The sequence below is a fragment of the Falco biarmicus genome, chromosome 6 (genome assembly GCF_023638135.1).
Source record: "Falco biarmicus isolate bFalBia1 chromosome 6, bFalBia1.pri, whole genome shotgun sequence".
Taxonomy (NCBI): domain Eukaryota; kingdom Metazoa; phylum Chordata; class Aves; order Falconiformes; family Falconidae; genus Falco; species Falco biarmicus.
The window spans coordinates 28,892,097-29,036,275 of NC_079293.1; the positions used below are offsets into that span (position 1 = coordinate 28,892,097).

A 144,179-nucleotide genomic window follows, 5' to 3' on the forward strand; every position below is an offset into this window, starting at 1 on the left:
TGGTAAGAGAAAAATTACTCCCTTCTGAACATGCTCAGGGTTGATCTTCACTCCTTGCAAATGCACCACAGTCTAAACCACTAAGCAAACAAAGAACAGAAGATGAGATCCTGAAAGAGTCAGCAACAGATACATTTCTGAATTTACACTGTTACAGATGATACACAGTCATTGCAGTTTTCATTCACTTGCACAGAAATCAGCTTACTTCACCTCAACTGATGTGTGATCGTGTAAACTAGTCTGTACCACAGGATGCTCACAAGCATTTCATACAGAAAAGCCACTTACAGTACAAACACAGGGTAACGTGTGATGTATTATCAATAAAAATTTGCCACTAAGCCCCATGTGGGTGAAGGATCTGGGCAAAATTGGAAAACAAGAGGAAGGAACGCAGTTAACGCAAGCAGAGTCATCAGAGAGAGGAATGGGGCAGAGAATGCCTAAATTATAGGTGGGGGAACGGGTGTAGAAATCAGCGATACCCAGTTTTACAGACAGTATGACACAAACCCCAGTGCTAGGTTTATGGTTATCCATCTACAGAGTCTTTAAAATGTGGGAATTCTTTTTCGTCCGGCTGTGTAAACTACAAGCTCTGCTAAATCTGATTGTTTTCTGCAGGCTATACTATAAATTGTTCGTTTTGCTGATAGAATAGGACTACTTCTTCATGTTCATCACAAAGAGTCAGTTGTTGAGTATTATGGGCTTTGAAACACAGTGATAACAATCAAGAGCTAAAGTTTATTAATAGATTTATGTGCTTTCATTCAGCTTAAAAACTCCATACTTCCCAAGATCAGACAAAATATATTAGCTATGGAAACAAGCCAAAAAAGTATTTAATCTTTATGAAAGAGATAAAAAGATAAAGCTCGTGAGTGATTCACTTGAAGGATGGGATAAAGGGGGAAAATTACTCCAGTCAATTAACGCTGCATGCCTCTTCCTTACGCCCTACAAGATTCATAGAGTAATCGGGCTGGAGAGGTTTTCTAAAGTTCATTAATCCATTCCTCCTCCTCAAAGCCGGCTCCACTATACCTGGGGGGCTCCTGCGGATGGTTAATCTGACATTGCAAGCCTTTCAGGGGATGTTGCACAACCTCCCCAGGTATTACTAGTTTTCCCATCCGGAAACATGGAGAACGCAGAGATAAAAGGCTGCTGCAAAGCAAGATGGAGTAATTTGGAAACCGTTGCACCCTCCCTCACAACTCTTCCTGAAGCTGGTTATTTCAAATCATGCCCACTTTTTAAGCTCCATACATAAATGGACCCCATGACCATAAAAATGTGTATAAACATCTCACACACGCCTGCTATTTATGGAGGGGAATATTTTAAATCATACTTCACCCTTTTGTTCAGATATTAAAAACCAGCACTGTGGTACGGTAAATTCGTTCATTGTTTTGTATAATCTGATGGATGCTCTCCATTTCAGACAATTATACAAGCCACAGGAACACAGCATGCTTCTTGGCTTGGTAATAGCATTTTGGAAAGAACATTACATAAATAGTTTTGGTTCAATGTTTGTTCAGTGACTAATAGCCTATCCAAAGTAAGCCATATAGTGGTGGAGCAAGAAAGTACTGAAGCATAGGTGATACATCAGGTCCAGGTCTTTTCTTTATCTTGCTAGTACTTCACTCCCATTTAACCACTATCTGTATATTTATTTATAGGCAGTTTATAAACTGATTCTCACCACTAAATTCACATACATATGAAACAATCAGGGTTTCCACAAGGCTACAGCATCTCACCACTCACCTTAGAGTATGAACTTTAAATGTCGAAAAGGATCCCATCAGCTGCTCAGCTTTTAGGAATGGTAATACTGGATCGATACTGATGCCTGCAGTATGGAAAATGAAGTACTGTTGACTGAAAAAAGGTTGATATAATCAGGCTGATACCCAAGAAATGCCTGCTTTGGTTGCATTATGAAGTTAATTGGTTGCAAGGACGTTGCATGCATGTCAGCTTCTACCAAAACTTCAAATCTTCCCTCAGACAGCTGTTCAAGGACATTAACCTGCTTTATCAGTCTCAAGAATCTAAACATGTTTCACACCCGGTCCCTCCATGGGACTTTAAGGCTCTGCTACCTCTCCCCCACCTTGCCAAGGTTTGGCTGGCTGTGCTGAAAGCCAGCTCTGGTAACAGTACAGCCAGACAGCCGGGGACCAGGCTGCTACGAGAAGAGCTGTGTGCCAAAGAGCTCTGAACAGCCTTGCCAGAGACCTGCCCCTGCTTTGCTAGGGAGCTGCATCAGCCCTGGTCCCTGCCTAAGCTACGCTGCAGGTGTGCCCACGCCCGCCAAAGCACCTCACGGACCCTGACCTGCTCACTTGACCTTGGGCCTGCCTTGTAGTTATGAACTTGCCTGTATTGTGTGCTGGCTGAATCTCACTGCTGTCACCCTACTGCTCTTCTCGTTTGCTAACTGCAGGACTGCACCTCCTGTCAGAGAGGTCACTGCCCCCACCTGCCTTGTCGCTAAGCTCCCAGCCCGCTGAGCTGCCCACTCCTGCTGCTCCCCGATCCCTCAAAAGCCAGGCTTGCAAGGAGCCTTCATCCCTATTTCACCAAAAAGCTCTTGGGTTCACATGCACGCCAGGCAGACTGGCACAGGCCACCCACTATAGCTCACCTGTGTTCAGAGTTCCAGCGCTGGACACCCTGAAGAGCCATGCTTCGCTGTTAGCAAAATGCAAACATCAAACACTTCTCCTGACCGAAGCAAGCAACATGCGAAGAACACCACCTTCTTTCAAGCACTTAATGGTCAGATCAAGGCCAGGAAATACACTTTGCTGGCTACTGCTGGTTCATGGGAAAAAGTAGTATGAAATTAAAAATTAGTTCCACTTCTTGATTTTAAAATTATATACTATCTTTCTGGTTTAGAGACATGCTGAGCATCCATCTCCCTGTATTAGAATGACATGTGCTTCCTTCAGGAATATAGCCAACAGGAGGAAAACACCTTTGGCACCACAGGCCTGTTCCTAGTTAATTCTCTCTGGTCTTTCAAAATCTGCATCAGCCACTGGTTATCTAGTAAAGCACGAATTCAGTTATAGTAAGATGGAGACTGCATAGAGCTTTGCCTCTTCTTCACCTTACACAAATCACGACCTCATGCAAGCCCTCAGCAATCCAGAGCATAAATGAAGAAACTGTAGAATGAAGAACTGGCCCCAGGCAGGTGTTCCCTATCAAAGACAAGCAAATGAATTTACAATCCAGCACAGCCTCCCTCTCCTCAAAGGGGCACATCACAACCAGTCAAGTTACATATGCTGTTCATGAATATTCAGATTCTTGAGCCAACTCTTTAATGTTCTCCTTCACAAATGCTATCTGTGACCTCCAGTTTTCTAGGATTCTTCTCTGCAATGGCTGGTATCTATTACTTGCACTTCTATCTCTAATTTGCCTTACTCTAGGCAGCGGGTGCTGGGGGGTGGGGGTGCTTATATACATCGCACATAAAAATACAGTGCACTGACAGGCAAAGCCTGCAGTGCTTTGGAAACCTCAAGCAGTAGGAACTATCTTCTAAAGACCATAAACTACTAGGTGTACATCAAACCTGTCTTCCAGTTTCCACATTTGCTTCCTATAATATTCAGATTACAGTCACAGTCCTATCTTTCCAGGCATTTCACTGGTTACGCCTAGTATGTTTAAACACTAAAGTGTATCCCAGCTATCTTTTATGCAAAATAAATTGTGTGCTAAGGACAGTTTGCATGTGCCTTCTCTCTAACAGTACAAACTATATTCCTTTAATCATATTACAGGCTCCAACCTAAATACGTGATCAGTATTATCATAATGAGGTACTCTTAAGTGCATAAAAAGCAAAAAAACTGACCTAAACCAGTGTCAGTCAAGAATCTCAAAACAGAATACACTTTTTTTAAGCTGAAAGTTAACATTTCAAACTCAGTTCACTACTACCCTGCAGATCAACCACATTAGTTTTTTTACTGCTCTTGACAGCCAAACAAAATCACTGCTAAAATAAGGATGCCTCAAAACCATAAATGCACCTCTAGCTCTTGATCAAACATAATGGGGTTTAGACCTGCCATGAGAAGGAACAAACTCATCCAAATTCCTGTTCTTACAGTGCCAATTCTGTCCACTTAATCCCCAATTCTCCCTGTATCAGCCAGAACGTGTTAAGTTTCCACCATCAACTTTTCCATGTTCAGTATAGCCCTGTGTATGAAGCAAACACACCTGAACTGCATGCAGAAAATTTCTAAGAGATAACACAATGCTCCAGGGGAAAGATGCTGCACTAGTACAAACTTTAACTTGTCACTGCACTTGGATTTCAAAGGTTTGAATGCTACCAGAAGACAAGACTCCAAAGAAGGACATACCCTGGGGCAACCACAACTGCATTACATTTGGCTAAATGCATTACATGTGGCTGAAGTAGTAATAATGGTACTTCTTGATATACAGCATGGGCAAGACTGACACTGGAATACGGGATAGCTCTGTGTTAAACAGAAAGCATGAGAAACTTATGGACAATGCAGAAATTTGACAGCTAGAGGTAAAAAATAAAAAGGTATTGAGAGACTCATCTTTTAGCTGACTGCAAATGACAGCAACATGATGATTACAATGTATGTTTTGAAGATGAAGATACCAGGTGCAAAAGGCATTTTTAAAGGAAACAAAATAATTGAAAACAGAAGCAAAGAATTAAAGCAGGTAAAATTAAATTGGGGAGAAGAAAATCAGCTTAATCATGTGACTGATTATTCTGCCATCTAAACAAAACAAAAATAAGCATCAGGCAATGAGAAACCAAGGTTTTTACTGAAATAACTACAAAAATTCTATGGTAAATACTGTCCAGGAGACATGATCAGATTATTAATATGTCTGGTTTATAAAGCAAAATGCTGTCCTGATTTTGGCTGGGATAGAATTTATTTTCTTCCTAGCAGCTGGTACAATGCTGTGTTTTGGATTTAGTGTGAGAATACTGTTGATAACACGCCGATGTTTTAGCTGTTGCCAAGTTGTTGCTTGCTCTAAGTCAAGGACTTCTCAGTTCCCCGTGCTCTGCCAGTGAGCGGGTGCGCAAGAAGCCGGGAGGGAGCAGAGCCAGGACAGCTGACCCGAACCGGCCAAAGGGATATTCCATACCATAGAGCATCACGCTCCGTATATAACTGGGGGGAGTTGGTCGGGAGGGGCCGATGGCTGCTCGGGGACTGGCTGGGCATCGGTCAGCAAGCATTGTGCATCACTTGATTTTTCTCCTTTCTTTCCCTCTCTTCTTCATTAACATTATCATTGTTGTTATTACCACCATCATTGTCATCTTTTACTTTATTTCAATTATTAAACTGTTCTTACATCAACCCATGAGTTTTACCTTTTTCCAACCATGCTCCCTGCCCCTCTGTGGGTGGGAAAGTGGGGGAGTGAGTGAGCGGCTGCACAGTACTTAGCTGCCAACTGGGGTTAAACCATGACAAACATCTAAGAACCTCCAAGTCTCTTAAGATTTACAGTGATGAAGGAATTCACTCATTCTTCTTGGATCCAAAATTCAAAGTTTCTTGGAGTTAGCAAAAAGACAATTTATGAAGACATTTAAAAGCAATAAACAAAGTTTCTATAGGATCAAAAGTAAAAATTAATTTAAGTAGTGAACTACTTATGTAAATGATGGGTTTGCAAGATTAAAATAATTTTAAAAAAATCAAGACAACATGCTGTATCCTGGTTAGCAACAAGCATTCTTTTGAGAATCAAACAAAATGACACAGAAAAGAATCCATAATTTCCTTAACGTAGGTTCTAGTTTCTTATATTAAAACTAAACCAACTTTTTGAAGAATAGCAGGCTACTGGCATGGCCTTAAAGTGCTTCTTACATGAACATATACCCTTGGTCTATGTCGAGCCTGGCTTACCAAAACATATTAAATGTGGTCCTAAGGATTCTAAGTAAAGGCAATATTCACAAAATTTAACTTAGTAAGACTAACCTTCTGAGATTCCCCCTTGTACATCGGTGTGGCAAGAGAGGTTTCCTTCCAGAGTGATTTAGAGGAACTTAAATCAGGCATTTTCAATTGCCCTCATGACAACTATTTATACCTCCTCCTGGGTACTAAGGCAACCCAAGAATATAAATCCAAAGTCAGTTTTTGAAAAAACACAATTGTGTGTCATCCTTCAAGAACCATAAAAGAAAAATTTGTTGTGCCCTTGTAAAGATAAGTTTTTGGACAAAATAACTTACCCTTGATCTTTTATCTAAGCAGTCACAAAGAAAGATTTCAGAAAGCAAAAACCCACAGCTCTTAAGTTAAATAAAAGACAGGCAGCCTTGCTGTATACATAAATTCTTAAATTCTTCTGTAGAAAACACCCAGAGTTACACAATAACCAGTTGCTGGTGATTCTTGCACAAATACAGTTCACACTGGAGTTCAGAAACACAGCACACTTGTAGTGTCCTTTGGTCAATACTTACACTTTCATAAACTTTTCAATAATTAACACAGGGTTTAGCAAATTCTGGGTTTTGTGTTCATCAATGAATCAAAATACAAATATACCGGTACCATGTCCCAATTTGAAAAAGTTTTTTTCCATTTGAAAAAGGAAAAGAGATAAACAAGTTTCTTTAAAAAAAACCATAAAATAAATCAACGAAACAGTCGTCCTCTTCCACGTTTGCTCTTGAGATGATTAGCAGAACGCCTAAGAGTTTTCCTCTCTTGACGATGTTGTTTCTCAGCTTCCTGCTGTTTCTTTTGCTGCTCTGACTGGAATAATAAAACAAAAATAGTCAGGTTCTTGTAAACTTACGCATCACCTCATTGTTCAAGTACCTATATATCAAGTCAGAATTCCATTAGGAAATTTTACTGTAAATGGTCCCAGGCTATCTTGTCTTATACCATATGTCTTATAACGTACTTGTTAATTCTGGGTATCCCTAGGCACTATCATTCCAAGCAATTCAGAGCAAACATTTAAGACAAAGCTATCGAAAACCAGTTCATAAAATCATGTATTTCAGATCAAAACCGATGTCTAACAATAGACTGTAAAATTACACTCTAGAATTTACGATTTAATGCCCTTAAGAAGGCAGAGCACAATTTGAAGCTATTTAGTTTCCACTTTGGTAAACGAGTACTACCACATTTAATATTTGCACACAAATGGATTTAATGAAGACAAAACAGTTAAGTTTGCTGAAACATACAGGTTTTTTAAAAAGTGTTCTTAAAAGTTCCTGAACATGTTTGATATGCTGTATGCAGTTCTAGAAAAACTTTCCACATGAAAATAATTTAAAATCTCTGCTCACGTGGCACATGTTCTATTAATGTTTTTTCTCTTCATCAAAAAGACGCTGAAAGGGTTTAACTTACATACCACAAGATGAAATGGCTCTTACAGCCATAAACTACTATTTTCTTTGGAAGACTAAGGCTTGTCTTAGAACTAAGCATAAACGGGAACTAGCAGACTTGAACTAGCCAAGCTCAGGCAACTGTCTATGCTATAAAATACTCCAGCAATTAAAGTAATTTCAACAGCAGCACAGATAACTGCATTAACAGTGTGACAGAATTACTTGATATGCAGCTGCATCCCCACTGCATCTAATTCTGTAATCAGTAGCATTCATATATTAGCCTGTCTCTCCCTGAACCTCCCATTAAAGTACAATTTAAACTTGAGCTAGAGATTTGTATGCATAGACAGCATTTTGGCTGAGGTGAGATATGAACCAATTTACCAAATGTAACAATAAGCTCATACTAGTATTGTAGTAATAAAAGCTAGTGGTCTTTAGACTTCGCTGAAACGTACTGACTCCCGATTCCACTGCAAGTAGGGTAAAAAGAAACCCACTATTTGAAAACTGAGTAGTTTCTCTGTCTCCAGACCTCATCTGAAATGGTCTTAAGAAATCTTAATTTAATTTTGACTGCTACTGCTAGTATGCTGTAACTAAATGATCTTGATTTGCATTTGAAGCTTCGTTGGGTTTTTATTTGGGTTTTTTTTGTTGTTGTTTTTTTAAATGTCCTTCCATACCTCCCTAGTAATGTAAAGCATTTCAGTATTCTAGAAACCCTGCTATTTTGTTACATCTATTTGCTATGATAAAGCATGCTGAAACTGAGAAACAGGACACACTGCGGGAACCATACTAAAATCTCCTGAAAACGGAACTGTGAAATATCAATGCCAAACAATTTCATCACTGGACCTGTCAGTGGCTGCTGGGCATCTGGGAGGCTGCTAACATACCCCAAATGCAGCAGCCAAGCACAGTCTCAATTCCACCGAGTTACAAGGTCAAGTGATAACAATCCTATGGAAGCACAATTCTCTCCCCGCCACTGAGTCTTTCTACCTACTCCTAAATACACCTGTGCTTTAAGGAAAGCGCGTCACAAAGCGGAAGTTGACGATCACAGTAACACTAAAACAAAATCCCTTTTTTGGCTTGCCAACCTCATCTCTTCATCCTCTGAAAAGGAGCGTCAAGACACAGCATACTGCATAGAATGACTTCTCCCTAGCTCTCCCTGCTCCTTTCCCTGGGACTTCAGAATATATGTGCAGGATCTGTTTATTTGAGAGAAGACTTCCAAGTCTCATTTTGCTATTTTGTTGATAGGACAAAAGATCTCCAACTGCAGACGCCTTATTTTTCTTTTAATTACACCTTAAAAAGTATTGTTCATGCAAATGAGCACAACATATGTATTTCAATAAAGCAACATCAGTTAACAGAAAAAAAAATCCATATATGTTAGCAGCAATGTAATTAAAAAAAACGCAAAGCTATAGCATATCTACTGGAATCAAGTAAAAATGGCTTTCTGAACAATTGCTATGTCTTCTTCTGCCTTACTCCCAAATCTTCACAATACTTTTAGTAAAAGGCGATACTTCATTGTTCACCACCGACTAGAAAAAACTTTGTGGCTTTGCATTTTCTAAGTTAAAGCTACTATAAAAAAGACTGTGCTTTTGAAGCCCTACAAAACCCACTTAATTATAGATGCAAGACACTAACATACCAGCTATAGCAGCTGGTAAAATCTCCAGAATGTTTATCCTAAACAGCACTGCAAAGGAATCTGTGACTTACTCCTCAGTCAACACATTTTAAATTCAATCAGTGGAATCAAAAACAGATGAAAAAGGACATCTGCAAACAGACAGTAGTTAGGTAAAACAAGTAAGGTAAAAACAGTCCCATAAATCTGGTTATTCAAAGAATTTTTTCAGGCATACCCGCATACCCAATGTGATCAAATAACTACTTAGCCATTCTTAGCAGTTTTACCAGTGAGAATAGTATTTGACTGCTGATAAGGAGAAATGTATTATACGAAAGAGGCTTACCTGAAGAAAACCAGTTTCAACTGAAGTACATTTTGACAGCTCAAGTATCAATATGGGTCTTCAGCATTTATAAAGTGTCCTTTCCTCAGTTGTAAAGCAATTTTCTAGCAAAAAATCCCTAAGTGTTCTATAATAGTAGCAGATGCACATATGCATTTAACTCTGCCCACAATATAATCACCTGTATGCGATCTACAAATTCCTTAGGATAGGAAATCAAAACCCTTTGGGAAAGGCAGCAGTCAACTACACACTTCCAATGGAATTTGGCAAGTAGAAAAGGTCCAGAGCTCATTCTTGTGATGTGTTACACGAGTTCAACGACAAAAGGCGGCTAGGAGCTCTGTTTTTATCATGCTGAGGTCTAGCAACATTATCAACCAAGAGAAAGCCTGTCACCTATGGCATCCTGACTACATTTGGACCTGCAGACCAAGCAAGATCTGATCAGTCCTGGCACAGAAGTCAGGTAAGGTCACGAGCTTCTGATGGTATGTCTGCAAATAAACTATTAAAAAATGGAAGCCAGTATTTTCCACTGGAACATAAGATTTTATGAGTGCTGCCTAAGTTATAAGGGTATAAACACACAGAGTACTACCGGAGGCTTTTATTCTCTTGGCAAGAAGCAGAAGAGTTGGCAGCTTATAAAGAAACGAAGAAGGACATTAGATCGACGGTTTTAAAGTTCCTGTTCTTTCATGCAAAAACTAAAGTTACTTGTATATTATCTTAAAAAATTATATATATAGCTCACCTTCTTTAATTTGAAAGTTGCCTGTTTGCTGCCTACTGTGGTATCAGACACATTGAGTGTGCCAAGTTTTTCTTCAAGCTTTAAACGATCTCCAAGAGTTTTCCTGCAGAGAATAATTAACATTAGTCCCTATTCTTGACATCTTTTTACTGTAATAAAGGCTGATAATGCAGTCAAGGCTAATCTCAGTTTCTCTGAAACTCTGACATGCCATAACTCTAAAAAATAAACATTCAGTAAACAGAAAAGTTCAAATCATTCACTCCAGATACTGCTTTCAGTAGAAACACTTTTAAAATTTATGTAAAGTTCATCATTCTTCCGCTAAAAAAGCAACAGGACTCTAGCTGAAAAAGAAACCACACCCTTCTATTGATGTAGTTTTCTATGAAATGTCAGAGAAAGTCATGAGTATTCAGCTGCAGCAACATACATGGACAAATAAAAAATACACAGTTTTCTTGAAATCTTATCACTTCTGAGTTGGAAACGCTTTTAAGGGAAGGAAATAATCTTGCCTATACATCAGAATGAATTCATCCTCAAATGAATCACTTCACTGATGGAGACAAACTACTTAGTCCAAATACAAATGACTCTTCAGACACTGTTCCCACAACAGCCTAATGCAAATAGTGTTCCAAATAAAAGACCAATGCAAACAAACGAATGTGGTAACTAAGTCAGACCCTGACCCCAGAGAGGAGCTCCACCTGAGCATATGCCTTCAAGCACACTGCGCTCATCAGTTTCTGTAAGCAAGCTGGTATAGAGCCTCTCCCTCAGGCACTGTAAGTCTAACAGTTCTATGGAGCAGGTAGCCGTTGTGGCCAAAACTGATGCTGCTTTCAGCTCTCCTCCACTGGAAGTTAATGCCCCTATACAAAGGCAACTCATGTGGACGTGCCCTAGTTGCTCCAGGTCGTGATCTGATATTTAACATCACCATTTCTGAATTCATTTAAGTTGGGTTGTAAACTGGAACAGTTGGGGACTGGAAATATACCTTGTTCCCGCATAGCCGCCAGCACAGGAGTGAGGCCGGCAGGTAGGGATGGCACCAGCTTCAGCCAGCCTCCCTAAAGGCACCTGTGAGTCCTAACATGGCTTGTCCTTTTTCTGTAACGTGGGTTCTACAAGTAGGTAGTGCCACCTGAGAATATGACATGGCTTGTACAATCAAACAAGCTCACTCTGCGATGCACTTAGGAAACATTCCCCTAACTGTAAACTAAATTAGTTTCTGCAATTTGAGATGCTACTGTTAGTGCCTCACTAGATCTCTCTGAAGAGGGAGGGCTAAGAGACATTTTCTGTACAAGTTTTAAAGTGGAAAATAAGTCATCATAAAAATACAGACTATTAGCAGCCACCAGTCAATGCCATTTACTATGGATGAAGGGCTCATGGATCGTGACCTACGCATGAAGTCTCTGAAGTCCGCTGAATTTTGGTTAATAAGCCATTTTATGTAACAAAGACTCTTCAGATTAACAATAAAAAAATTACTGTCAAGAATTACTTTATTTCTCATGACTAGGTACTTTGTACTTTTTTCTGTAGTATATTTTTCATTGAGTACATGTAAAAACTTGTTCCATCTGTGCAAATCGGGAAGACATGCTAAGCCTTAGAGCTAACTATGGCAGAAGATCAGTCACCGACATTGTGGTGGGATTTCTACATTCAAGTGAAGTCCCATTTTTCTCCCCTTTGAAAGTGAACTGGAGAAATATGGCTACTACCCAGCAATTATTTAGCATGACTGCCTAGATACTGCTTCAGTCAGGAGAAAAACGAAAATGAGGCGATATTAGCAAAATGCTGTGGGGTTGCAATTTTACTGAATAAACGCAGGTATGGCTATATCTACCTGAAAATGTGCAGACCTCAAATGATAGTGAACTGCACATGCTGACACACACAACAGCTGGGTTGTTTGGGTTAGTTGTTTTTTTTTTTTAAATCATCCTCAACAAATTGAATCAAGAGTTACATTAACAGTGTTATTAAAGGCAACTTCCCCTGCCCTACCATAAAAAAGAAACAAAAAAATCACACCCAGGCACCTCTTTTTTTCCTCATTATAAAGAGAACAGTTTTTCAGGACTTTTCCTGCTGTTTTACTTCAGCAATACCTAGTAACATCAACCGTGCTTTTCTTGGCTTAGTCATCTCTGAAGATACACATATTGACTGCTGTACTACCAACTACTGTAGTTTTTAATTTTGACATGCTCTAACTCCAATACGAAACTTTTTAAAGGGACATCAAGAAAATCAAAAGAGCTCTTAGCACATTTCCTTTTATGCATTCCTTTTAAGTAACTATGTCAGGAACTTATGCAGTAGCTAAACAAAGCACAAGTTTTGCATGTTTTCATGTGTAAGCATAGGAGTGCAAAAGGGGGAAATGAAATGTAGACAAATTTGAGACAAAATGTTTACAACCATGAATAAATTCTGCAGCTTTCCTGTGCAAAGAATGCATAGACTGTTGGTCTATGAAGAAATTTATAGTACACATCACTGCTTTAGAAGTTGGGCTTGGAGCCGTGCTGAGTCAGGAACATGTCAAAAGAAACACCCAGTTTTATATAAGTCATAAACTGTTTCCTCAGGTAGAACATTATATGATTAGAGAAAAAAAGAACACCTAGCCATTAAACGCATAGTGAAGGTATTAAGGTACTTAATTATATTGGTCACAGACCATCATTCCATAACTTGGATAAATCAAATCAAAGACAAACATGCCAGCCTCACCAGATTGTACATGCCACTACAGTCTTTCCAATTTTCAGTACATTACTTGAATTAATTATTTTTATGCTGACTACTTATCACTGAATAAGGCCAGCAGAAAACATATTTAAATATTTTCTTCATAAAATTCAAATATGTAAAAATGATCATTAACCAAACAAGTTAGCTCACAACACAGACTAATTCATTATGATTACAGAATCATATTAGCTGTATGTTAGAAGAAACAGATACCAGTTGTTAATTTTTAAATTTCTTCTAAGAATTTGAGGCATATCAGACTCTATACTAAGAACAATGCTTGGATGAACACAAATGGGATCAGTAAGTAGAGCGCTAACTTCTTAAACAAAAATAAAAAAAGACATGGAAAGACAGTTCAATGACAGCAACTCAGAAAAACTTAAAGGATGTAATGCTGTCACATGCATTTTTTTATCCTTCTATCCTATCCTCCATTTTCTCTCTCCTTTTCCTTTTTTTTTTTTAAAACATATTACATTCCATTCCACCAGCGCACCTACCACACAGAGGTTATCTAACCTAAGCCACCCTAATTACGCATCACACTTTGCAAAATATTCTGCAGAGAATTAGCAGCAAATCTTAAGACAGATTCTCTTCTCTAAAAGCAGTCAAGTCTTTCCATGGTTTATGTCATCACTGATTATTCCTCCATCCACTGGACAGGTCTGTGGTATTTGCTTTTGTTTTTCCTGAGTTCGAAGCAATGATTTTTCTCCCTCAATACACCAGATGAAAGAATTTACTTTGTCCTGTGTCACACTACTATTTTTTTCTAAATGTTTCTCTTCCTTACACCTGCCTTGGCTTATTTACTTAACTTTCAGTATCCTTGTTCACATTTAAGCCTTCCATGCTTTGAACATAATGAAATCTTAATACTTGAAATTGAGCGTCCTTGAGAATTTCCTTCAGAGGTCAGCAGCTGAATTTGTGTAGAACAATGTACGAGTCTGCTGCAGTCATTCTGCATTTTAGGGAAGTGTTTCAATGGCAATGGGAATACACTGCCATTCGACCGGTGTCTCCAGCTCCTTTTAAGTCACTTGTTAACATGACTATAAATCTAAGTACAATGTAAAAAAAATTCTTAACCTACAACACTCTGTTAGTGTCCAGAGTAGATTTTCTCCTGACAAAGAAGAAAAACTGACAAAAGTAAAAAGTTGCTTCATCTTCTGGAAGAAAGAAAGAAAATAAATCAGAAGAAAGCTGACAGAGATGACTAAGACCGTTAAAGAGTCCAGAATGAGTGGGTATATTGAAAATAAAGAACAAAGAAAAAACCCATGTGAAAACAATTGCTGATAAAAAACACCTCAGGAAAACATGGGAATCAGTTCTGCAGAAGTGCTATAAATCCCGATTTATAAAAACCACTACTGCTATTTAACGAGGTCTTATAGGTACAGCATGGAAATCCCAGACTACTAGACTACTGTAGAAACACTGTCTCAGTAATACTTAAAAACCATTTTACATGGTAATTCTAGTTATAAACTTGCAAATTTAATGGACAGGCTGCATTTTTATCAAATGTTTCTTTACGTATCTCCAGAAAATTTCCATCATGAAACAACTAGGTTGTAGAGTCAGTCATTAGTGACATAAAGAAACAGCTCCATTATATACATTATTCACTTCCTTTTCTTTGACTATATCATTTCATTTTAAGTAAAAATGTAACGGCTATTATGAGATCCCTCTGGCCCAGCAACTTGTTTCCAACATTAGTCAGAATTCTGTTCTGCATCCAGCGTGCTTCAAGAACTTTGAAGCTATTGTCTTTAATATTAGTGTCTGCACTTCAAATACTAAAAGGCTATTAAATCTCATTTTCTGAAGGGCTTAACTCACCTCTGAAAAAAAAAAAAAAATCAATGAGATTTGCAGGCATTAAGCACCTCAAAGCCAAGTCCTTCAGTTTGATGTGCTCTTTATACACTACTCAATTACTTCAGTTGATTATCAGTTTAAGGCAATTCAAATTAATAAAAAGAGAGGGGGTTTTGTATTGCAAAAAGAAAACCAGAAATAGTAAGACCTGACAATATCAGGACAGCATAAGTTTCTGGATGCCATAGAAGTACACAAACAAAACAATTTTTCTCGATCCTATCCCCAGAATAGGGACTAGCCATGCAGTGTTCTACATTCTTTTAGAGGGTCAGATGAAAAACATCTAGACTGTCAACGTCATATTGATACTGGGGGAGAAATTTAACCAGTCTCACAGACACCAGTGTTATTTGTGAGAGCAGCAATTCACCAACACCGAGTAATGGATCCTCATATGTTTTACTAATCTCATTTGTGTTGCGCTCTGCTATACTGTAAACATTACAGTTGTTAAACTAGAAAACAATGTTTTCAACAACTATGTCACTAAGTTATATCCCTGAATCGCCAGATGTGGCTTTACTTGTAAGTGCTTCCAAGCCAAAATGCCACTGGCCTACATTGTAGAGAAATGCTTGAGAATCATCCACCCCCAGCTATTAAAATAGGAACATTAGTCTTACTTCATTAATTTTTGTTTTTTGGCAGAGTCTTTGAAGCTTCTGAATTCCTCTCCTTCTTTAATCTCAAAAAACTGAGGTTTCAGTAATGTTTGCTGATCCTCCTTGAACCTTTCCTGCCGCTTTACTTTTTCCTCTTGGCGTAGGAGCTTGCGCTGTTTCCTGACCTCTTCAACCCAGCCTTTTTCATCATCTGAACTCTCAGAACTTTCTGCATCACTTGCTTTTCCTTCTGGTTCTTCCTCCTCTTCCTGCAGACAAAAATAGTACAAAATAAGAAATCATCAACTCATTTTGTTTTCAAACCATTCCTGCAATTAGAGTATGTGACAGCTTTTACATACATACAGTCAAAGAAAACTAAAATTTCAATAGAAGTAATAACAGCAAATGAAGCAGAAGACATTTTATAGAATTGTTTCCACCTACATATTTCATGTTTTTCAAACCTATATTCATGTAGACACAATATTGTTCACATCTAAAAAACCCTAGGATAACATAAATTACACTTAATTACTTTAGCTGATAAGACATTCCTGCATTGCCTCCATTCTTCCTTCTTTCTAATGTGAAAACTCTGAATGCTTGAAGCCAAGAAAACAAATAAACTATGGATTTTTCCTAACGCAAATGGAAAATATTTTACCTGTTCTTGTGCTTCCAGTTCCTCTAAGATCTTTAGTTTCCTCTTTCTTTTCTCACTTATTTTAGAAACAAGTGGGTTAAGTAGCCTAAATTCTTCACTCTGCTCATCCACCTGGAAATCGGGATTCTCAAACATGACCTTAAAACGATCATCTTTGAGAAGACTAGGCAGATTCTGGAAAAGAAGCAAAGCATGAGTGAGTTATAAGACTCTGAAACAGACATTGGTAAAGTAAATAACACCTTTTTAATTAAACACACCTCAAAACCAGCATGTGAAATGCCAGTTGCTTTATCCTTCCAGGTCATATAAAAATCAAGATTTATGCTTATTATATTTTATTACTTTCACAAAGATCAAATATCATTCTAAGCTACCTCTAAGCAAGACAGGTTTTCTTAGGCACACTATAGACACCTTAAATACACAATTACTAATATTTTTGAATTAATGTTTCTCATACATTCAGCCAGCTAGTCTGGAGACATGTTGATATCTATTGGCTAATCAGCAGTACCTCCGAGGCAAATACTCTGCCTGACAGGGATGATTCTGCAACATGTGCAACAAATTATCAGGGTAAACATGTCTTTATGCAATGCTACTACTGTTTTACTGTAAATACCTAAGAGCAAGTGTTTCTATACATCTTATGACACTTTTTCCTCACTGCCCTCACATACAGCATGAAAAAGGCAGTTTCATTCATGTCAAAGTAAAATGATCTCTGTGTAAATTATGCTACTGCTGAATTAGGTACAGGTCAAGCTACAGTTCCAGCTTGTGCGAATACTTGCTGTTGTCACTTAAAAAAAACACTGAATACATAGGATTTTTATTATAAAAAGCAGATCTTTCAACATTGCCAAATTTATAGGAGTATATTTGTCCCAACCCAGCACTACATTTCAATTGCTACCAAAGAAGGGGTGTGTGTGTGTGTGTGTGTGTGTGGTACAGAATACTGTAAATTTCAAACACAGGAACTGTTGCAAATGTATGACTTCCACTCACAGCCATCACACAGTCAACAATAAACCCCAAAGCCTAAAAAATACTGCTCTTCATAAGCCTCTAATGCCATTTCAGGAAAACAGCCAGGACATGCCTTTTTATGTATATACTTTTTAGTTCTCTTAACACAATCTATATGTACTCCTACACAAATCAGCCCCCAATTATTGAACTCAGATTTCCATCATAACACTGGCTAATACACTCTGCATTTAAGATTTTACCACCATCTACTTTTTCGGTAGTTCATGCTTCCTACTAACTGTAACACATAGGATTTCATCAGATGCCACATGAAACCAATGTCTACTTTTCAAGAATGCCATAGTCCTGTGAGAATGAGCACCTATGAAGTGCAACCCATAGAAAGTCCCCCCCAACTCGATATTAAACATTAATCATTTTTTCCTTTAGACTTTGCTTAGGATAAAAATGGATTATTTTCAACATCAGGAAGAATTGCTGTTGCATAAGAGCAAACCATTTCGGCTATTTTATAAAATGTAGTTAACTGTATATACAAAGAAAGGCAATTGTATCTTCAGTTTTACAGATAACATCTATATTGTCATGGTCACCACCAAAATACCAACAAATGCAAACAACAGGTCTTATTTGAACAACTTTGGTATTCACTCTGCATTTAGCCAGCTTCTGGAGCCCTGTGAAGCCCCTACCATCTTCACAGTAAGTATTTCATTTTAAGCTTTAAGTTACTACATGGCCATCTTGCTGCTGCAGCTACAGTGAAGTCCACTTTAAAGCCACCGACTAGAGTATGTTATTTATGAGAAACAGACAATGGAATTTTGGATCTGTTTGGACACATAAAAAACCCAAAACCAACCACACCCAACAACAACAAAATTAGTGTTGTAAGCATTACTATTTCTGTGCTCCCAGAGAAGTCTCCAAAACAAAAGCTCACCTTCTGTTTCCTTTTTCTAGTAACCTGTTGCTCCTCCTCTTCTTCAATCAGTTTGAGTGCAAGCTCTTTATTGACTTTTGGAAGTTTCTAAAGAGAGGAAAGCAATTCATCAGTAAATTACTCTTTTACACACGCAAAAACCTACATGTTTTACATATAGGTATGGTGAAGAGAGAATTCTTACTCCTTCCTATAACTCTTAATGAAAAGCTCCTTGATGAGTTCCAAACATTTCTTGGTACTAGTAAAGCAATAGTGCTTACAGAAAATTTAAGCAGAACTTATGTATCATTTTTTCCTTGTAATACACCAGCTTTAGTACTTTAAAAGCAATTATTTATCCTTGTATGTTGAGCAAATTCAATCTAGAAAGCTACTAGTTGTAAACATGATACTTTTTTTATATATCTCCTTCCACAGTATTCTGTTCTAATGGCTTAAATCATTTAGTTTAAAGAGAGAAGTAGAAACTATTAAGTTTTACCAGTAGGTTATCTGCTCAAGTGGCAGATGTGATGAGATCTGCTCTTTACAGCTTGGTATCAGTCTCTCTCATCTGTGGGAATCACATGCATGGGAATTTTACAGTTCCATTCAAAAAGTTCTATACTTTGTGTCTCTGAAGATAAACAGAATCAAATCCTAAGTCACTACATCTCCAGGATACACTTAAGAATATATTACTCTCTGTATGAAAAGTTTTCCCAGAGGTATACTCATTGTTTACGGGATTTACCTTTAGTTGAACTCTCTGGGCACGTGTTTCTTCTATCTTCTGCCTTATTTTCTCTCTTCTATATTCTTCATAGGCAAATGGGTTGGCCATCATTTTTGCCTTTGAACAAGCAGGAGGAAGTAAAAAGAAGATACCATTAATACAGGATACAGTCCATTATTTGGAGTAACAAAACACAAAGCACGTAAAAACACCCCTCAAACACACACACATTTTATTGTTAAAAGCAAAAATTGACAAGAATCAGACTTATTTACCTTATGATAAAGTCTTATGTCCATGAAAAAGCCATGCATATATGCTCTGAGCAATGACGATCCAATGAGATGAGCAAGGCCTGGGAAAAAAGTTACAGAGGATTTCAAAGATCTTTCATATATAAAGAACTCCTATTCCAAGTTGGCCACTTCACTTACCCGATTCAAGACAAGCAAGCACTGCCAACGCAACACATCAAACAGTCACATCTATTACATCAAGACTAAAGTAAAACCACAAAAAGAAAAAGTTTGGCCAGCAAGAAATTCGAGCTTCTTCAGAGCAACAAAATCCATTTTCATTGTCATAATACATGTTACTGTGCACTTTTTAAAAATGCCCCCATGCACTACATTCCATAAAAGTTTACAAGGAAAAATTCAAGACTATTTTTTTGAAAGTCCATAGACGTTTGACAGTCACTTTTTTAGTGTGGTATAGAGATGCTTTTAATTAAAGAGTTTTGCCTTGGGTCATATCTTTGAAGAATCAACATGTTGAAAAAAAATACAGTACCACATCACATCATAAAACTGTCACCCTAGGCCCTAACCTAAGTAAGAATGAAAATACTTAAGAGTTCTCTGATTTTCCTCCCATGTATCTTCACAAAATTCCAAGACTGAGAAAAGGAAAAGCTTTTTGATAGCAAAATATCCTCTACAGACCCCAAATCTTTAGAAATGAAGAATTAACAAACTTCTTCTAAAACTAAATAGAGAAGAAAAAAAAAACCCAAACCAAAAAACAGAACCACTGAACATCTCAGAAAGTAATGTCCCTAAAAATTGTTTTAACTGTTTCCAGGAAACAATCTTCCTGCACACTCCAAAACGAGAATACTCCAGCTAATGGCTAGTAATACAAAGAATTCATTGACATATGAAATACGAAATACCCTTAAGCTGGTTCTTCATTTGAAAGCTTGCTTGTATGGGGAAATGAATTTGACTAGGTCATAGTTAATTTAAAGCAGAGCTAAGTATTCCAAGTCAAGTCTCTGTGTAGATACTACTACATTGCCTTATTCCCTTACTAGTGGGATAGGGGTCTGGCAGGCTACATCGAGGCCATCATCTACTCTAGAACTCCTAATGCTGAAGATGCAGGTGCTTTGGATGACCTCCTCCTTGTATGGCCTCCTGCCAGGCCAAACCCAACTCCCATACTCTGAGGTAAATTAATTAAACTGGAGCAACACATTGCAATCAAAACATGTAACAGATGGAAAAGGACTAACTACCTTGTGAGAAGCATGCCTACCTTCTCTGCTGTAACTTTCAGCATTCCATTTCCTTGAAACTGTTTCTATTAGCCCTAGAATGATCTGTATTTTCTGGAAATTACTACATTCAAATAGGGTAGCCTTTGGCAGATTTTGCTATGAGTTCCAACGTACTATTTGAGGACCCCAAAAGTATTTTGAAAACTAAAACAACTTCTCTTCCTATGCCTTCCACTTAGTGTCTGAAAGTACACACACATTTCTAGACATATTACATCAGCAAATATCAATCACCTCCTTAGGATAAAAGTCTGAGAAACACAACTATCTACTGTTGCACTGGTTGGGAACCAAAGAACATAAAGCCATCAGTCTGGTATATTAATAACAAAGATGACTGGAATGAACTATTGTCAGTGAACTTCTAACTGTCCCCATATGTCACACTGGAATCACAAAACTTACATGTGTAGATGATCAAAAAATGAACAAGTAAGTCAGATGAAGAGGGTATTCAACTCTTTTACCTAAATTTTCAAGGTCTTTTCTGGTAACGAATTTGTAATCATCATAAACTGTGCTCTCTGGACTCTCTTCCAGCTCTTCAGTCAAGTTGTCTAAGAAGGAACACCATTTTGGGGCAGGTCCTAAAACCTGTGGGTATTATAAAAAGTTATTATATTTTATATCCTTACAGAAAAAAAAAAACCAACCCTACAGTTAGGCTCTCTGCTACTGTGCTGTAATGGAATAACAAATGAACCCTTCTGAAATCAAACAGACCTTAAGAGCAACAGCCGTTAGAGAACACAATTAAACCTACTGCTTGCATTAACAATAAGGGGTACTATAGATTATTTAAGCATTTTAATTTAGGTCATTTATTTGAGACCAACAAGCTAGAGGTTTGAAGTTTAACTGTTTCAAGTTGTCCCAGTTCAATTGATTAATTTATCAAAAGCTCAGAGCCAAACATTATAGATGAAATTAACAGCACTAAAAAGCAACTAATCTGTAAAGCGCTATTGAATCTTGGAACTCATTAGGTTCACTATGCAATCACGTTAAATCCTATTCTGCCCTATTTGTTACAACTAAAACACCACAGGCATATTTAATGTATTTTTATTCAAGAATAAACACAGAGTGTATGAACAGACAATGAGAAATACTAGAAAACTTGCATATTTCCACCATGAGGCAAAGGATTTATTTGAACAATATTATGTTGCACTATTAATGTACTTTTCCATATAAGCTTCCTCCAATTTCCCAAGTTAACAAATTAGCTCCCTTCACTCTTCCCTCCCGCTGTTCGGATTGAAATTCCTCTCTATCCTGATGCATGCACCCGTACTCAACTGTTCCAGTACTATTATTTTAGTAGGCGAGTTAGCTGAACGGAAAAATCCAACACTATAGTTTTCCCTCTAGAGCCAATCAGCTGATGTTTTAGAATGTGAAGTGGCCAGTTAACCCTAAGGCTTCTAACTTGTTTGCCAGAAACACACATTAAAAACTCTGCAGTCAACATGACCATAGGAATGGTTGTGATTCAACAACATTTTAAGATCTTCTTTGATTACAGAGGCAAGTAGAAGTGATTTCATATATATATAAAATACATAAAATTTGTTTTAACATAATAGCGTGGTAACAGTACAAGACAGTGCTGTTCATTTAAAAAGCAGTGTGTTACTACTCATTCAAAAGTCTTCTTTTGAAGACAACTACACATAAAAATTGTAAAATTGTATTCTTGACCATAGTTATTCCACTAATAATCTAGACTGTAACACTCCAGAAATAATATTGTATTCTAGACCACTACCGTCTCTATATCAAGTATGACTTATCTTCACAAGGTATCAGCCCCACCTGAGAACTGTAACATGCCAAATGAAAAACCACACTTTTTCCACATTGCTGCCTTTTTTATTCCAATCAGTAAGAGCTTTCAAGGAAAGACACAAGATGTCACTAACAGTACAGACTTTACCTGCTTAATGAATCAACCAAACCCCTGTGTCTGCTCCAGTAATACACAGTTTAAACCCTATGTAACATTCAGATTGATTTCTTGTCAACACTGCAGAAGCTTGTGTCTTCATCTTATCTCCACCCAGATTTTTTTCAGTTATTTCCCCTAAAACCATTTTTTCAAATCTAAATGCCAAACTTTAATATTAATAAGAAAGCGGTCTAGACATATTAAATGTACCACTGGGTTTCATGCCATTCAATAAATCAGTTATCTGTGCTCCCTTACCAGACCATCAAAGTATAACTGGGATGGAGGAATCTTCTCTAAAGTTTACCTATAGTTTTGTTTTGGATGAAGCAGTTTCTCCTTTTTATAAAAAAACAAGTTGCTTGACTCACATCCATTCCCATTAAATAAAAAGTTCCCCTTCATTCCATCTTGCTGACACATCATGTAAAGATCCCTATCACTTCAATAAACCTTTTTCATCACTTCCATGTCTACGACACTCTCTGCTCCAGCCTTGCAAAGTGCTCATTACTCATCAGAACTCAGGCCAGTCCAACCAATTAGGGTAATCCCCCTATGGGATCTTGACTGGTGTAAATATTTGAACGAGTAACTAAAGCACAAGTCTCACAAATAAGAGAAAACAGTTTATCTGATCTTCAACTGTACCTCCACTCACTGTTCCAAGTATCCCTGCACTCAAAACTTGATATTGGGAGTAAAACCCTTCATGGCACTTAATCAGTGCCATAAAATACAAAGCCAAAAGATCCGATTATTCACTATACTCTGTGGAGTGAGTTGGATGACCGGCTGATAGAAAAGAAGGGGGGGGGGGGGGGGGGGGGGGGGAATGAGATAATTGACAGAAAAAAGCAGAATACCAGGGAAAAATAGGAAGCCCAACCATTATTCAAATTCCACATGTAAACTGACAAAAAGGAAAATCCTACAGACATGTCTGTGTATGTTTTATTGCCTTATTTCCTGCTCTCCCACCCTACTGAAACCACTTGTCTACCTATTCTAAGGACACCTTAGAAGCTTTGTATACTAAAATGGAACATTTTTTAAACCTTAGCAAGAAATTTTAAAATAGAAAAGGCAAACAACACCAGCCACAACAACAAAAATATAAACAAGAAATGTCCTTCTCTTGCAATAGTAACTCTTCACAGAATTTAATTGCCACTGCATTTTAGCTGCAGAGCCTAATGCTCCTGTCATTCACTGCCAACAACAGACACCCCAGGGTGGTGCCAAGAGCACTGTGAAATGGCAGGCTCTGCCACTGCCGTGCTCGGGTACAAATGCAACAGTTCAGAGAGCTGGTCTGCACCAGATTACTAAGGCTGAGGCAAATGGGTGAAACCTGTCTGTCCCTCCCATTTCACGGGTTTCCATACAGCGGGTGCGCAGCAGCCAGGTAGGACCCCTCAGAGCTCCTGCCACCACCTCAGCCTGGAGTGCAGTCCCCACCAAAACCAGCAAAAATGCTGTGGAGTTGGGTGAGCTAATTAATACATTTATATATATATATATATAACAATATATTGCCAATTTAGATTGGGAACATACAATTCTACCATATCCAAGGGAGAAAAATGCACTGGAATTCACAGCAAGAATAAGAAAATATTGTCGAGGTAGGTAATTGCATGCAACTAAACTGACAGATCTCATTTTTGCAATATGTAGCTATCTCTGAAAGTTTTACAAAAGTTGCACACAGGTAATGGGGAAAACCATTATTAAATGAGTGCACATCTACACTCTGCTTTTACTCAAATATTTCTTAGGATAAGAAACCAGACACCATCACCAACAGTGACTGAACCAGTATTTTTTTCTTTCTTTCACTATTCTACTCTCTCCTCCCCACCCAGCGCTCTCCTCCTTAACTGACTGGACAAAGGACCAAAACACAGTTAACTTACATCGTGTCCCACCACCACACTGCAAGACAGAGCAGCGGCTGGGTCACACCAGGCAGGAGATGTACAGCCAGGGAGCATGGCTCTCTCCCCCCCACAGGTGGGGGGGCTTATCGCAGGGGGCTTCCTGCTGCAATACACAGGTAACAGAGACATCTCACCATTGCCTTTTGAGTCTTATACCAAACCACAAGAAGATTTGGACATTTTAATCATTAGTATCATGCCATCTTAATGCCATACTTCTGTTAGTACACATTAGAATTTCTTTTTTTAAAACTTTACACACAGAAAACACAAAATATGATGAGTAATCTAGCATGCAACTGAGCAGACAGAAGTGCAAGGCCAAACTGTTAAGGAAAAGGAAGAGAAAAACATTGGCAGAAAAATATTTTTTTAATATTGTAAAATAACTTCAAAAAACACAGTTCTTTGTATTCCATTTTATAAGACGTTTAACTGAATAGTCTCGTAGCATCAGAAATCTTGTATGGCACAGCTCTGCAATGCCCAATTCCTGAGCACTTCTGTAGAAAATATCATCCTGCCATTGGTCTGTAATTCCCCTGAAATTAATGAAGGCTAGGACAGAGTAGGTATTATTCTTAACCCAAAACAGATGTTCCTTATCTTCAATCTGGAACATCCGACCACACTTGCATTTTTAAAAGCCACTCAACAATTTGACAGCCAGCTCTGCAGAGTCCTTAGAGCCACAGACAAACTGTGTCTAATCCTAACTAGTATTAAACATGCTCAACAACTTAAAAAGAAGCCCAGGATGTGTAGAAGCTGTCTAGGGAGATGTCATGAGATTTAAATTAAACCTTTGAATGCGCATACAGACAAGTACTGTTAAGTATGTGTTTGAAGGTTTCAGGGACCATTTTTAGACGAGTGAACTGAACAGTTGCTCTTTTCTTCTCAGGGAGTCAAAACGGGTTGCAAAATGTATTTTTCAGGATGTTAAATAGTAAGTCCTTGGAAGATTTCATACAAAGCAGCGATAAACTCTTCAGCTGTAAATAAGATACACACCCAGCAGAAACTCCTCCCAACCTTCATTAATGTATTTTAGCAATGAAAAACATGCAAATGTTCACAGACAGTGTAAATCAGATTTTAAAATTATTAACTAGAATTTGCAAGGTTTACACTGCATGAATTCACTCTAGAAGACTAACAATGTATGTGGACATCATTCAACAAAACACTTCCAGAGGCTTTGGAAAGCATAAGTATTAACAGCCGTGGCTGTACAAAACTGCAACATGTGGTTTCACAGAAACTTTTCACAAAAATTAACACTGTAATGCCGTATCACGCATATCATAGTGTTGACCGAAATCAGGACACATAGTAATACAGTTAGTAACAAGTACAAAAATACATCATATCACTGCTCTTTCATAACATATTTTAGAAGTAAAGCCTTCTTTAAGAAACTCAAAAAGTACCTCTTTACAGATTTTGTTAGACAGTAAGACCTTTACCAGGTAACAAAAATGTATTAGTTAAATAATTCACTGCCATGCTATTGGAATAACGCTGACTACAACAAAAATAACATATTTTTAAAAGCCTTCAACAGAGCTCTGGGTACAGTGTATTGTGTAAAAATAAGGTAAGCATGTTAATAACTGTAAGGCAAGATCGGAACTGGCTAATGAAAACCTTATGCTGAAAGGAGTGTTACTGCACAAAAAGAAGTTTACAAGTGAAGCTCCAAGGCCTATCCTAGGAAATATTTTCAGTAACGACTGCCACATATGGTAGGAGAATGCCAGTAAAATTTGCTGATGACAAACTGTCAGATAAGAAGGGTCAAATTCTCTCAGGGAAAAAAAGCTACCTTGAAAACCAAAATGCTGGAAACGGGATGAAACGTATAGCTGACCACTATGAGCTGTAAAGAACAGAATAAGAAAAAAAGATAAAAACTGATCATAAGACAACAAAACAGTCATGTAAGGCCAGAATGACGACTCAGTGGAGTCATCTCGTACAACTCCAGGCAATAACGTTCAGGATACATGAATGCAAACTGTAGCAAGTACAGAGAAAGGCTGCTAGGGTGATTTCTGAAATGTTAATGCTTGCATAAGAATAAATACATGCAAAGTTTTCACAGTGACACTGTAAATTTGAAAAGTTAGCTAAGGTTCAGAGGAATGTGACTAAACTAACAGCCTTTTAATGGAGATGAGGAAGAAACAAACAACTAATTTTGATGAAATATGACACATTCATGGAAAAGATTATAGAATGTGATTGCCTGCAATAAGATGGGCCTGAACACCATGATCCCAGGAAGCTCCTCCATTCCTCTGTTCCCATTTAAAAAGAAAGAAAAACAAACCAAAGACTCCCACACTTAAAGCACTTCAAAGAGAGATTCTTTTGTAGATTGTAATGTCTTTAAATATATTTTATACATATGAGTCAATGACTTCACATACATATTATTACTATTATTTGTCTCCTACAGATAAATAAAATCTTAGGGTTTTTTTTTTTGGGGGGGGGGGTAATAAAATGGCACAATAAAAAGCATTTTAAACTTAACAGGACACATTTGCTGGAGAAAGCAAATGCACATCTACGCATGCATATTCTCAGCTTCAATCACATCATTTAACAGGAGGAGAATACAGAAGGTCTAATGAGGGAGGAGAAAAAAAAATGAGTGATCCCCAGGGTGTGGACAGTGATTGAAATGTGCAATTGTGTTTTAAACATAATTGGCTCCCTAATTGCATAGTCAAGTTTAATTAATGCAATTACATGAGTAATTAATTACTATTCATTTTAAGAGTACTGTTTTCAATGTTTTGTTCTCTAATTTTAAGAATTAGACAGATCTCAATATGTAATAACTTTGAATAGTTTCCATCTATACGCATTGAAAAGGCACCTTGTTAACAGTCAAGGTTACATCAATTGTAACTGGTAACTCTCAAAAAACAGATGGATTATTTCTAGCTTGTAGACATGAAAAGCTGTGGCTCTCCGTTCTTATTTCTATGCTTTTGGGCTTCAGTCATACCCAGCCCAAGAGATCAGCTGGTGTTAGAAGGGAGCTTTGGGATCGCATTACCTTGTTATGTTTCTATCTACAACATTTCCATATACAGTGTTTCCCTTAGCAACCAACGTGCTCCAAACAATTTGTGATTTTGAGTTTCATTCTGCCATTTCCTTTCTCATCTACTTTCTTGCTATGAAAACTCTACAATCAACTTCAGTTGTGCCCTGTTAATCAGTAATTCCATTTAATTTACTGAATTCTTTACAATTTTTAGATTATCTAAATTAATGGGTGTTTGGAACAAACTTCAAACGAGACTGCCATGTATTTTCATTTTTCATAGTTTCACACTTTTGTTCACCCTGTGTTATATCGTGTAGATTTTATGCTTTTACAACCATCAAGTAGCTTACTGGAGTACAGCTATGAACAGGAGAGACTGAATAGCTTATTTTTCCTTCTCAGCATACTACTGACAGCAGTATTGCATTTGGTTTTAAGCCCACACACTCATAAATTTCACTGAACTATACAACGAATTGGCTCTTTCTTTCATCCTAACTCCAGCACATCCAGACAGTTTTGGCAGATTCATTAATCAGAGAGGTTGGTTTTCCTACCTTTCACTATGCTATGGAAGCTGCCAAATCAACAATTTGGAGGTTTTACTCCTTAGAGAGCATGTTAAAGGAAATGTTGCTTTTAAGATCTTCCCAGTGTTAAACAAAAAACTGCTGCAGGAACTTGCACACATCTTCTAGGAATGAGATACTAAATCTTTCAGCCCTAGTAGTTATCAGATAGTGAGTACTACTTTTTCTAATCCTAAGCAGTCTGGCTTTATAGTGTTGTTTTCTTAAAAATCTCATATTCTCTGATCTGACAGGTATTAGAGTCAGTTAACCAGTCACGGGTCTAAGCTCACTGTGTCTTCCTGGTGAAGCCACAATCTTTTGAAGGAGACAACAATCCCGTTGCTCAGAGTGTTGGGAAAAAAATGCCCTCTAATCGGAACAGCAAATAATTTTTCAGCAAAGAAAGTTACCTCTTAAAATTGTTAATAAAATTAGAATAGTTCTCTTCTTCAGGAAACATGAAGAAAAAGGGATACTTCTCACAAGACATCTGTAACTTAGCAGCTGTGGCATCAAAAGTAAGGAGTCCGATGCTTTCACCAATGTCCCTGTCATGTTCTGACATGCTGACATATATAAATGATAAACACTTGACACTATTGCTGTGGATCTTCTAATTTAGCAGACTCCCTACACATTTTGGTACATTAATGGTACTCCCTACACATTAATGGTCTTTAGACCATTGGAGCTGAGACAATTTGAGGTCAGAAAAATTGGTAGAAACTTAAGTACAAGAACTCACTACTTTCACACTAAATCAATTAATCAAATGAAGCTCAAGAGGCAAGAAGAGAGTGGCATCTCAAAGTATGTGTTATAAGCATGACAAGCTTCAAGCACTTTCCTGTAAATACAGCTGGAAGTGAATGAAAAGTTCCTGGAAGTCTCTTCTTACTCTATACAGCTTCTATAGCATATCTGCTGTAATAACAGAGGCACTTAGGCGTTACTTAAATACGGTGCAGTAAGTTCAGCTGAGACTGACTTCACAGGATTTATTTACCTGTGAACATCTGCTGATGGTCTGTTTCTTTATCCATGGAAACAAGGGAGCAGATCAGCAACCACATTTTACTTCAACCATCCACACCTCCCACTCCCTACCACATCTGACTGTGCCCTTACCAGTTCCTTCACATAGGCTCTGGTATTCGTTAAAACCTTCATAAGGCAAATTTACTGTCCAGTGACAATGCCACACAACCCACCCCTCACAAACCAAACACCTCCACACTTCGTATGAAGTCTAACAAGAAGAAAAAAAACCAACCCTATCCTATCATGATACTCTTCAAAGAATAAATCCCTCACGAAGCTTTCCCCCTGCATTTACAATTGTGACTGCAGGGGAGACCGACAAGGCAATGGCAAGTGGGTGCCTTCCCAGCCGCCTTGGCCTTTTTCTTACACAATGAGAGATCTCCTACACAGCTTGTACTTGTTCCAACATGGTCAGAAATCTGTGTCTCAAAACCTAATGGCATCTCTTGCAATACGAAGGCCATGGGCCATCAATGGACAAAACTTCCACTACTAATAGATATAAGAGTAATATGTGCATCGATTTTAGTACATACATAATAGCCTCTGACTGCAACCTAAATCACCAAGTAAGAAGAAGCAAGAATAAGACAGAAATGCAAAATCCCAGCTAGTCCCCTTCTCCATTTCTCTGATGGAACAGGAAAATTCCCAACTGTCACACCGTGTTGGGACTGACTTGTCTCTCATGCTGTTAAGTGGCCAGGAGCAACAGGGCTGTCACAGTACAAGCCAGGGGCCAAGGAACATTCAGAGCATAAATATCTTTACAGCCGTGAAAACTAAACTTACTGGAGTTCAGAGCATGACCTGCATTTTAGGGAAGTTTGAAGTATGCTACAGACATAAAGGTAACAGCAAATCCAGCTGTACGTCTGCCTTACATAACTGACAAGCTACCGGAAATCTAGGAACGTGTGAGCTTCTAGTAACTCCCTGCCATGGCAGCTTAATTGCTGTTTGCAAAGCTGGGAGGAAGGCTGCTCTGGGAGTTTATGCAACTACTGCCAGACAACACAAAGGGAAGGAAAGGCAACTACCTGTTGGGAACGTGCAACTCCTCCAGACAGATAACAAAGATAACCTCAGCATAAACCAATTTACTCTTTACAGAGCATGATGCTAAAGAGAAGAAATTTTATATAACTTATGACACAATTTTCTTTAAGTAGGAAACTTCTTTCAAATATATATTTGAAAGCTTTCACATATTTGATGGTTTTATTTATCTCTCAGGGTTGTGTGACAGAAATCTTAAATCCTCACAACTTTGTTACTGTTGCTGTATAAAACACTCTTAACTCACACTTCGTTCTCACAACGTTGAGTGCAGCACAGAAGATGACAACACAGATAAGCCACAAGAGTCACTTGCCTCTACTTTCAAATACAATGAAATAAAGACTTAGTTGAAATTATCACAGAGAAAATTCTCATGTGCTTTGTCTTTTCTGATCCAAAAGCTAAAAGACACACTAATTCTTATAACATGCTGATAGACCACAGTATAGTACAAAACTTCCTTTCAGCAATTACATCTTTCCGTTATCTGTGACTGCTTCTCTCTTCACTGACTGAAGTTGAGCAGCTGCACCTCTAAATTTTCAGAAACCAAGTGAAGAATAGATGGCCCAAAGGAAGGAACAAGTGCAACTTTAATAATAATAATAAAAAATATCTTTCAGATACTCAAGGCTTAATTTTTCCACCACTTAAAAAGGGGAGCATACTTCTCCCTCAAAACCTGTTTTGAGGGCCCCATACTACCAAGTGCTTAAGATACAGTCACAATGCTAAAAAAACATGTGAGTCTCAAATAGCAGAGCAATTACCTGGTATAATTCGGTAGAACTGCTTTTAAGAGTTTTCTCCTTTGGTCTATGAAAGGTATGATGCGAACTATAAGGAAGTATGGACTTAACAGTCAGCATACTGATATCTATTAAAAAACCAAAAAAATAAATGAAGAAGTGATGCCTATCATACTATCAGCCACAACAGCAGTAAGCAGGGATAATACATCTTCATAATCTATACATGATGTTGAACTCCTACATCATCTGCACCAAAAAACATCTAAACCAAGTTTTACAGGAAGATCAGAAATTGTTTCCTGATTATCGCACGTTGTGTTTTCCTTCTATGTATGTGTGATAAGCGGTACAGTGTCTCTTAGCCAGTGCATGGGAAATGAAGGATATCCTTTGTTGGGAATAAGCCCAGCATGTTATTTTTCAATTTGAAAGTGTTTAGGTTAAAAGTAGGAAGCTCACATTTCTGTTTGTGAAGATAAACAATTTTTTTTCCTATGCTTGTAAATACTGTGAGACAGGTAAAGTTATCATTCACAACATACTTTTTATATTGTTTGCGCAGTTTTCTGTGTAAAGGCTTGGACTGTTCTGGCTAGAAAACACAGCTCTAAAAGACTGATATACCAAAACTGAGAATTAGCTTAAAGGCCAAAGATGCCCTCAAGCATCTCTTTGTTAATGGGAAGTTTTTTTCTTACAACACTTGGCAGCCCCAAAGCACAACTATGCTAGTTAACAACCCTGCTTTCCACTCATTTCACAGTTCTCAAAAACTGAGCAAACGAAGGCTAAGACCAACGTTTCCCATTCTACATCATAACTACTGTATTTTTATTTTACAACATTTTTTTCCCAGGGAATGAAGCATTTTTCTACACCATATATTGCTTCAGGATAGAAAAGCTCTTAACACAATTCAGTTTCATGGCTGCTTTCCACTTGACCTAAAACTTCTTAGGTCAGGGCTGTACTGAATGAGATTAATAACTGTCTTCTAAAAAATACAGCCTCATCTTACTATCTTCCAGAAGACAGCTGAGGCAGCATTAATCCAGAATGACCAAATACTGCCAATAGGAAGACATGAAAACATCCCAAAAGAAATAAAAATCTCATGCTCTAGTCCTAATCTGTTCTATTATGCCAGCCATAAATACGAAAAGAATTGCATCATTTGCTTCATAGCTTTTGCCACGCAGAAGCCAAAAAACAGTTGAGAAGATCTTGCTTTAACTCCAACGGCACCTGTAAACAACATGAAGAGCACTGACTATACAGAACATTGGTCTTAAAGGTATGAACTATAAGGTGTGGATAGCTGTTTTTCTCCAATCATATCCCCACCACAAAAACTCGAGAGAAAAAAAGACAATTAGTAGAACCCAAAATAAAGAAAGGATGAGAAAGTCAGTCTTAAGAGTGATAAAACTGTTCTAAAAAGCTACAACCATAGAGCTAAGCGTGTCACACGTGAGAAACCACCCACATCTTTTCAAATTAAAAGTGACAGACTAATGACAGATATCTGGTCATCATAACTCCCTGTACAGAACTAGTGAGAGCAGTCACCAGGCTGAGAGAAAACACTAACCTATTTCAGATAAATGCTTATTCTGTCTGAGTGAACTGAACACAACCCTTTGGTCAATTCAGTCAGATGTAGGTTTAGAAGCAGCTAACCTGGAAGCCTACAATCAAACCAAAAGCATGTTCATCATTGATTTACAATCCAGAACTGTTCCAGACTAGTATCAAGAAATAAATACAGGGGGTGAACTAAGGTATTAAAAAACTGTCTTCACTTGTATTTCCTTCAGTACAAGTTCCCTCTACAGATTTGTTTCATCAAATACCCAGTGCATTAAATGAAAACATATAAGCTAGTAGAATTTGGTGCCTTAATCTCTGATTACATTATTTCAGGGTGAGCAACTAAAGAAAAAGTAGTTTGTTCTAAGTTTTTCTAAGAATTTTTTTCCAAATCTAAGGGAAGCATTTTTTTTATTTTTTTTTTTTTTAAAGAATGAGCATTTCTGAGGCATATTCAAAACAAAAAGTACCAGGAATGTCTGGTTTAGTTGAAAAGCCACTCAATTTGAAGAGGATAAAATTCATAAATATTTCTAGCAATAAAGAGATCCAAATATCTGAAGCGGGTATTGTATTAGAAACCAGACCCATTATAAAGATATTCTTGGAGAAACTGAATCATTGAGTAGGCAAGAAATACTTGCCCTTGAAACATTTCCAGTTTATAACTCCAACAACCATGAACTAGGAGAGCGCTAGGATATCAAATTATTTTCCAAAACCACCTGAAATGAAGCCAGAGACGCTCCAGGATTTATTTTTTCTTAAAGAGCTTAATATCTTCGCTACACCAAAAGTACATTGCTTCTAGCCTCAACAGGGACTTTTCTGCCAAGACTGCAGGAAAGTAAAAAAATACAGAACACAGAATATTACACTCAATTAATTACACGCTTAATTGCTCTCTTCTTCCAACAGCCTAATGAACAGAGCAAGTTTCAGTTTCAGTATGTATATGCAGCCCAGAGTTTCAAGCCCAATAAAGGAGATGTGACTGATTTGAAATGTCTGTGCTAGGATCAGACATGTTCATATAACCAGTAGTAAACACTCCGAATAAATAACACCTCTGCCCCTTGCCTTCCACTCAGAGCATCCAGGAGCTAATACGTAGGGGGTTTTCTGTACAACCTGAAAAGAGAACACTGTATGTCATGGAAGCTGACAGACAGCCTCAATTAAACTTAAGAGAATCTGGTTCATCTTAGGTCCCAGGCCAGCAGACCACCAGGTATCAGTGGAGCTTCTTCCTCTCCTTACTTCTTTGGCCAGGACCTAGCTGCGCTACTGACTCAACTTAGTTTAAGCCAGTAGTCTGAAAAGTATCCCAAGGCACACAACAACTTTCATTTCAACCTTCCCGAGGCACACATCAAAGTGATATACTAGGAAGCCAGCTGGCAAGAAGCAGGTTCCAAATGTTTGCATAAACTTCAAGTTAACTATTAAACTGTTGGCAAACAGCCCTATTCCAGTCAGAGGCACTTGCCCTCATTAAAGCCCAACAAAATAAAACAAAAACAAAGTCTCTAAGCTAAGACACTCAAGATGTTACCTATGTAAAACAAACATTTCATTTCAACAGTCAGATTCAATTTGGCTTTTACTCACTGTCTGCACTGTGTACCTGCATAAGGCATCTTCTTGCCATTTAAAAGCAAACCTACCTGTCCTCTCTAGTAAACAAAAAACACCTTCTTTTCCCTGGTGGTGATTTATTTTTTTTTTAAGAAATACATAGTTCTCTCAGACATTCCTAATCTCAAATGTCATACCTATCTTGCTGAAAATTCTGCAGGAAAAGCTGACGCATGCCAATTCATTTACAGACAATATTATGATACCCGTTGTCAACTCTTTTATAATCCTGAAGTTCAAGAGACAGTCATTTTTTGGTTTTGCAATGGAAATATAGCTTTGGCATTAACAATGGAGAGAATGGGCACATGTACACAGATAATTCAGTCAGACATGAGCTCAGTCAGACCCTACTCCAAGCTGGCCGGACATGAGCCAGCTCCAGTTCACAAGTCATGTAGCTGTGTTAGCACAGCACTGTGCCCACACTAATAAAACCTGCTGAGAGGCAGGGTATATTAGGCTGGGCACAGTCCTACACTGTCTGGCCAACTTCAATCAAGGACAGAGGATGCTGGGTCTGTCTGCACCCATCCGTGTACACAGGCACTCCTGCTCTGTTAGACTGACTTCTGTGCATCTCTTCTTCTGAAGAATTTTTTTCTTATGTTGTAAACTATAAGGCTAGAGCACAGCACGTTTGAGGTACATTTGAGATCTGAAGTACCTGCCTTGACCATAGCTATGGTAATTTCTTGTAGCTGTTCCAATGAAGACTTAAAAAAAAAAGAGAATAATTACTAGCACTACAGGGCAATGAGGGGCTAGGGCAATCAAATGGATTCTATTTACACAAAAATACTTCCAAGAGCTCTGAAACACAACTGTCCTTTATAGTAGCAGCACTTCCCCCAGGCATTTATTCTGTTGTGGAATTCAAGAATTATAACTCAATTCTTGTCGACATCTCAAAAACAGAGGGCACATTTTAAGTAGCATTCACATCTATCTCAAAGTAAACAAACAAATAGAAAATTAAGCTATTCATTGGAAAAAACAGTGAATCCAAGTTCTTAGAAAAAGCCAGAAAACAAGACTATGAAAAGGGATCATAATACAGCAAATCACTAGCTCTTTAAAGTTTTGCTCCAAAGATACATGCAACTAAACTCATCTTCGCCTGTGCAAGGAAATTACTCAGTGTTCCAAGGATGGAAAAACCCCATGCCTTAATAACCTACTGACACAGAAACCAAAGGACAGGTGTGCATCTCTGAGCTCAAATAACTAGCCCAAAAGATCAAGGAATAGAACTGTAACATGAACAGGTTAATAACATTGAGTTTTCCTTAATAACAAATACCCTAGAGCAGCTTAAGTCTAACACGACTTCTCCATTTTGTATTCTCTTCATTTAAAAAGAAGATTAAAAAAGCCTAGAACAGCCAACCAAAACAGATTTAGTGAGCTACATACTTGATTTTTAGGAAGTGCAGTAAAAAATACTGCAATTATACAACAGTATCTGTGCCAGCCCTTCAGTCTTGCCCATAAAAAGGCAGACAAGGTAAAAAGGCCAGTTACTACAGTGTGATACTCCTGTCTGTTTCAAAGAAACTTAACTTTTCTATTGTCTAAAATAGGCATTTCATGTTTTTAAATGAACTATAGATTTCTGACTAAAAAAAGTCATGCCAGTATATTTAAGATATCTTCAGCAGCCTTCAAACCCAAAGCCATTGATGCTAACTGGAGTTTAGCTTATTCAAAAACCGAATTTGATCTGGACAGTAGCCTTTGAATGAAATTTTAAGTCTTCTTACACACAACAGTATTTCAAAAATAGAACTCCTATTTGGATTTATGCTCTAACATTCATCATTTGCGTCCATTTTATGATCTAAACATGTTCAGGCAGACTCAGGTACTAACAGTCAAAGAACAGTGGCAAAGAAAGATGGCTTAAGGAAAGATTTAGTGCTAATTTTCATTGGAATAGCCTGCATGCTGCAAAAATACTAGATAATATCAGTCAATATTTGGGTTTGCAATAATGTCTGTTAAGTATGACCTGAGATCTAATATAGTGATTGTATTTCTTAGCTAAAAATTACATATCTGACTTCAGAAACATTAACTCAGTATTCAAAGATGATTCTAGAAGAGCAAGATTTTTGAAAGAGTAAAAAATATTTTTCATTTTGTTTTACAATATATGCAAGAATACTCAAAATAATACTGGCTAGAACAAGTTCTAACAAACATTAATTACTAGTGACAATCAAGACAAATAGTATTTTGGATAAGTAGCAATGCTGGATATGCACCTCTAATGTACTATAGCTGTGAAGTTCATACATCATAAACACCTGCATAAAAAAAAAATGTCAGTGCACAATTTTCAGAGAGAAGTTGAACTTTAGCCTTAGTGACAAAAATAATGCTTTTTCCACCTGAACTTAAGGAATTGAGTAACTAGCCCATTCAAGTTTTAAAAACTCAGACTAAAAATATGGGAGTTTGCCTTCCCCATTCCATTAAATAAAAAGACAACAGACAAAAAAAAATAAAATTGAGAGCTACTCTCTAAACCTTACAAAGAACAAGGTAAAGAGAAATAAAGCGTTCCACTTCTAACTACAGCTAATAGTTTTTCTTAAATACAAAAACATTTTTTGTCCCCCTCCCATTTGTTACCCAAGCATGGAATAGCTCCAGTTAATAAAATACAAGTTGGCTAGAGCTGAATTATAGAAATGGATATTTACATCCAAAGAACACAGACATAAATGACACACAAAACACGTGTATATAACTTTTCCTTTCCTTAAATGCAAAAATCTAGTAACAGAAGTAAATACAACCAGACTACAGAATTGTTGACAGGAATATACTTTTGTGGTTCGACATGTACATACAACCGGTATATAGTGTCTATTCCACAAAGAAAAATGTGAACTGATGAATCTCCATGTTAAACTTAATCAAGATCATGGGGGGGGGGGGGGGGAGGATGGGGGGGACATGATGACATGACACAACACACATGTACAGACACAACCCAGAAATAAGCTAAAGAAAATTAAATTTACATTAATTTCAAATTCATTATCTGCATGCAGACTTCTCGGCTGATTTAAAAGACAGTTAAAAATGTATTTTAAAATCAGCAGCTTAGAGTTTGTCCAGAACGTCAATAAAATTACTTCAGAGAAAGTGCACATATTTTTAGAGTCTGGTCAGCTAATCTGTATATATCATCCGCATATATATCCTACTATTATATATATTATTATTATATATATATTATATATTATATCCTACGAGGCAAAAAAAACCCTAGAAATTTCAGTGTAGAATCAAAAACAACAGTGAAAAGCAAGTGTAATTTTCTGCATCATTCCCTAACACCGGAAGGCTTGCTTTTGTCTCCCTAAAACCAACCTGCAAAGATACAACCTACAGTTAATTCTTTCAAGCGAAGAGCTTCTCAAGTGAAAAGCACAATTCAAGTAGGACATTGAACATAAGCCAGAGCCAAGAGCCATACCTGAAGCCACACAGTAACATCTTTGTCAGAACAGAGAATAATAATTACTGCCATTACTATGTCACTATATACACCACATATTAAAGACAGTAATGAAATATTTCACAACAAATCAAAATTATTATCTTGGAAGTAAGCTACATAGCTTCTATCTAGGAATTCTTTTCTGGTCAGATATCAAAAAATTACTATTTCCAGCGAAGCTCCACTTGAATTTCCTACTGCCACTAGCCAGTTTTGGAGTCGACAGCAAAAGGAAAATTACAAACTGTTTTTTAGTAATTCAATACATTACATTAATAAATTATGGTTAGCTTAAATTTACTTCATCATGAAAAGTCAGAGAAAGTATAGGTGAATTTGCAGAAGTAATTTTCCAACATGAATACCTGAACAGCACCAAACAACTGATATATATACAATATATCAACAATACAAAACAATTTGTATTACTTACTGGTATATAATAGATATTCATTTTAGGGGCTTCATTGGCAGTCATTAGCATTCCTAAAAAGAGATTTCCATATTTAAAAATACTGCTCACAAGAGGATAACATTACTTTAATAAAAAGTATATATATATACACACTTGAAGCATTTAATTCACATGCAGTAGATTTGTACTTACAATTTAAAATAATCTTTCCAAAAAATAAATGAAAAAAATGGAAAATTTGCTGGCACAAAATGGCAACCTGAGTATTTGTAGGGAAAGAATCCTTCATAGGTTAGGGGAGGAGGGGTGAAATCACATTACTTGTAGCTTATACAGTCCATATTCCTGGCCTGCAATAGAACAGCTATTTGGGATCTATAATAAATTGTTGTGTCAAATGCTAAGGAAAGAAAGGTCTGATAGCAGCACAATTAACAAAGCTTCATTTCCTACATATTCATCCTCTGTCCTCTAACTTAACTGCTTGGCACCACTTCAAGCAACACCGACTCCTGACAACCGTGGGCTGCCATATTTCATAACAAACTTAAAACAGTTCATCCCATATTGCACTTAAAAGCTACCTTGGGTATAAACTTGTATTATTAATACAAGGGGTTTTGGGGGTTTTGTTTTTGAACACACAACTATAGCCTAATTTATATTTTATACATATATATAACACATATATAATATATAACATATATATATAATTTACATATATAACAGTCATAAATCATACATGGCTTACACCTTTACTTGTATTTTATCTTGGGCAATCAAAACAACAGTAGCTTCTCAACACAAAATGAGTGACGGGATATTGTGGCTTCAAGTGCTGTAATATTAGTGATACTAGCCAACCTGGGCAAACTGGAAATTTGAAATATCTACGAATATACCTAAGAAATACCATGATTAAAGCTTGTAAATACTCTGAATATAAAAAAATACTGTAGAAGTATTAAAATCCATGGAAAAATCTCCTATTGCCACAAGACTTCATGTAAGTTCAAAATGAGAAATGCTCTCAATTTCCTTCTACATGAGAGTAATAAGGACATTTGGCATACACTTTTACATTTATCTCAATTTTGTCTTTCCAACATAGCTGTTCACCAGGAATACAAGAGATGGAATATGAAGAAGAAAAGAGCAATCAAGTTAGATAACATTCTGATCTAAAAGCACTGTAACATATGCCACTGAGACTATGAATAATTGGGTCAATTACTATACACCCAGAGGGCAGAAATATAATTTACACCCAACTAGAGGAACGCAATTAACATGGGTGGAGTAATCCTTTCTACCTAATCCTTTTATTAAAAAATACACAATGCAGCTGGACTTATAATGTCAGAAAAAAAAGGGGGCTTGCTTCCTTGGCAAAGCAAGATATTTGTGAAAGCTTAGTCAGCAAACTGAGGCTGAAAACCCTACCTGAAAAGGTTTGCAGGCAATTATAGTACATACATATACACACAATGTACTATAGTGTATAGATTACACACTCTTAACATATCAGTATGCTTACTACTAGTTCAGGAGACAAAGCATTTCTCCATTGACTAAACGTGAATCACTAGAGACAAGAGGACAGAAATAAATTCTGCAGGTGCTTCAAAGATGACAGTAAAAGGAAAACCTCTTTGAGTCTTCCACCAATAATTAAAGGAGGGAAAACAGACTTTGGAACAGTACATGGGCATATACTACAGGGGAAATGAAAGAATACAAAAAAGGAACAAGTCTGTGAAAGGAGAAGTCTACTCCACACATTTTCATAGTTTCAGCTTGTTAGTTTTAACCACTTTTTATGGGGAGACCACACCCTAACAAACTACACAGCAGCCTAGTTTGATCACTTTAAAAGGGAAATAAATTAGGACTCTTTTTCCAGAGAAAAGGTTTTAATAAGACTCATCTTTGGAAAATGGTCCGAAAAACAGGAGTATGAAGCAGTAGTAAATAGGAGAAGCAGTTTGAGAAAATGCAAATTTTTAACTTAAATTTGGGGTTTTTTACAGTAACTGAAACAAATTAGACAGCTTTCTACACAATGAAGATGCTGTTCAACTTCATTTATGTCCTACAACTTAACTGGAGTGAAGGCTACTTCAGTAACTGGCAAGCCTTTTTTCCCCTAGCCCCATTCTGTGCACATATGATCAGCGAAAAGAAACTCATAGCTAGTTTAAGAGATCCACTGAATTTTGTCACCATGTAGTTTGGTCAAAGATACACAAGGATTTGCTTCCTATGAAAGGCAGTAATACTGAAGCTGGTTGGTAAAATAATTTAATTTTTAAAAAAACCCAACTTCAAAAAAATTCAAAAAATACTCTTGAAAAAGAATAATTCACATTATACTGATACACAGTTTACCATAAATGACAGAATCCTAGAATATTTTGGGTTGGAAGAGGTCTTTAAAGATCATCTAGTCCAATCCCCCCCTTCAATGAGCAGGGATGTCTTCAACAAGACCAGGTTGCTCAGAGCCACATCCAGCCTGGCCTTGAATGTTTCCAGGGATGGGGCATCTACCACCACTCTGTGCAAACTGTGCCAGTTTCACCACCCACATTGTAAAACATTTCTTTCTTACATTTAGTCTAAATCTACCCTCTTTCAGTTTAAAACTATTACCCCTATTCCTAGCTCAACAAGCCCTGGTAAAAAGTCTGTCCCAGTCTTTCTTATAGGCCCCCTTTAAGTGCCGAAAGGCCGCTGTAAGGTCTCCCCGCAGCCTTCTCTTCTCCAGGCCGAACAGCCCCAACTCCCTCAGCCTGTGCTCACAGGAGAGCTGCTCCAGCCCCCTGACCATGTCTGTGGCCTCCTCCGGACCCGCTCCGACAGGTCCATGTCTCCCCTGTGCCGAGGGCCCCAGAGCTGGACCTGGCGCTGCAGGGGGGTCTCGCCGGAGCGGAGTGGAGGGGCGGAATGCCCTCCCTCGCCCTGCTGCCCACGCTGCTTCTTGTGCAGCCCACAACAACTGGCTTCCTGGGCTGTGAGTGCACATTGCCAGGTCATGTCCAGCTTCTCATCCACCAGTACCCCCAAGTCCTTCTCTGCAGGGCTGCTCTCAATCCCTTCATCCCCCAACCTATGTACATACTGGGGATTGTGCCAACCCTGGTGCAGCACCTGGTACTTGGCCTTGCTGAACTTCATCAGGTTCACATGGACCCCCTTCTCAAGCTTACCCGGGTCCCTCTGGATGGCATCCCATCCCTCAGGTGTGCCAGCCACACCACTCAGCTTGGTGCCCTCTGCAAACTCGCAAAGCGTGCATTCAATCTCACTATGTCATTGCTGAAGATATCAAACAGTATTGGTCCCAATATGAACCCCTGAGGAACACCACTTGTCACTGATCTCCACCTGTTGACCACTCCCCTCTGAATGCAATCATCTAACCAGTTCCTCCACTGAACAGTTCACGCATCAAATCCATCTCTCCAATTTAAAGAGAAGGATGTTGTGGAGGATTGTGTCAAAAGATCTTACAGACGTCCACATAGTTGAAATTCGTAGCTCTTCCCTTATCCACTGATGCAGTCACTATTTCAGAATATTTCATGTTACAGTGTAGTTTCTCTTTTCCAATTCTTTATTTGTATTTTGTAATTGTGACAATGAAGTGTTAAAACTATTTCATAAGGGTGAGATTAAGGTATGGGCTTTCTGAGCAGCCGTTTCTCATGAAATGTTAAAACACAAGCTAGGCAAAAATCTCTTGGGTTTCCTCAGCTGTGCTGGCTTCATGAACATCCAGGATGCCCTGAGCATGCTGAGGGGCACCAATGAGAGCACTGAGCCATAGCCATACTGGTACTTAAATGATATTTTATTTGCAGATTTCCACAACTGCAAGCTCATATTACTGAAAGTATTTCCTTATTTTCAGATGTTCAATTATTATTATTATTTAGATTCTCAATGAGCATGAGGTGGTGCTAGGTATCTTAAACTCTGGAGCAACAGTATTTATGACGAACATGCAAGGCATCACTCCTACCTTAAACCTCTTAACTTCCACTGCAGCATGTTCTAGGATTCCCCGTCTGCCTCCATATAATCATAAAATACAACCCGGTTTTCATCCCACAACAGTTCTTACCAAAAGACATTAACCTGCCCCCCACCAGACATAGTAAAGAAATAATAAGAAGAAAAGCAGAACTGACTCGAGAAGAGATGAGACACAGGACTGGAACGCACTATCTAGATCACAGACACCTGAAAAGGCAATATCCAATAAGCAACACTGGGGAGATACATGCATTCAAATCTCTGTGCTGCAAGATTCTTCCTTCAGTCTCACGAAAATAATTTCTGCAAAAGTACTTGAGGCACGTCTACACACCCGAGGCTATACAGCATCCACAGCTGAGTGATGTCCACCCCTGTAGGTATTCAAACTTGACTGCTTATGACCTGAGCAACCTGATCAGACTTCAAAGCTGGATTAACCTCAAGTCTGGCCCTGCTTTGAGCAGGAAATAGGTGACACCCAAAGCTCCCTTCCAACCTAAATTACGCTAAGATTCTACATTGTCAAATAGCTTGCTTCTGTTTCACTCCCTGTCATGAGCCCTTCATTATCAATGCTGCATGGATGTTAATTCACTCCTGGATTCTCTTTTGGATCAAATCAATAAGCTCAAAGACAAAACCTCAACGAAATACTAAAGATAATTCATTCCAATTATCTCTCTCTGTAACCACTATGGATAAGAGCAGATCAGGTTTGCCCACCTCCACGTTGCACAGTCCACAGTGTTACCACACAGTTATTCTCAAATACACCTAAATGAATTCATACACACAACCAGGGCACATGAGATGTACCCTCAGTGCCATGCCATAAAGTCCTTGTTTTGGCAAGCTTCAATACTCTGCTTGCATTATTTCTGGCACATGGATCTGGCAAAAACAAATATATGGAACATAGATTAAAACGCTATCAATGTCTTTCTGAGGGCTCAGAAAAACCTAGCCCAATTCCTAAGTATTGGAATTCTGTTTCAGAGGGGGCTAAACCTGAGAAGCAAGTTAATATTTTCATCAGCGAGGTCCTGCAGACCACTGCAGTTTTGCTGCTGCATAAGGTCAAAAATGCCTACCATCTCAGCAGGAATCAGTATTTAAGTGCTCATCTTACAGGGAAAAAAAAAAAGACAAAAAAAGACACATTCTTAACTGAAGCTGGCAGAAAAGACAAGATAAGTTTTAACTCGTTAAAAATCTCAAACTCGCTTATCTACAATCTTGAATTTGAGCTGCTAGTATGAAGCAAAGTCCAAGTCGCTCTGTCTTCACTGCTAACTTTCTCCAAAATTAAAATAGCAGCAGAGTTTGCAACACAGGCATTCTCTGGTTCAAGAATTTTACCCTGTGCCATTCTAGTGGCCCTAGTTTTATTACATCTTCTTCAGTACTGCTTTCTAAAAAGGAAAAAGGTGTCACATAGTAAAGAACTAAGCAACTCAGATCAAGCAGGGAAGATTAAGGCCAGTTGCAATCTAAGGTACAGCCAAAGCACATGTGCACACACAACCACCATTTTGTAAAGTATCTTACTTGTAAGGTAGGATCTGGAAACTGGTTAAAAGCGACCCTCGGTTTTGACCTCTGAACATAACATTATAGGAAATGACAAATTTGAAAACAGTCACAAAAAGCATGCAAATCTGTGCACTACAGAATCTACACTTAAAACCAAAGTCCTCAATCTAAGGGAGGGTACAGTAAATGCTGTATCTAAAACACAGACAGACCACATAGTTGTAAACACTTGTAAAAATACGTAAACTTGTTGTAAAGAGATTTTTCCTAGTTCTAGAAAGCAAGCTCCAATTCATCTGGGACTTAGCTGAGACAAAAGGCCAAAATTCCTATTCTTATGAAATGAAACACTTCAGCTATTTGAAAGAGCAAAAGAGGTCAGTCACTCAACTGACAGCACAGCAACTTCTAACTGCAGAGAGGCTCCGATTTAATACAGATGCAGAGGAAACAATGACACTAACTGACAAGTAACCATTTACTCCTAACTCTGTCATAAGGAGGAAAGTAGAGTTAACTTGTATCACCTAAACAGAAAAAACAAGACCACAGCTTGGGTTAAGTTCAATGAGGGAAAGCTTGTGTTAAGGCATTAATATATCTAACCTACCTGAGTTTGGATACAGGCAGACATCATTGATATCATGTTCTGGCTCCATTGAAGTAAATATCTTCCCCTGAAATTACAGGAAGAAAACATAAAGAACTCCAAACAATATAATTAAATTTAGGAAATCTAAACATTAAGAATAGCCATTATAGAATCTAAGAAATAGATGGAATAAAGATGGAACAGATTTTGCTGTTTATGTATATATTTTTATATAATGTTATATATATATGTAATAACATTAATAAAATGTTATTAAAGGATCTGAACACAACACAAAGAACTCAATGTTGTATTTTGCCTCTGATCTGATCTCTTAGAAGGAAGCGTAGCCTACTATTTATTGAAGACACAGCAATGTACAGTGGCACCTCTAACTTTTCAACTCACTTCTGTGTTGAAAATATATGTGCTAGATTTACTTTATTTTATGCAAAAGGTGGGGGGTAAGGTCCATAGGTTCTGGGCACATTGGCAGTGTAACCCTCAGTTTGTTCAACTCAAAATTATTTAAAACTACCAAATTCAATTTTAGTAAGTACCATTAGCTGAAATGATGGACTGGAAGTAGAACTTTATTCTGGAGCTCGGTTCCTCCACCTTGCTCACATCTACATGAAAGGAAATATAGCTCAGCACTTTGTTTATAATTTATAAACTCAGTATTAAAGAGGTCTAAATATAAAAGTAGTAAAAGCATCCAGTGGTATCTAGCTTAGATCAGAATTGAAGTTATAAAGGTTATTTAAGAAAGAGGTAAAAGCAGGAAACAACATTCTGAAAAAAATAAGAATTGGAACAGAGTCTGAAAAACCCAGACAAAATACAGGTGCTCTTACAAGCCAACACACAAGACAGCCAGTAAAGGAAGAGTCTCTAAGAACTGGGCCACAGAATCCAAAGCATGAGAGTACATGTCTACACTGTTCTAAATGAGGGACAGGAACAGAGCAAATTTTGATCCTATTCCTCTTCTTTCTTTCCCTGCAGCAATCCCACCTACCTTTCTGGGCCCTTCCTTTCCCTCCCAGTTACATGCTGTTACCCCACCCACCTCTGGTCTCTCCCCGATGATTAATAAGAGTCCTCCCCCACCCCGGTCTTAGCAGACAAAAGCCTCATGCTCCCCACCCCAAGGCACGTCTCAGCATGGGGCTATTCTGGTATCAAAGCCATATGCTCTCCACCCCACAGTCTGCCTCTGCAGTTGGTTCCCAGCCAGAGATAGTCAGGAACCAACATCTGGGAGAGGTGGAGCCAGCTGGAACATACTCTAGGAAAGAGTCCAAAGCTATCTTTGCCTTCCAGCAGTAAGAAACCCTCCCTTTTCCCACTGCAGAGGCCACCTGACAAACCTTACAGTGTTTCACTCTCAATGAGGGAAATATATATACACCTAGGAAAAATGGAGAGCAGCCACTGCAGATGTTTTAAATAATAACCAATAATGTATTTGTTCTTTTAAACAATAAAAAATAACTGCAGAGGAGCTTGCAAAAAACCGCTTGCGATCACAGAAAAAATAAAAGAGGCTGTTGAAAGTTTATGAAGAAGCAAAACAATAGAGAAATGACTGCCTGAAATAGTCAGAAAAAAGGGCCTCTGAACTACTACAACTGTTCTTGGTATGTTTCACTATAAAGCTAGAAAAGTACAGATGGTGCACGTTTTTCAGTCCTTCTAAAATACAATGACTAAAGTTAGCCCCTCAAACCAAACCAAGTTACAGCAGTATTACTATGAACCTATGGGGTAACATTTTGTGCAAGCTTCACTGACAGAAAGATAAGAAAAAGAACTGTATAATGTAATGAAAGGAAGTGTTACGAAAATTAGAGATTTCCATTTCACACAAAGGTGCAAAAGGCAGAGATAAGCCATTGCCTACTGCAACATAACCCATTACAGCATAATACACATTTTGATTTGGATCTAGGCATAGTATCTGCTTCAATCTCCAAATAGGTTTCTATGAAAATAGGAAGCACCTGATTTTAATAGGTCATAAACTAACTGACCTACCTTTCAAGTTAGCCCTGCTTTGAGCAGGGAATTGGAATGACCATTTTTTCTCTGATGAAAATTTGCAAATGGATGTATTCAAGCATACTGTGAGAAATACACAAACCAGGGCAATGGCTAAGGTAGTACCTTTCATGTTTAAACCCTTCTATTGAAAGGAGCATCTGAGGCAGACATGTACAAACAGCTAAAAAAAAATAACTGACATTGTATCTTTTACCTGACAGGCGGTTGAATAACTTCCCAGATGCTGGTTTATTTAGTCAGACTGGACAAAGTGTTATGTAAATTAGGACATATTAAAAATTCAACTTCCTACACTGAATTTCAGCTTTGTTATTCAAGCTGCATGAAAAAAACGTAACAAAAAGGAAGTAAAAATTAGAAAATTTGAATGCAGCAACAAAAAAACACTTACCGTATCTTTGTTCCACATTTTTATGATTCGAGAATCTGCAGAGATAATTAAATCCAACTGATGCTGAAACTGAATTGACTTAATAGGCAGGCCATAGTGGTGATCTTTGACTATTAATGGATTACTAGACCGGAGATCATATAATAAAACCTTGAAGAATAAAAGGGATTAAATTTACAATATTGTAATGCTAAGAGGAAGTCATGCACATCAGATCTTCACTGAAGACTTAACTAAACTTGAGATGTTTTACTGAAATACACGGACAGAATTTACATAAAAGAAATCATTTTAATTTCTGAAAACAGTTTATTAAGTGAGCCTAGTTTAATCTGGCAGTATATTTTAACCTCAGCATGCTTCAGCCTAGAAAAATTAAGAGCAAATTTAAGAGCTTCTAAAGTATTTTTTATTCCTATTGGGAAAATGAGCCATTTTAAAGGCTGTTAGCATTTTTTAATTACTAATATTTCACTTTCAGGTCCTTGTGCTGTTCTCACAAGATTTGAATTTTCAGACCCCCTTCCACATTCAGTAACACTTCCACTCAATGAAACCCCACAGAATGTAATTTTTTGTGTTAAAGAAGGTAGAAAATACAGGCCCTGTCTTCCAGAAACCTGCATTTTTATCTCCAGAGTTTCCTATGGAACTTAAGAGACCTTGCTTGAATCTTTCATACACAAAGTGTGAATACTAATAATTTTGGGGAAAAAAATATTACTGGTTTGTTTAATAAAAAAGTATAATCTCCAATAAAACTTGCCTGGTACGTATGCTAACATTATTGTAAATACAACTCTTACATACATACTTGCTCTTGACAGGCTAGTTTTCCAAACCCATGAAAAGACTGATGAAGGCAGAACCCCCCACCCCCCACCATCATTTTATAAATATGATGGCAACAATGAATAAATGAATATAAGTGCTGCTTTATAGAAAGATAAGACAGTAAAAACAATAGTTGAAAGACAATCACTTCTGCTTCTCTGGCCACCATCAAGATAACTGAGAGCATATGTTGCATTGAGATGGTACTGATAGTCTCAAAAAGCAGCAACATCCCCGCATACTTGACTGAAGTCATAAGGAAACTACAGAATTGGAAGTTATCTAGTTATGTAGGTTGTGATGACTTTAAGTGGTCCCTATAGTGTTCTAAAGAGCAAGACCATTTGACAAAATTAATTTGCAGTTTAAGAATGACTATTACTTCTCTATACATATAATTTACACTCTTAATAATAATTTGTGTTAATAGATATTAACATTACAATAAGTGCACTCAATGTATGATATACTTGGACTGGCAATTGCAAGAACTCCTAAGAACTGCTGTAGATGAAGTTAAGCCTACCTGCCCAGTAGTTGTTCCAACAGCCATATTCAAAGCTCCATCAAACTTCAGGGCTGAAACGGATGGTAAACCATCTATCCTGCAAAGCATGATGCTTATAGTTAGACATTCTTTCAATAAAGGCTGCAAATAATTTTGAAATGTTAAAAATAGCTAATTAATTAAAATTAATTTACAGATATCACTCAGAAATACTACTTCAAAAAGCTGCATTGTTTACATCCACAACTTGTGGTTGTATAGAGAAGTAGCCACTAGTACTCAGATCAGTAAGAGACTCCTTTATGACTAAGAAAACCCTTTATTCACACCAGCAACAAGACCAGACCTTGGGCAGGCCATTTTAATGCAAAGTGGGATCTGTTCCTAAATGCAAAACTTCTGAAAGAAACAGAAGAACACACTTTGAAAGGTAGCCTTTACTCACTCTGCATCTGCTGTCACACTGCTTAAAGCACAGTCCAACACACCAACTCGATTTCTAGTTCTAGGATCCCAGCATTCCACTTTACCCTAAACAGTTTAAAAAAAAAAAATATTTCAAGCTTATCCAACAGAAGTCTGGTATTCTGAAAGTGTTTAAAGAAAATTATGAATTAATCTATGAAAAATTAACCAAGTTCCCCAAGTTGACATGAATTGTTCTAATAGCATACAAGCTCCACAGATTTCACTGGTATTTTTAAAAAACGTGACCTCAATCAAAATCACTAACACTAAATTTCTGAAGATAACAGGGTACACATGCTAGCTAATTTCTACAGACAGCTGTACTGCATAGCAAGGTAACATTATTTTCTCTCCTACCTGCTAAATCTCAAGCATCTCAGCAACCAAGGTAGCTCAGAAATTGTATTTGCACTATTCTCTAAAAAGTCACCTTATTTAATGGATCTATACTTAGCAGATGAGATCAAATTGATTAATTAAGTTCCTGTCATGATTTCTTCTTATCCTCAGGCAAACTAATATAAAAAAAGAAACACACAATACTGCCCTTTTTATATAAGGAATGCAAACATTTACCTCAGCCGTCCCCATAGCGAACAAGAAGTGTACAGGATTTATGTCACAGACATTACTCTCTCTAAAACAGAAAAAAGAGTAAGTTTAATGACCTCAGAATAATTTAACACAACTAAAAAGATTCCTGTAATCATGTACCCTAATGCTCAGCCTGGAAAAGCAAAAGCTGGCCCTAGGGAGGGACTGGTTGCTTTAATAGCACCCTCCTATACTCTGAGAGGCTGACCAAAAATTTGGAGCCATCAGAGACAGCGCTGGTTACTTGAAACAGGTAAGGTTCCAACCAGATGCAAGGAAAGTATTTTAATGTTATGCAAATAATTAAGCACTGGAACAGGTTGCCCACAGAAGATGTGGAATTTCCATCCTTGGAGTTTTTAAGACCCCCCCTGGGAAAACTCATCAGAATTCAGTGTGATTACGTCTTCAGCAGGAAGCTGGGCTCTGAGGTTCTCTCCAACCTGAATGCTTCTGCATTTCTCTGCCCACACCTACCACCAAGCCTTGCCATATTGCTCTGTTCCATTATATTCTTAAACAACTCAATTATGGCAAAAGGTCTTCCCAAATACTTATGTTCTCAAGCTTACATCTACCACATACTCTGATGAATGGCCTGTCTTCCCCTCCCTCACTCAAGTACCATATTTCTCAACAGAGTCCTGTATTTCTCCAACAGTTCTTCCAAAGTATAAATATTTGCCCTTACACACCACTCGTCCCAGTACTCTCCAACTTCTTCCATGCAAAGCCCTCCACCTCTAATTCTGTAACTCATCCAACTCCCCACCTCACAACTTTTCCCAACTTCAAGTCTCACCTCTGTAATTCAGATTTTACACTACACCTTTAGCTCTTCCACTCCAGGATTTTCCCACCTTTTTTATTTTTTTCCTGCTGCTCAGTTTCTGTATTGTGCCTTCCCAAATACTGCTTTGTCCATTAAGCTATCCTACCCACTGAACACCAGCTGTTGCCCACCAACTAGACATTTTATCGAGGTGAGTCTGTTCTTCTCATCTGCTTCTCCCCACATTAAAGCAGCCCAGCTCCTGCTCTGGTAGGGTTTTCAAAAGAATCAGACACATGCTGGAGATATAAAAATTCTGTTTGGGCTACTCCAAGAGCAGAAGGACAAAGACATGTCTGGGAAAGTACATACCCTGTGGGTAGATCTCTATATGATGGCTAAATTGAGCAATAATGGCAAAGTTTTAATGAAATGCTCTTAAGATCAAGTTATATAATACCTATTACAAGTCCATATTAAGTAATTTTAAAATATCCACAAAAGAAAACTCAATTAAAACATAAAAACTAGAACAAAGAATTACAGAACATAAAATGAGGCTCAGGCTCGGCATATGCTCCTTTTTAACACAACAAGATGTTTGGGCAGCATTGAGATACAGTACTGATGGAGAGCATGCTAGTCGTTTGCTTCCACCTGGTGGAAAGACGACAGATAGACGTCATGCATTACAGATAACTTACGAAGCGTCAGTTTGCAGGGAGTTCAGAAACCTTCCTTGTTCCAGATTCAGCCTGTATACTTCAGAACTACAATGGAAAAATTCAAAATTACTCTTTTCTCTTACAAATACTGAAAAATACTGCTGCAAATTTAGAGAAGTTATAGTAAAATCAGGCTGTCAACAGGAGTTTTTAAATATAAAATTTTCAGGTTTCACAACCTAAAAACTAAGACAAATCTGTCCTTCAGTGTTAAAAATACAGAGAAAAATGTGCATGTTCACCAAAGATATTTATTACACTGCAATATCCTACCAATTATTCTTTTTCCAGGGAAAAGAAGCATTAATTCCTTTTTTAGGATCTTTCAGTTTCCTATGATTTATGTTATATCTTAAATTGCTACTTACTTTGTATGAAATCCTGAAGACCTCATTTTATTTTTACTATGATTTCTCACAAACTCAACTAATTATATGTGATTTGACTCACATTTTAACAGCAACAAAACACCAACCAGGATAGAAAAAGTTACTTAACTTCCCTCACTTAGATGCTAATCACTTTTTAAAACAGTACACTGAATTGAGATTTTTTTGTAACAAATTTGCTAACATATAATGTACCCAGTTTAAGAATCAAAGGGAAAAAAAGTATTAAAACAGTACAAGCAACTGAATTTATATTAGTCTTCCCATATTTTCTACTCTTCACAAACAGTCTCAGTTATTAAATTGGAAGGAACTGCCATTTCTTCCAATTTTTAACTTTTCTGGTATTTCATTGTTCATTTTATTCCTGGAAAACGTTGCTAAAAAAGTGAAACAAAGTAATGCACTTGATCAATACCTTGCTCCTACAAAATACAGGTCACATGATGGATAGTGATAAGAGAAATCTCTACCAAATTTTGGTATTCTTGTCTTGTAGTAATGGCCATGTTGTGAATGAAACTCCACAAATCTACCACACTGCAAGAAGACAATCTGAAAAGAAAATAGAAAGCACTGAAACATACAGAAGCTGACAAGCTCCGCAATTTGTCTTTGTCTTACAGTGATTTTTTTCAAGTTCACAGACAAGTTTATCACAACTCATTCAAACCATTTCTATTAAAAAGACAGAATCGACTAGTGCTTCATCATTCTCATTAGCCACAGCAAAAAGCTTTATTAATAAACATTAAATGAATATTCACAAGAGTATATGCGACATCCTGAAAGTGACTCTGCAACCAGAAGCAGTATAGCCATCTCAGTGTTCTGCTGCACCAGAATTAACACCTATACTTCTGACAGTTAACTTCTTCCAGGTACAATGCCACGCAGACATCAATATGTTCATAGGTACTAAGCACATGAATGTCCTGACGCATGGCAGCATTCCAATAATGACACCAACGACCTCTGTGCTTTTTTTGTTGTTGTTGTTTGCCAACTGAATAAGCACGTTGTTTCTTTCTGAAACTGAGACAAACATCTCAGTCCTGCAAAACCCCGCAGGGAGGAATTACTAGGCTAACTAGTAGTAAATAAAATAGGCCAGAACCTGCCCCTATAGTCCTGATGGCAAGTTAACATGGCACAACTCAAATCATATGAAGGAATTCTTCCCACTCCAGAGACAGCATCATCCACACCATCCGTTACACTCATGCTGTACCTCAAACCACACCCAAGCACTGTGTGATGAAGAAACAGGTGGCCTGATCCAAACTCATGCCACGATGCATACAAACTGAAACTGTATAGATAATCTCAGGCTAACTCTTGACTCTGAGCCCCATCTCTATTTAGCTTAGATTAGAAAAGAGTGCTAGTTTAGTTTCAAATCTGTATAGTCCATGCATCTTCTAGAAGTAGTAGACCATTGAAGACTCTACATTTCCTACTGCTGGACTATATTGTTACCAATGCAAATATGGATGAGAACCTCAAGAAATGCGAGGTACAAAAGTTATTTTAAATCTGTTGTCTTTATTTACATATCTGTATATTCCTCCCTTACAAGACAGACTGACCTTGGCTAGTACTTCATGCCTATATACCATTAAGTCCTCCCTTAATTCTGCTTTTTCTAATACCAGAAACCCTAGTGTTTCAACATTTATCCACGGACTCACTCACCTTAGTCCAAGACCAAGTAGAGTATCATCTTTCAGAATTACAGAATAGTTTTCTGTAAAGAAACCCCCTGCCATGGGCAGGGTCACCTTCCACTAGACCAGGCTGCTCAGAGCTCCATCCAGCCTGGCCTTGGACACTTCCAGGGATGGGGCATCCACAGCTTCTCTGGGCAACCTGTCCCCGTAACTATGATTTCATACGAGATTACCGATGCAGCTGCACAGTTGGCGTTGTACAATGATCTTTTTAATTTGCATCCCAATCAATCCTTTGCATGCTTAATGCCTTTACGCTTTTAACTGGAGATTTACAACAAGCAAAGCTCTTTACTTACTTGTTTGAAACAATGCCCAGATCAAATCTTTTCTCTGTCATCATTATAGAAGAAATGCCTGCATCTTCATGCAGTACAGAAGCTACATGAACTATGAGAACACAAAATTAAATCATATCACATTCTCTTAGTTCACTACCAGTAAGCCACCAAAAACTTAGTACCAGGAAAGAGAGAAGATGCAGTTTGCTTTCAAGGACAAAAGTGAATTTTCTTCTCACCTGCTCTAGCTCCAAAGATATTTTACAAAGTTTTTGATAGCTGCCAAAACCAACCAGATGTTCTGCTTGTGATCGCTTTACCTCTAGTAATTTTCAACTTTAAGATAAATTTCTACAATATTGAACTTGAAGAGATTTGTGTCCTCTGTCATTAGCAGTGCATACAACTTACTGTAAATCATGTTTGTCTTTCCTTCATACTAAATTGATTTTGGTCACTGCCAGAAAACTTCAACCTGAGGGTAGCAAAAGCATAGCCGCCAGTGTGTGGCAAAAATACCAATCAGAAATACAGGTCTTTTTGCAAAAGGCTGTGAAAGAAAAAAAAGATACCACTCTCTCCTAAGTCTGAAGCTCAGTCCAAGACTACAACTTATGAGAGAAGTGTAACTGGCTTTATGGATACCAGTATAACCAAAAGCTAACAGTGTGCTCTCACTGTGAAGATGCAAATAAGCCTCAAAAGGCAACATTACAGAGACAGTGGGAGCAAACTGGAGAGAAGCTGTTTTCCTTGTGCTACCAAAGCATGAGGCAGTGTGTCCAGTTTTGGGGCCCCCAATTCAAGAGAGATGTTGAGAGCATCAAAAGGGCTACCAAGACAAACAAATGTTTTGTTTGGGGCAGAACACAAAATGTACAAAAGAAGGAGAGGCTGGGAGAACCTTAGCTTGTTTAGTCAGGCAAAGAGCACCCTGCAGGATAACCTAATAGCAGCCAGCAAATGAGGTGCAGTTACAAGAATGACAAGTCAAACCCTTTGCCATAGCAACAGTGAAAATTTCAGATTTTCACGGGCAGGTTGGACAGGAAGGAAAAATTCTTTACAACGAGGTAGTACAGCATTACAACAAGTTATTCAGTGAATTTGTGGAACCACCATATGCCTGCAGTTTTTGACAGTCCTGTTCAAGCATTAAAGGACGCCTGAAGATCCCCTTCCAATCAATATTTTTATGATTCTAAGAATTTCAAATGTAATTCCTCAATGTTCCCTTTTTCTAACATGATCAAAACATTATGACAGCTTCCTGAAATTAAGTTTTCTTTCTAATGATTTGTAAGTTTTCGGAAAATCAAATTAAACATAAGGTTGTATTAAGGACTGAAAGCAGGGCTTCAGTCCGAAATAGAGTACCAATTTCAGCTGAACACACACACAAGCCTTACTGTTTGTAACCAGTCAGAAACAAATTTGTGAACACAATGTGTTCCTCAGTCTCCCAAATAACTGTTTGGCCTGTATTACCAGAAACAACCTCCCTCAGACAGCTAAGTGGGAGGCTATTATACTGTCCCAGTTACTGCCTTCTGCTACTTGAATTCAGACACATTCTTGGAAATCTCACTGGAAAATTTTTTGAAAAGACTAAAGACAGAAGGCTAGATGATAATGTCTCTCATCAAACAGTAAAATTTATTGAAACAAACCTGTACCAGAAATGATAAGGTCTCTTCTCAGAAAAAAGTATTAAAATAAATACTTAACAAAACAAACAAAAAAAACCCCACACACCAAAAAACAACAGCTTGTCCTAATGAAATCAGCAAAATTGTATGCTTAAATTTAATGTTTAATTTGAAACAATACTTTGATGAATCAGAAAAGCAAAATTTACAGAAAGAAGTAACACCTTTTATTACACCAACTGTTACAGCTGAAGAAACAAGCTAGGTGTTAAATAGCATTAGAAGCAGTAACTGAATTGGGCCTGAAAAAGAGCTGATGGTCCTAAGAACTCAACTGTTTCCTCCAGGTACAGCTATTCATTTAAAAAAAAAAAACAAACACGAACAAAACAACACACAAACAAAACCCCAAAATATTTACTCCCCTCCACAATCTTTGCCTCATTCATATACTTATGCTAATCACAGCTACAATAACACTGACAAATCAGGCTACTGACTTACCTATAGCTATCCCACCTCTCAAAAATGGTGTAACAGCTTATGACTTGTCACAAAGGATTACGACTTAACATTACCCTAGAAAAAACACCTAATTCCGTTTTTCACATTATTTTGTTTGTAGGCCAGATCATTATTTGAAGTTTTTCCCTACAGACAGAAGACTTTAAAAGTGGTAAAGCAAATTATAATACAAAGAGACACAGAAACAACATTTTGAATGTACAAAAAATGTTTATCCTGTTAACAATTCCTGAAACAAAAATTCTTCTACTCTGAAAGTTGTGTTGACTGCCTTTACTATATATGAAAATGCATTTTAATATACATATTAAACAATTTTTTCATTTATACACTGAAAACATTAAACATACCTTTGAGTAATCATCTGATAAAATCTCAAACGTAACCACTAGAGGAGAGAGCAAGAGAATTTTAAGTCAACTAGGTCAGCAAACTTATTTGCAAACATTGGCGTAAATCCCGAAAATATTTACATTGGTGCTAACCTTTAGTCATATAAGTATTCCCCACAGGTGTCAATGCATAATGCAGACATTGTGATAAAATCTTTAATTATATAACTTTATTTGCAAAATAGTGTAGTTTTCTAAAACTTTAGAAACATATGAAGCATCCTGTAATCTTTTTATCATTCTTGTGTACTTGACATGTTCCTCAACACAACGCTCGACCATGTATTTATTGGCTGGGGAAGACCTAATCAAATGGTTTTCAGTGAGTGTGTGGTCCATGGACCACATCATGTAATCCATCAAACATGATTAAAAAAAATGACACTAGTTTAGACACACTATGCACAAACCTGCATGTACAATCCTTCTAAGGGGTCAGCACTTTCTCACAAGTTTTAAGGCTCAAAAAATATCACAGATTTGGAAGCTACTATCCCTGCTAAACACTACAACATATTGAACTTTGCCTAGTTTTAAATGAGCTGGGTTGGGAACATTAGGGAGTAGCTGCTTCATCTAAATTGGTTCCATTTAAATGAAGTAGCTCATTTAAACGTTACCTGAAGTGACTCTTTGCTACATTTCAAATTAAACATACTTTCGCAATCTAGTAAGATGCCAGTTCCAAAAAATGTTCTTTAAGCTCTAATCACCAGCAAGCATTTACTATTACAATGATTCCTACTCTAGAATTCTAAAGTGGGTCTCACTCTTGCCATACCTTCCTCTCTGCAGCCTCTCTGAACCCTGCCCACACCACCTCCCCTCTTGCTATGTTGTAGCACTGTCCCTTCACCTTATGTTACTCCTTGTAGTCCTGACACACAGGGTAAAGAAACACCATCATGCTCTACTGCACTTTTCCTGACCTAATTTAGCCGTTCTTATTTTTCACATCACTTTCACATACACCACAGTTAAACCCGTTTCATTCTTCCATGATGATTTAGGACTTCTGCCACTCTGTGCTCATACCCTCATTGCTTTGGTCACCCCTGTATCCCAGTTTTCACCCATCAGACTTCTAACAAAAACCAAACCAAAACAACCAAACCACCACCACCACCACCCAAAAAAACCCCACTGCTCTCCAAATCTATGCACCTCAAAACTCAGAGCCACAGCAGCTCTGACCTCCTCCCCTCATCTAACTGCCAGCAGATTCTCCCTTTCTCATTGTCTAGATGGCTCCTTGGTTGCCTCACTACAGTTGTTCTCCCTCCAAATGAGTAGCAAACAAGTTGTAATTAGGGCCTTGGTGATGATGCCACCTACCCTTAAGTATCTTGTTTCCAAGAAAACAAACAAAAAACCAAACCAAACAAACAAAGCAACCCATTCTCAGGGAATTCTCTTTACCCTGTAATTCACCTACTGAGCTTGGGCTACAGAGAGAAAAGAGTGAGAACTCATTTCAGTAACGACAATGCAAGCACAGTACCTTCTCCCACCTTACTGCTTCACAGAAGGGGAAAGAAGGGAGATCTGGCCACTACCCAGCCATCATACCCACATCACATTCCCTGCACAGAGGACAGACTTCAGCCACGCTCACTCTGAGCCCCACACTTACTGGCTCAAGGTAAATCTTACATTCTTCACACCACTCCAACAGAGTAAAGAATGGTGAAGGAGGAGGAGAAGGGAAAAACAGAGATAAAAGACCAGGTGATGTTTTAATCTAGATTCTTGTGTTCTCCCAAAATACATTCTGTCTCCTCAGCGCAGCGAGGGAGATTTCTACTTGAGTCCGAACTGAATTATATATGAAAGATATCTTGTGCTAACAGCCATAGCTTATACTAACCTTCAGAATCTAAGCACCTTTCAAATTTCTGGGATAACTGATAGGTATCATAACAGCGGACCCTTGGCTTGTAAGTTCCTGAAAGAATAATTCGATCTTTAGTAAAAACAATAAACAAAAAGATAACATTAAAGCTCTTTTTTTTTTTTTTTAATATAATGTCTTACATATACAGGCTTTACTGCATTTCACTGTAATTATTCTGATCTTACCAAAGTCTCTGTGACTGGAAAAACATGACCCTCAGTAACATAACCTTACGGCCTGAGTTTTGTCTTTGGTGCCTGAAAGCACCCTGCTTGTACATAGGTTCTTCTGATTACCAGATACATCATACAGATTTTAATAATACCTTCCAGTCAGTCTGAAAGAGCAAGTCTCCTTATGCTATTAACACCTACTAAAGTATTCATGGTTAGATCCTCCTTTCACAGTTATAAAGCGTAGCATTATCCTCCATCCTTTAAAACAATACTCGAACAATGATGTTCAAAAGTTATTTAAAGCAAATTTCTGTACGTACAATAAAAATAATTAAGAAATTAGTTTTAAACTGTATTATAAACAATTTCGTTTTTAATTGAATTACAAACCCCTGGTGGTAGAGTGGTTGGACTAGGTGATTGTCAACAGTCCGTTCCAACCCAAACTGTTTCATGATTTAAGAACATCTGTATTCTAAAAGGAAGTATTTCACAATACTGCTACCAAGACAACCACTGTATCACATCTTAAGCTTCCAAAACTCTGTTCAATGCTCCACTTATAAATGAACCCATCAATTCTATTTGAAATACTGTCATTCTGCAATCAAGATTTTCTAGCATTTTTGACCTCTGCTAGAGACTCACTTCATTAACTCACCAGCTGCCATAATATACTGTCCATCTCTTGATACCTTAATCTTTGTGCTGACCGTGGGCATTTCAAAGTCTTGAATAAGTTCAATTCTTCTACGAATATCTATAAAGAAAAAAAAAAGTTTTGCAATGGTAGCACAACTGTATCAGTCCAAAAAAATTTAATAGTTTCTTACGGAAGCATGTTGAGTTAATTGAGTATAGAAAATCTCTCTTAATATCTTTTCAAGTATAAAGATTTTTTCAAGTATAATTGACATGTTTCAAGCAGATTAATACAGTCTGTTAATCCTGAAAAGCACACTACCTCCACGCGAAATAAGTGCCTATTCAGAGATAACTACGCAACCAGCTATTACATAACGTAGTAGCAAATATTCATCATACATTTCACACAACTAAGATGTTGTATGATGTACTACATCCTCCTACTAACTCTATGCACTTATTCTTTGGTTGAGTTCCTTGTACAACGCATCCTATGGTACATATATATTTTGTATAACAAGTTTAAGCTAAAATGACAATGCTCTTGCACTGTAGGATTAGCATATATATATGAGGAGTTTATAGTCAGACTTTACCATAAGCTATACATGGAATTCATCATCTACAACCCTGATATTTAATGTCTGAATTTAAAACAATACTGGTAATACTTTATTCACATAAAGCTATACAGAAAGCTGAAGTAACTATTTATATCTTTAATTTTGTAGCTTTTAAAATACGACCTATCAGTTACTAAAGCTGTCTCCCTGTGGGTTTGCATGTTGCATATGTGCAGCAGAATATTACTGAGGACTCTGAGACAGGAAAACTCACCCACATCTTTCTTCTGTAATGCTCTTTTCTTCCTGTCAGAGAGCCACTGTAAGAAAATATATAAATCAGTCTTGAGCAGATTATTCATGCAAGAACCAGAGAATCACTTACAAGTTTATCCAACTTGGAAGCATAAGTCCATTAGGCCGCTAATAATATTTTTCTTTATTATTTTAAAATTTCTGCTGATGAGTTTAACCACGCCACACCGAGAAAACTTACAGTCCTGGTTTTTAAGGGTCCGTAGAATAACACACCTACAAGTTAGACATACACGCATTCAAACCGCATGTTTAGCTTAAGAAATCCTTACGGATGGTTTTAGTTACACTCAACACAAGCCCGCAGGGAGAAGAGGCAGCTCAGCCAGCCGCCGGGCCCCGCACGCCCCCGGAGCCTCCTGCCGCCGGCGGGCAGCCCGGGACCCCGCCACTCGGCCGCAGGGGAGCCCGGCCCGGCAGCGCGTCCCCTCGCCCCGCTCGGCGGCCCTCTCCCGGCCGCCCGGCCGCTCACCTCCGGGAGGCTCCTGCCGGCGCTGAGGCTGTAGATCTTCACCTCGTTGAGGCTGGAGACCTGCATGGCCGCGACTCGGCCCGCCTCTTCCCGGGCGGAGGGGAAGCGGAAGGCGGCTGGCTTCCGGCTGGCGGCGGCGGGGCCGGGCGCGGCCCGGCTGCTGGTGGGTCAGGCCCGATCCGCCGCACAGGGAAGTGGCCGCCCCTGGCCAGCGCCGCCGCTCGCCGCGGAACAGCTTCGCTGCGGCCCGTCTCCCCGCCCGTCCGTTCCTAGCGCGGGAAGCGCCTGTGGCAGGCGCGGCGGGCGGCGGCGGCGTCCCCCCTCGGCGGGCCGGAGCCATCTTGTGCCGCCCGAGGGCAGGGGCCGCTGCCTGGCGGGGCTGTGGTGCCCTGCCGGCCGCCGCCGGGTCACCACGGAGCAGGAGGTGCTTTTGCAGGCCTGGTGGGGGAGGGTTAATGTTCTCGCCCTACAGCAAACCGTGTCCGTTACCTGTGGAAAACGGTGAATCCGGGGTTTAGTTGGTCAGCAGACGGAAAAAGACACGGGTTTATTGCTTTGTAGCATCACTGGTTTTAGAGCAGAAGGGACATGCAAAATTCCTGACCGTTCCATTTCTAACTTAGAACAGCAACAACAAGGACTGAAATGATACATATGCCATCTATGTACATCTTCAAGGACCAGTTAAAATCACAACGAAATTCTTACCACAACGGCATATAACCAGTACAGGATGCAAACTGAAGCTGTTACAAATAATCACGGAGCCATAGAATCATTTAGCCTGGAAAAGACCTTTAAGATCATCGAATCCAACCATAAGTAAGCCTTACGTATGGTATTCCCTGGATGATATATCGCAACAAAGATGATACCAATATCGTGACTAGCAGGGATTCTACCCTAGTTCGTGTTACAGGGCGTTACAGCTGAGGGAGATCGCCGTACCCGAGTACAGGTGCCTATGTGGGTCTTAGATGTCCGAGCCCCCATTTCAGAGACCTAAGGCTTCACTTGCTTAAATGTAGGTTGTCTAGTGGCGTTTGAGATGCCATATGGTATCCATGGCACATAGATGGAGCTGACACAAGACCTATGGAAAACCCATGGTCTCCTGAGAAAAGGAGGGTCAGGAAGGACCTTATCGCTCTCTACAGCTACCCGAGAGGCTGTGGGCAGGTGGGGGTCGGTCTCTTCTCCCAGGTAACAAGCGACAGGACAAGAAGAAACGGCCTCAAGTTGAGCCTGGGAGGTTTAGATTGGATATGAGGAAAAGTTTCTTCACTGCAAGGGTTGTCAAGCATTGGAACAGGCTGCTCAGGGAGGTGGTGGAATCACCATCCGTGGAAGTGTTGAGAAAACGCGTAGATGCGGTACTTTGGGACATGGCTTAGTGGTGGACTTGGCAGTGCTGGGTTAACAGCTGGAGTCGATCTTTTAGGTCTCTTCCAACCTAAACGATTTTATGATTCTCCAGCTCAGAGGCCAGGCAGGGTGTGCAAGGACACCTCAAGTGGCGCTAGAAGCTCAGGCCGCTGAATCTCACCCCTAGTAAATGCAGCTAACGAAGCCTGAGGAGCAATGTAGGGCAGCAGCCACCAGGTGACGCCTTCGGGGAGAGCCCAACCCTCCCTAGGTTCCACTGCCTGATCACTTAGGCCACCCCTAACTGTTAATAGATATTTAAAGTTGAATTCGCGTGTCCGCACATCGAGGTCTTGTGCTCTTCGGGGTGCCCTAAGGATTTCCAGACATCTGCAGGGGGTTGGTTGGTGTGATGCAAGCCGTGCAGAAGGCCAGTGCCATCCTGGAACAGCAGCTGAAGGACCACTAGGATGCTCCAGGGCACCTCGAAAGGCATTACGAAGGGTCAGGAGGACTGAACCTACAATGAATTCCTAGATGTGTAAAACACTGGAGATTCTTACAGACTGGAGAATTCTATAACTTTCTTTAGGTGAGACTGCACAAGGATTCCTGACCTTCTTGTCCATTCTGTAGATGCATTTAACTGATCACAGTGCAAACAAAGAAGGGCAGAACTCAGAGGTTCTGGCTGCACAGCGGTAAACAGTGCTTTATTTCAAGTTGCTTGAAATTAACTTTTTGTTCTTTTCAGTCAAATTTAGTTTTCAGGAAGAGCTGATATATCTGAGCCTGGGCAGTCATACATTTAAGACTTCTTAGAAAATCAAAGGAGAAAAGATCAACTAGAATGTGAACTACTAACATTTCAATCCAGATAACTTAAGAGCAGCCAAATCTGCCTGATACACTTGCTACAGAGTTAAATAAGTCGGATCTAAATAATGCAGGAGAAGCTTTGACAAAGCATTTTGCTTCCATATATAATGAATCTTTGTTGTGTGTAGTAATGATATGCTTTCAGATTTTCCATCCAGATGAACATAGATGAGGAGGTAAGTATACTGACTGAAAACAGGTGTGATACAGGATGCTTTCAACCAAGAGCAAATCATTTTGCTTGCTTTTTCTTTCATTCTTTTGTCAGAATTTGCTATGTGCATTACCTGGTGACAGACATGGTGGTGCAGTGTTGTGCAACAATGTGGTGATAAGCAACCTGCATGTTACCTTTACTGATTCTGATGACGACTGCACAGTGCCCCTTCAGCACATACATACATTATGTTAAGTACAAGTTGCCACGTACATTCACATTGAAACAGCATTTCATGTTCAGTGTACAAAAGCAATTCATCAGGGAGGTTCTGCTGCACTTAATGTACAGAGACAGTGATTAACCAGTAGTCCAAATAACATATTTAAGAAATAGATACACCGCTACAGAATTATAATAAAGAAGTCGTTTGCACACTGATCTTAAAAGTACACAGAAAAATATTTCCATTCAAATAATAATTTATTACCCATTATCAACTTAGTTAATAGTTCCTTCACTGAAATACATTAGACTGTAATTTTAAATACATTGCTACAATAATAATAAAACACACAGAACTAGGAAATAGGATTTAAAAGATTCTTTCTAAGCAGAGGAAAAAACCCATACACATTACTAGAGGACTAAATAGGTAATGCACATGATAGATGTATAAATTGTTTTATAGAGAACTACAGCTCTGTGGTTGCTGATTTGCAAGCTTAAAACATAAACTTAACATTCCCATTAGTGTCAATGTCATAATTGTCTAGGTAAATAATTTTGGTTATCCATTAGAGAAATTTGCCTTGGGAGATACTTCAAGTAGGATATTTCAGGACTCTTAATGACTGTTTGGAGACAGAGTTTTGCTCCTTAGTGTGGCATCTGAGGAAGTGCTCATAAACAGAGAGAGAGGCAAAGCTAGAGAAAGGTTCAGTGTCTTGATGGATCAAAGGGAGCAGAAAGACACATGATGATCATGGGGGAATTAGACAGCTTTGAGATCACATGGCATCACAAGGATCAGTCAGGGAAATGGCAGGGGAGATATGAGCTGTCACAGCTGTGTTACCGCCAAAGTGTGCGGCGCACTCTCCATATCCCATGGCATGTGGTGCTGCATGCTCCTTCCCTCCTCCACCTTCACTGCTGCTTCATACAGCCTAAAAAAATGTATAATGGGGGGAAAAAAACGTTTAAAAGTCACAGTGAAACCAGAAAATGTGATAATAGAAAACATTCAGTCAGACATTGCTTAGGTATTAATATAATGTTTCTTTGATAATTTTCTATTAAACCAATAAATTAAGTAGCATAATATTTTCCACTGTAATAACAGTAACCAAAAGCAAATGATTCCATATGAAAAAATAAGAAAAGTGACATTGCTGCAATAAAAACACTTAGGAAGGAAATAGCATATATTGTAGTATCTAGAAATCTGACAACCCCTTCAGCTTGGATTTTACCTTATTCACTATAATATCTGTGTGTACAGAAGCATCCCCAACAGCTAGCGCTACTGCAGCAAGTAACATTTCCCGTCTGTTAACTCTAGTGTCAACTGACAGAATTCTAAATTTAAGAAGCTTATGAGAATGTAACATTTCTAAAATTAATCACGCAAAGCATCTCCATGGCTTGAGACTGCAGCAAGGATCCAGTGAAAACTGTACTTGGTTTGAGATAGGAAAGAACTGCCTTATCTAGGTGATGATGTTTACTATACCTTTCAGACCCTTCTTATGGGTAGAAATACATGATGTACATACTGAAACATCAGCTAATTCTGTTTTCATTATTAAAACATATAGTCTAAAGAAACAAAAAAAATAGAAGATTAGACAATCACTATTTCTATGAATGCCATCACACACATCAATATGTTAGGGTTTTTGCACAACTTCTGCAAAGTCCTTTGTTGTGCCCTAGGGAACACCATGGTTGAAAAGAACCAGAATAATCACGGTTATAAGCACTGGATATTTAATTAGCCTAAAAAGGAGAAAGAATAAATGGAAAAAAAACAGGGGGGGAAGACAAAACCAAAAACCAGAGAGAATAGTTATTTCAGCCACAAATCGTTTTGGTGTCTTTTTCTGGAGAGCTTTCAGTAGAGACTTTCCTCCTCCACACATGACATAAAAAATTGCTTTTTTTATATATCACTAAAAACGTTAAAGAGAAGCAAGGGAAGATGAATCCTGGGCCAGTCTAAAGAGTCTATCAATTTAGAGTCTGAGCCTTTGGCCTGCATGTTAGCTACCTAAAGTACGATTTAGATGGAACAGTCCAGGTCCAAGGCTATGATTCAGGATGTCTTACATCAGCTGCTTTTGCCTAGTGCTGGAGGTACAGAAGCCTGTTAGGGGCCTTCATTTAACGTTCTTGGAAGTGTCAAGAGCTCTGCTTCTGTGCATGACCAGACCTGCCTGGCCCCAGCATCTCAAATCCTCTCAGTTCAGGACAGATCACATGGAAAGCCAAGAGCATCTTTCTGTTTACTTCCTTGTGGGGCTTCATTTACATTTGATATGCAGAGACATGAGAAAAAAAATTCAGTCTTTTGAAGAAAACCCCAGTAACGGGAGAGATTGCCCGAGCGCTGTAAGACAGCATGGTGATTATATCACCCAACTGGAAAATGAGAACGGGATGCACCGTGTACTGTCTGAGGGGGTTAAATTCCTGCTTGCAAAGATGCCGCTCAAAGGTACCTGAAGCTTTCAGACGTTTGTTTCCTTCGGGGCTCTCGTGTGGAAGGCTCAGCAGAACAGGACTCCACAAGACCTAGGACACAGTCCCAGTATCTTAAGGAGGTTTAAGGCAACGTAAGGCAAACTCAAGACTTCGTAAGGACTAAAAGCCACAGGGAAGAAGCATCACCAGGGGAGGAAGCACCGCTACCTTGCAGACTCTGCACCGCGTATTTGTGAAATACCGGGAACTCCCGGCAACGAAGGTATCCTAAGAGTTTCTTGAATTATTCCAGAACCTTCAGACTTGCTAAGGGCAGTCAGCGTCTGATAACAACAAACGGCCGCTGCGCTATTTTGCGCGAGTTTAAAGGGCAGCAAAAGAAGCAAAAAAGACAGCTGCCAGAGCCGCTGCCGGCTGCGAAGGCGCTGCCGCGCCCCTACAGCCCTGCCCGCCGGGCGGGAGCCTCCCCCGCACCCCCGCCCCTCGGCGGCGGCCATCCAGCGCCCGCCCGGCCCCCGCCGCCCCGCTCCGCCCCGGCCGCCTCACCGGGCACGTCCGCCCCGGCAGCCGGGCTGGCAGCGGGGGGCAGCGCGGGCGGAGCGCGCAGGTAGGGGCGGCGGGCGGGATCCCACCGCGGCAGCCCCCCAGCCTCCCCGCCGGCCGGCAGCCCCCAGCCGCCCTCCGTACCGGCAGCCGGTGCGTACCGGGCAGCGGCCGCGCCTCCGGGCCCCGCGGCGGAGAGAGGGTCCGGCCCCGGGCAGCAGCCGCGCACAGTCCCGCGGGGGGGGACGGCGGCCGCGCCGTCTCCCCACGCACCCGGGGGCAGAGGCGGGCGAGCGGGCGGGGGGCTCCGCGGGGAAGGGGGCGCGGCGCGGGGGTCTGCCGCTCGCTGGCTGCCCTGATGCCTGCGGCTAACGCCGGTGGGGTTGGCCCCCGTGGCTTCTCGCCGCCGTTGTAGCTCTGTGGGTCTGCCGGTGCCTGGGCGCCGCCGCTCGCCTTCCTCCAGCGCCTACCTATCCAGCCTGGGGAGGAAAACACGGGGAAAGAAGCAGTATCGCTTCCCGCCGGCGGCATCTTCGCAGCCTGTGTGCTCGACAGGGGTCTTTTTCCGTCTTGCTTTCACTTTTGCTTACAAGTATCCAAAAATTTGAAAGGGACCATTTATCAAGCAGAAAGCCTTATTTATGTTCAGATAATTTAGTGAGGTCCCCGAACTCCACAGTGGAGACTGGACTTAAGGGTGCAAGGGGAATGGGAGAGGCTGGGAGGGAAAAGGGGAGGAGGAAGCTTCATTTCTTCATTCAGAAACTGGATGGAACAACCCTGGGAAAGGAGGAACAGACGCACTCTTTCCGTGACATTCTGGAGAAGGTCACGTTCCATTTCAGTCTCAGATGTAGGACTGACTTGCTCTCCTGGTGTTTCTGGAAAAAAAAAGAAGAGAAAAAAAAAACCCTCCGTGATCCATTCTGACTCCTTCTGTTCTTAGGGAAGAGAACGTTTTGTCTGGTGCTTTTTTAGCCACTTACCTGCTTTCTCTTTCCACAGTAACCGGGAGCAAAAGGAAAATACTAGATCATGTCGGAGTTCTGGCTAATTTCTGCCCCGGGAGATAAAACAAATCTGCAAGCATGGGAGAGAATGAACACAGTGACATTGAAATCCAACCTGTCCAGCAACAGCAAATTCCATATTCCAGACTTAAAGGTAAATGAGGAAGAGGTTTGTGTATGGGTAATACAGCAGCATTAGCCAGGGCTAAAGACTTTTGGGGTAAATGTGGGTTTTACCTTTTGGTGTAATACGCAGAGAGTAGAAGAAGATTGCAGTTGGGGGATGAGTTCTGTTCAGTCAACTGAAAATTGATCAGAGAGAAAAGCAGTCATTGTGCTCGAAGCTGACCTTCACATTGGAAAGATACACATACAAGGAGTGAAGATGAGTGGGATGAGTTAAATAACTAATCTGTTGCATTTGTTCTACCCTTTACTTCCAGTCATGAAAGTCGTATGGCATACATCTTGGGTCACTAATGCAAAGCGAGTAGCTAAGTATCTAGAACCGTGCCAGTAAGACGGCTGACAGAGAGAACTGTGCTATAATGCACATTACTCCTTGGGAAATGGATGTGTATGTTTATTCAGCTACATTACCCAGCTTCATCTCATCATATAAATAGGAAGATTATTAATCTGTGATTTCTTTAGTATCTTTGCATTATTTAATCCTTATTTTATAAGACCTGCACCTTATTTTTATTTTACCTGTGGCTATGAAAAATCCAAATACGCTACGTTAAAGTCAACAGAGCTACCGCAGATGTAGAACTCGGTTCTTTGGGGCATTCCCATCACCCATCGCTTAATGAAGTTACACTTTGTGCATCCAGGGTCTGGCTTTAATCCAAAAAGATTAACAGTTATAACGCGAGGTATTCCGATTACATAAGGATGCAAGTAAAAGGGGAACATAGCCTGTTGTCAAGTAAGAACCTACTGAATTGTCACGTTAATGTTTCAGTCTGAGAGTGTTGCTTTTTGCATGTACACCTAGTATTTTTGCTGTCTACGGGCCTTATGCAGCTGGTGTTGGTGTGGGTCTGCTAATGTTAAAGGAAATAAAGCATTTGCAGTATCTGAAGATACAACCAGCCCGTTAATATTCTGTTAATTGTTCCATGTAAAATTTGTTTCTTCTCCTTCAGCTTGACCCTTCATAATGTTGAGCTGGCAACATTACAAGAAAAGGTTCAGCAATGTATTGCAATACCATAAACATGGGGTTATGACTGTGACAGTCACAAAAAGCAGATGTTGGTCTTGGAGGAAATGGCTTTGTGAGAGTCTTAGTCTTTGGCAATAGCAAAGAACGCAGACAGAGACCCCCTTTTGAATAAGTGCTGCTTCCCTTGGTTCTCTCAGTACATCTGATTTGTTTGTATGTATATTGTGTGCATTTCTAGTCACTATTTTATCAGGTTAAAGACTAGTTTATGCAACCTGATGGTACAGGAAGGAAAATGGGAAGGAAGTCACTGATGTGTAATCTTGAGGCTATACATACTTTTTTCCTTTACTGGAAAAGGCTTTTTATGCCCTAGGTCTCCGGTAAAGGAATTGCTTCTATTTTCCACCAAGGAAATATAAGTTTTGCCAAATTGTTGAATTCACAAGTGCTAAACACAAGTCGGTGTCCCTAAGACTCTGCCAACAGAAGCCTTAGACAGACTTGTGCATCTTTCACCTACTTCTCATCTTTTGCACAGGTGGGGACACTGGATGCTCTTGTTGGTCTGTCAGATGAGTTGGGAAAACTTGATAGCTTTGCTGAAAGGTAAAATAGATCTTATTTACTACCTACAAATGAGAAACAGACATTGTTTTTATGGGACGGTATGTCCTTGTGTTCACCTTGGTCTGACTCTGTTCAGCCCAGACTATTACCGGACTGAAGTGGATAGGCTTTGTTTAACCCTTGTGTTGATTGTCATGGAGTCATCATGAAGAAAGGATCATTCCTTAAAATTTAGCTGAAATAAGTCCATGATAGCTTTGCCTGCACAGCAATCTGTTTGAGTGGCAGTGCTAGGGAGGCTGCTTCTTGAAAGTAAACTGCTTACAAAGGTTCTTTTTTTTTTTTTTTTTTTTTTTTTTAAACAACATCCTCCCATCCAGAAACTTTAATTATAAGAAAAGCATTTAGAGAATATGAAGCCCTCCCTGATCTTATTTTCCCCAGCATATTCCTATGAAGCTTTCTGCCCCTTTTCTACCAGATACAGGAGTTCCAAGGAGTAAGTTGTGAATGAAATCTCTCAGGCTTTTAAACTCCTTGAAAACTACAATATTGACTTACATTGTATCAAACCTACTTAGGCAAAGACTCACTCGTTGGTGATCATTGCCTAGTTCGCCTTTTGGGCCAAACTGACCTGGGTGTACAGAGAACAATACAGTACAACAAGCTGAGAACATGCCAAGTTGTAAGATTGTTCATGGCACAAGGTAGACTTTGTTGTTGAGGCAATGAAAGTATAAGCTGGTCTGTGTCTGTGTGTGTGCATGCGTGCGTGTGTGTGTGTGTTTTTTGTGAGGTTTTTTGCTTTGGAAGCATACCTCCCATGTAGCTGTGGTCTTGGTCACAGAGGCATGTGTTAACTCTGAAGCTTTTTGCCTTTTTTCCCCCCCAGCCAGGACTGATACGGATTTGCTTGCCTAAATATGCTTGATACTTTAACAGATTTTGTCTGGCAATTGCCAACACATACAGAAACACCTATATAAACTGTTTACATCCATGCTAGACAGTCTAGGTAAAAGTAAGTCTGCTAGAGTACCTTTCTCTGTAGGATTCTTTTAAATTTATTTTATTGTACTGGTGCTACAGCAGGGCTGTATTAGGATGATTGCATTTAATCACTCTGGGTTGCACACAACATTGATATTTTTACAATTTTTTTAATGATTCATATCTTGAGTTGGAAGAGACCTGTAAGAATCATTGACTCCAACTCCGTGCTCCTCACAGTACTACCTAACACTAAACCATATTAGTTTTTTCAGGATCTTTAGCAGGACAGAGCAACTTAATTCATCAAGAAAACCTTCTCCATTGAGACTCTGCCAAAATATCTGCCCCAAATTCTTTGTAAACATGTTCAGGCCTCTGTTTTGCACTGCAGAGATTCTTCATGAAGTGGGAGCGAGGGCAAATTTGGGAAGAGATAGTGCCGATACCTGCTATCTGTTCTAATGGAAAGTGTGTCTAGCCAGCACAGCAGGCAAACAACTGTGTGATCGGAGTTTGAGGGCTGCCAAAAATCATGCAGAATTGATTTTCAGAAGGGCTTCACTAATTCCCAGCTTTGTGAAGAACTAGGGCTTCTGAAAATCTGACTGTAGGATCCATGTAAGATCATGGAGGGTAGTTTTAAGTGCAATGTCACCATGAGCTGCCTAGGCTCACTGGCTCCTTCTTTTATCTTTGTCTTAATTTGATGACATGGTACAGCTCCTTGTTCAAGCCGAATGCTACTTTACTCCACTAATCGACCCTTTAATGACAGTAATTACTTTTATTGCATGACATGCTATAGGCATCAAGCAAGGGGGTCAGTGAGGCCCTTCCACCATAACCTGCTGGGGTAAGGACTCTTCTTATTTGTCTCGTTTGCTTATTGAGCTAGGTAACCAAGAAAGATCAACAAGATTTAAAAAATAAGAAAAAAATGTGAAAAAGAAGAAAAATGCATTAGAGTAAAACACAGTAAGTGTATTAACAGATCAACTCCCACAAGAATAAGATCATCAAAAGCATTTTGTGTTAAATAAATGCCCATGGTTTTTAGTCTAAATTGTGATTCAAGGGTTAAAATGCCAAGCACCGTGCTTCATTGAAGTAAACTGCATCCAGAGGGTTACGAGCCTGTTCAAATGACCTGAACGTTTAAGTTCCTGCTCCTCTGAAACAGCTACCTGCTAAAGTGTTGCTAGATAAACACAACTGCAGTAAAGTCAGGCAGTGCAAACCTGTCAGCGCTGCCTTCTGCCAGGACAGCAGAGAAGGGGCAAGAGTTTGCAGGATCTATTGTTTCCACATACTTTTATTATTTATTTACACAGGGAGGTGGAGTGTTTTTCCGTCTCACCATGTGGCAGCATGAAGCTCTCTCAAGCTGACAGTCCCCTCAGTCACTCTTACCTGGGGGCTCTCCGGGGTCCTCGGTCGGCAGAGCATTCTGCGATGGCCTTAGATTGTGGGGCTTCTGCTCTCCGCAGTGTTTCAGAGGCCTAGCTGGTAGTACCTTTTAATACACACTATAATTTAAAATTTTAGACTTTTTTTTTTTTTTAATGAAAGTAATGACATTGCAGCAATTTTGGAAACAAAATGTGAGAGTCTTCCAAGCCATAATAATAGGCTTAAATGGAGTTACTCTCTTTACATGTTTTTATTACTGCTTCTTGAGCCAGTTTAGCTGAAACCCTCTCCTATTATAACGCATCATTTGAGCATGATATTTGCTCAAGGTGGGATTCATATCATCTCAGCCAGAGGTTTAAGAGTTGAATATGGAAGCTGCTTGCGGCTGGATGTCGCTATAGTCCGTGGGGCAGCTCCGAAGGTCTGATTCCTCTCGCTTGCTTCAGATATCAGTGGTGCACAGGGTGCGAGTTCTGTCTTTGCATGGGGAATGTATCAGATGGGTGAATCCCACTTGCATTTCACAGGTGGCAAGGCAAGGCACAGAGACTAAGCCAGGACTGGAGAGCATTTCTCTGACTCATATATCCTGGTCATACCCTGCTGCAGAGACCTTGGGGCATGTGGGCTGGAAAGGAGCCAAGTTTCGCCTGGGCAGCTGGGTCTGCCAGGTGCGTGGGAGCACATCCCTGTCCCACCATCTATACCTAGGGAGAGAGACCAGAGCTAACTGTCTCCCAGCTGTCAGGTTAGCTGCCAGCTGCACTGAACAGTAATAAAAGCAGCTCAGGCCCCTTGGAAAAGCTACTGGTTTATACACTTCCCTGTTGCCTGCTTTCTCTGTAACATCTGTAGGCTTCTGCGGTACTGGTCTTACCAACTGGGCTGGAGTTGTGTCTTGTTCCAAGTTCCTTTGGACTCCCAGAGCATCGTGAAGGAGCCAAAAACCAGCTGTGTCTACAAGCTGAAAATTGCAGAAGTGTTTGGCAAGTTCACAGCTGACGGGGAACGGCTGTGTGCATCCCTGCACTGTCCCTGCAGCCCAAGTGTGGGCAACGTGCTGTATTCCAGCAGCGCTGAGCTCGCACTGGGTCCCTAAGTGGCTGCAGCCAAATGGTGAAAAACTGCAGCAGCCCTGAGGGAAGGATGTGAACCGGAGTGCAATGGTGTATATTCCTCCTACAGGCACTCCAAACTGCGCCTGTTCAGGGTCATGAGAAGAATGGTTTGGGTTGGAAAGAACTTTCATAAAGATCATCTACTCCACACCACCTGCCATGGGCAGGGACATCTTTCACCAGACCAGGCTGCTCAGAGCCCCATCCAGCCTGGCCTTGGACACTTCCAGGGATGGGGCATCCACAGCTTCTCTGGGCAACCTGTGCCGGTGCCTCACCACCCTCGCAGTGAAGAATTTCTTCCTAATGTCCAACCTAAATGTACCCTCTTTTGGTTTACCAAAACTGTTACCTCTTGTCCTGTCACTACAGGCGCTGGTAAAAAAGTCTCTCTCCATCTTTCTTATAAGCCCTCTTCATATACTGAAAGGCCACAACAAGGTCTCCCTGGGGCCTTCCCTTCTCCAGGCTGAATGATCCCAAGTAGCAGGAATTCTGACTACTCCATTCTTGGCAGCATCAGCGATCTCAGATTTTTCCTCCCTGTCGCAGGACTGGAAAACCTTTCCAAAGATTAAGTTTCTTAACAGGAATGGAGATAGAGGAAATCTTTACCTCCATGAATTACTGCTTTTAAATGGCCCATATAACTGCTTTGCAGTACATCAAAGAAAATACTTTTCTCTGATGCTTCCATGTTATCTGCACCTGGCCTGAAGCCCCTTTCCTGAGCTCTTGAAAGCCAGAGGATGTCACAACACACATTGTCCAAACACTGTAGGTGCCCTCTCAGTCTCCAGCTGACCTGCAGCTGTAGTAATCTCCCCTCTGTAAGGAAAGAAAGAACCCTGCCATTAAGCTCCGCTCCCTGTCCCTATGCCAAGGATTATGTCCACTTCATGTCTCTGCTGTTTTCATCATTATGCAGTTACTGTTGAGGTGTTGCTTTTTTTTTTTTACAAAGAGTAGTCAACCTGAAATGGTTAGGGACCTGAGGGCCGAATTCTGTGAGTATTTCTGACTACTGTAACAGTATAGTACTCAGTACTTGCTATAATGAACTGAGGCTACTAGAACAGCTGGAAAGGCTCTTGGCCTGTATGAGATAGGTACTTCGACTAGAGCCAGGGGGATCTACTTCTGGAAGGATTTAATAAATCTTCTTTTTAAAATAAGCAAAGAATAAGTAACTCGGTTGATATAATGTTCTCCAGGAGGTGCTCTGTTCAAATCACTGCTCTGAGTCAGGCAGAATGAAGGTTTGAATCTAGCTCTCCCACACCTTAAAGGAGTTTCTTGTCCACCATGCTAAAGAGAAGAGAGAAAGAGCACCCTAAAGAAGAGGAATAAGAAGGAAATTCTTTCTGTCAATCAAGCAAACATTGTCATTTTTCCCGGAGTACTTTGTAAGAAACTTGTCTCAGCAAGCCCTAAGGGTTTATTTAGCATCCTGTGGAACAGATTTTCAGTCTTGTCCTCCATCACTTTTGGAGTTTTAAACATGGGTTTGTTCCCTTCTTGTTTCTGCTATAAGTATTACCAGTGTAGAGAAGACTGAATCTTGGTCTTCTGAAAGTCTAGAGCATTGGGGAGATGATATTACCTATATGTTTGTAGAGATCAGTGTATTTAGAAGTAAGGCGTTTAGTTCTGCAGTATGCCATAGATAGTTTATCATCATTTGAATTGCAGATCAACCTGCTTGCTTCAGAAGTGTTTTGTTTGGGCATCTCCATGTTTATCAGATCATTGTGGAAACTGTTCTATATTCAATTTGTTTCTTCACTAACAAAGCCTCTCTTGTTACATCTAAGCGTAATAAAGAAAATAGCCCAGTACATAGGAGAAGTTATGGAGGACTCAAAAGATAAAGTCCAGGAAAATCTTCTGGCCAATGGAGGTAGGTGCTGTGAATGTGTTTTTTTTTTTTAATGCATTGATGCTGCTTTTGTTTGCTTCAGAATATAAACATGTGGAATTGAAACACACGTTAGAAAGGACATCCATCAGCAAAGTTTTTTAAGAACACACCTAGCCTGCTTCCATTTTTCTCAAAGTTAGCAGAAGCTATATCCAGCACCAGTTTCACTTCCAGGACAGTGTTTAGCATCTAGTACTGGGCTAGTTTCTAATGTCAGAGCTGAGGAGTGGAGAGGAAAGCAGGAGACATCCTTCTTCACTCCTAAAATGCTCTAGCACCTTTTTGTGCCCTGTATGGGCTTGGTATTTTACAGGCAGCTAAATCTCATTCAGTGTGGCTGCATGACGTCCGTCAGTGATCTGTTAGTGATTTGCCTTCCCTCCTACTGGGCTGGGATGGATCACGTTGTTAACTGCAGATTTCTGACGTTACAGGTGGATGTGTCAGGCACCAGCTCCAAGATGTGAAGCTAGGGCTGCACTCACAGGTTGCGCCAGGGGCTGGCAGGACATGCACATGCTACCCCTGTTAAGAGGACGTGTCCTCCAGTGGTGTCCTGCCCTGGCTGGCAGCAGTTGTGTAGCAAAGAAGAGCAGGCAGTGACAACAGGGACACTTCTGATATGCCAAAGGGCTGTGAGAGCCCACTACCTGTGTGCTCCCCAACATCATCTCTAAGCAGTCAGCGTGGTGGTTTTATAACCTCCATGAACTAAATGTCCCCCTTTATTATCTGCTGTGGTACTCAAGGCCCTAAAGGGACCCTGTGTCAAGGACAAAATTAACGTTTAGAAACTGATTGCCCCTAGATCTCCACATGTTTTGTTAGACCCTGAGTGTGTTTCAGAGCAAATTCCTCCCCAGCTATCCTGGAAAAGTACAACAAAATTGGATGTGTTACACATGCTAATTACAGGCTTGTAGAATGATGCTTTTAATTAAGAGTGCACACTCCATCCCTCTTTGACTGTTTGCAATGTTGTATTTCAGATCTGTATGAGTAAAGGATGAGGAGGAAGTTCTTCTAGAAATGTCCTCCTTGCATGACATAAGGCTGATATTGGATGAGGGCAACTGCTTGACAAGTACAATAATCCCACTTATTGTGTTTCAGGACTAAAGGATAAAATGAAATGTCTCAAAAGTATGTTGAGGATTGATGATTGCTGTGTTGTTACAAGCATGCATTTGTGTGCATTAGTGCTAGAGACAAGTCTTGGTCTGGTTGTAGAGATACAGTGATCAGGTTACGATGGATTTCTCAAGTAACAACCTCGTAGCTTGATCACGATATCCCTATGACTTGAGAAACAACAGGTTTCACTTATTTCCATTGATTCCTCTTTATACACCGTTTTCCTTTCCTATCAGCTCTGCATATGTTGTAATAGAAGGATGTGGAAATAACTTGTATGTGTTACTAATTTCTGTCCTCTGGATTTTGTCATCCAAACAAATCATATTAAACTAAGACATTAACCTTTCCAAGATTATTGACTACATCTTAAAAAATTGAGGATTCCCCTAATATATTGCAGTGTTGTGCTTCATAAGCAGAAGCAGCTTTGCTGTATGAATTTTTCCTCCTTCCCTTTCCGTTTAGCAAAAGGACCCTGAAATTGAAGACTTCCTTGAGGTCATGAAATCAGAAACAAAATATAAGAACAACTTCTTGCTGCATGGTCCCATTTCAGACTATTAGACCATCCCAACTCACATTTTGTTATGTTACACAAGTTTTCTGATTTTAGCTCAATTGTATATAATCCTGACAACAGTTTGGTGCACAAACTGATGAAGATGTTGGCTGTGTGTCTACCAAATTTTTGGTTAAGTTTTTGTGAAGAAAAATGCAAAATACTAGAAAATCAAGCACTTTTAGTTACATGAACACACACACTGCTTTCCAGTGGACAACAGTCAGAAGCAGCCATGTGGAGATGTCTCTCAAAGAGGGAAATATGTGTTTGTGTAATAAAGGGAGTTTTAGTATATCACAACAGCAGGAGATGCTTTCTTGCTTATGGCAGAATAAAAAATGTGAAATGTAAGTAAAGTTTTTCTTCAAAGATTTGGACCAAATTCTCTTCCATTTATAGCAATGTTAAACCCAAATGAATTTTAAAATTTGGTAGGTGGTGGAATAACTCCATTCTTTATAAGCTCAAAACAAAGCAAAACAGGAAGCATAACAATTTTGAAGAATTAAGTGTTTTGAAGGGAAGGTATTTAACATTGTCTCTTAGAGCTGAGTTAGTAAATTAGAATTACAAGAGATTCAGGCTGTGGGGTTCCTGGGCAGCTGTGAGTGCATTGGGGTAGGTAGGAAGCATCTGGGCTGGATAGGCAGCTATGTGAAGTCTTTGAGAAGTGACTTGACAGGTTCCATAAGTGAAGGGTGCTGTTCCAGGAACATCAGGGTGTTTGGACTGCTTGGCATTTTAAGCTCAGTTCTGCTAGTGTGTTCACAGTAGTTTGTGCCATCCCCAAGATCAGGCTGCTTAACTAAACTGTACCAGTGCCAGAGCGCTGCTCAGGAGTGAACCTGTAAAACAGGCTGAGAACTCCTGCTGTGCTTCACTGCCTAACACTTGAATTCTGCTGAGATTCCAGGAATGCAAGGATAGAAAGGGCATGTGTAGGTCTTCAGGGAACTTTCATATCTCTTCAGCTATAAATAGGTCAGTGTCCGTCTTTAAAGAGCCTGTTCCTCCATGCAACCCAGTGATACCGTGCCCTCTTGCAGGTGTTATTCCCATTGAATTTAGCAAAGCCAAAGCAAGAAAGCTTGAAAGAGGGGCAGCAGGATGAAATCCTTGTGTCGCGTACCTCATGCTGAAAATGCTCGGTGAAATTTGCCGCTCAAGTATTTTTGACTTCCCTGCCTTCCCCCTGGAGATCATGAGCAAGCAGTGCCGGAGAACTGCACACCAGGAGCTGTGGGATAGCTGTCCCTGCCTTCTGCAGTTTTGCCCACTTTCTGCACCCTCCCAGTGCAGCAGCATTTATTGATTCCCAATCAGGCCCTAGCAGGAAAGGTTAGATCTTTGCCTCGTGACTCCTGTCTGTGGGATGTGGGGGAGTTTTACACAGCTGCGGTTTTGGAAAGAGGGGGAGAACACCATCATGCTGGTGCTCTCTGCCTCCCAGGCAGTTTAGCCCTTGCTAAGAAGCCTGATTCCTCCTAACATGAGACTTTCCATACTTTGGAAATCTAATAGGGTAAACTGACTCTGTTGTGGGGTGAGAGAAGCCCATGGAAAGGATAGCACTCACCTGCCAAAGGTATTCAGTATCACACAAGACTGGGTAGTACCCTCAGCCTGGTCATATGGCAACAACTTTTCACACTCCTTCTCATGCATCTCAGTTCATTAAGTTTTCCCCACATCCTGGAAGTCCAGCCCAAAGAAATTGTGCTCAGACCTTGCTATGGGACTGAATTAACTCTGGACAAGGCAGCAAGGAGCACTGAATGCAGCACGCCCCTCATTTTACTTGGCACCTTGAACTTGTTCTGCTCCCCATCTCCCCAGAGCCACTTCCCAGATACTCTCCATGTTTACCCTCCTGGTCTGGAAGGAAGCCCACCCTGCAGGTGACAGTGCCTCTGGCTTCTTTGTCTAGACATTGAGACCCTGCCTGCTGCCTTCCTCTAGCTTCCCTAACCCACAGGGAGACAGCCCCAGTTCCTCTGCTTCTTGTGGCAGGATGTGTGATTTCATCCCATCCCATAAAGCTGCCCAAGAACACTATGTAGGGGTGTGTTTGGCATCCTGAAGGCTCTCAGACTCAGGTAAAGAGCTGTCTGATTTCATGAGCTGCTAGAGGAGAACTTCTGATTTGGTACTGTAGGGTACCAAGCCTTAACGTTTTCTAATGTTAAGGAGCTTTGGTCTTCAGAGTGAAACAGCATGATCCTGTTCTGGGAGCTGGGTGTTGTACGTGTTGTCATCCCTCGATCCTGGGGAGCAGCCTTGGCTCCCCATGGTCCAAGGGTACCTTGTTATGGGAGGCTGCATGCTCAGGGTCTTGCTGTGAATTTCTGTTACTGGATGCTGTGACTGGATGTATCCATTTAGGGAACTGTGATATAGCTTTGTGCAAGATGGAGAGCTTTGTGTGCAAGGTCAGTGAGGAACTCCTCATTGCACCTGAATTTGTTTGATTTCTAGTGAGTGCTTGACTGAATCACAGAGAAGTGACATCAGCTATGCTCTTAATACTTTTGATTAAACTCAACAACCCTGAGTATTACTGCTGGTCCTGGGAATAAAGTATTTTTCTGATAGCTCTTGCTGGGATTAAATTCAGGCATATTGCAATAATCAAGACTGAAGTTACATGAAGCTGTTTCTGCTGGGAAGAGGAATGGCTGCACGTTGCTGTGTTCTGCTGATACAGCTAATTTTACAGTTAACACTTGTTCTGTACTGTTGAGTATAATGCAGAGAAGATTTCTGGTTCAAAGTTTGCAAATGTTTAGAAAGATAATTAGATTTGGCATATGATCTGTGTGGATTTGATCTTGATCAAATTTCTATGAGGATTCAGAGGTAGGCTTCTGGTTCACTCTTGTCTCTAATGTTAATCAAAGTTATGCCTAGGCTATAGCTGGGGACTACTACCCAAACTTTGACCTGCCATCTGGTGAGCTATCTGCTTTCATGCATCTCTTTGCATTTTCAGTTGACCTAATTAGCTACCTGACACGGTTTGAGTGGGACATGGCCAAATATCCCATAAAGCAGCCACTGAAGAATATATCGGATGCATTAGCAAAGGTAAATTGTACTCAACGTTTTAAGATGTCAGCATGTCCTTTGGCAGTTTTTGGTCTCTCCTCTCATGCCAGTCAGTGAGAGCTTTGTGGTTTGGGCAGGCAGAAACACACACTTTGCACTGAAGCAGTTGATGCTATTTTAATTTCTACTGTAATAATAATGGTACATGTATTTAAACCTATCCAGTCTGTAAGTATATGGCCCTTTATCAGATTTACCGGATTACATTGACATGCTTTCTGCTCTTTAATCCCCCTTCATTGTAATATTTGTCTTTCCTATGCTGCCTTATTATTCTCCATTTTGGAGTTCTTTTGTAAAATTGTTGGCCTGACATTAAATCAAATGCATTGCAGGCTGGATGAATTATTTAGATTGTCAGTCCTTTCAGAAAGATGTGATGTGTTGCTCAAAACAAGTAAGAAATTAAACCGTGAACTTGCTCCTTAGTCACAGCTGTAACGCAGGCAGCAGCAGCTCCCTGAACCCTGCTTTCTGCAGACGCCTTTGCCACAGGGGAGCTCTGACACCGGCTCCCTCTGGGCCACGATCAGGTGGTTTTACAAGGGGCTGGCAGCTGTGACCTTGTCTTAAGGTGCAGAGGTAGTGGGAGGGGGTGAGGACAACACCTCAAGCATTGAGTCACTTTGGTTTTTTGCTCTGTTTTAGCAAGTGACTCAAATAGAAACAGACCTAAAGACCCGATCAGCTGCATACAACAATATTAAAGGAAATTTGCAAAGCCTGGAGAAAAAAACTGTGTAAGTATAGCACATGCCTGTTTGCATCTGGAAGGCTGCAGGGCTCAACTGAGGACAGTGCACGCTCACACCCATTGCTGTGCAGTGGACCACGTGTGTTCTGGTGGGAGCAAATCTTTCTGCCTTTGGGGCATGCTAAGCATCTGTAGACCCAGAAAAGCTGGAGACAGAGAGCTGGTGTGATCAGCATATCTCAAAATCAAGAATAATAGCATCAGCAAATCTCAAATCATCACAGCTGCAGATCCTAATAAGATTTTATTGGCGGTGTGAGCAGACAGTCTTGGAAAGAGTCAAAACCAAATGCACCATACTGTTCTGGTGAGATTTTAGGGCATTAGAAATTAGATGAGCTGGGTCAGCTGATGTGTTCCTTTGCAAGATGGAGCTGTTTCCTATGTTCTGAACAGCATTTGCAAAACTCCCATAGGAAAGAGCTCTGTCTTGCTTGTTCCCGTACCTCACCAGCATCCCACTTACATTTTTCTTTTTTTATTCTGTTGGTTCAGGTAATGGCCTGTCAGGGCTTCCCGGGCATTTTCTCTCTTGTATTCAACTGCTTATGGTCTTTACCTGTCAGTACTGATACTTGGATTTTTTTCCATGGTATCACTGGGGAGAATATTAAATCCCAGTAAGTAGTAAATTTAAAGCAACTTAGATGATGCTATGCAAGCCCCCAGCCAGCACGTGCTCATGTGTGCTGCTCTTTCCTACTCCAGCCCCTTGCTCTGGGTGCAGGACACAGGTCCTCACCTTCCTGGCACTGCAGCCAGCCAGGCTGGCAGCCGGCCCAGAAACCAGCCTTTACTCAAGGAAGATACTCACAGGGGCTCAAACCAGACTCAAGGGTAGTTGGAATTTTGTCCTGAATGTGGAGCTAAAATGAGCATGCCTGGCACCAACGCCACCAAACCCAACCAGAAGCCACAGAAAAAATACTTCCAGGTGGTGGTTCAGAATGAGTTTGTCAAAAAGATGCTATCCCTCACGGAGACCTGCTCAACATGGGGACTGCAGCGCCCAAGAGGGTCGGTCAGCAGAGCCATTTCACAGTTACATCTCCCCCTCTCTCTGCTAAGTTCCTGTGGCCATGCCTCACCACCACCCCCCAGCACCACTGGCCTTTGCTTCCAGCTTGGTATAGACAAGCGTAAGACACATTTGTCTCAGGCTGTGTGCATGTGGATAACCACGGGTAGGAGGGACAAGGGGACATTAGATCCCATTTCCCCTTTTTTGATGCTGTTCAGATTCCCAGCCCACTCTTGCAGCATCTCTCCAGCTTCCACATCAGCTGGAGAGAGGCGGGAGCTCTGGGTGGGGAACATGAGCAGTGCCAGACCTCCAGCAAGGCAATGAGGGAGAATGGAGACCTCGTGGTCCAGGCCTATCTTCCTCTCACTATCCCATCCACATTTAAATGCTGGCATCTCTGGTTGTCTACCGGTGCCGGATAGCTTGGGTCGAACAAACATCTAGTAACGTGTTACTTGCCAGTTAATTAACGTTTAGACTGGCCCAGCAAACCTCAAACCAAAACCTACTGATTCAGGTCATTCTTCACTCCTGCCCAGCGACAGGGAAGGTGGCTGCTTTCTGCCCATACACACCTAGTGCCTCCCAGCCGTGCCCGGCCAGTCCCAGCCATCTATACTTCCTAGGTGTGCGGCACGAGTGGGACTCAATGTGATCAAGTGGGCTTAGGCTGTGAAAAGACCCCCCCCCCGACAGGTCCCACCTGCATATGAACACTGCTCCCGCTGTCCTTCAGCTGGAGGTGTCTCCGTGTGCTTGTGCACGGCAGTCCAGGTGTGCCAGGGTTGCTTTGATGGCTTAGGTCCATACTAACATTGCTTACATGGACTGAAGCATGGTCCCACAGGCAGCTCAACAGGCAGCCTGAGAAAGCAGGTGCCTCCCACAAGGTGCAGCAAGGACTGGGAGCGGGCTGGTAACCTCAGATGTGCAGTTCCCAAGGATCTGTACCCTCAGTGTAGAAACAATAGCAGCAGAATGGTGCGATTTCACATAAAGGGCATAAACTAGCCTAATGCTAGTCACCAATATCCTGCCGTTAGTATTGGTTTTTTATTCTTTTTAGTTGCAGTAAAAATAACTAAATGGCCATTTTAGAAGTATAGGTGTGTCCTTTAGAAATCTCTTTCCTAGCCTGCTTTTACCCCAGTATATGCTATTAGCAGCTATACCTGCAGCACAATACCTCTCATGTGCCGCTGCTAGCTTCCTGCTAGTGTCATATTATTCTTTGACTTCTTCACCACAGGGGAAATCTGCTGACCCGGACCCTAGCAGACATTGTGCATAAAGAAGACTTTGTTCTGAATTCCGAGTATCTTATCACGCTGCTCGTCGTGGTGCCAAAGTAAGGCTATAGTGCGTGCACATGCGCTCAGCATGGCGTGGAGTTTCAGGCCCGAGCACCGGATCCAGGTGGTGCTGGGTCAGGTTGGGGCAGCTCATCAGCACCGTGGCTGGGGCATGGGTGGAGCTGTTAGCGAGGGGGAAAGCACGGTTTCTGCCAAGGGTGGTCCTGGCATAAAAGCAAGAGACAGACTGCTCCAAACTCGGACCAGGATAGAAGTGGGATGTAGGTTTTTAATGGCTACAGAGTGGGTTCTCAAACAGCCTCTTGATAGGATTAGTACAAGTTAAAAAAAAAGAGAAAAATAGATTCTTGATGAACCTTAGCCAGTTTATAAAAGGGATTAGACCTGTCAAACTCAGAAGGCCTTTGCTGGCTGTGTATTTGTAAGTGCCTGCACAGAAGTCACACGATGTCTTTCTCAGAAGCCCCCACAAAACTTTTCCTCTCCCTATAGCCCTGTCCCAACACACACATGCAGTATGTACCATCACTTTCCTGTCTATGAAAACCACGTTACAAAAAGCTATCTGAGGTGAGTTTGTTGAGTTTGTTATCTACATTCTTTCAGATTCCCCTTGTAAACAGCGTTCTCACTTTGCAAACTCTTACCATCCCCCTGGCCCCTCTCCCCAGCGGTGGCAGCTGCGGTGTTTGCAGTGTAGCACCAGATCAGCTCTGATGTTGCACACAGCAGATGTACCCTGTGGATCGGGGGCAGCTTGTGCAGGCTCCTGGAGCATGGGATGCTGTGTGGCAGCCTGGAAGTATGTGCCAAAAGCCACGCTCTTACCACCATCAGCTTCCTGCTCTGGCTCCTTCCTCATGCCAAGACCCAAAGTGAGGACTGAGGGTGCATCGTTGCGGGAAGTGTCTCCCTGGCTGGTGACTAGGAGAGGAAAGGTCAGGAGAGGCTTAAAATACCTCAGTCATATAACCCAGCATGAAGGGCTCTAACCTTTCTACCCTAAGCCATTAGCTTAACTGTATTTATCAACACATTCGCTTCTAAGATATAGTATTTATTTACTGTGCTTTGTCTTGTGTTGCTTAAAGGTCAAGCTACGTACAGTGGCAGAAGACCTATGAATCCCTCTCCGATATGGTAGTGCCTCGCTCCACCAAGTAAGTGAAATCCCAAATTAGGCTCCCTGTATGTTTCAGACATCCCTGCCATATTTCAGCCCCTCAAACGGCTGGATCCTGAAAGGAATCACTTGCCTAATGCATGGGCTCCTTGTTAACATACAGATTTACCCAATCTCATTCTCAATTGAAATCAGAAGTTACTCTGTTGAAGAGAAGTGCAGATGAAAGAAAAAAAAAATATTAGTCTTTTTTTACAGGTAGCTTGTTGTTCTCTTTATCTAGTTGTTTCTGCTTTCAACAAGGCCCTTTGCTTTTTGTGTAAAACATACAATTTTTTACAGTTATTCAGGCATAATTCAGACACGTGCAGTCACATACAACTTCACGGAAACTACTTTTTACAAAGATCAAATGCTGTCTTTGCATCTTTAATTGCTTTCTGCTGTAGAATAGGATATTTCAGCGTACTGTCATTTGCATTAGAAAATGCTGTATTAAATTGTCTTTTTGCCTGGAGTAAGAAAATCCTTCCTAGGAATTAAATATCTCACTGTTCAGCTCACACAGACCATGGGGTGCATTCCAGGGCACAAGAGGTGACAGCGCTGTTACCTGAAATGGAAGAAGTGGAAAGCACAGAGAAAGAAGCAAGCTGTTTGCTGCTGCCCGTCACCAAAACACAAGTGCATGGCAAGTGGGGGAATATTACCAGGAATCACAGAAAAATCAGGCAGGCAGAACGTGTGTGTACTAGGATGCGTTCAGGAACTTAACTCATGGGAGTTTTACATTGGAGATAGCGTGGCCAGTGCTAGTAAAGTCTTGGTTTCCCATTTCAGTCACAGCAGTTCTTGAAAAGCAGGATGTTGTTCAGTATCGTGAATGAAAAAAAAAAAAAGAATTGCAAAAGAGGAACGTAAAGAAGGCATGAGGGATTTGCCATGTCAAATCACAGCAGTGGATTTCTCTCCCACAGAATGATTGCTGAGGATGCAGAGGGAGGACTCTTCACTGTGACCCTATTTAGGAAAGTGATGGATGACTTCAAGGCTAAAGCCAGAGAGAACAGGTAAGAAGCAGATTGCTAGGTGGGGTGAGCCAGCAAGCAGATGATAAAGGTGAGGCTTGTTGCAGGCTGTACAGTTGCATCCATCACTGGTTTTTAGGACTTCACTGTTCCGGCTGCTGCTTGCCCTTAAGCCACTGAGAAGGCAGAGTGGGAAGGAGCTCTGGCAGCAGATGCAGTGATCTTGTTCTTTAAGCACCAAACTACAGATTCTGGAATTGTTCCTCCTGCTCTTGTGCTTTCTGGGGGTGACTTCAACTCCCACCCTCCACATACTTTAGTTGGTTAAACGGCTAGGAACTTTGAAACATCCTGTACCTGCTTCTTCAGAGGCAAAAGAAATAAGCATGCATATTGCTTGGACTGCAGCTTTTGAGAGCAAATGTCATTCAATTGTAGGTTCATGGTTCGAGAATTTTATTTTGATGAGAAGGAACTGAAATGTGAAAAGGAAGAGCTGATGAAACTAGCTTCCGATAAGAAACAACAATACGTAAGTAGCACGTAAAGTTGATGGCCCACACAGTGACAGCCTTTGCTACTGGCATGCCTAAGCACCTCTCACTCATAGCCTTATGGTTCCAACAGACCATTTAGCCCAGAAAACACAGGCACAGGATAGAGAACACAATTTTTCCAAGGTCGCTCGAGTTTCTGATAAACTGGGAGCCACTAACAGGCTGCCTGAGAATTATCTCAGCAGCCTGTGATGGCCTCAGTGGTGCTAGCTGCAGAACTGCTTCGCACCGGGAGCGGATCACAACGATGGGGTGTCTCCTCTCCTAGGGCCCGTTACTGCGCTGGCTGAAGGTGAACTTCAGTGAAGCATTTGTGGCTTGGATCCATGTAAAAGCCTTGAGAGTTTTTGTTGAATCTGTTCTGAGGTAAGTGGCTAAACACGCAGTGCTGTCAGACACCTGCAGAAGTCAAAATGTACAGAGCTCTTCCTGTGGCAGTTACTTTGTGGAACATCCCTTACACACCTCGTTCCAGGAGCTCATGGGAGACAATTCTGATGATCATAAAAGAGGTGACACAAAAAGCTGATGAAAACCAGTTCTTTGGGGAAACTTATGGGGACGTGGGAAAGAAAGATGCTGTTTAGTTGACTTTCAGCTTCAAAAAGAAAATGCTTTCAGATGAGGCAGCACACCACCGCTGCAACTGTTTCTGCAAACACACCGCCAGCTAGCATGCCAGAAGACTGAAGAGGGAGAGGGGCAGGAGTAGAAAGGTGTGTCCCTTCCCAGCAGATGATCGTGTACGTTGATGTATTTCAAGGTATGGCCTCCCAGTGAATTTCCAAGCGATGCTGCTGCAGCCAAATAGGAAGTCTGTAAAACGCCTCAGGGACGTCCTCAATGTGGTCTTCAAACACCTGGATGAAGTTGCAGCAGCAAGTATAATGGATGTATGTATTTGGACTGCACGTGCTGTAGCCTGTCTCCACTTAGCCACGTGGGCACTTCCAGCATCCAGGTGCTAGAGCACGCATCTCCTCACACCTTGCAGTGCTAGGAGCCCTGGATGCAGCGCTAATCGCTGGAGGTTAGGGGTTGGATTAGGGTAACAGTCAGGCTCAGATCATGATGGAGATGCATAAAGATGGCTTATGTTTTCTGTTGAAGGAGCTGATGCTTGCAGCTATCAGACTGAAACAGGTCTGCTCAATTATGGCAGTTCCTCTAGGTAAAAAGCTTCAGTTCTATAAATGTTCAGATACACACAAGGAAATTGACTTCAGAACTAAATGCTAGGACTGGGATGCCTCTGTCCCCCTTAAAAAAGCGTCACTGACTTCAGCAGGCAGCAGTGCTTGCTTTCTCCCTCCCCGTATCTTGAGTGCACAAACAATTTAGGATAATCATGATAAACCAGTAGGGTGTTAAAGTAGCCTAAAACTAGCAAGTGTAAAGATTCCCAGTGAACAAAGGGAGGAGGAAATAAATGAGTTGCTCTAGAGCTGAAGCACACAAGAACGCTACAATACGTGCTCATAAAGTTGCAGCCAAGCATGACATCTCAATGTTAACTGCATGAGGCAGCCTGAAAGCACCAAACACCACATTCTCAGTGGTGAGTCCCCTATCCTAAGCAGAGCAAATACAAAACTCTATTCCACCTGTGGAAGAAGAGTGCAAGAGCAATCCACTGTAGCTTGGCACTGTGCAACAGTTTGTTTACCTGTACTAAAGTCATATTGTTTTCTTTTGCAGCCTGGCATGGACATCCCTGGTTTACAACTGAGTAATCAAGAATACTATCCTTATGTCTATTTCAAGATCGACCTTAGTCTTCTTGACTGCAGTTAAAAGAAAAATTGCTCGAGGTTTATCTATTAGTTTTCAAGACCCTTATGTTACAGTAAAACAATCTTTAGCTACTGAAAGTCAAATTAAAACGCAGATCCTGTAGCAGGGTAATTGCTTAAGATCTTCCTACCGCTTTCAGTAATTTCTGTGGTGGCTTCTATATAAATATCTTTTTCATAGTTTTACAAAAACATTTCAGAGGCAGGAGGTACTATAGTAGTATTTATTTTTTTTTTTGTAAATTACAAAGATGGAATATCTACTGGACTTGAAATAAAGCAATTTAAAAAGTATGGTGGCTAATGGATCTACTAGATGTATACAGTCCTGTTTTTCTAACAAAGCAAAAAAATCCCAACCAAACAAAAACCTCAGAAAAAGTAGAAAGCATCAGAACAAAACCTAAATTTTTTTTTAATTTAAAAAACGCTTAAGAAGAAAGATCCTCAAAATTGCTATGGAACTTACTGTAGCATGACTTACAGCCCCAGGCACTCACAAGTTTAGTTTTTGCCAAGGCATTTCAGTTCGAACAGTTCCATTAGATTTCATCTGCGGGGATGGCTTAGAGCTGGAGCACATTTCCCACACCAGAGCACTGGTCAGGTTACTGGGGCCACCTGTCGTTATTAACACTGCCCTTCAGAGGGGTGAGCTACAGGCAATCTCTTACAGACACTAGATGACAAATATCCATAGTAAGTTATTTCCTTGAAAGGAGGGAAACTTTCAGCTCTTACAGTTCCTTACCTAGAAACAAGCTGATCACATCAGGGTCACTTCACTAGACACCAAATACACAAGACATAGAAAGCAACAGAATATAGTAGTATTTCTATTAAAAAAGCAGCAGTAGTAGCCCATTCCCAGTTCTGACTCCTCTTCCAAGGAAACAGTAATTTCAAATCAAACTGGAGACAGCACCATGGTGTTTTTCCTGTTAGCACCTGGAAATCCTCAAGCCCCAAAAAACGGGGATTAGCTACACCACTAATCCTGGGGAAGAGACCAACAGCTCCCAGTGTCTCCCACTGCAGCAGCAACCCCACTTCCATTGTTATTAATGATCTCACCAAGTCTGGCACAAAGAAAGAGAAAGCCCCTGAGAAGGAGTAGGAAAAGGAAGACTGAAAGAGCATTTAAAATGAGATTGTCCGTCTAATTAGGCTTTAGGCCAACTGTCAAGACTGTTCGCAGCAAGGGGGTGATTTAGGACTCCGCTCTACACCAGCCTCTCTATTCTACAGTTCTTTTTTCAAGAGTCATCCAAAAAGGGATAGCTTTTCTCATGTGCACCTTTGTTACTCTATACAAGACTAACACTGTGTGTCAAAAATATTGTTTTATTCTTTAATTGAAACAGAAGCTGACCAGGTTCCACCTCCATGGAAAAAAAAAATAAATCACATTTAAAATTGGTTACACTAACAGCCTCCAGTATAACACTCAAGCAGTACACTATCAACAAAATGAAAACCAAGATGTTCCAAAGATATCCATGTTGTCCTCAAAATATTTGTTACACAATACAATCAAGTTTACTGGTTATGACAATTCATAGAATTTCTGCAATGTTTTCTTGAGATGCGTACAGTTCACTGCTGCAGTGCATCAAATAGCACAGTGTGTCATGTGCTGTGTCTCCGTAAAAAGGCCACTGGAATATCCATCTGATTGTGATCCAGGTTGCAAACTGCTGCACAAACTGTCCCAAGAAAAGAAGTTTCCTGAAGATCTCACAGCTCATCTTTATCCCAGTCATCCAGATCCACATCGCTGAGATCAATATCATCTTCAACTGGAAGCTGTGAAAAAGGGAATGTTTTGAGCATATGTTTAGAAGCGCTTAATACCAGGACATTATCACAGACTTCGAAAGATGCTTACTCCTCCCTGAGAGTAAAGCTCCCTCCTGTCCTCTCTTTCATTCATAAAAATCTGTGTATTAAGCACAGCACAAGCACTCGAAGTTTAGATTACAAGGATGTTTCCTACTAATAAAAACAGTCCAGACAAACTATGCAGCAAAAATACTACCATATTCTGCATTTTAATTCCACCTGAAGTAGATCAAAGGATTGCAGTAACTTTGTTTTTTTACAGCGATGTTGAACCTTAAGAACACGCTTAGTCACAGTGTTGTTGGTTACACAGGCTCTACCTTACAAACTTTGATGGTAAGGTCAGCATATTGCAGAACCCAAGCCTCCACAACATTCAGATCTTGTACATGTACACTACCACCTCCCTTTACTCATCATAGGTAAACACACGATTTAGCCTCAAAGGGGTTCAACTTTCAGATTACATCCTAACAGTGAGGCAGGAATATCTGCCCACAGTGTCAGACTATGAATCTGGTGTTCGATCTGGTGACAGGATTTACAGTGGGAAACCATCAGCACAACTTGCCAGTCTTTGGAGAAGACTTTTCACACTGCCAGTTCTTAGTTACTCTATCCAGTCACTTCTGAACCCAGCAAATCAGCACTTTTAAGAGATGGAGCACCTCTTACCTCACCATCTTTGCCATCCCAAGGTTCAACTGAATGAATTTTAGGAAAAGCTCCACCGCCCACTGGTGCTGTAGAGCCACGACCAACAGATAGTTCCCTGTGAAAAACCAAGTTAAATTTAAGAAGTTTCTCCAGTTTCCATCCACCTGGAACAGTGCCTGCTTCAGAAAAAAGCAAGTCAACTTTGAGATCTTCATCACTTGAAACAAATCTAAACTGTCTATCACTTTCTGCTTCTCAATTTGAAAAGCTTTTGTTTCCAAAGCCCTTAAAGCAGCATTACTAATTTACAATTAGATCCAAGGAGAACAAGTAAGTGAGCTACACTTCCGTATTTCAGCAGCATTAACAACCATGGACAAACACAGGCCTTTAACATTATGCTGTTTATCACTTAAGGCAACTCCAGGAGTCTATAATCCTACCTTTGAAAGTCACCTGTAACTGGTACTTGAAATCAGTAGTAATCTTTTTTTTAGTGGAGACTGAGCCTCCATGGGTTACAATGGGTATAAGGTAACCAGCTTCTGCTGGTTTGCTCAAAGAGCCTAACATTAAAATCCTGAAGAGCTAATCCCTTTGCATTCTTTCAGAGACAAGACTGAATAAGCATTCCTCCCTGGGTGGAATACACAGTTCCTATGCTATTCTCCCTATTTCCTTACTTTTTGTCAACACTGTTGAGACTGCCTATTAGATTACAAAAGCTGCACACAGCAAGATGAGTTAACAGCCAGCTACACCAACTGTGATTGTATTGCTTTCTCTAGGCAGTACAGCTGAGCCGAAGTGTCAAGAGATTATTGTAACAAGTATTGCTCTGCAGTAAGACAATACGTAACAGCTTATATTGCATTAAGTAATTGGTTAAGTCAGCTGTTGTATCCTGCAAGCACCATCCACACTCACCAGGAGAGGCTTCACCAAGATGGATTTTATAGACTGAGAATTTGCCACACGAGGGGCAGACATTTCTTTCACATGCGTTAATACAGACTGTTTGGTATTACTCTTCCTGCACCCAAATCCTAATTTTTACTTGATCCTCTAAGAACGTTCCCTTTTTGACATTAAGAAAGCTTGGTCACTTACACAGGTTAAGAGAATGTAGTACTGTTCCACTAGTCCAGCTGGAACAAGGTTCAGTTAATGTGCTTCTTACGGCAAGGTGGGGAAAGACTTGCAATTCTGACTGTCTGCCATTCTCCAGGCAAGGACATGGAAATAGCTGCTAATGTAAGCTCTCAGAGGCTCTCACGTAGCTTACGCAGTTTAGTGTTTTACCTATAGAAGCAGAATTCCCACTTCACTTTGACCATGCTTATGTAACAGTTAAGCTTAGCTACTGTTTCAGTGTTGTTGCTGCCTTCCCTCCTCCTCTTTGTTGCCTTTCACCACTCAGTTCTTCTCAGCACTGGCTCTTGCCCAACTACACGAGAGGCAGTTTCAGGGAACCTGCGCTAAGAAGTCAGTAGCTTAGATTGATTGCTTCAGCTTCCCCCACTTAGTTTCAGATGCCATGGAATGGGGAAGGCAGAATCAGACCAAACCAGAAAAATGAACAGCAACATACAGAACCTCAAGAACCTTAAGCAGCACCCGCTTAAGATTCCCAAACTGGGAACTTTCCAATTACTAATTAGAATGCACCATTTGAATTTAGTATTGATTACCAAGTCCCATTAATTTCTTAGGCTACCAGAACCAGAATTTCTCAAGATCAAAACTACTTCTGTTTCAAAGCGGTTTTAAAAGGCTTGTGCTGAAACTACCATGTTAAGTCTAAACGGCCAACTTTTTAATTCTGTCCACCACAAAAAAGCAGCAGCTGCTTTACTAGTTGCAATTCCCACTGAAATCATTCCATTACTCCAGTTCTCTTACCTGTGCAAGTTTTGCCTGCTCCAGGAGAGCCTGATTTTGGTCTAGAGAGTTCACAGCCCCTGTTACAGAAAGGTTTAAGTCACTTAAATTTCATACCTGAGAAACTCATTAATCCCTTGCTCGCTGAATGATCCTTTCAGAAGGGCAAATTTCATCTTCCGAGCATTAACAGCTGCCATTGCTGGATAGCCAAAGCCTCCAATCCCTAAAGAGCTCTCAAGATCTGACTGAGCACCTGCTTCTGCCCACAGCCACCTTGAGGAAAAGACAAAATAGAAAATGCATAATTAGGATACACACTACAATCATTTGAAGTCACACATACCCTGCAATTCTGCAGAGGTCAAGTTGGGCTCTGAACTGCCCTTGACTGTGTCAACAGTTACCGAAGCCAGCAGGGAATAGCAGCGGAGTCTCAATCTTGAACAATTCAACAGAAGAAAGCCCCTCCCTCAACAGCACCTCTAGGCCAGCCCCACAGCCACTGAAAGCTGGATCAGAAGAACAGCCATGGAAGACAGTCCAGGGGAAGAAGTTACCAATCTGAACAAATTGCTACACTTATGCCTATATCAGCCATTTTAAACCTTGCTTAAAGTCACAGAACTGAACATGACAAAGTACTGCCCAAATCCCACTGTAGAGGATTCCTGGCCTAAGACTGCAAGACCTGTATTTCACTCTGTATTTGTTCCTCATTGGTCAGGTCTCAGTTCCTCTAATGCTTAGAAAGTCCCCTGAGGAACCTCTGGAATCAGCCAGTCTCATAGCTTCCCCCCACTCCCGGCAGGCTTTCATGCCATTTTGACCCCTTTTCACAGCAGTGTGTCAGAACAGCTTTTACTTCCCAGAGATCCTAACCTCAATACTTGAGTGGAGGGGGAGAAGAGGCAAAGCCTGCTGGCCTGTTTCTTTGACAGCATGAAACTTGTTAATAAACTGCATGTAGGTCCCACCCCCCCCCCACCCCCCCCGAGAATTCAGTCATAATGGCAGACCCACCTACCAGCAAGGCTCTAAAAAAACTGGATAAACACTGCCTTAAAATATTTTAGCATTCAGGACAAAAGACTGTTAATCTGACCTCATTAATGCTTAGTTATCACTTGTAAATGCATGATTTGAAAGGTGGATGAAAAGAAAACAAATCAACAGTTTATTATAAAACCACAGCACCCCCTCCCACAGCACAGTTAGTGAAATACCAAGATACACTAACCTGAACAAGGAACAGCTCTTATCTGCAGTTAAATCGTTATCATACAAATTCCATCCTGTTACCTCTAAACATGCTCACATCTTTCCTAAGACAACCACTCTGCAATGACACTTACCCCCACATCTTCTTTTTGTATTTTTCAGCCATTTTTAACATGACATCCAGGTAAGAATTCCTCCCCGAAGCTCCTGTTTGTTAGACAATTGGACAAGTTAAAACACACAACTACATGCTCTAAGTGACAAATTCATATAGAAGTCTGTCTGCTGGCTTGCATGTCTACCTGTGTCAAGAATATGAGGCAGAACAGAAATGATGCAGAGCTGATGAGCATCACAGGTACTCTTCAGAACATCTTCACTAATTATCTAGAAGAAAGTAGCAGAAAGTCAATGAGATTAAGACCTGGTTAACCAGCTATGACTGCAGTTCCCTCCGACAGCCTATCAACTTCATCCTAGAAGGCAGTAAGTGCTGAAGCAATTTGACACAGAAGCTTACAAGCCTCTCCCACTTCACTCGTCCCCCCTCAAAACACAAAACTAATTAGAAAGTTCACAACATCTTCTGTTAAGACTTGCAGCAACAAGTAAGCAAGCAGTACCAAATACGGCTTAGAGAGAGCACAGTAAGATGCCATTTCTTGCTCAAAATCACACCATCTGTGGACCAGGGCTAGAAATAGCACACAGACCTATGCATGTGCCTGTAGGTTTCATTCACGGCACTGCTAGCCTGAGGTCAGCCAGCACGGCGTAGCATTTGCTGAAGATCGGGACACTTCATCACCATTAATAGATCAGTAACAGTTTTGTGTTATCTACCTTAAAAAATGATCAACCTGTTTTTTAACATCAGTCATCTGCAAAATTGGTGTACCCCTGCCAGTAAAAATTTCAAAGCAGGCAGCCCCAATATATCAGTTGTATACAAGTACTACTGTACTAACATTATGTACATTATAAAGAATACAGAAGAAATTTTAAAATTATGACATATGAAATAAACACCATTTTAAAATATCTGTAAGTTCATTAATAGGCAAACATTTTCTTCCTCCTGCACCTCAGTGGGCTGTCTTGCATGCACCCCACTTTGTGGGCAACTGATCACCATTTTAAACCTACCAACATCAACCTGAGACTAGAAGTCACCATAGAGAGGGTGCAATTTTTGGACCACAAGCACCTCCCAATGATGGCTTCAAATGACAACACCCTGCCCTCTTGTAAGAAAAAAGGATGGGGCACAGAATCCTACTTTTTCACTTATTCCTCAAGAGAGAATCCCTGGTACCGTACCACCCTGTCAGTGCCTTCACTGTGACTGAAAGATGATCAGAATTGATAATCACAAATTCACAGTAAAAGTTAGACAACAGAAAGCTGAATGATCAGACTCGTCATCCTTGACTTTCTGCTGTAAAACAGTGCACAAGCACCACACCTAGGCTGTTTTATTTACAGTTAACAGTCCTGTAAAAACTGCTTCAAAGGACATGATGGAAAGAAAAGCAGTTTGAGAGAATGATGTAGAGGTACCTCCAGGAGCTCAGGTGGTGGTGCATTATCAGAAAACAGATCCAGAGCACGAGCAATGATATCAGATCTAGTTCTTCCACCATCATAATCAACAGGGTCTTCTCCTTTCTGGAAGATTTTAATGGTAGGAAATCCACGAATCTGCAAGGCAATTTTAAGTCATCAGCTCAAATAAATCTGAATATTTATGACAGAAGTTATCTGCTACTCTGACATGTTCTAGATTGAAAGAGAGGGAAGACATTTAACATCTACGTGAAGACTCACATAGCCTTATGACATAACTTGAACATTTTGTAGCTTCCAACTTGTGCAAACAATTCAAAACAAGGTTAACATGCTGAAACACTGTTTCAAGTTTCAGGCCTGATGAATCAGCCATGGTCTCATCACGGTTTAGGTCCACCAAACACTGCAGGTTTAAGTACCATGAGGACTATCTTCGTACTTTGCATTTATTAGACATTAGTTTCCCCATTTGGGGTGTGTGTAGGGGTGGTCAGCACACCTTCAGCTCCCTTACTGTATTACAGAGTACCTGTTCACTTTGGGCACGCAGCATAGCTGACCTGGGCAGCTAATATTGTTGGAACGATCCCAAATAACTGGCTCCCAGATGTACAGGTATGCGTGGGTTCTGCAGATGCCCAGCCAGCATACCAGCAGTCTGAAAGGAGACACCTCTCACTTCAGATGATAAAGCCATACAAGATCTTATGAAATAAACAGCCTTTTTAATCAGCATTATCCAGATTTATTTCTTTTCTCTTACCATTTATATTGTTACTAACATTCAGGAATGATTGATTTGTGGAAAAATGGTATGTGTCACGTAAGTGTTTTGTGCTAAAAGTAACGTTAAGTGGTACTACATTAAGGAACAGTTCAGTAATTAAAGGGAAATACGACTTACTAGAGATGGAAGGGAAACTGCAACCACTGCAGAGCACACTCACCCCGTATCGGCTTGCCAGCATCTGATTGACTGTTGCATCTACTGCAGCCAGCTTTACTTTTCCCTTTGTTTGTTCCTTCACCTCAGTGGCAGCAGCTGCCCATTCTGGCTCCAGACTGAAAAAAACAAAGAGTATGAGCACTCTGAGCTCTCTCCGAGCTAGCAAATGCATAACACATGCCAACATTATGTAGCATACTCCACTCAGGAAAAAAATAAAATCTCTGTAAAGAATGACAGCTGGGAAGGTTATTCCAAATGAGACTGAAAACCTCCATCTGAAGGAATGAAAAGGTTAATATAACTTCTGGTTCTTATTTCCATTGGTAACTAGGAATTTTAGTAAGGAAGAATGCAGCCAGAGCAGCACCAAGGTGCCCCGAGCAGAAGCCCATGTATTTTTGAAAACCCCACTTCTGATATACCAGAGATGCAAGGTGTCTTTTAGGGGATTAAGGCTATTGCACAAACACAAGCATTAATGGGAACTGAACTGCCAAAGAAAAGCCTCATTTACTTTTTGCAGTGCCCACACCACGGGGCATAAAACTCCACCATCCACACATCATCGCTATTTATGACGTTCTTATCAAAGCTGTCATCAGTCAACTCAATCACATCCTTCTTATCTCCACCTCCACTCTCTCGGCTCTGCAAGAAACAAACAGACCCTCACATAAGTAACCAAAAATAAGCTCGCTTGTGTGTCACGTCATACCAAATGGCTTTTATTTGAATAAGATACAAACCAGGCAGTATTAGGTCATACAACTTTTCCATTTCAGAACTGACAATACACACTGTCTACTCCCACAGCACTTTCAGAAAACAGCAAGTGAACCTTCTCTTAAAGGGAAATCAGGTCAAACTGACAAACAAGAAGATACAGGAACACTTCCCCAGTTCTTCATGCTCTATCTATCCAAGAACAAAGTGCTCTCCAACCCTCAAAATCTACTGTGCCCTGGTTTCCAGGCAAAAGAAACATGAGAGTGCAATACACACTACAGGGTACTGTCCACGCAGGTCTTCCATCTGGCCAACCTGAGGACGTCAGAGTACTTGCTCCCTTATTTAGAAACAGCAGTAGGAGCTAGAAGCTTCTCTATTTAACTTCAGGGAGAACTCCAGCAAGCCAACTTCAGAAGAACACTACCAAATTAAAAAAAACCTTCATCCATCTACCTTAGACTAGGCAAACGGTACTTCAACCAGCTGGAGAACGGGGCTAACAGGGACCTCAGAGTTCAAAGGGACACACACCTGGGGAATAAAAACCCCATGTACTAGTACATGCCGAGGACTGACTAGCCAGAAATCAGCTTTACAGAGGGAACCTTGGGGGACCTGGTGGACAAGTTGGACATAAGCCAGCAATGCACCCCTGTGGCAAAGGCAGCCAACAGCCTCCTGAGCTGCACTAGGCAGAGTTGCCAGCAGGTCTGAGGAGGCGATCTTTCCCCTCTGCTCAGCACTGTGAAACACCTGGAGTGCTGGCACTCCCCAGTATAAGAGACATGCAAACACTGGTGAAAGTCCAGCCAAGGGTCAAAGCTGATTAAGGGCTCTGAGCATCTGACATGTATGTTGAGAAAATTGCAATTGCTCAGCTGGAAAAAGAAGGCTCAGCATGGATCCTATTCATGTATATGAATACCTGGGTGGAGGTGACAAAAAACCAAAGGCAGACTCTTCTCTGCAACACCCAGTGACAGGACAAAGAGGACATAAATTAAATTCATGTATTTCAACTGAAAAGTAAGAGAAATCTTTTCTACTGTGAGGGCAGTCAAACACCAGAACAGGTTGCCCTAAGAGTACAGTCCATGTGGAGTCTCAGTCTTTGCAGATACTCACAACTTGCTGGGACACAGCCCTGAGCAATCTGCTCTAGTTGATCCTGCAGCCAGTAGGGGGTCTGGACTAGACAACCTCCAGAAGTCCCTTCCAACTTCAACTATTCTGTAACCCAAGTCAGCAACACAAACTCTGATCTCCTGTACAAGACAGTCTCCAGTTGAAAACACACACGTTCACTCAAATACCTGTTTGCCAGAACTATATCCTCCACTCCTGCCACTAAGACGCTCTTTCACCAGGGACCGAACAGCACTTAAAGCAGCATCAACAATAGCATCACTTGTCCTGCCACCTGCAACATAGAAAAATGAGTTATTAAAGCATCAAAAGGACAGTTTAAGGTAGGCCCCTGACCTAATTACAAACTTAATACTCCCTCATCCTAAGGATTCTTCAGAAAAAGCAGAACTAAGCTATGAGTGATATGGTACTAGTGGTAGAACATCACTGACTTAAAACACGAGCAGCAGGACTGACTTCACTTTTTAACTACCCACCTTATTCAATGGTGGTGGCTGTGCTAAGTTCCCAGTAATTAGAAGAGAGGAATAATTTGGAACTGCCTATTAACCTCCACCCAGTACAGACTGCAGATAGGACTGTTAGCCCATGCTAAGACACAAAATTTGGTCAGACCAGTCCCACCCATCTGTGTCTCAGTTACTACATGCACTAGACAGAAACACCACACAAGACAGCATAACAGCCACCATAATTACTGTATTCAGGGAAGTTTTCAGGCATGCAACATGTGAAAGGGCATCACGCTTACCCTGATAATCCTCTGCTTTGTTTTTGTTGGCTCCAAATATCTTGATGGTTGGAAACCCTCTGACTCCATACTGTCCACCCAAGGATTGATGTTTATCTGCATCTACTGCACCTACTTTCACTACACCCTGTGGAAATAAAAACAAGAACCAAGATAAGACTTCTACAGTGTTTTAATACATTTTATACTCTGTGCATTCTAAAGTGAGTTATTAGAAGAGTAAGAAAAGTCACCACAAGACAGGCGTTATCCCCCCAGAAGCACTGAACTACAGACCAGCATATCTTTCTTCACCCTGACAAACTAAAGTTTGTTTGGGGTTTTAGTTTGGGGTTTGTTTTTTTTTTAAAGGGGAATACATTTTACATAGTTCAGCAAATCGCCACATGACCAAGTTTTCTGTAATTAAAGAAATGTTAATCATGAACAGCTTACAGAACTGTTTTCAAATATTCAGTTCCTGCTGTTCCTGTACTTCAGAGGCAGGTAACAGGACAGCAAGGAAGAAAAGCGGAACATGCTATTTTGGGGGATGGCTGGATTGTAGCATCATCTGGTGCTGTTAAAAGCAGCCCTGGAAAACAGTAGTTGGAATTCACAGGGACAGAACTGATTTGCTTCCTCTACAATTCAATGGCTTCTTTAAAAAAAACCAACACAAACACAAAATCCTGACTTTTTAAATGCCTTTGACTGGCTGAACAAATATAATCGACACAGTTTTGGAGACCAAATGCCACCTTCATGTTCCCAAGCCAGATGACAAACAGCCAAACTCCTCCATCTACTGCCACAAGCACATTTGAAAGACTGAACTTACTTTTAATGCTGTTGCTGCTTTCTTCCACTCAGGGGTTAGTCTCTGACAATGACCACACCTTTTAGAAAGAAAAAAGGAAAAACCACCAAACCATTAACTGTCATTCAGGTCTGACAACTATTTCACAAATAACACTGATCTTTTTGGGTCTGCAATTACAAAACAGTCAACTCACAGCAAGCTGTAGGAGACTTAAGACCTACTCATGAAGAGGGGATGTTGTGGCATAGCCTCTTCACATCTTTCATGATCACCATGATCACATGAGTGATGAAAAACCCCCACAAGTATTATGCAAATGCATACACATATGCCCATATCTCAAAAGCTGCCTGGCTTCCCCAACACAGAAGCAAACACGAGCACCAAAATCCAGATTCACACACTAGTCTGCCTGTTGTGAACTAAAATGGGCCTGTGATGAGGCCTGAAAAAAAATATTCTAGAGGTTTCTTAATTAGCGAGAGTTTGTGGCACACGATTTCCTAGAGGTGTCTGGGCGAGAAAAGCAACAGTTGACTGGCAACTAGTGTACCATCACAGGTCTGTAGGGAAAGAAACTGCCAATTTATTTACACCTGTTCCACACTATTGCCATTATTCAATAAAGCTTTCCATTCCCCATAAAGCTGCAAAAACTCTAGAAGCAGCACAGCATCCTTTCCCCTAAACTTCTCAGTTCGGACCCAGCTAGGCTGTTGCAATGAAAGGCCTCTTCCTCCAGAATGCGGAGCTTTGGACAGCAATAGCATTGAGAATTTGTGCAAAGATGGAATATACATCACAAGAATTTACATGGAAGACACTCCATGCTCTGCATGCGAGCAGAAGAGGAGACAGAGGTGCTATATTAAGATTCACAAAGCCATTATTTTTCAATGAAAATTGGAAATACTAAGTGTGAATTTAGATTTGTGCTTTCACTTCAGAATCAAGTTAAGACAGACGTGAGGGGACTTCTCACTCTCCTACTGCACTTCAATCAGTCATTTTTAATACTAGTTTCAGGGGAAAAACTGAAGTAGTAAAATAGCATATAAGGTTTTTTTATTAGACCTTATTTGCCAACTTGAAACCAGTTCCTGCCTTTTTCCCTCATGAGGATATTTAAAATAGGAATCCCAACCACAGCTATATTGCTAGTCATGAGGCTATCAAACCAGAACTGTACTGCCAACAACTGAATGAAACCCTGAACAGCAGATTCCTACGCTGCTCTTTCATGACAAGCAGCAGCAAGTAGGCAGCTGTAATTCTTACCATGGGGCGTAGAACTCCACAAGCCACACGCTCTCACTCTGAATGACCTCTTTGTTGAAGTTAGTTGGTGTTAGCTCTATCACATCATCACTGGCCGAATATAAACCATTAACTGCCAGGAACAACGTGCAGCTCACTATGCCTAGAACAAAAAGTAAAGAAATCAGCATTCCTGCAGAACATTTATGATTTTCCTGTTGCCATAGCTAAATCATCTCCCCACTCCCTGCAACTGGTGGGAGGCATTTCTATTTGACCGGAAAAAAGAGGGAAATTACAGCAAGATATAAAATTTCCCTCCTCACTTAAATCATGATTCCACAGGATCATGCAATATATTCTCTATGCCTAAAGCTAGATGGAGTTATGCCACTCCTACTATGGCCCTCCAGAGAGGATTTTGTCAAAGCTCCTTACCCTAAATACTAGTGGTACCAGACCAACAGAACTTCTACACAATCAGCCACATTTTATTTCAGGTCCTTCTCACAAAAACTCCTAAGTTAGCTGCTCACAGCTCTTGCACAGCAGGAGCTCAAACACATCTTTCACAGAAGCACATAATGCAGGACCACCCCAACTAATCTTCATACAGTCACACTGATTTTAGTACCAGCACTTGACACACTGGTAGTATAAGGAGCTCCTTCGTTCTCACTCATGAAGATCTTTGTCTACCATTGATTTATCTCTCCAGCAACAGACTGAAGAACAATAGCTAAATCTCTCTGGTAACAACTCAAGCACTCATAGAAAGCTAAAAAAATTTAAAAAGCTGCAAGGATATTGCTTTCTCTTAAGACAGACTTCATGCTTCTGGATTTTACTATTGCCTGAGACTTTGCACATAAAACCTCAGAACCCTTTCTTCTACCTCATCAGAGACAGAGATAACTTGATGAAAGATGACAAGCATCTCTAACAAAAAAATCACATAGCAAAAGACTCTTCTTAATCCACCAAAGACGGGGGGTGGTGGTGGGGGTGGGAATAAGAGCTCAGACACTGAAGTCACAATTAGGCAAAACCCAGCTTTGCTGTCACTAGTTAATAACTTGCATAGGAAGCTGTTAACTTGCATAGGAAGCTGCACATTCTCAAGACTGAATGCGACAGGAAGATACAGTTGAGTGATGCAGAAACACCACAGCACACGGTACACAGACTGCACAGCATCACCTACACTTTATCAGTCCCACTCAAGAAAAGCCAGTTTCATTATACCTATTCTGCAGACGAGAGCAGCTGACAGAAATATCTTCCAGGTTATTCAACCAGAGATCAGGACTGAGTTGCCAAGCTGCAACACAGCGCCCTATCTGCTACACCACTCCCCCTCCTAATGGCTTCTTATAACCCTAGGACCCAACCCTTTTCTTTTGGGGTTATCACCACCAGAATCTGGTGTTTCCACCACCAGACTTACACCTTAGAGCGACTCTCCCTTCAGTATGCCCACACGCAAACAGAACTTCGTCCACACTGATCAACTGACTTCCAAGGCCATCCGTAGCTGTCACAGCATGTTACAGTGACCTACAGTAGCAGCTGCTGCTGGGGCAGAGTAAGAAAATAAGGATAGAAAAAGCTACTTGACCCTTACAGTCACTCTCAAGAGAAAAAAGCCTTGTCTAGACAGAATGAGACCATTAAGTTGAAATCAGCATATTTTGGCACAACCTAACGACATCTCTGGCAGAACACATTCAGAAGCTGAAGAGTTCACTCAGCCATTTCTGCCACTTCAAATAGAGAAGTTCTAGCTTATGCAAAAACACCTGCTAAAGAGAACTCACATACGAAAGAACATGGTTAAATCCACCTAGTCACGTATCACTGCTTTCCCCCCCCCAAGACTATGACTCATGAAATGGCGGCATTCCTTCATATAGTGAAATATTCAAGGTTTAATTCATCATACAAAAAGATCCATTTCCTACAAGCATCTAAGCCAGGAAGATGCAGATCCATCCTTGATATTGAGGCAAAAAAGAAAAATCTCAGATAAACTGATTTCAGAAGTCGTTTTCTGATGTAAGCATGTTACCTAGACAAAGGCATTGTTAAACCAACTAAGGCAACTCCACACTGGTATTACTAGCCCTCATCGAAAAACCAAGTTGTAACTGAAGACCTGGGGAAAAAGCTTTTGCTATGGGACGATGATGATGATTCTGTGACCTCCTCCTTAGCACACGCACCCCTGCTGCAGCAAAGCTGGGCGTACAGAAGCTCACCCCCCACACACGTGCGCTGGGTGAGAGCCCCTCGGCCCTGTGCAGCGCGACCAGCACCCTCGGTACTGCCATAAAGGGGTCCGAGGGGCACTACCCAAGAGGTTTACCCATGTATTCGGCACGGAAGACCCAGCAGCAGGGGGAGGGGAAGAGGAAGTACCGTTCCCCACGGGCTCCCCTTTTAATCATCAGTTATTACTTTCTTACTGCCCTTACAGCACTGGATCGCAGGCGAGGGCAGCCAGGCAAGCGGAACTTCACCGCTTGCTGGAAATCAAAGCGGTTAAGGAGAGATAAGCACCGTCCCGGCTTTTTTGTTGTTGTTACTGGTATCTTCAGGCCATCTGCCCGCGACCCGGTAACCCACCGAGCGTCCCCCGCTCCCCCGCGGGCGGCACAGCGGCTCGGGCCGGCAAGGACCCGGACGCTACCGCGGGCGCGGCCACCGCGGGCGCTGCCCCCACTCCACAAGTCTCCCGCCCCGCCGAGAGCGGCCCGCACAGCCCAGGGCCCTCGCTGCTCCCCGAGCGGGAGACGGGCGCACGGCGGCTCCAAGCCCGTCCCCGGCGCCCTCCTGCCGCGACAGGCCCACACCCCCGGCGGGGTCCGACAGGCCCAGGAGGAAGGAAGCCGCGGCCCGCCGCTCCCTCTGCTTGCGGGCCTGCCGGCCCACCGCCCCCGCGGCGCAGCCGGCCCATCCGCCCCCTCAGCGCCCCTACGGCTCCTACCCCACCAGAGCCGGCCGGCTGCGCACACCCCCATGGCTGCCTCCAGCTCCCGCAGCCGCCGCCGATGGAGCCTGCCCGCCCCGCCCCGCCGCCCACGCGCCGCGCGTTCCCCGCCGTGGCCGCCGCCCATTGGCGGAGCTGGCGCAGGCGCACTAGCGCAGCCAATGGGGAGCAGCCGCGTCAGTCGCTGCGGGGCGCGGGTGGCCGGAGGAGGCTCTGAGGGGCGGGGCAGGAGGTGAAGGTGGGCGGTGGGGCCGGGCCGCGCTTGGGCTGGGCCTGGGCGGCCGCCGAAAGCAGGGAGGAGGCAGCGGGGGGCCTTGGGGAGCGCTGTCAGCAGGGTGCCGCGGGGACAAGCGGTCCCAGCCTGCTTCTGGCAGCTTCCCAGTATCCTGCTACAGCCAGAGCGCCGTCAGCCGCTTCCCGCCTTGCAGCGCTGGATGGGGCCTGGGGGCCCAGGACTCTGGGCCTGGGCTGGAACACACGCAGGCCTTCAAGGAGAAGGCAGGCGTGCCAGTGTTCAGGCCGAGCTTCACTTGTACCACCTCTAAATGCAAACATAAGCCTCAAGGACTTGACAGTCGAAATGGTGTCACAGTGAAGAGCAAGGCAGGCATCTAAGTTGGAAGAGAAATGGTTTGCAAGTCACAAGCTTGCATGCAAAAGTAGGAAGTAGCCCAGCTGCATGTGCTGTAGGCCGAGGAAATAAAAGTGGCCAAGGAAATAAAAGTAGGGGCAGGGGAGGGCTGGTGCATGCTCATACAAGCAGTTAAAACCTGGATAACCTGCTTTCATCCAACAGAGACTTGGAAAGTTTGGGTCCAGCAGCATGATTTCCCATGAAAAATCATTCCAATTCAAAAGCTTCGGAAATGGATTCAAAAAGCTGGGGTTTTTTTCTCCTTCTATTGATTGCACACTGCAGGAGGGTACTAGAGCTCGGCACTCTGCTGTTGATGGGCGTAGATCTAGACAAAGGTTTTTTGCAGAGCTAGGATTCAACGACTTAAGTGAGCTGTGAAATTTTTAGTGTAGTGGTAGTAGCGGTAGCTGGACTTAATGTACTATTGACACAGCATTTTTCAGCAGCTGGATCTGAAGTGGTCTAAATTGCGCCCCCATCCACACACGTGTTGCTTCCCGCTCACAGCTAGAACTTTTCAGTGTGATCAAGTCCTGCTTTTTAAGAGTATGAAATTGTTAGCACAGTAGTGAGAACAGGCAGCCCTTTTCACCCTCAAGTTGTTTCAGAAATGAACAGGGATGCATGAAATAAAATTTTAATTAGGATGGCTACAAAATACTGGCATCTTGGCATTTCCATCCATAAAAGGGCAGCCTGCTGAGCAGGCAGGTTCAAATTTGTGGTGCTTCCTACATCTGAAGATGAAACATACCTCACCTCTTATTTTACTGACTTCTAGAGCAAACAGGACCTGCTTTGCAGACCATCTTTCCCAAGGGAATGTGCATTTCTCTTTAAGTTCCACCAGTAGGATGAAAAAAGTAAACATGACACCTTGGGGCACTATTGAGCAGTTAGCATGACATTAGACATTAGCTCCAGGTAAAATCCTCAAAACCAGAGGTAATTAAAGGATAGTTTTATGGCACGTAAATTAGCAGAGAAATTTGATAATTTGGGGGAGGTGGCATGGTTGGCTAATAGAAGGAGCTGCATAGAGGTAGCGTATTTTATTTTTCATCAGTACCATGCAACAGTAAGTTGAATGGCTGTGTTTAGCATTTCTGTAGCACCAAGAAGTATGTGTTGAAGTACTTATTGCTGAATAGGAAGCTTTTAACACAGCTCTTTACGTACTGTAAATTCCTAGTGAGTTTCTACAGGAAGCAGTTCTGCACAGGAACAATTCAACATTTTCATGTGTGTTCTGGAAATACGCATAAGATAGCGCTGATAAAACCTGCACCAAGACAAATATAAAAACAGTGATAAAGGGTGATTAAAAACAGGGAAACGATACAGGGTATTTGATAAATGAACTGCCTTCAGATAAAGACGTTAAGGGTTTTAATAAGTTCGCATGTGGCATTACTATGTTAGCAAAGACAGTACTTGAGTGGAGTCTCTGAAGGAGACTTAGATGCTGTTTCTCCATTGCAGCATGAATGTCTGTGATATCACTGGCAAAAAACCTCATGTGACTCATTGCTGCATAAAAAGGGGAAAAATGGAAAGATACTTTGTCTGCAGAGGTTAATGAGACAAGTTCTTGAGTCTATATTTACAAATGTGTGCGTAGTTGCAGGGACAGGATTAGAAGGGGCATTGCAGATTTCCGAGGTCAGCACACTGATACAGCAGATATCATTCCACATATAAGTCTGTGAGACCTCGTGGATGCGTGCAGGTGAGACGGCTGATAAAGAAGCTGAAATCAGTTACCACAGGAAGGAAATGCAGTGTTTGAAGAACGCTTGTACAGGTAGCGAGAGGATTAATGTTATAAATATGAGGACTATTCTTGTATTCCGGGGATCTTGCCTGGTTCCCGCCCTGGCAGATGAGTAGGAGGAGTGTAACGCACAGGGATTCTGGCTTTACAAGTTCTGGGTACTATCTGGCTCCAAAACTGAGATGTGGTTGGGTGTTCCTGGAATGCAAGTTCATGGTAAAGCAAGCTTTGCCTGAAGGAGCACTTTTCATTTGTGTTTTTAACGTGCATTTCATCTTAGTGGCCTGTAATTACCAGAAAGTAGTGGACAGAAGCTTTTACTGGAGACAGAAAAAACAGGGGAAGCCTCAGAGGCAGTAAAAAGCGGTGGGGATGAGGATTGCTCCCTGGAACAACTGGCTTTGTTTCTAGCAGAGGGGAGCCAGCTGCTGCACAGCTTCAGAAGGAATGATGGATGGAGCTTAAGACAAGCTATTCTCTGCCTAATGAGGCTTATTATCTGCTTAGGATGAGACTGGGGTGAAGGTGTGGAAGCTGTAAAAATGCCTTTTGCTAGCTCATTTGATACATGTGACCAGAACTTACGGTGTTTGAAGAAGAAGGGGAAGACTTGGAGGCAGAAAAAGTTTTGAGAGGCCTTCACTAACTGGCAGATGTAGCCCTACAAATATTCCAGGCTTAAGATACCATAGACTGAACCCTCAGATTTCAACAGCAAAAAGAAAATGGGTAATAAGGGTCTAATTTGTTGAGGATTCCTCTGTGCTGATTGGAAACTTGTGAGCAGCAAGGGAGTGGATGATGCGGGAGGTCTCAGATCAGATACCAGGACATCAGAGAGGTTGCAACCCTTCTCTATTGCAAAGTCCTTACGAGAGGAAGAGGATTATAGAAGATGAACATCCAGCTTGGAATATCAGAGGCATGACAGCTTTTCAAATTCAGTCAGTTAACACATGAGAGTTTCCAAAATTTGTCCAGAAGAGTACATGATGACAATGCTTCCCATGCTTGCATTTCCAGAGAGTAGGAGAAGAATGGAAAAATAAATTGTTTTGCTGAAAAACATTGGAGGTGCTTCTGGGTCCATTTCTTTGTTTTCTTCAGCTGGACCAAGCTACTTGTAAATACAGCAAGTCTCAAACCTTCTAGCTTGAAGTACCTAACAAGACTTGGCAGCACAGAAACAGCATTTTCAGCAGCTAAATAAAACATTTAACCTCTTCCTGACAGATGGCCCAGAACATTCTGGACTAAAAGAAGAAATTACACTAAACGATTTCAACTAAACTAGGAAGTTTTTTAGAGTAACATGATGCTTGGTGGTCAGGAGACCATACTCCAGACCACTAGGTCCTTTAGGAATACCTCCAGGTGATTAACATTACTGCAGTTGGGCATAATTTTTGTGCTAAACATGGAAGCTCAGTCTCCATGAATCTCAGGGCTGACTAAATCATATATAGTTGTATAGAAGGCCAGACTGTCTGTTGCTTTGCAAGTCACCTTGGGATTGTCAAGAAAAGTCAAGTGTAATAGATACCTAATGTTATGGAAGCCCAGTAAGCTTCTTGTCGTTTTTGGTTTAATGGCTGGCTTCTTTTGTTTGACTGTTATGGCAAGAAGAAAAATGTATTGTAATAAAGCAAGCATAGCTGTCTTCAGAAAAAAATAGGTTTGATTTGAGTGTATCACTGTCCTGGTTTCAGCTGGGATAGAGTTAATTTTCTTCTTAGTAGTTAGTACAGTGCTGTGTTTTGGCTCTGATGTGAGAACAATGTAGATAGCACACTGATGGTTTTAGTTGTTGCTGGGTGATGTTTATACTAAATCAAGGACTTTTCAGTTCCTTGGGCCCTGCCAGCCAGAGGGCTGGGGAGAGGGGGCAAAGAAAATTGGGAGGGGACAGAGCCAGGACAGGTGACCCAAGCTAGCCAAAGGGATATTCCATACCATATGACGTCATGCTGAGTATATAAACTGGGGGAAGAATAAGGAAGGGGGGGACATCTGGCATTATGGCCTTTGTCGTCCTGAGTAACCGTTACGTGTGATGGAGCCCGGCTTTCCTGGGGATGGCTGAACACCTGCCTGCCCGTGGGGAGTGGTGAATGAATTCCTTGTTTTGCTTTGCTTGAGTGCGCACGGCTTTTGCTTTACCTATTAAATTGTTCTTATCTCAGCTCCTGAGTTTTACATTCTTTCTGATCGTCCTTCCCATCCCTCTGGGTCGGGGGGAGTGAGCAAGCGGCTGCATGGTGCTGGGTTGCCGGCCAGGGTTAAACCACATCACATATAGGTTGACCTGTTGTATAGAAAAGCCTCACATGAGCACAGCTTGTTCTCCTCCGTGAGGAGAACCTCAGTTCTGCAGCTTGATTTCCCACTCTGCCTGTCCTGAGAAAGAACCAAGGGAAATATTGCAGCCAAAGAAAATTGCAACAAAGGAAAATCTGGTTAGAAGTTGGGAAAACATTTTTCACTTTGAGAATGACTGAGCACTGGAGCACAGAGATTTTGGAATGTCCATCCCTGTAGGTATTAGAACTCAGCTGAATGTGACCCTGAGCAACCAGACTTAACTTTGGCTCTGAAGATCACCTCCAGTGGTCCTAACTAATTCTCAGAAGGTACATCCCTGCCATCTGCCCTATGCAGGGAACACAGCATTACTAGCGTAGTTAAAGCTTTTTTTTTGGCGTGAACAAACTGTTTCTGTGCAAAGCTTTCTGGTAAGGTAAGTTTTTATAAGGGGTTTTGCTTAATAGCTGTACATAATTCTACACATCTAATCACTGTAACTCTGCTAGACAAACACTGCATGTGTATGCACAGCATCTCTATGGCCACTTAACATCTCCACTCGGTAAAGTCAAAGCATCAGCCCATTGAAAAGCCAAGGGCCAGCACAACAGACTTGAGTTAAAATACCTGTCAGATTGTATTAGATGGAATGTAAGTACGTTAAAAAATTGAAGTGATTTCTAGTTGTCCCTGATGGGCTGAAGCCACGTAAATCTTGTTACAAACATGTATTTCCACAGAAATCTGCATTCTCAGAACTCTCATGTGCAGCTGATGAATCTGCCTCAGCTCCCCCTCTTGGTGTCTTGCTTAATAAGTCATTCAACATAGAAACCTGATTCCTTCAGCTCTTCTGGGCTATACTGATTCTCTTCTACCCCTAAACAGGAGAGTTTACCTTATACCCCAATAAACACATCTCACAAGGCCAGCCTGGCTTTGCCTGTGTTATAGTGGAGCTTTCAGAAGTGTTGATTTTAAAGGTTGATTGGGAAGAGTAAAGAACTGGGTGGAACAAGACTAAGAGAAAGCAGATACTGAGGGAGTTGAAAAATACAGCAGTGTATGTACACCAATGGAAACTGTAAAAAAAAAAAGAGAAACTATCAAACATGGCAGTGAAGGGGAGTATCTCAGAGGTTTTACAGATGTAGATTTCTACAAGCCTGTTTGTGTTGGGCGGACAGAAGCCCAGTCTGGCTGGGAAGGCTAAGCCTGCACACCCAGCTAGCCCTAATGGTACCAGTATCTTTGGAGGTGCTGGCTGATGAGGCGGGTGCTATAGCCCCATCCTACTCCTCTTCTTTCAGCTGGGTCAGTCCAGGATGACAGTACACTCCACCAGAGTATTTCTGCACAATGGCGGGCTGTATTTTTGGCTGGTCAGCAGGCTGAGTGTTTACTGTGATCGACTGCTCTGCGTTGTCTTGTCCTGAAGGCACAGGCTCTTCCACATGGCTCATCTACTGCACCGGCAGGAATGCCTGTAGGACACTGTAAAAAATGATAAAAGACAGTGAAGGGAAAGTCAGACTCAAAAACATGGTATCAGGACTAAACTATGTGAGACATTATTTTGAAAGCATGGCCTGAATATGGGCCATCAGGCTGTAGACCTTATTGCAAGGTTGCAATAAAATAAAAATATGTCCTGTTAGAACCAGGATCAGGAACTCAAGGAAGAAAGTGCATCAGTGAGATCCACAGGCAGTATTATTCTGGAAGAAGCTGCTAAGTACAAAGTAGATCAAAGGCTTATGAGAATGATCAGCAAGATCAGTGAGATTGAATCTGGAGAACTGCAGGCCAGTCTTCCTGGGAGACTGGCTCGAACCTCTGGCACTCTGAGCCATCAAAGCCTAGAAATACCTAGAGGTATCTACAGACCATGGCTTCAACAGAGGAAGGATTTTTATTCCGTTAGTTCTGGTAAGTGGCAGACATAAAGCAAAGGTAAAGGCACTTTATGAATTGGAAAAGCTGAGCTAGTTTCTGTTCCCATGTAACTCCAAAGGAGATATGACTGAGGTGAGGAATAAGTAATTGAAAGTTGTAATTTTCTGCCTCGCTAGCAACACGTTGATAGATTAAATATTAATGTGGTGGTAAGAAGCTGTTCTGTGTAACCTTGTGAAGTTTTATTTTAACTTATAGTAGAAGTGAAGGAGTTAATTTGTGAGTGACATGGAGACAGTGGAATGGGAACAGCTGCTTATTGTGTAGTACAAGAACTAGAGTTAGTCATTAAGGATGGAAATGAAAATAATAGGTGCTTGGTTCAAAGCCAAAAATATAGATACTTTTTTCCTGTGGGTAGTTAAACTCTTTAAGTCCTTGCTTTTTTTTTTTTTTTTTAATAGTAAAAATTTAAATGGATTAAAAAAGTGACTGGACAAAATCATGGAAGGAAAAGCCACTCATAGCTGGTTAGCCATGAACCTTGTCTTGGGAAGTCTGCTAGCCACAAAAAGGTCGGAGCTGACACTGTGCTGGGAGATGTTTTTTGTTTTGCTGTTATTAGCTCCTTCCAAGGTACAGTGCTGGATGACTCCTTGGCCTCATATTGCTGTTTTATGTTGTCAAATGCTTATCTATCTTTCATTAAGAAGCTGATTATTTTGGGGATTGGGTTGGAGAAAGCTTGTGTAGAGCAGTTACCACCAGCCTTGTTTGCTCTTCTGTAGTTTTTTAATGTGAGTTGCTAATGGGCTACAGAAATTCCCCCATTAGCGGAACAATATATAAGCCTGCGTTTATTTGCACCATAAAAGAAAAAAAATATTGCACCATAAAAGAAATATAAAAGAAACAGTTTTGCTAAAATAAATCACCAATAGATGGAAATTGTTTTAGAAAAGGTCATCAAGGTGACAGAGATTTATAAAGATGAACTGGAATGACCTATTTCCTAAGTAATGAGTAAATTCTGAGTAGGTAGATGAAAATAGATGACAAATATCTGTATAGTACAAATATCAAGGTGATCAAGGAAGCTTTTTACTAGAGTATGTGGAAGCAGAAGGACAGGTGGCAAGAAATTAAGGTTGAGCTCAGGAAAGGTGTTTTTTGTAAGGGTTACTGAGAATAGCCAAGTCTGGGGGGTGGCCCCTGATGCCAGAGGTTTTCTCTGCAGTGAAGAGGGAGGCAGAAGGGCAGATCTCTGGATTTCCCTTGCCCTTTAGCTGTTTTTATACTCCTCTGTCTCACCACTGGTGCAGGGTATGGCCCTAATGAATCATGAGTTATTGCTAGGTATCAGCTAATGCAATGAATACCCATGAGATGCCACTGTGCCACTTCTCAGTCTGTGTAAGACTATGTGCCCTTTGCAGATTGGAGCAGAATATGTTCCTTTCAGTGGCAGCTCTGATGTTTTTAGCTGACAGCAGAACATTTGAAGTTATGAGTGGTTTTGTGTGCATATAATCCAACAGAGACTTATGACAACACTGTCATAGAAAACAACAGGATAGGTTATTCATTAGTGAGATAATGCTAATGAGACTACTTATTATACAACAGGAAGCAGAAGTGGCCATTACTTTATAAAAAGTTTGTAATATTTTTCTATAAGCTCTTATTTGTGCTCAGCCTGAGTTGCCATGTGCCAGTGCCCATAAGCTTGGGGACAGTCAGTGAAATCCTCACTCAGGGCTACTGCATAGGAGCACAGATGTACAAGAACTCCATAACGCACCTAAGCATTATTAAAAAAACCCTCCTATAGTTGACAACTTCTGTGTTCCAGCAAATTGTCACCTATTTAACATTGTTTCATGTTGCCTCTGTTGTGACATGTTACCTCCTTGAGATGTTACTGGCGCTGTTGTATGCAACCTCTTTAATTACTATTAAATCAGGAGATTTTAAGGAGGTGTAGAAAGTTCTGGTGGGCATAAACCACACTATCCCCAAGATAAGAGCTTCCTCTGGGCTAAATATTGCTTAGAGATTAGCCCTTTGTTTGCTTTGAATATACTTTCCTGTCCCCCTACAGCTGTAGCTTTGTGCTGGCTTTTTCTCTCGGCCTGACTGTAAGCTTAATCCTAGAGTGTCCATCTGACAGGGCACCCCAAACCTTCTCCCAGTTATACCATGTCCAAGGCAAGATACTTTTTGCAGCCCTCTCTGTCTTCTTCCAGCACTGCTCCAACGGTGGTTTTGCTCTTGCTCTCAGACCTAATCCTGGCCCTAGCAAAAAGCTAAGCCATAGACCAGAGACGCTGCTCAATCCAGGGACAAATTATTCCTCAGATAAGAGCTCTAGTAAAGCCAATGCTTTACTTCAGTGTTGGGCTGAGTGAAAGAGAAAGCACAGAGCTGTAGGAGCAGGGCTGATGGCCTTCTTCCAAAGTGACTTCTGGCATCAGCCCTTAATTTACTTGGAAAGACACTTTTCAGCCCCTAACAACTGTAGCTTTGAGTTTGTCTCTTGGCTCTGAACTGAACTGTAGTCCTTGGCTGGACCTTAGGCAAGGTACCCAAGCCTTTCTTCCAGCTAAATTTTCTATGGGAGAGATCTTTCTGCAGCTCCGAGCTTTCTTTGGCAGCCACTGCCCAGCTCCACCCCAGCTGAGCTTGGGGCTGTCTCTGTCTCTCAGCACCCAACACCAGGCTGAGCCATCAGCCAACAATCACTTAGATATGGGGATGAAATCAGCACCTCTAATTCGCTTCAGCTAGTGGATCTCTGACAACAAAACTTTGTAACAGACTTGTGTGGGTGTGCAGGTTTGTTGAGTTCCAGAGAATTTGAAAAACATAACAAACTTGCAAAAAGACCCCCCCAACAACCCCAAACACTTGAACAGTACAGGTTGCTCATTATCAAGCTAATAATAAAATAAGAGTATGTAAATGTTATACATTGGAAAACAGAAAAAATGGCTTTTATCTTTTAAAGGGTCTTGTAACTTTCTCCTATGCATTCTGTTTTGCTCTTGGCCTTGTTTGCCAGATGCAAATCTTTGTAAGTGTATGGATAGTGAAGGCTACCAGTGCAGGCACATGTCTGTATGGCAGCTCCGTGTATGTCTGATACTGTGACAAAGACAAGATGTGAAAAATCCAGAATTTCTCAGGAAAGATGCTAAAATGAAAAGCAGCCAGTTTCACTGGAGTCCTTCCAGTACAAAACCTTTAAATATAGTCAATTCAGTGTTAAAAACAGTGCAATTTGCAGAAGACCCATGGAAAGAGAGGCTGAGCATGAGCAAATTTACAACAGAATGTATAACCACCGTGAAAGCTACAGGCGTCCCTTTTGTCTGGCAGCTAGCCAGCCTGGCCAGGCCAGTCGTGTAACAAGCCAGAAGCTGGTCATCCCAGATGCCTATGTGTATTTTTTGCTACTCTGTTTTATTTAGTATTCCAGTAACTTGATGTATGCTATATGACTAGAACCATCTGGGGTCCTAACTCAGTGCTGCTCCTCTGCCTACACTTGTTGGTTTAACAGGTGGAATCCATACTTTCTCTGGAGTGATGCCCTTTATTTTTCAAATATTGGTTCAGTTGTCTTGTGAGTTCTGCATTTTTTCATTTGAGTGATTGACAAATGAGTGACGAACAAGAAATCAAAGCACCTTATCTCCAGACACCAGCTGGTACTCTGTCTGGACTCAACTGATGGCATTTAGAAGTATGTGAAATCTGTATTAAGCATCTGAAAAGGCATCTGTTTTGCTTGTGTTAATGTTTGGATCCTGCTGGATTCTAGTTCTTGCTGTGCCACATGTTTTCTGTGCCAGAATTTACAAGTCTGCAGACTAACTTTTCTTCTCACTCAATCTGCTATTGTAACTAATTAAAACATGTCATCCATGAGAAAGCTAATTATCACTACTGTACAGAGGAGCAGGCGGAGGAAAGGGTATTGCTAGGAGATCAAAGCTGTGGCACATATTTATTCTTTGGAAGCTAAAGGTCTGGGGGACTGTCTCACTTTTGCCTTTTGAAAAAAAATATTATTAATTAGGGAGGATGACTTGGAACAAGTCCTCAGAGGGGTCTAGGAGGCTCTTTTCCTAACTAACCTGCTTGTGTACTACCAGAAAATGAATTGCTTCTCAAAAGTTTTTAAAAAGTGTATTTGGAAAGTCTCTAGCCATCTGTTCCTGTGCAGGGAGGCATGTTCATTCAGATTCTCACACATCTGGAAGGGAGTGTGTCTGGGTGAATGGAGGGAGTGAAGGAATAGGCATGGATGGACTAGAGACCCCCCCTGCCCTATTTTAGAGATTCTCTGGGAGAAAAATTGCAGGATTGTTTGGGATAAGAGAATATTGATTATCTGTGAATGCCTGCAGTCAGGTAAAGGCAAGGTCTCTCTTATCAGATACCCATCTTGGACCTTAGAAAACTTCCCCCCCAAGTCTTTAAATTAAACTAACATATTAATTTTAATGCTTTTTTATTGCAAGAAATCAAAATGTTTTGAAAAGTATGTTGTAGTTTGATGCATTTGAAAAATTATTAGTTTGAGTCATGAATTAAATTGATGGCACATGTACAGATATCTTTACTATGGGCCATTATCAGGGAGTGTGTGGGGAATATAATTTTTCCTTTTTTCACCCACTGCTACCACAGGATTGCTCAAGTTCCAACCTAAACGATTCTGTGATTCTAAGTTCAGTCTGAGCCTGCTGCTTCTTGCACTGCTCTGAAAGGGCTGGCAGATGGTGCTGCTTACCTTTGATATACAGCACATTTTATCATTGACTGTTGGTAATGTCAACACAGTTTGTCCATACAGCTGCTGTATGCTGGAGATCAGGGTGGGAGGAAAAGAGTAAAAAGGAATGAACAGGAGTGAGTCTTACAGTCTTTAAGATTTTGATTGAAAGTAACACAAGTAAGATTAGTCGGAGCCACTGTATTAACATGACAAGTTGCATTGTTTGCTAACATTACAATTGAAAATCATATGTGCAAAATTAGACATACTATGTCATATTTTTTAACTGAGTACTCATAAGTTGATGTAGCCGTCAACTTTTGGGCAAGAAGGGTTCATTCCACTAGTCTGAACTGACCTTGGTTAAAACAAAGGTCCTTGGACTTCCCCAGATTAATTCTTGTCTGAGCTAGTCCATGTCTTTTAGACAAGCAGACAACTGCAGTTTAAAAATGAACAAAGGTCGAGAGTTAGATCGGTATTAATTTATCTCAGATGAGGAAATGATACATTACATTTTGTGCACTGAATTTTACAGTAGAGGAAAAAGCTCACATTGCCTCATATTGCATCACGCCATTGTAGGAAATAATGCTGCACCGTTGTAGAAACAATGCTATAAAACTCAAAGCCAGATGTTAAATGGAGGGAAAGGTTGTTTTATTTACAAAAAATCCAGTTTCTCCCATCCTCTTACCGGCATGATCTCAAGCACCAAGACACGTTTGTCCAAGAATCTTGCCCAGCATTCAGGCATCTAGAAGGTGATCTGGTGGATCAGGTGGACAAAGTGGTCTGGTCCATATTCCTTGTGATGAAAATATGTACAAAGGACTCTGATTACTGAGTACTGATCATGTCTTCTGGGTTCTCCTTAGGTTGATGACCATTTGATAGTTTGGGGTAAGCTTTTTTGTGCCCACAGAAGCTGATGGTGACTTTGATCTTTTGCCTCACCATCCTTGCATCTCACTCATTAGAATGTAGTCATAGTTCTTTGTCTCCTTATGAGGGGATTTTAAGGATCCAGCCCTGTTAGAATCACAGAATAGCTGAGGTTGAAAGTGGCCTCTGAAGATCATCTAGTCCAATACCCCTGCTCAAAGTAGGGTAAACCAAAGCACATTGCTTAGCTTTTTCTTATGTTTAAATGGAATTTCCTCTCCTCGTTTTCTCACCATCATCTTGTAATGTCTTGAGTCTTTGTTTTAGTCTTGATGTAGGCTGTCCTTTGGTTTATGCTCTTTTTTTCCCCAACCTGAGTGTGAAGCATGCAGAAGCTCTTGGTAGATATGCTATGATCTTGATGATGTTCTAATCTATGTGCCATCAGCACATGCCATTCTTATACCTCCATTTCTTCCATGCATTCTGATTCATTCACATCCAGACATTTCCCTTCCTGAAGCTTCTGTTACAAATCTTATCATCAATGTCATATAGGGACACTCCATTTAAATCAGGCAAATGTTAGCACAGTTACCAGGTGTAACGGAAATTAATGTACCAGAGTAAGGCATTTTTCTTCTCACACAACTTAGAGAAATAAACTTAATTGCAGAAACAGGGAAATGTTTCAAATTAAAAACCATGAGCTCTCCTGTCAGTCTATGACGGGGAAATAAGATCTTAAATGTTAATTTAGGAGGCTGATAATGTGGTAATGAAGGGGGATGCAAGAACATGTCCTTGCAATGTTGCTAAAAGCTGCAACAAGTGGTTTCTTGAATGCTGATGGACATTTATTTAATGAGCAGAGTCCCATATGGATGCTAAGAGATTCAAAGGGAAGACTCATGAAACTGAGTGTATTTATCAGTGAGTGCTTCAGCACATCTTCACTTTATTCAAAGGGAACACTACCCATCTAGGAAGGTTCATGTACGTGTAATTATCAAAATTGGTCTGTATTACCATTGTGAAATGCGAAGTTTTAGGAACACAGCATTCTTCGTCTGTTATGAGAATTACTATGTGAGATGTAGACAATATTTATGTACTTACTTGATTTTTCCCGATACTGATTGAAGCACAGTCTTGAAAGAAAATTACGAGATGTTTTGCTCCTGGAGACCTGAGTGCCACAGTTGTTCACAAAATGCTGGTTTTGGTTTTATTGGCACATATTCACCTTTGGGCTTCAAAGAGCTTTGCAGCTACTATATTGGGCTGTCATGTGAGCAGCCACCAATATGCTGCCCTTCAACAGGGCAGGGGAGGAAAGGCTGCCTGATTTTATGTGCCACCAGATCTACTGTGCTCAGGTTGGGGTGGCTCGGATGCCAAGGCTTCAGTACATCAGGGAGAGGCCTGTTTTTCACAGCTCTTGCATAACTAAGGCTTCTTCTGAAATCATACTGACAGGACAGCAATACAGTAGACAGATTGGATAGATTTAAACGTCTGCCTTTTATCATCTAATTTCCACATTTATGTCCTTAGCCTCTGGAGGTGCCTCACGAGAAGCAAACAGTATGATCATACCAGCTGGTCACATATGGCAGAGTGATTAGTGAAAGGTCAGTATGCAGGTACACATTATTAGGAGGAAAGGTATAATTTGGGCAAGTATCACTGTTGTTAGAACATGAGTTTGAACGTGTGCAGCTTTGGTGTTACACTTTGGCTCTTTGCTCTTGCAGTAACCTGACCAGAATATTTCTGCTAAACCCCTCAAAAACCCCAGGTGCTTTCCTTATACTGCTGCATATGAAACAGTAACACCAACAGTGAATGCAAAATCCAGAATCTAGATTTCACAAATGGGAACAATTTATGGTTAGTTTTATGTTATATTTTTAGCCTTAAACATACAAGGCAACTTCTTTTTGCCACCGAATTGATCAAGTTCAATGTAATTCCAGCAGAACTGTTGAGGGGATAATATGACTCTTTTGGCTTCATGGCTTTGGGCTATTGATATACTGCAGTTATACCATTACTGGTAAACTAAGCAAAACCTGGGTCCCTTTTTGGCCTTGAGGCTAATTGGCCCGGTCTGACCATTACCGCTGTATGGAGCTCTTTAGCTTCTGAAAAATATTGTGTGCATCTGGATTGATCCCCGGCTTGCATTAACACCAAAACTGTACCCAAGGATTATGTAGAAAGTGCTAGGTGGCCTGGGACAAAATTGTGCCATGGATTGTTCTAATGATGTAGGCACCCTAGAAAATCAAGTGTCCAGGCCTACACCTGTAGCTTAGTTTCTTAGTATACTGATACAATCAAACAGGTTTCAGCATAGCTGGGTTTTTTTCACAGTAGTAGGTCCTACATGAATTCTAGAGCCAGGAGACAAGAGGCAAAGCACAATTTCCATGTGACTTTTCCTTCCACAAAACCCAATAACTTTTATACTAAAAACAAGTAATTCATATTTTTAAAGCTGTTTGTTAAGTGAGTTTCTTTCTGATTAAAAAAGCTGAGGGGAGAAATGCAGAAAAAGAAGCATCTGGCATGGGAGTTGTCTGCTTGACTTCCATGTCAAGAGTTACACAGATGATGAAGGGATCTTAGGCTGTCTTTGTAGTTAAGAAAGAGAGATAACTACTAATTTCATACCAAAACAGGTATCAAGATAGGTCAGGTGAGCTGCTTATTTCTATCCAGGGACTGTACCAAGAATCTGGGTGAATGCAATATCTAACCTTCAGACAGATGAAACATGAGCAAGTGGATTCCTGCCCATTAGGGCTAATATTAGTTCCTCCAGATACTTTGCCCACATATGGCAAAATCTTCAGTTGTTTTGGGAACCTTCTGTTGAAGAAAACCCAAATGATTTTGGTGGCTGTGAAACATGCTTGTGGAAGCATCTACCCCTGCTTCCTCAGGGCTGTTGCAGGCACCACCAGAGCTGTGCGGAGCTGCGGCTTTCCCCTTTGTTTTACATAAGCTGTGCAAAAAGAGACCTTAAACTTGCTTTAATCATCAGTGATTCATCTCCCCTAGTTTGTGTCAAAAAATAATTAACTTTGGTTTGCTAATCTGCATATCTCATTAATGCAGACTCTAAAGACAAGGAAATAAAGAGCTGTCATTCAAAATCACTTCATCCTGTCATGCTGTGAGTTGCTGGGGAGCAGAGCTCTACAGCTGGGACAGGTGAGCAAAGGGAGCTGGGCATGGGAGTCGGCATGGTGGCTTGGCTGAAATCACTGTCTCCATCCCCCTGCTCTAGTCTCATTTTCTGTTTCTTGTTCGTACCTCCTAGGACAGGTCAGTGCAAGTCTTGAATGCTGGTACAGGCTGAGGCTGCACCTGGAATAAGCCACAGAAGCAGGAGAACAAGTTGTTTCTAGTGAGGCAGAGGATACATCCTGACTTTTCACTCCTAAATCCCCCGAGGCCAAGCAGGAGGGCAGCATAGGAGAACTTCTGGATAGAGAGGTGTCAAAGTAACAAAAGCTATGAACTTCCTGCTGTGCTCTGTTGGAAAGGCAATGATTCCCCAATGTGAGCTTTTGCCGGCAGAGAAAAATTTGTCTAGTATTCATGTCAGGTAAACATACAGAGGTCACATTCTTGTGGATGAGTATTAAGCTGATCTTTATTTGAAGAAGTGGTCTAAAAATGCATCTAGGCTGGGCTGCAGATGATGTGAAGAAATCCTTAAAGCTGAGACTGAAATCCAGGATGGAGAAATTTAAATTGTTCCCTAGCAATAGTTGGGGGAATATTTTTCTAAAAATATGCTACAGACAATTTAATAGTCCCCTGAAGAGTTACTGCAGGAGTTATGGAGACAAAATTTAATCATAAAAATACGAACTAAAGGGATTTAGCGCTGCTTTAATTACATATTTCAGTGAAGCTCTGACTTTGCTACCAGGTCCTTCATCCTCAGCCATGACACCGTTCATTCTTTCAGGGCCAAAGCACATCTATTAAATTAACAAAGGACTTCACATAATTTGGAGAAGAATATTACTGTTTCCTAGAACAGATAGCCTTGGGCTTTCATAGTAATGGCAATAAAAGCCAAATAATGCAATAAATAATTATCAGCTGCTCCTGGCCTGAGATGAACCTGCATTTCTATGAGTAATGTACTTTGTTAGGACTGGAGGTCACTGACTGGACACTGGCCTGAGGTGGGGCTGCCTGAGTGGGGTGTGGAAGACTGTGGGATGTGGCATGAGAAATCGTTGTATGTGGCAGTTAGCAGTGTGAGAGACTGCCAAAAGTTGCAGCTGGCACTGTGAGGCAAGGCTGGATATCACAGGTCCTTATGGGGGAGCTGTGTGAGGAATGGCCGAGCTTCACAGATAAATGGAGTTTTGTGGAGTACTGGGGACATCTTGGGGAGCAGAATCTTGCAAGTCCAGCAGTTCTTAGAGAAGCACGTCAACAGCATTATGTACATTCAAGGTGACCTAAACAATAGTATCAAAATACCAAATTTGGGTGCAGATGCAGCAAAACTGGGACAATAAGAAAGCATTTAGGGATGATTTTGTTGAGAAAAGGCTGAGGTAGAGAAAGGGACATACAATGGTGGTGAAAAGAAGTGTCAAAAAATGGGGAAGGATTGACACGGGACACAAATCTTGTGAGTGGAGCTGTCTGGGAGTGCCCAATGGGCAGCCCTGTGCCTGACCACAGCTGGAGCAGGACGTTAAACCAGGCACGTTGCTCTGACCACATCACACCAGCCAGTTCTGCCTCTGTGGTCAGGGGGATCAAGATGGGAGAGAGGAGGGATACTCTCCCAGCCAACAAGCAAACACCCAGATAGATGGATTGAGCGTCCTGGTATCTCCTTGTTAGTGCCTGTTCCAGACCTGATGGCTTTGGCAGCTGTCTGCTGCTTCATAACACATTTACTGTGTTATCTGGAAGATGACATAGCTATAATACAGTCCCAGCCATACCAGCGTAAAAGTTGAGTCACTTTGCCCATTTGAACACAGGTAGGATTTACCTAATCTGAGTAAGAACAGAACATCTTTTAAAATATTTAATTAAAGTTCACAATTTCGAGACAAAGCAAAGCAGTAAAACAAAGCAGCAGTACAGCTTTTTCCAGCCCTGCTTCACATCCTGACTGTGATCTGGAGGATATGTCTTTCAGGTCAGTTGGCTGCATTCTGAAACGCACAGTGAAGCTGCAGAAACTGTGCAAAGGTGATGGTGAAGTTGATGTTTCTGGCACCGTTCCCATATTTCACTGCACTGGCTGAGCATTAGGATAAGAATGCATCAGAATTCATGTCAAAAGAGTCTACAAATTTTTTGAAAGCATGGGAGATACCTCTTATTTTTTCAACTGCGACCCAGACTGTGGTACATGGCTTACGTACTGGTTTTAATGAACACTTTGGTTGCATCAGTGCTGCTTTAGAACACATGCAACAGTGACCTTTCCTTGAGCCCTGGAGCCTAGGACTTAGAACAGTGAATTATCTTTACAGATAGTTTCTGAACTCAGGGTTTATCATCATTTGAGGGGAAACTATGTCTGTACTGCACATGGCAAATATCCATCATAAGTAGAAATTTCTTTGTTTAAAGGAAAATAGGAAAACCTCTTTGTAGCATATAGTATGCTACTTGCACTAACCGACAAGCAGAGTACAAAGCATAAAAAAAAAGGAAGAAAAAACCCTCAACCAAGAAGAGCCCACTAGTAGAAAACACCACAATAACTTTATCCCTACAGAACTCTGAGGTTACCAGGACACATACTAGTGGCTGATACTCCACAGCTGAGCCAAGACCCAGAGGTATCGGTGTGGGTAGGAAGGTTTGAAAATTGAATGGTTTTGATTTAAGAGCACTGGTTTCTTTTTCAACCTTAAATGAAATATGTCTTTGCATCAAGATATCTGGTATGTTCAAATTATCTTGCTTGCAAACTTGCAAACTATAAAAATTAAAACCTCATTGTAAAGACTGTTCTGACGTGGACCTTTCTAACCAGTCTCGAGGCATAGCCAAGAAACTTGCTGGCAGACAGAGACCCCACGGTTATGAATATATCTTGAAGGTTTAGGGTGTCGCTGTGGGCCTTGCACACCACCATGAGGAAATGACATTTTTTGTGGTGGGCAAATGACTTGTACCCTTGAGCATGAAAACAACTTAAACTATATCTTGGGAATCAAAGATCTAAATCTTCAAAACTCCCATGTGGTTGCTACCAGAGATGCTTGAGCTTTGCAGGCAGCTCAGTTCTCTACGATAGTGTAACCAAGTGCTGGGACTTCTCCTGTGCATGCCTTGATTTCTCTAGGGCTGTGTGGAGTTGTTTATCTCACACCCACGGCCTGCCAAGACCCAACAATTCTGCAGATTTGGCAGATGCCCTACAGAGCTCAGTCCAACCAAAGCAATAAAACAGGATATGGGGAGATTATTTATTCTGTTATCTTCTTTGCCCGAGAAACTTCAAACCTACATCTCATGTAGGAAAAATAAGCATTGAACGATGTGGTTTTGGATGAAAAAGAGAGGGTGTTGAACCCCTTCTATTGAAGCTGTTCCTCCTTGCACAAGAGGCTAGGATTCATTGGTAAGTGGGCAGGGTAAGCAAGCAGCAAGTTAGTGCAGGCAGGAAAGCTCTGGTTCCAGTTCTGAAGAACAGTATCTGCTGTGGATGGGAGCTCTGTAATGATTTGGTCTTGTATGGAAACAGCATCACAGAATAATGCCTTTTGTCTATGTGTGTGTGGGCACCTCATTCCCTCCAGGGATAAAGAAACGTTTAATAACAGATGGAGATGTGTGCAGTCCTTTAAATTACCAGCTGATGGCATGTGATGCTAAACTGTGATTTGTCTAACAACAGCAGTTCAACAAAGCAATGTAGTCTATGAGAAGGTGTTGATTCTGAAAATTCCTTGATGTCCTGAGAAAAGAGAGAAATAATACATTTACCAAAATTTCCTGATCATGAGTCTATTTTAGCACTTAAAGCTGAGGGAGAAACACAGTATCAGGATTCTCTTAAAGAGTAACCGTGGCACTCTGGGTACATACATTAAGTAAAGCAACGAATGCCAAGACCTGGGCCAAGGACTGGGAACTTGGTTGCCCACATTGTTAACTTGCTAGAGAAGTCCTTAACATAGTTTTGGTCTCATTCAACTAGCACTCCCCCGAGGTGGTTGTGAGAACTGAGGACAATCCCGGGCTGGGGACTCTTCCCAGTGAGCAAGCTGCACATTGCCACCCTTTCCTGGAGGCTGAGAGAGCGTTTGCCTGGCCTGCTCCTGCCAGCTGGCCCGATACTGCTTACATTAGCATAGATATTACCTTTACAGGGGTTTGTTTGTTTGTAGTATGCATTTAAATCACTGTCACTCTCAGCTCTGTGGTGAGAAACAGGCAGTTTTAAGATGTGATTTATGTCATCTTAACGTAAATAAATCAGATGAATCACAGCCTAAAACTTCTACATGCCTTTCCATTGATGATGGCAGCACAGGTGACTGATTCAGCTGGACCACCTGCATTAGCCCAGACAAGTCCTTCCCTTGAAGAGCAGAGACCCAGTGTCTGTAGCGTTAAGGAGAAAGACAGGACCAGAGTGTGAATATAAGTGGACCTGGAATCTTGTCCCTACTGCACAGAGAGGCACTGACAGCCATGCAGACACTCCTGCTCACTTCAGAAGGTAAAGGTCCTACTTCTTAATACCTAGATTTGTTTCTATAGTCCAGCTGTGCAGTCTTCTTACCATTGACATCTTTTATTAATGTTTTTTCCAGACCTAATACACGAACACTGCTATTTGCCAGTGTGGTCACCCTAGAACCAAATAGGTTGTTATTCCAAAGTTACTAGAGCTGAAAACATGTGGTAGCCTTTTCAGGCTAAGTGGAAAATACAATCAATTATCCCATTATGTATTGAAATCTGGAGACAAAAAGCTACTTGCCAGTGCTGTGGGCAGCATGGTAAAGTCAATCACAAGCTAACATGATCAGAGTGTGATGAGATTAGCAGCAATGAGTCTGGTTGTGGCTTAAACTGTGCCAGATGAAGAAGCAGACAGCAAGGGGAGCAAATCTGAGTACTTGGCAGAGGGACATAGTGGCCAAAAGCTACAGGAATGTTTCTGGTGGACACTGGGTCGTGTTGTTTGCAATGTGTTCCAGGAAAACATTAAAAAATTATTAAAACAGACTGGGGAAACTAGGAAAAACTTTTGTACTGCTAACTCACGAGAGGAAAGGAGTAGGAATATCTTAATTTGGGAATGCAGCATCCACAGCTAATCTTTCTGTAATAGGCAATTGAAGACAGATTGTTTTATTTTCAGTCCTTTAACTGTCCTGGCAAGATGAATGTTACCTTTTGGATAACACCTTTGTACTAAATTGCTAATGCTAATTAGACAGTCAAAAATCTAATACAAATTAAGAAGTTGCACTAATAAAAAACCCTTTGAAGTTCACTAATAATAAAGGAGAGCGACAGTAACCAGGCAAAATGCTGACAGTTCACAAAAGCTTTCAAAACCTTCCTTGTAGCCAAGTCTGGGAGGGGGTTATAAAGGACTAAAGGACCATCCCATTGGCCCACCTGCAAGCCAAAGAAGGATGAAAGTTTGGATATGAAGGCCAAGGGCACAGACTTAAGTGACAGGTTAAGAGATGACAGATTAACAAAAAGGCCAATGCAGGTTTTAGCAAGCACAGAAAAAGAGAAGGTTAATTAACAATCTGTTTCAGAAAAGACGGTTTTCAAGTGCACTTTTAGCCATTTTTTGGGTCTGTCTTAAAATGAATCTCTGGAGGAAAGAGAAATGATAACCCTTAATTAACTCCAGCAAGTGTTGAATTATGGTGTGCTCAGAACTGCAAAACAAAGCGGTGCAGGATAGGTTTTTTTTAAAGCTGCCTGTTAAAACCCCCAAATATTATGAAACGCAGATTCAAATATTGGTGTATTTCAGTGATGCTGAAAAGTAAAGGAGAATCGAGTGAAGTTTTTTCCTGTCAAGTGCTGAGGTCCTGAACGAAGAAGGAGTCTAGAAAAGAATTGTGTAGACTTGAAACCCAAACCTGTGGTTTCTTATGTACTGCAAATGACATCAATACATAATATTATCATAGAATAGTATGGGTTGGAAGGGACTTCTGAAGGTATCTATATGTCATGAATGATAGATGTAAGGTGGCATTCATATCTGTCTAAAAGGTGGCTAAGTCAAAGCTAATTAACTGAGACACTTTGTAGTCAGTGGACACAACCAGGCTTTTCCAGGAGGCAGTCTCTCTCAGGCTAAGGTAGCTGCATACATGGGTCAAATGAATTGTGCTCTGTAATTGCGCAATTGTAATTCTTAACTGTGAAGTGACTATGGCTGAGCGTTTGACACAAAGACAACTGACTTTATAACATCTACAAATACATCAGTTAAATCCCACCATTTTCACTCCTGCATGGTTTGTCACACAGGGATCCTCTGTAATTGAGTTCCTTAATGGCAGGAGACAAGGCAATGGATTTGAGAGGAAGCCAGTGGTCATTAGTGTATTTTTAGATGTAAGCTGAATATTCTTTTCTAGGTTATCCTTTGACTTAAGCCGAGGCAATGCTAGGATATCACAGAGATCACAAAGCCTAAGTAACTTTTCCCCATACTCACTGCGGATTCGCAAAGCTAGGTAGAAAAACTGAAAAAGCCACAGAAAAAACCTGGTCCGTTGGATTCAGCTTGATTCAAGTCTTACAGAAAAACCCCTGCCATTATAATCTACATTTTCTTGGGAAGGGTGACAACTGCAAACATTGCCTTCAGCTATTATCCCAAGGTTCGGAAAGGCACCGTTTACCTTAACAATTTCATCATCCACAGGGAGAAACCACTGGCCTCAACACAGCCATGATGGGTGATTTTGAAACCACTAGCTCACTACCTAAACAGAGCAATTGGATATTGATCTGCCTTTTGTATTTGATGAGTACGGAAGAGAAGAGTTGCTCAGATTTGCTCTTGAACCCAGCACGCAGAGTGGTACATCATGTAACATCTACACAGAGCAACTCCTTTGGCTGTGAAAGGAGTCAAACATGAGTCACATTGGGAGATTTTGTCCTGTGAAGATAATTGTCCTTCATCATGTAAAGAAGTACAAAGGTAGCAGTTACATCCCGCGGCAGTGCTTCTTGTTCAAGTGCTGAGTACTCTTCCATCTTTTTTTGTGACAGTATGGAATGTGACATGGAAATAATCCATGTTATTTTCAAGCAGTGAAGCCCTAGTTAATTACCAATAGCAAGATAAAGCTGCCAGTTGATCTTTTGAGAAAATGACCACATACTTGTTTGATTGGATATCATTAGATCACAATTTGATGAGTAGATTGTATTTTTTCCTCTTTTGTTCATCCTGTTCATTAGAATGACAGGCAGCTGCTTAATGAGAGACTGTGGTTAATAATTAGCAGTAGCATCTCGGCTACATTTAAAGCTTCATTTCTGCTTCCTACTGTTTAATGAATTAGGCAATGAGCAATTCTTTAATTGGTGCAAGCTTGACACATATATATATATGAGAGCGTTTTTTCAGCAGGTCCCTTGACGTTGCTTGCTTTGATTAGCAAAATAATGACAGGCCCTGCTGTGTTGAGGGGGTTGTAGTTTGTTGAGTTTCTTTTTCCAGAGGCCAAGCAACAGGGTGCCAGCACCTTGAGTCTGAATTTCTGCAGAAATTCATGAACATCCAGGAAGGTATAGCTATTGCAAACACCAGAGACGGTTCCCAAACCAAGAGGAAAATGGGTTATTGGAGCTGCAATATTCCTATGAACCAGTGCCTGTTGAGGAATATCAGTATAGGATTGCGTGCAGGCCATGTTCCTACTAGTAAATAAAAAAATGCTATGGCACAGACCCAAGCACTGCAACCCATGCATCTATGCAATTAAATTGTTAGCATGTCTCCTGATCCAGTTGAACAGTGGCAACATTGCAACGCAATTCCAGTTGGTTTTGGTGCCAGACATTGGTGTCTGGCGTCATTTAATTTATTAATGCAGCCACAGCCACGAAGTTCCTCATACTCCATTCAGTGCTGCAGATGGCAGCTATTTCTCACCAGCTTGTCATCACAGCGGGCACTAGCAGAGGGAACTGGTCCGTGCCACTTAAAAGACTCATTGCCATTCTGGACTTTTTGCTTGTTCTGATGAATTCTGCTTTTAAAAACTTTCTCATAGTTGTATCTCTGAAGTCTGGTAGCCATTGCATCCCTGCATGCCTGTGCTCCAGCTGCATTTACTGCCCATGTTAACAGGCAGAGCTATGGGGGTAAATGCAGCAGTTCCTGCTGTTTCACCACTCCTCTTGCAGTGATTGGTATCCCCAGAGAAGGAAAAGCTGAACAGGATGCTTGCTCATCACCAAAGGCCACAAATCACATGATGTACTAGGCAAACTGCCTCCACTATCGTGTCGATACACAGGGTGACGCTCTGTGGTGTGCTGCATGAGAGGGGACACACATGCCATGGTGCTGCTCTGGCGCTGCGGGCAGCAGCCCCTTGGGAGCAGTGGGGCAATGACTCTTTCAACCATCCTGGCTAAATCCACCTGCAAATATAAGTCAGAGCCTCATGCTTTGCTCATGCCTCACTGCTGAGAGAGCTGTCAGTGCTCTCACTGGGGCAAAACTCCTACGCAGTGAAAAAAACCCCAAAACATCCTTGGTAAATAATATCTCCCAGTACACTTTAGGGGGGAAGAGTCTATTTTAGCAGTAGTTAAAAATTTCAGGGTTAGCCCAACACCAGAGGGTTTGGGCTATTTCTGGCTAGCATTTGAAGTTATTTTACTGCTACATCATCACTTCCAGTGTTTGGGCTGGCAGCTCATCACAAGAATGGATTCTCACCTCTAGCAGTACTTTGGAAGGTAGATCAGCTATTTTTTTCAATACTGGGAAAATGATCATGTTAGATTGAATGGCTGAGAAGCAAGTTCTGGGCCAAAGTTGCCATTACTAAAGTTGTGGGGCCAGTTTTAAGTGCCTGATGAGGCAAATGGGTGTCATGAAGGTTGGCTTGGAGCTGTTGGGTACCAGGAACAAACTCTTCACAATTTCAAGCACTTAGATGCTTTTGGAAGTTCCAATGAACACCAAAATACCTTTGCATATACACAACCCACACTCTTAAAATTGGAAAACTGACTGACATACCAGAAGATATTAAGCCATATCCTGGGTGTAAAACCTGTAGTCTTAAGTTATGGCTGAAACCCATTTGTTCAGAGACTGCAGTGATCCTCTTCTTATAGTAGCGTGGAGGGGATATAGGTAATTACCAAGGGCTTATTGCTGTTAAGCTGATGCAACAGGTTCTGGGTATAACTGAAAAGAAATATCGGTAAATATTATTTTTCTGGTTTTTAAAATGCATTTCTCTACAAGCATCTGGAATAACTACTGCCCAATAACTTTCCAGTCATTAGAACTGGGACTCTATTATTATGTACTTTGAGTGGCCTGTATAATCTAGTCATTGAAATTGCACCTAAAACATAGAAGTTGAGTGAAGTCACTCCAAAAAGTACATAGTGGAGAGGAGGATGTCTCTGAAGATTTCCAGAGGAAGCCTGTCTGTCTAATTAAATTGAGTGAAACAATTTCCTTAGACCTCTGGTCTTTTAGTTAGTTCAGCAGGTTATTCAGATCTAGTCAAATGAGATGTACATTAAAAGATGTATTAAAAATAGCCAGAATGTGCTGAAACTAGAGGTTTTTGAATAAAAATTCTGAAATGACTAATACCTAAACAAAAAGGAAAAGTTAAGGAAAAGTGAAAAATTTTGTTTTATTTTGCTGGAAAGAAACTGAATTAAATTCTGAACAACAGCAGTCTTTCTACATATTCTCATTTTGAACTTTTCCATGTAAGTATTTGTATAATGTTATTTAGCATTACAGTTTAGTCATAATGAGATTAAACATTTTAGAATGCTTAAGTTCAGAGGAATAGTGCTGTGGAAAAGCAGAAAGAAGTGGGTTACAGCACTCCACCTCTGACCAAAATGAAACTTATTCCTTCATTGTCAACCTCAAAAAATTAAACACAAACTCATACAGTACAGGTAAACGCTTCTGCAAATGTAATCCTATATATTAAGTAAATTATAGTTTTAGTCTTTTTATATTTAACTATGTGCACAAAATTGCCTTCTAAAGCTGTAACATAGATCAATTACCAAATATTATTCTGAGATATGTTTAATATCTCTAATACTTTTCTATACTATATAGAAGAAAAACATTTACCAGTGGTCATCGAGATACAAATGTAGTTAAATTTAAATTTCTGTGGCTCACACTAAGTACATTTTTCTGTAACAAATGTTTCCTTATGTGTGGAAAGTATAAAGCTTATTTACGTGCCTGGGTATGGGCTATGATCCGTTCACTATTAATTTCCTTGGCCAGAAGTGCCTGAGAGCTGAACAGTAATGATAGGAAAGTACATTGCCAGCACAAGCTATAAAGTTAAATGCTTTGTTTATAGACTGTGAACATACACTGTTTATGGGCTTGCTAATGCATGTGAGCATGCATATAAGTATGCACATGCACAGGAAGGGTTAGATTTATTTTATTGAGTATGTTTTATGTCCCAGTGCCTATGCACTGTTAAATATCTGGTTGATCTCTCCATTTTCTTATTACTCCACAGAGACCTTAATAATTAAATAGAGCCTTACTTCCACATGTAGAGCCTCTACCTTCTACAGCCGTCTTAAAAATTACATTACAGCTGCCAGAGTCTGTAGTTCCTGGGATTTATACTTGCTAACAGAAACATTTTCTTTCTTTCTTTTGGTCCTGCTATGTATAGTGTTACATCTTTCAGTGTCAATTTTTTAAGCAATTTAACTAACATGCAAAACAAAATTCATCTGGCTATTATTTTTTTCTGGGGTGGCTCAAAAATACGACTGCTTTTGTATTTATTTCACTTCTTTGAAAGCACAGGGTTATGCTCAGCTCCTAGGGCTCCTGCATGATCCCCTTGGCAGGACATCACGAGCCTTTTGCCAGGTCGCAGGTACGGACATCGCTTAGAGCAACTGGGCACCGTATGGTGTGTCAGCCAGAGCCTCCATGGGGCTGGTGTCCTCCATCCTGGGTACAAGAAGCGTTTCTTCCAGAAGTCTCTAGCTTCTTGAGCAAATATTGACTTACTGAATGCTCCCGCTCTTGAGCTCAGTATAAAATTTAAGCACTACTTAAGCCCTATTCACTCCTTAGAAGTGTATGAACATAGATCCTTTGCAGGGTGGAAAATTTCACCTCTGGTAAGAAAAAGGAGTTTGAAAATTGTGCTATCAAGCAGGCAGCTGAACAGCAGCTTCTTCAGAGATGAGGTACTGTAAAGCAATGTGCAATCACCCTATCATTTCTTTCATTTTCACCACTTCAGCTGACAAATTCAGTTTGTTTTCAACTATAATTTTTCATTTGATGTCTAGTGCTCTTCTTGCAATGAGGACTTCCTGATGCTGGCTGACCTGGTAAGAAAATGGCAGGTGAAATTACGTGTCAGTGACTGCAAGTAATGCCCAGGGGAGGAAACAGCCCCAGCTAAAGCACGCACAGCCATGGACCCTGACTTAGCTACTAGCACTCAGGAAAGAGCTAATATTCAATTTCAAAGGCGAAAGGAACATTAGGAATTACTAAGAAAAAACTTAAGAACAAACCAGAGATGATAATTTAGGTGCTGTAGGAGCCAGTGGTGTCCCCGCATCTCAAACACTGGCTGCACTCAGTGTCACTCAATGGAATCAGATGTTCCCTTAATATCACAAGATACAGCAGAAGTAGAGAATAGAAAGATGTAAGTGAAGGGAGGTGAGAGGTATGCTACAAAAGGTAGCGGTCATTCCTGTGGCTTTGTCAGATGGCTTGCACAGAGGTGTCTTCCTGCAGCAGTCAGAGTTGTGGAACTCATTGCTGCAGGACATCATGGGCACAGCAAGTAGAAATGGGTTTAGAAAGGGATTATGCATATTTGTGGAGGACAGCTCCATCTGGAACTATTAAACATAGTTGTCTGAATGTAGCCTCTGGCTCAGGAAGTCCATAAACATCTGCCTGACAGCTTCTGCAAGAATATCAAATGCATACATACACACCTCAATCCTGTCCACTCATAGTCTGCCTGGAGGCAAGTTGCTGGGTGACGGGGGCATCACAGCCAGGCAGTCCTCATTTTTAACGATATAAATGTGCTTTCTAAATAGGCTCTAGGTTGGGAAAACCTGCTTAATTCCCCGGCTTTTGGTAGGCACAGAGCAATGCTTTGCAAACTTTGCACAAGCTTTCTGTCTTTGGAGGCAAATGTCTGCTTAAGTGGTTTTAGCTGTCACTGAGGCATCTCTTTTTCCAGACATGCAACACCAATGTATATTTGAAAATCTGTGGGGCAGAAAAGCGTTTTCAGAAATGGAACATTAAAAATCAGGTGGTGACTGGATGCACTTTATATGCTGAGTTTGTTTGGTGTTTTATTTAGAGATAGAAAGTATTAGAAATACACAACCTCAAGGGAGTGCACAGACTAGGTTATTAGATAACTCAAGCTGTCCCACTTCCCAATTGAGTGCCAAGGGGGAGAGAGTTGTCTGTAAAAGGTTTACAGGAAAATAAATATTTTTTTTCTTTCTGCAGAATTTTTTTCCTGGTGATTAACATTGCTGCCATAGAAAGAAAGCTATGTATAATGGGGATAAGATATAAAAAAGGCAATTGAAGAGATAGAAGTGTTCTCTCTGGAGTTTCAGGTTTCTAATACAAGCAAAATCACACAAAGCCTCATAATTATGTCTTGCCTGCAAGGTCCAAGTGTTGAATTTTCCCAGTGACGAGGTGCCCACAGGTAGACCCAATGGAGGGCTCAGGGTACCTAAGGTAAGGAGAATACAAGTAGTCCTCCTTTCCCACTGTGACATATACAGATCGTTGGAAGCATTGACTGCTGTCATCGCTTTTGGCAACCTTAGTTGCCATCGCTATCTGAGCTGTAGTAGCTATAAGACGCTAGGAACTGGATGGGATGTGGCAGGAGTTAGTGGGGTAAAGGATAATAAGCGAAACAGAGGGACTGACTAGATTATGAGTAAAGGGTAAAGGTTTATTTGGAGTTTGGAAGGCAGCATATTTTTTAGGGTATGTTGTTTTCTTCCTTGGAAAAACAAGGGAGTTCTTGAAAATAATTAGGGAAGACCTATTTGCCCTTACTGGAACTGCAGTATGCTGTCTGCTCCTAAGAAAAAACCAGATTTTTTAGTAATTCCAAACAGAAATGTCCCAGTTTCATTTAGTTATGTTCTCCATACCTTGTGCAAACCTAGTCTCTAGGTACGTAAGCCTCTCCTCTCTGACTCGTACCAATTAGAGCCTACACAACAATTCCAAAACATGATTCTACTCTTCCCTCAGCCCTCCATGCCATGCATAAGGGCTTTGAGCAGTGTTTGGAGATGATCTCAGCAGCACCCCTTGGCTGGAGCAACACCGAGTTGCATTTCAGCATACCGCTTTCGCAGAAATGCTGCCTTTCTTGCGGGGCACGCGAGGAAGCATAACAGTGGCATTTCGCAAATGTCAAATAAGGTAACTTGTTATCTGGCACGTAATTATATACTTTAAACATTACTGGAAAAGGGAGATTTGCTGGGGCATAAGAGAGCCCATCTTGTTGAGCTCACCGTGGAGCTCTGCTCAAGGCAGCAGTACTATGCTGCATGGCATGGCTTTGTTTAGTTCACTGACTATTAGACAAATGCTTTGGAGAATAGTGCAATTAGAGATCTGAGCAATCAAATCAGAGTAAATAATGAAGGGTAAGAGTGGGGAGAGAGAGAGAGAAAATACTGTTACGTCAGCAGACACACATGATGCTGGATTTGTGCAGCGATGTTTATCTCTTTCCCTTCCTTTGCCCTCCCTGTTCACCTGCGGTATCCTGCCCAAGTGCAGCAGTGTGGGGTATGGCCCTGCTTTATGTTACAGCTTGTCCAAGGTTGTCCATGGGCGCCTGATTCTTGGGGAGGGGCAAGGAGATGGAGGTGGTGGGAGATGCTGCAGAGGAGAGAGAGCTGGTCCCAGCAGGACAGGCAATGTGGAGAGGCCCTTCCCATGGATGGACCTCCATTTGTGCTCCTCCCTGACTGCAATTATGTCTCTCTTTCCTCCCAGACCCTCTGGCCACCTTGGGGTCCTGCCCCTCACCTGTGTTTCTGGTGAGCTCCTCACCGCTGGGAAAATGCCCTTGGGAGAGAGTGACTGATGGCACACCGGGGTAACTCAGAGCATCTCCACTCAAATAACTATGCTGCTTATTTGTCCAAAGATACATAGCAGGAAGAGAAAAGAGGTTGCAAGTCTAAAAAGCTGCCCATTTCAGTTTTCGTTAAAGTATATAGCTTTTTCATGACATGCAGGAGTACCTAACTGCCTCAGACTGACCCCACAAGCTCACTATCTCACAGGCTTGGGCTGTGAGAGCAGCTCCTTGGCAACTTAATTAAAAACAAACCCCTTTTTCTGTAGAGGAAGCTTGTGATCTTCTGCCTTAGAAAAACATGTTGTTTAATTATAGCTGGCAGCTGAAAATAGTATCTTTCTAACCAATGGTCGGGTTGCTGTTCCCTGCCTCAGAGTGACTTATTTAGAGATGTCTTATACCTGTCTGGTTTTTTTTCCACTTCTATTTCTGACCAGGTCTTTGAGTCAGCCATGTGGTAGGATGACATATGAAGCAGGCAAACCATACTGTGTATAGATCTCCTCTGTTATTCACAGATACATGGAAACAGAAGGCCAATTTTTTTCCTTTGGATTTGTGTAAATAGTTTCTGTTCAAGGCATATGTAAGAGCAAGAAGTTTGCTCCAAGATGTGAGGCCAGGTATACCAATCCCTGCACAGCTGTGCAAGTGGAGAAATGGTGGAAATGCTTGTCCTCCATCCTTGCGTGAAAACAGCAGTATTCATAGGCTGCCAGGCCTTCTCCTGGCCACCCTTTCGGTTATGCTAAGATCCTTGCAGGAGCTGTGGGGGCCGAGGTGCGACTGATAGCAAACACTCCTTTGACAGCTGGTAGTGGTGGTTTCTGTGAAGGATTTTACAGCATATTAAAGAGTTCTGTCAGATTGTCCCATAAATGGGATGTCTCTAAAATGCATGTAAGAACATTATTTGTGTCCCGAGTGATCTGGGAATGCACGTACCTCTAGTCACTTGAATCAAACGTCTCTTTCCCAAGGAACATCGAAAAGTGACTTTCCCATCTTGTGAGACAATGTGATATTCTAGCTGTGGTGGCCCTCAGGGACAGCTCCTGCAGTTCAAAGAACTTGGGAGAAGGCACAAACCAGGCCAACCTCGTTCTCCCTGCTTAATTCCCACTGTGCAGTGCTTTACACAACTGCCAGCACTTGGTGTGCCATTTTTAACAGCAATCTGCTGTAGGGATCATGCACTTTGTGCAATCTGCCTGTTTATCAGCTGTTTGTAGACGGTGCAATTTACTCTGAGCCTGGAAGTGTTTTGTTTTACATCATAGCAGGTTTTAGCACCCTTAGTTAAGCTCATGTGCAATAGGCTCTTGTAGTTCCTCAGGAGCAAATTCCTTTAGTCACAACTTCTTGCTGGGCAGCCAAGGCACCTGTAGCAGCTTGCAGATGTTGTTTAAAGCTGCTGTGATTGAGCTGCTGATATACCTGGCGTTTCAGGCCAGCAGAAAGACATCACAAGGCACAGACAAGAAAACAGTTCTAATGATTCAGTCCAGACATTGCTTTTTTCCAGCTCTCCTAGGGATTTGTGCAATATAGTTACTTAACTGCATTAAAAAACCCGAAAGACCTGTTGTGGGAAGTGCTAAAAACTTTCAGATAAAATTGATGTCAAGAAGCTGTTTTAAGATCTGCTCCAGTGTAAGTAAAGAGCAACACCAAACGTATATGTGGTATTTTGTTTTGTAGCATGTTTTACTGTCTCCTGCCCTGCTTCACTATTCCTTCCAGACTATCTGCCAGAGCATTCGCTGCGCGCTTAACACTGTATGCTTTTCCATTCCTATGAGTTGTAGAAGATGAATGTCTGTAAGTTACTTGTTTTAACCACTCCCATCAGTCTGCTTTTCATTGATTCAATTGAAGTGTTTGATTTTGATTTGGCATAGAAATGTAAAAGAATTATTTTATTTAATAGACCAAGATCTTTGTCCTCAGTTTCCAGAGCAAAGCAAAATTATTAAGACACTGAATTAAATACAGACTTTGAAGTCTCACTTCATGTAATGCTCTCTGTAATGGCTCCGTTGAAGTTAATGGAAACATTCCTATTAAATCAGAGGAACTTGGGTCAGGATGTAAGTTGTGGAGATCATCATGGAAGTCAAGAAGAGCATCACAGATGTCATATCATTTCATGGTGCTAAGTAAGAATAAAAGCAGAATCCAGTCCTTGCAGGGTAACACTTCTACTTAATAAAAGTAGCATGAGCACTGTGGTAGGATTTTTTTTCACTGTCCCTGTACTCCTTTGCAAAATATTTTCCATTTGTGGCTGTGTGAAAGCACTCCTGGAAATCAGAGGGTTGAGACAACATTTAGCTTCAAAACTTTTACAGACTTTGGCTCCCAAGCTGCCACTTTCATACCTGCCAAATAGCCCCTCACTTGCACCCGGGTGAAATGTTTTTTGAATATTCAGACCTCTTGCTCAGCACAATAAGTGTAACTTTCCTAAGGACAAGCAGAATCTCTAAACTGAGCCTGGCTGAATCTGAAGCAACGATCATGTGGCAAATCCAAATGCTCCCAAGAAAACCGTATCCATCATTAGCTGTACTAATGTAGCAGTCAGCTGGCTGTAATATCACCTGCATGGGCAAAACCTGGAACCTCATTTGGTGTCCAATCAAATTAAGCATACATCTTTTGGAGGGGTCCAATTTAGCATAAAGTGAAGAAGTGAGTTGCTCAAAATATTTCCACTGGTCTGCCTGGTAATACTTAGGCAAAGCTGACTCATGAAGTTAGAGACAAGAAACTCAAATCACAAATGTGATTGCCTTTTATTGCATAGTCTGAGTAAGAGCCTGTTCCTGCTGTTTAGTCCCAATGTCTTCACTCACTTTTTAAATACGGATGATTGCATGAGGCAGATTCTCCCCCACCCCCTGACTGGTAGTCTAGACTTAATTCATCAGAAATGCAGAGATGAATGAGATGATGCATTCACGTTGCTGCAGTTTAGAGAAGCGTCTCCTATAGTTGTAAACGAGGACATCCACTTTCAGGGAGATTGTTCTGAGATAATACAAATGCAGTTGTGACACTGATTAGGTATTTTGTTGAGAGTTCACCTGTAACTGTTCAGTTATTATGCACAAATATTCTAAAAGCTGGAGCTGGACAGGGAAGTATGTCTGCCTGAAGGTTTTTAACTACTCTACAGGTTCATGGAAGGACGGATCATGTTATCCCTGTAGCAAGGATGTCATGGTTATACTTTAGCAAGGATATAATTTTCCTACAGATTAACAGACCTTTCAGTCTGCTACATTCTCAAATTCATTTTCCTTATCTCGGCCTCTATGTCACAGCCATCACCATGATGCTTTGGTACCTCTGCAGAGAATACTATGCATTAATCAATAACTACAGTAAAACCAGTGAAAGACTAAACGAAGAAAAATCAACAATATGCCTCCCTTAGATTTTCCATATTTTAAAATTTCCTTGACAATGCACAATAGTATTTAAACTTTTCTCTTTCTTTTTTGTTTTCCTCACCTTTGGGGAATGCTGCCGTATGAGACTATTGTCCCTAGACTGTATAGGGACAACTCATTAGCTAGTTTTGACTGTTTGTGAAAAGTCATGTGTTCCTGTGTTCAGTGGCTTCTCACAACACAGAAGGATGACTTCAAGACCATTATTTCATAGTAATTCACGTTTCAGAGTAAAGGATAGGGTAACTGCTACAGATTTGATGAGGCTCACATTGGAAACTTGAAGTGTAGAGGAGGGTTTTACATTCTATATCTTGGATTTTTTGCAACTTTCTAAAACACTAAATGATCCCTTACCAGAGTAGTTCTTGGTACTTTTGTAGCAAAACTCCCACTGAGCACAAAGATTTCACAGGTGCACACAAGGTATTTGACTATCTGAATTACAGAAGGCTACCTTTAAGCTGTTAAGTAGGCACAGGCCCTTAAACTTGATCATTTATGGGTTTATACTGAAAAACATGGCGTGATTCAATCCCAGACCAACTAGAACTCTTCCAAAGGATTCCTGGGCATGGTCTGAAAAATAGCATGAGCCAGGGACTTCTCCCAGTAAGCTACTGGCATGTGGTCACAGCACATTTTTTTAATAATAAGGATGCCAACCAACTGTGTCTGTTGACCTTAGGGGTAGAAAAGGGGCTCTAACGTTGTTTAGTTCATCAATATACATGAAGTCAAAGAAAACAGGCCACATTTTGCAGAGGACTTCACAGTGTCTGTTGGGAAAGCAGGTTAAGAGAAGACAGCTATGAAACTACTAAGTGGTGTATCACAGCTGGCAGACTGTCCTGGTTAAAAGTATCTTCATGGTTTCAGCCTGTCATCTTTCTTAGGTGGTCTGACTCTACAGTTTGGGCTCAAGGGTTGATGACATTTGTGACATGTTAGATACCAAGTGACTGTTCCTGCTAACAGAACTTAGTACCTTCACGTGCAGAAAGCCATGATGAGGGTGGTCCCTTATTTCAGGTGTCCCCTTGGAATGAAGGGGAACTGGGAAATGTGGTCTCTGTGACCCTGAAGACCAGGGATTCACAGTGGTGGTGGCTGGACAATGCTGAACGGCACTGACTCAACCCTCTGGGATGGACAAGAACAGCAGCAAACCTGCCTCCTTTCCCCAGCTTCTTCCATAAGTCACAACATAGACAGTTCCCTTGGTCCCTCTGAAGTCAATCTCTTCTCATCTTAACAGCTGCCCTTTTTTGCAGGCTTTCAACCTCCACTTCATCTGAGCATCTCTGAAGGATATTAAGAAAGCGTTAAATGCTTCTCCACTTGTCTCTGGCTTGCCTCAGACACTTTTAGCTGGATCTTTGCAAACTCCATGGGGACACCGGCTGGCAATATTCATGCTTGTCTCCACGCTGATGAGATGGCAGGAGGCAATCCTGGAGCTGGTGCTGCGGGCAGGATCATGTTTTTATCCTGTCAATATAACAGCCAGTGCTGGCTGTAGTTGATTGACTGTAAGAGCAGCAAATTACTGTGCATGTTTAACTATGCTGCTTCTCTTTCTGAGACAGTAGTAAATGAGCTTTTGAAACTCGTAGAATACTTAGTTTTCTGATACTGCTGAGATTCAGAAACTTGCGGTACTGCAGATGTATAGGGGGTAATTGCTTCTTATCCATCTGTGCTGCTTGTGTCCTTAAACTGCATGGTTAGTTAGGAGCAGCTGAAGTTTTGTAATAAGTATGGGTGCACTGTATATTTTAAGAGACAATAATGAGAAAGAAAAATAATACAGATTAGAGTTCCTGGTCTCATTAATTAAATGTCTCTGGTATTTAATTATGTGGAATTAAAGAGAAAGAACCCAGAATTCTAGGAGCATTTCTTTTTTTTTCTTTTTTTTTTTTTCTACAATACCAGATTCCCTCCTGAAAACAAAATTGTAATTAAAAAATAAAAAATAAGTAAAATGGCTAGAAATGAGAGCTTGAGTTTGGAAGCACAGTGCCCAAAACATCTGGATATCTGGGAGTTTAGAGAAAAAAAGAAACTTCATCCTCATACAGTTTCTTTAGTGTTAGCTGCCTTTCCTTGGTTTTTCTGCACCCTGGCAGTGCAGCCACCCTGGATAGCTGCTGCCCTTGGTTTCTCTCCCTGCTTATTGCTCATTTCCTTCCCCATGCCAGACCAGGGCCTAGGAGGAGAGCCAGGGGTGCTTGGAGCTGTTTGCTCATTCCCTGCTCTTCCTACCTGGCTCAGAGGAGAACTTGGTCTATTGAGGACCACTGCCTTGGACTTGCCCCAAGAGCAGAAGGTGGTTTCCACCAGTAGGCCTGTGGGACTGGTGCTGGGATGAGTGATGACTCATGAGGGCTGAGGAAGGTGACAGGGTAATAAGGCAAAGTAATTCTTCGCTGCTTTGTTGTGAGAAGTTCTGTTCTTCTGTGTTCTCCTTCCCAAGTGAGGTAAGCAAAGGTTCTTGTCTCCAAGAAGCCTGTGCTAAACAACATTATGGCTTATCTTAACCATGTCTCCATAGTCAATGTTTTTGCAGACATCAGATTTTGGCAGCTGCCTGTTTCGGTTACTTACCACTCCTTGCTCCATGACTTCTCTCTTCCACTACCTCTCCACACACAGGGCCTTTCTGAAGGCCATGTCTCTTGAGATGCTCATTGGAAGTTTGCCGGCAGATCGTTTCATGGCCAGGAGGACCAGTGCACCCATGCTGTGCGATGACAGCACTGAGGCTCCCCTTTCTCCATGCACTCTCTGTGCAGACAGCAGCTTTCACAGTGGGGGCCCTCCTGAGCGCAGGGGTCCTGCAGCTTTCACCTGTGTTTGAAGAGCCTCCAGCTCAGCAGCCCAGGGTGTGAAATGGGGTGGTGGGCACCTGCCTGCATGCAGCCACTTTCCGAGGAAGAAGTAATTCTGCAGGAGCTTGGGAGGAGCCCCTGCCTTGTGCATCTGTGGATTGCCTGCATCTTTTACATCTGGGAGGCAGCAGCTCACTTTTTTTTTTTTTTTATACTTATGCTGGGATAATTGTCATCATGTGGTCATTTACTAGCCCATCCTGCAGGTGATGCATTTAGTTTTCAGCTTAAAGGTTTTCATGTCTAGAGTGCCTGCATCCCAGAGGAACAGCTTAGAAGGTGCCTTCTGATGCACTGGACACTGGTGATCAATGACAAAAGCTGCCAGGAGGTCTCTGCAGCAGAAACTGATGAAGCTCAGAAGAGAGGAGGGACAAAGGAGACTTGCTTCTCTGAGGAGGCTTAAAATGACATGCCTCATCTGTATTCATTAAGAGAGAACGAATTCTAGCAGTGGAAGGACGGCTTGCCTTAGAGATGATGACCTTCTCTCTTAGTCCAAAACAACTGAATTATTAGGAATTGTCAGCAGCGGTTTAACTTGAGTATCTGTTGCTTTGAAGAAGCACTGTAGGAGCAATTCCTAAGACCTAAGAAAGTTGTAAGCTTTGGGGAAACCCTAAAATTTAAAACTTAAAACTTTAGGTGTCTGAAGTTGTGTGAGGTCAACTTCATCCCACCAGCTGCCTCAGGACAATGGAGAGTCACCGGTCTCACCTGCGCAGTGTGGATAGCAAGCTCCAAACAGCACAAACCATGAGCAGTGAGCAACATGCAACCAGTCAGTGTGCTGCTGCAAGGGCCCAGTTCTGCTGCTGCCTACACCAGAACGCCCTTGGGATAACCACACTAAAATAGTCATCTGCCCGTGTGGCCAAGAGTAGACCTTGACCCTGAAACACCCTGTGTCGGAAGGAAATGGGGCAAAAAGACCTCCAACCTCATCATCAGGAGTCCTGAGGGTCTCTGACACCTGCTCACCGTTTAGCAATCGTTCAGATTTTGCCTCTTAATGAATAATCTCAATATTTCATCAACAGTTTACCAAACCACGTCCCAAGAATAACAATGCCAGCAGTTCAAAGTGAATTACTGACGCATTTTACCATTTTTTCAACAATTACAGCTCTATTTAGAATGGAGAGAATTATATTGCTATTCAGTTTTAGGATGATAAATTGCAGGATATTAAAAGATTCTTCACTGAATGCAAACAATAGAGAATGTAATTATTGCTCAGAGTGTCACTGTAGCATTATGGAACAATCTGAAATTCAACTTGCCTGGCTAGATTTATTTTAAGTCTGACATTTTCAGCCCTAGCTTTCACTCTCTGGGTCTCTTTTTCACTCTGACAACACATCAATCTATTTTCTAACAGTTCTAACATTAAAATCATCTCCCTTAATTTGAATTTTTTTCTCCCTTATTTTATATTGGGAAAAAAGATTTATCTGCAAATGCAGCATGGTACAGGAAATATATTTATATAGGAGAAAAAATTCAGACCAGCAGCAGCATCTGTAATCCATACAACCTTCTTGTCATAGCTAGAGCTGCCTGAAAATTCTTGAAGAACCAGCTTGCAATGAAAAAATCTGTTTAATTGAAGCAATGTTTTATGGGTACAAATAAATTTCTATAGTATTTTCAATTAGGGAGAAGTGACTTTATTAATACACTAGGATACTAGACTGCCATTTAGACTACTAGATTGAAATGTTCATTTTAATAGCATACACATATTCCCTATTAAGTATGTAGCACTTTTCCTGCAATATAAAAATTTGCAGGGGTATATTTAAAATATAGTTTTTCGCTGATCCCAAATATATTTTTCACTTCTTATTTTCTTGGGAAATTTCAAAATATTGTCTCTTGTTCTGAAGTGAAACAATTTGTGAGTATTGGGGCATCCTCTGCTGAAAAGACACTCCTATTTTTGGGTACCTTCACCTGAAGGAGAGGGACCCAGAGGCAGCACCATCAGTGGAGTGCAGTGAGGCACCCAGCTTCTGCGTGCCACCACAGCTGATCATCACTATCCCTGTGATATCTCCTGAAGGAGGAGTTACACCAACACCAGGCCAGTGGCTCACAGCCTGTTACTGAGTGCAGCTCCACCCCCTGTTCCCTCTCCAGAAACGTCTGTGTGGATGTTACCTCACCCAGCCTTGGTCTGATGTCAGTGTGCACCAGTCATGCTGGGAATGTTGGTGGAGAGGAGCAGGCGCCTCCAGAGGTTGACTCGTCCAAGGGCACAGAGCTGGATCTCTCTCCAGAAGCGCTGCTCCTTGCCATTGACTGGAAAGCAGGAGCTGCGGTGTCAGCATCTGCAAAACCCCTGGGTTTTGGGTGGCTGTGTTAAGGGATGCCCATAATTTGGACAGCCCACATCTGTGAGGTGATGGCAACCCTAAAAGCACTTGTGAAGAACTGGATGGTTTCAGAGATCTGACTTACAGCGTGGTCACACAAATGCTGGGTTGGTGAAACCCAGGGGGGCAACCTCTGACAGAGGGGGCGGAGAGGATGAGAGGATGCCACAGCTGGGGTTTGGGCAGGGCTTCCCTGAAATGGCTCTTTCACTGAAGGACTCATCACATGGCACTGTACCCTCGAGGGAGAGGTCTCGACAGAGTAATTCCATAAGCACCTGTGTGACTTTAAGCACACAGTTCAGGTATATAGCACTTGTCTTCTGCCTAGACTGCAGCTGGTGCACATCAGAAGCGCTGGCGGTGGCCAGACCCAGAAATGACATTGGGAATGTTGTGCCCTGTGGGAAGCCATCATGGATTGAGGCGCAGTGGGAGTGCTTGAGCCACCTCTGCCTGCTCTGCTGACAAAATGCTTTGCCTCTCCCACTGCCTGCAACCTTTCCGGGACTTCTGCAACATCCCATTAGGCTTCAGGAAAAAATAGACAAAAAGTTGCAGTTGTGATTTATCAAACATCCTGTTCTGAGGAGATGACACAGGAACACAAGGTTCGCAGTCCCTAAAATCTGTAACCAGAAACTTTGCAAAGTGGCTTGAGAAGATTTCGATTAATAAAGGGAAATTTGCTAAGATTTAAATCAGCTCTGAGAGAGGAATGAATAGTACAAAGAACACACATTAAAACTAAAATAATAAATGATCTTCAAGGCCCCATAATAAAGGGACAAAATATCATTGTCAGGTTTCCCAAGTTGTTAGCTGGCTGTATCCTAAATTTTGTATTTTGGTTCATTAGATCTCATTCTTCTGCCTTTGTAACAAGTGCCCAAGGCAGTTCCCCAATGCCCGGTGACTGCAGCAAACAGAGCTCTGGAGAGACCATGGCCTGTGGAATTGGTGGTCCATGTACTGGTAGTCAGCATCGCAGGTGGAGCAGGTCACATCCGCAAGGCTGCTTTGGGGCAAGACCATGCCCCATGTCCCCATGATGGAGAACGACGGGATGCCCTACACAAGTGCTGTTGCCAGCCCCATGCTGCGACTTGTGCCACCCAGCCCTCCTTGGGCCCTGGGTGTTGTCATCTTCTGCCTTTTATTCCTGGTAAGTTTCCAGAGGTACCTGCGTTTTCTCCTGTTGCTACCGAACTATTTCTGGAATAACCTGTTTTCCAGTGAGGAAGCTACAGCAGGAAGTTTTGGGGAGTGTGACTCCCTACCAGAAGTCAGTGTTTATTAATCACTTGTCCCTTACCACTGTTGTCATGCTTTTGTGTGACAATGGCAAGAAAATTTATGGCTGCTTTGCTGTAACAATGAACACAGTATCTTCATATGAAAGCAAAGAGGGATTGTCACTCCTAGTCATCCACTCTGCTTCACCAGACCCAGCTTCTCCCTTTGATTTTTGCAGCCCTGTAGCTCTGTTTTCCTCACATGGATGTAGGGAGACAGGATTTCCCTTAACCTCCTGCCCGCTTGCTCCTGGTTACAGAAATGGCTCATTTGTTTTGCATGCACCCTCTGAGTCACCAGCGATTGTGTGCCCTTCCAGGGGGAAGCAATTGGAGTTAGCTGACTTGAGGGTCTTGCAGCCTTTCCACTTCTAACACCGGCGAATTATGCTATGTGTTAAAGCAACATCGTTTTTTCCCTAGGCCCCAGGCTGGGCTTGAGGAGAATGTGGTTCAGTTCCCGATTTTATTCTGCTGTTCAAGAAACTGTTTTCTTTAAAATGTGTATAATAGGATGTTTTTCCCAAGATCTCATGAAATATTTATTTACTGTTTAGATCTCTTCAGTAAGTAGCAAAGGTCTCAATCTGGGAAAACACAAGATTCTGTAAAACCAATCTGAGCTTGCTAGCTGAATATTAAAATTCAGGATGGGTGAATTAGTAACTAATTCATGCATAATAAAAGCCATATGCTCCTAGAAGTAATTAGCCTATTGTTTTGATTCAGGGAATGTTTGCTTAATAGCCTCAATAACTGCTCACTTTCCCAACCAGGTCAAAATTAACATGCAGGGAAATGACATTCAGATGAAATCAATTATTTCAATAACAAGAAATTCAGATTTTGTTGATGTTTCTATAGATGGCCTGAAATCACTGGATTTTAGCTTTTCTGTGTATGGGAAATGTGCAGTTGTTTGATTAGGGCTAAATAAGCTCCTTAACTCACTTAAAGCGGAAAGATGGTATTAAAGACTTTTGGCAGTGGCATGAGGTAAACACTGAAGACATCTGCTTATTACAGTAAGGCAGAACTTTGCTGAAATGTTTAAGTGGATGAAGTTTCTGAGGGTGAGATGAGGGATGAAGTATCAGCCCACTGAGCGCATCTCCTCTGCCCTTTGGTGCCGGCTCCGGCCCATGCTGAGCTCCAGCGTGGCCTTTACACCCACACGTCCATTGGGCTTGAGAAGAGGGGTGGTCCAGGTACAAGCAAGGGTCTGCTTGTAGTATGACAGGGGACATGCTGGACCTTGTATAACACTGTTTGTGTGACAATGTCAGGTGTCAGATGGACAAGCTGCCTGCTGGCCCCTGGCCCAGCATCATCTGCTGAGCAGCAGCAGAAATTTCTAGGGAATCACAGCTTGTGTTACCCCAAACCACCTATCAAATGTTATTGCCAGGCTCCCCTTCTTAGCTCTTCAGTAATGAAAGCTGCTTTTCTGTAATGAAAGGAGCTCCGTACCTCCATTTCTCCAAAAACCCATGCAAGTAGTACCTCCATTTCTGCTCAGCAACTGCCACCATTCCAATAGCTACAAAGTTCCTCATGTAAATCCCTCACAACCTGCAGGGCAGGTCATGGACACCATGGTTTGGTTCTTCACTAAGCTGTGTCATGCTATGTCTCAGCAAACAGTAGGGTCAATGTCATGAAATGTGTCATTACAAGGTATATTACAGTGGTCCACAGTGGCTTTACCAAAGTAGTCCCTGCTTTGGGAGGAGTAACTCTAGATCCAGTAGCAAACGATGCAGGAGCATTTAACGTTGAATTGCCTGTCCCGGGGGATCCTCTACAGAACTCAGAATGGGATTCATAGGAGGTCTTTGTAGCATATGGGGACTTCAGCCAACTCCACCTTCAGTAATTAGTAACATGTGTCAAGGGATCACCTAAGCTAATAACTACCTAAGCTGCAGCCCTGTCTACTCTGAACTTGTATCTAGAAAACACACCAATGCCATTCAGTTTCCTGAAGTTCCTCATTTGATCATAAGCAGAGGTAAGAGCTGAAAGTAAGATAAATGTGTTTCCTTTAAAAACTCTCAACAGTAGCTTTTTATTTTCATGTCAGTGCTAGAAATATGTCACCCAGGTGCAGAGTAGTCAGTAATAATCATTTACTTAGGAGGGAACAGAGATGGGATGGGATTCAGATCATGGCTGAGAAACTCTTGTTTATGTGTTTGCACATTAGTAGCTACAGGGGTCTGAAGTGCCTTTGCAGCCTTTGTAGCTGAAGTAGCTAGAGTGGAGTGGGGCCAGCTGTCTAAGGCTGTGGGGATTTGAAATTCCCTAGGACAGCTAGAAGTCTCGCACAGTAATAGCTGTGGACATAGAAAACAGGGTAAAAGCTTCATTTGTTTCCCTGCTTAGGTGTCTGCTGACCAATTTGACCCCTGCAGATCCGTAAGTTCCCAGTGGACATTAGAAATAAGTCCTACTCATCATAAAAAACTCCATCGCAGCTGTCATCGTGGTTCCAGCAGGTCTGAATAGCCTTTTGGAAGCAGAAGTGGTCCTTTGACCACCGGACCAATATGTGTTTCTCCAGAAAGAGCGATCTCCGTATTACTGTGAGGGTGACCCAGCATTGGCACAGGTTGTCCAGGGAACTTGTGGAGTCTCCATTCTTGAACTGGTCATATGGCTAAGGAGAGAACTTCTTTTTCTAATATCACTATGCTCTGGAATTAAATCCACTCAATATTTTGTATAATTATATAGAAGTACATCTATTAATTTAATTTCTCTAGGCCTGGATATAAAAGCCTTTTTGTCATGTTGTTTATTTACAGAGCTACAGCATGGGTGCTGGGAAAGTGGCAGGGTGTAAAGAAAAAAGAACAAAAAGCACGAATCAGAGTTAACTGGCAAGACAGTGAATTTCTTGCATCTCTTTTAGGGCTGCGAACAGTTGCTGCAGGCTGGAGAAGATAGGACAAGAACTGCAC

At 41.2% G+C, this 144,179-nt stretch overlaps 3 protein-coding genes across 7 annotated transcripts; 1 reads left to right on the forward strand and 2 right to left on the reverse strand.

Annotated features, from left to right (window-relative positions):
- Window positions 1-6,397: 6,397 nt before the first annotated feature.
- NOL10 (nucleolar protein 10) lies at window positions 6,398-59,637 on the reverse strand. The gene is made up of 21 exons (XM_056343433.1): window positions 59,485-59,637; window positions 58,972-59,017; window positions 58,151-58,249; window positions 57,287-57,364; window positions 55,378-55,415; window positions 51,261-51,397; window positions 50,433-50,498; window positions 48,939-48,999; window positions 48,340-48,425; window positions 47,913-47,991; window positions 46,553-46,702; window positions 44,113-44,179; window positions 37,947-37,999; window positions 20,848-20,974; window positions 19,095-19,174; window positions 18,838-18,936; window positions 18,102-18,188; window positions 16,160-16,333; window positions 15,514-15,761; window positions 10,202-10,304; window positions 6,398-6,833 (listed from the first exon to the last, which is right to left on the reverse strand). The coding sequence occupies exons 1-21, from the start codon at window positions 59,548-59,550 to the stop codon at window positions 6,714-6,716; spliced, it is 2,064 nt and encodes a 687-aa protein (XP_056199408.1). The 5' UTR covers window positions 59,551-59,637; the 3' UTR covers window positions 6,398-6,713.
- Window positions 59,638-65,081: 5,444 nt separating this feature from the next.
- ATP6V1C2 (ATPase H+ transporting V1 subunit C2) lies at window positions 65,082-86,141 on the forward strand. 5 transcript variants are annotated; one of them, XM_056343315.1, is made up of 13 exons: window positions 65,082-65,198; window positions 66,140-66,298; window positions 67,857-67,924; window positions 73,227-73,312; window positions 78,022-78,116; window positions 78,786-78,877; window positions 81,165-81,263; window positions 82,320-82,388; window positions 83,329-83,421; window positions 83,818-83,911; window positions 84,205-84,302; window positions 84,700-84,829; window positions 85,635-86,141. In XM_056343315.1, exons 2-13 carry the CDS (start codon window positions 66,170-66,172, stop codon window positions 85,728-85,730), a joined length of 1,149 nt encoding a protein of 382 aa, XP_056199290.1. In that variant the 5' UTR covers window positions 65,082-65,198; window positions 66,140-66,169; the 3' UTR covers window positions 85,731-86,141. The 5 variants fall into 5 exon arrangements, with proteins under 5 accessions (XP_056199290.1, XP_056199292.1, XP_056199291.1 ...); XM_056343316.1 differs by having other exon boundaries at window positions 65,153-65,287; XM_056343317.1 differs by lacking the exons at window positions 67,857-67,924; window positions 73,227-73,312.
- Window positions 86,142-87,053: 912 nt separating this feature from the next.
- Window positions 87,054-101,638, reverse strand: PDIA6 (protein disulfide isomerase family A member 6). Its single transcript, XM_056343314.1, has 13 exons — window positions 101,523-101,638; window positions 98,558-98,699; window positions 97,298-97,355; window positions 96,478-96,604; window positions 95,891-95,997; window positions 94,363-94,496; window positions 93,847-93,961; window positions 92,891-93,031; window positions 91,633-91,717; window positions 91,465-91,537; window positions 90,227-90,385; window positions 88,247-88,343; window positions 87,054-87,535 (listed from the first exon to the last, which is right to left on the reverse strand). The coding sequence occupies exons 1-13, from the start codon at window positions 101,554-101,556 to the stop codon at window positions 87,467-87,469; spliced, it is 1,341 nt and encodes a 446-aa protein (XP_056199289.1). The 5' UTR covers window positions 101,557-101,638; the 3' UTR covers window positions 87,054-87,466.
- Window positions 101,639-144,179: the final 42,541 nt, after the last annotated feature.

Excerpts from the sequence above, each read along its gene's own strand:
- NOL10 (XM_056343433.1), bottom strand. The coding sequence starts at position 59,550 with ATGCAGGTCTCCAGCCTCAACGAGGTGAAGATCTACAGCCTCAGCGCC. Across the intron at positions 46,703-47,912 it reads TTGGAACAACTACTGGGCAG|GTTTTATTATATGATCTCCG; the intron begins GTAGGCTTAACT and ends TTATTCTTCAAG. Across the intron at positions 10,305-15,513 it reads AAAAAACAAAAATTAATGAA|GAAAACTCTTGGAGATCGTT; the intron begins GTAAGACTAATG and ends TATTCTCTGCAG.
- ATP6V1C2 (XM_056343315.1), top strand. The coding sequence starts at position 66,170 with ATGTCGGAGTTCTGGCTAATTTCTGCCCCGGGAGATAAAACAAATCTG. Across the intron at positions 78,117-78,785 it reads TATCGGATGCATTAGCAAAG|CAAGTGACTCAAATAGAAAC; the intron begins GTAAATTGTACT and ends GCTCTGTTTTAG. Across the intron at positions 83,422-83,817 it reads GCTAAAGCCAGAGAGAACAG|GTTCATGGTTCGAGAATTTT; the intron begins GTAAGAAGCAGA and ends ATTCAATTGTAG.
- PDIA6 (XM_056343314.1), bottom strand. The coding sequence starts at position 101,556 with ATGGGGGTGTGCGCAGCCGGCCGGCTCTGGTGGG. Across the intron at positions 91,538-91,632 it reads GCCTCATATTCTTGACACAG|GAGCTTCGGGGAGGAATTCT; the intron begins GTAGACATGCAA and ends TCTAACAAACAG. Across the intron at positions 90,386-91,464 it reads TACAAAAAGAAGATGTGGGG|GTGGCTGTGGGCAGAAGCAG; the intron begins GTAAGTGTCATT and ends CTTTTCCTCAAG.